Source organism: Microcebus murinus, chromosome 16 (assembly GCF_040939455.1).
Source record: "Microcebus murinus isolate Inina chromosome 16, M.murinus_Inina_mat1.0, whole genome shotgun sequence".
NCBI classification, from domain to species: Eukaryota; Metazoa; Chordata; class Mammalia; order Primates; family Cheirogaleidae; genus Microcebus; species Microcebus murinus.
This window is the reverse complement of record NC_134119.1, coordinates 47,916,546-48,058,450: the sequence shown is the minus strand read 5'-3', so window position 1 is coordinate 48,058,450 and position 141,905 is coordinate 47,916,546. Positions and strand designations below refer to the sequence as shown.

General features: G+C 51.3%; 2 protein-coding genes across 3 annotated transcripts; one reads left to right on the top strand and one right to left on the bottom strand.

Annotated features, from left to right (window-relative positions):
- Positions 1 to 33,717: 33,717 nt before the first annotated feature.
- TRMT44 (tRNA methyltransferase 44 homolog) lies at positions 33,718 to 60,244 on the bottom strand. Of its 2 annotated transcripts, none has more exons than XM_012744795.2 (11): positions 59,630 to 60,244; positions 57,770 to 57,884; positions 54,817 to 55,036; positions 53,001 to 53,069; positions 51,864 to 51,971; positions 50,271 to 50,342; positions 46,902 to 47,008; positions 45,843 to 46,026; positions 43,431 to 43,863; positions 40,630 to 40,746; positions 33,718 to 34,869 (listed from the first exon to the last, which is right to left on the bottom strand). In XM_012744795.2, the coding sequence occupies exons 1-11, from the start codon at positions 60,225 to 60,227 to the stop codon at positions 34,607 to 34,609; spliced, it is 2,286 nt and encodes a 761-aa protein (XP_012600249.2). In that variant the 5' UTR covers positions 60,228 to 60,244; the 3' UTR covers positions 33,718 to 34,606. The 2 variants fall into 2 exon arrangements, with proteins under 2 accessions (XP_012600249.2, XP_075848991.1); XM_075992876.1 differs by having other exon boundaries at positions 54,817 to 55,007; positions 59,630 to 60,001.
- A 12,794-nt stretch (positions 60,245 to 73,038) lies between these two features.
- ACOX3 (acyl-CoA oxidase 3, pristanoyl) lies at positions 73,039 to 126,125 on the top strand. The gene is made up of 18 exons (XM_020281839.2): positions 73,039 to 73,169; positions 80,951 to 81,108; positions 81,405 to 81,638; positions 82,290 to 82,364; positions 82,839 to 82,928; positions 83,859 to 84,002; positions 89,741 to 89,829; positions 96,548 to 96,644; positions 99,689 to 99,871; positions 101,894 to 102,016; positions 103,554 to 103,674; positions 105,961 to 106,083; positions 106,348 to 106,461; positions 112,372 to 112,487; positions 117,786 to 117,960; positions 119,120 to 119,187; positions 121,138 to 121,224; positions 124,100 to 126,125. The coding sequence occupies exons 2-18, from the start codon at positions 80,965 to 80,967 to the stop codon at positions 124,217 to 124,219; spliced, it is 2,103 nt and encodes a 700-aa protein (XP_020137428.2). The 5' UTR covers positions 73,039 to 73,169; positions 80,951 to 80,964; the 3' UTR covers positions 124,220 to 126,125.
- The last annotated feature ends 15,780 nt before the right edge of the window (positions 126,126 to 141,905 follow it).

Here is a 141,905-nt window from a genome sequence, read left to right as displayed (position 1 = left end):
CCTCCTTCCCTGGGCAACTCCTATTCATCCCTCAATACCCAGCAGTGTGCTCATGGATCCTGGGAAGGCCTGGGTTTGGTGCCTCCTCTGGGCTCCCATCACCTCTCTGTTCCCCCTTTGTCAACAGCAGAAAACACGTGGAAATGCAGTCGCACAAACTGGGGTCAGCCATCAAAGGTTGAAGTTCTGCCTCTCTTATGGCTGCATGGCCTCAGGCAAGCCGCTTAACTTTGCTAAGTTCAATTTCTTGCCTGTCCAGACAAAACAAGGTTTTACTATGTGTCACAAAGTTTGCAGCATATATTACAATAAAATCATCTTTATACGCTTTCTGGCCTATTGGAAGGACTTTGTGAACCATCCTTATTCTGGCTCCAAGGCTGGCTGTGGAGGTGGGCACGTCTCTTCTGTGTCTGTCCCCTACTGGAGTAGCATCCCCTGGGGTGTGGACGGGGCCTGCCCATGGTATGTTTGCATTTCTAAGGAAGGACACAGCCCCATAGGAAGACAGGACATCCATAGCCCTCACGATGGGGGGACAATGTTAAAAAGAAGAGCAGGCTGGGGCCTGGCAGGGGAATGGGGTTCCAGCCCACGTGGTTCTGTCCCTTCCTTTTCCAGTGGAAAGTCACCTGGCAACCAGCCTCCCTGGGGGAGTCACAAGGCACCAGTGACTTCTGCAAAGGCCTTCTGCAGACGGGTGCATCCCAGCTGAGAGCGCACTCCCGCCCACTGTGGCAGCCCCAACCCCGCCAGAGGGAGGCGCTCCCAGCAGGCAGCCTCTCCTGCGTGCTGCCCCAGCCTGCCCCCGCCACCTGCCTGTCACCCGGCCAGGGACACTGAGCAGGCCTCTGGCTTCCTCTCCCACCTGACGGTCAACAGGGGAAAGCGGAAGTGTTTAAAACTCAATGGTTCTCTCAGCAAAGCTTCACCGGGCATCGCTGTGTCCAGCCCTGTGACAGGCACAAGGCAGGAGAGGGTGGAGACCGCCCCCCGGCCTCCACTCTGGGCACTGATCCAGGGCCATGGCCACGGTCCCATCACCAAGAGAGGAGCTGAGAGGGCCACCCAGTCAGGGGTTGGCCAGCCCCAGGCTCTTTGCGAACCAAGCAGGCCCCCACCCAGCTCCCTCCGGCCAAGCCCAGCTCTTCACGTCAAAGGCAGGCAACCCATTTCAAAGAGCCAGGGCGTTTGGTGCCAGACAGTCCATCCGTTCACTCATTCATCTACTCATCCGCATCCGCAAAATGGATGTGGTAAAAGCGCTCACCCCATAGGAAGGTCATGTGGATGACCTCTGTGGGTGAAGTCTTAATCGCACGCTCTTACCCTGCCTAAGATTGCAGCCAAGAGACAAAGGAATCAGGCAGACAGGAATGAAAGTGAAATGTCAGCTTTATCCCTTAATTTTAAAAAGCTGGATTCAGAATGTAGCTTAACTGCAGCATTGATGACTTCCCGGTGCCACCAGATTTGGGCCACTGCGCAGCCACAGGCAGCACTGGCCACACGGCCTCCTGTGAAACTGCCACAAACCTGGCCACGGGGGGAGCCCACCGCACTGCGCCCCTGGGGGACAGAGGGCGGAGGGAGAAGACAGCGTCTCCCCACAGGCAGCTCTTCTAACGGAAAGGGGGCAGGGCAGGAGGGGCATCCGGAGCCCGGAAGGGTTGACCAAAAATCTCCCCTTAAGGAAACTGGGTGGGGAAGAAGATAAACTCAACCAGCCCCCACCCCAGGCCATGCAGTATCTCTATGTCTATATATGTACATATGTATGTGTACATTAATATATACACACACAGCCCCTACCCCACTCCATTGGTGTCTATATGTCTATATATATGTATATGTACAAATATAGTCGCATATATACAGCCCCCACCACCCCATTCCATCCAGTGTCCATGTGTCTATGTGTATATATGTATGTGTATAGAAACATATATACAGCCCCACGCCCCATTCTATCCAGTGTCTATATGTCTGTCTATATGTATATATGTATGTGCATGGAAACATATATACAGTCCCCACCACCCCATTCCATCCAGTGTCTATATGTCTATATGTATGTTTACAGTCACATATATTCAGCCCCCACCCCATTCCACCAAGTGTCTATATGTATATATATACTATATATATGTATATACGTATGCATATGTATATATAAAGTGCTTAGCACAGTGCCAGGCAAGGGGAAAGTGTGCAGCGACTGTCAGCTATCACGATTGTTAGTACAATTATTGTCAAGGCCTTGCTATGTGCAGGCACACACTAGCAGCCATGGGCAGAGTGTGCATGCCCCCCCTCTGAGTTCCATCCCAGGGCCCTCACCAGCTGCGTGGCACTTCCCTGCACCTTGGTTTCCTCATCTGTCAAACAGCTACTGCCTCTCAGCATTGTTGAAAGGTGGCCGCAAGGTAAATTGTGTCTCCTGTGCCTTCCTTATTCAAGTTCTGCTAATCCTTCAACTATGTTCTTTTTCAACTTACTTTGGATACTTTAGGTCCTTTGCACGTCCATATGAATTTTGGAATTGGTTTGTCAATTTTTTTTTTTTTTTTTGAGACAGAGTCTCATTTTGTTGCCCAGGCTAGAGTGAGTGCCGTAGCGTCAGCCTAACTCACAGCAACCTCAAACTCCTAGGCTCAAGCAATCCTCCTGCCTCAGGCTCCTGAGTAGCTGGGACTACAGGCATGTGCCAACCATGCCCGGCTAATTTTTCTATATATATTAGTTGGCCAATTAATTTCTTTCTATTTATAGTAGAGACGGGGTCTCGCTCTTGCTCAGGTTGGTCTCGAACTCCTGACCTGGAGCAATCCGCCAGCCTCGGCCTCCCAGAGTGCTAGGATTACAGGCGTGAGCCACCGCGCCCGGCCGGTTTGTCAATTTTTACAAAAAGGTCTGCTGAGCTCTTGCCTGGGATGACATTGAGTCTATAGAGTAATCTAGGAGAAGGGACATCGTAACCTCTTTTTAGGACTTCAGGTTTTTTTAAATTTCTGTCAACAACGTTTTGCAATGTTCAATGTACCCGTCTTGCATCTCTCTTTTGTCAGATTTATTCCTATGTCATATTTTGGGTTTTATTGTAAATGGTCATTTTAAATTGTAATTTCTAATTGTTCATTGCAAGTAGCTAAACTTTTGATTTTTATTTATTGATCTAGTATCCTTATTAAACTCACTTATTAGTTTATGTAGATTCTATCAGATTTTCTATGCAGATAACAATATTGTTTGCAAATAAAGACAGTTTTCCTTCTTCATTTACAATATGCATACCATTTATTTCTTTTTATTGCCTTATCGCACTGTCCAGAACCCCCAGTATAATGTTGTAGAGAAGCGGACATCCTTGTCTCATCTCCATTCTTAGAGGCATTCGGTCTCTCTGCACTGAGTGTGATATTTAATATTGATGGGTGCTTTGTGGATGTCTTTCATCAAATATAGGAAATTCTCTTGTATGCCTTGTAAGTTGAGAGTTTTTATTAAGAATAGATGTTGGATTTTCTCAAAGATTTCTTTGAATGTACACAAATAATCATGTGGTTTTTCATTTTTAGTTTGTTAATGTGGTAATTATACTGATTGCTTTTTTTTTTTTTTTTTTTTTTTGAGACAGAGTCTCACTTTGTTGTCCAGGCTAGAGTGCCGTGGCGTCAGCCTAGCTCACAGCAACCTCAAACTCCTGGGCTCGAGTGATCCTTCTGCCTCAGCCTCCCAAGTAGCTGGGACTATAGGCATGTGCCACTATGCCCGGCTAATTTTATATATATATATATATATATATATATATATATATATATATATATATCAGTTGGCCAATTAATTTCTTTCTGTTTATAGTAGAGACGGGGTCTCGCTCTTGCTCAGGCTGGTTTTGAACTCCTGACCTTGAGCATATACTGATTGCTTTTTAAATGTTAAATCAACTGTGCATTCCTGGGCTAAATATGCCTTGGTCATACTATGTTATCCAATTTCTATATTATTGGATTAAATTTTGTTTAAAATTTTTGCACTTCTGTTCTTAACAGATATTATTAATATCTTGTTGTTTTCTTATAATGTCTTTGTCAAGTTTGGATATCAGGATGATGCCAGCTTTACAGAATGAGTTGAGAAATATTTCTTCCTCTTCTATGTTCCAGGAAGTTTGGTTATAATTGGGGTTATTTCTTCCTTAGATTTTTGGTATAATTTGACGGTGAGAGCACATGGGCCTCAATTTTCTTTGTGAAGAGGTTTTTAACTACAAATTCAACTTATTTAATAGACACAGGGCTATTCACTTCATCTTTTTCTTCTTAAGCAAGTTTTGGTATTTTTTCTCTTTCAAGAAATTTGTCTATTACAGCTAAGTTATTGAAGTTATTGGCATGAAGTTATTCATACTATTTCTTTTTCACTTTAATATCTATAGAATCTATAGTGATGTCGTCTCTCTCATTCCTGATATGGTAATATTGGCAGGTTCTGCTCAAACAAAATATCCTACAAAATAGTAATAACTTTTCAGCCAGCCACACTGAATTGGCTTTTCCAACAGTAACTTCACGTTCTTCCTAGAATCCCCTAGACATTTTCCCTGCCTTCCCTTCCACTGTGCCACTGGGTCCTGCGTGCAGCTGAGCCCTGGGATGGCAGTGCAGCATGGGGTTGGGTACGGCTGCAGACTATGGAAAACAGAATAAGGTGACAAGCAGGTCGGTGGTTTACTCTCCCAGGCACATGATGTCAGAAGGTGGGCTGTCTGGGGCCGGTGTGATGATTTGGTATGTGGATGCCTCTCCAAAGTTGCAATCTGGCTGCTGGTGCTCCAGCAAGCACATCTCCCTCCCTGGCAAGAGAAGGGAAGGGCATGGAGTAGTGCTGGCTTTCCATTCCCTTACAGAACTTTCCTAGATCTACTCAGGTGACTTCCACTTCCACTTCGCTGGCCCCACACTGCAGCTCTCAGGGCCTGCTCTCCCCTCCAGCCCACTCCATCCCTCTTTGCCCAGCACAACTCTACACAAGAAGGAGCCGGGCACCTTCCCAAAGCAAGGCTCAGGAGATCATCTTCATTCCTCATCATTCTACAGATGGGGAAACCGAGGCCCTGAGGAGAGGGGCTCACCCAATGTCACTCACAAAGTGGGGACCAAGCAGGGCAACCGTGCCAGCCACTGTTCCCGGCCAGAGCTCCCACCATACCGTTCCTTCTGGATCTTGGAAGATCATATTCAGGGAGCTCAACTGCTGGATCCAAGACCACCCAGTGAGTGGCTGACCGAGCCGTTTCAGGGCAAGTGTGCCAGGAGCCCAAGGAATCCTCCAGAAATGTGGCTGCTGTCCTACTTACCACGAGTGGTCTTACATTCACCCCACAGAGTTGCAAGCCCTCCTCATAACCGCCAGGAAGACAAAAAGCCCTCCTTTTTGTCTTCAGCACCTGACACCACTCACCTTTCCCATCTCCTGGGGTGAGGGAATCTTACACACACATGCACATGCACACATGCGCACAGACATGCACACGCACACACGCGCACATATGTATACGTGCACATACATATGCATATGCATATACACTCTAAACACCAAGGCTGTAGGATTTTGCACAGAACCATGCTGCACCTGGGAAAGGGCGAATCTAATTTGGCGAGGGCTCACTGGGTCCCTCTGGGTTTGGCTGACAGCCCCTGGCATGACAGCCAGGCTGCCCATCTCCTCTGCTGGGTAATACTGGTGCAGAAAAGGGGACTGAGGGGCAAATGACACCCCATGCGTGACACAATCCCACCCTGCCCTCAGATTATCAAAGCTGGAAAGAACAGAAGATAGTAGCCCCATCTCCCTGCACCCCCCACCCACTTGGCGAGGTGCAGCCCGAGACGCCCAGCAGTGCCGTGTCCAGGCGGGAAGAGTCAGGGACAGTCACCGGGAGGGCTGTGAGCAAAGAGGCGCCTGTACTGAAGGCCACTCTGTGCCTGGGATGTGGGGACCCGCACCCGGCCCTCCCCAGCCGCCCTGCGTGGTGAGGGTTCGCTTCTCACTTTGCTCTTAAGGAGAGCTTAAGTTAAGTTGCCTGAAGTCACTGCTGCCAGGGCATGTCAGACCCGGTGCCCCGCTGTCCAGCCCAGAGCTCACATTCACTCGACCCGGCCCCTCGCTCTGCGCCCTCCTGAGCAGGGAGAGGCCCAGCAGCGCCCCGCCCTCCCTTCTGCCTCACCCCAGCCAAAGCCTGGGCGGGCAGAATCAGCGCTTTTACAAGTGCCTGCGTAGAGAAAAGGACTTTCAAGGCAAAAAGATTCCTGAACTCCACTCAGTTCTTGGAAGTCACTTTTTCCTTCTTGGCCATTGGAGCAAAAACGTTTCCCGGCACCCGCCCTCCCTGGAGTGCCAGAAGTTTGTTCCTCGAGCAGACCCAAGAGAAACGAGTCGCCTCCCAGCCAGGGGCCTGCTGCTGACGTGGCCTGGCGCCTGGGCCACCACGGGGAGAACCAAGGGACATTCCAAAGCCCGTGCAGAGAGGAAGCCATTTGTGCCCAATTGTCCAGGCCTTTCTGCGGAGGGACTGGCCCCCAGCAGGTGCGCCCTTGGGGGCTCCGTGGGGAGGGGCTGGAGGTGGAGCAGAGAGAACCCTTGGCAGGCGGGCAGCTCCCTCAGCAGCCCACCAGACCCCACCCTGTCCCCCCTGAGCACCCTGCAGGCAAGGGCAGGACCGGCTCGCCCAGGTGCCTCAGGGGTGCGGGCAAGGCCAGGAGCCAGGCCAGGTGTGCTGCCCAGAGCCTGTGCACTCTCCTCTGACGCCCCACCCCAGCCACAGCCACACGGGGCCAAAGACAGACGCCTCGAAGAGGGCACAACCCCAGCTCATCGCCAAGGTCAGGGGGCTCAGGGCACCTGAGCTGGAAGGACCCTAGACCCACCTGGCCTGTGTGCGGTTCTCAGATGGGGACTCAGAGACCCTGAGAGGACAGGAACTTCCCAGCCTCACACAGCAGGTTGAGGACAGAGTCCAGGACCTGCCTGCCACCCCCTCCCAAACCCAGGAGACCCTGAGCTCCCCACCTAATAGCCTGCTGTTCCTCCCATCCCCCCCCCCTTCCTGCTGCCTGCACTGGGGGTGGGGAGGGAATCTCGGGAGCATCTGCTCTTGACACACCATGATCACTACTGGATACAGATGAATTTTAAAAGAAATTTCTGGATGAATCATTGCACCAGGAAAACTTGAAAACTGCCTGTCCTCTGCCTGTCCAATGGCTTCCTGCCATCTCCTTTGTTAAAAACTTGTAAATAGTTGATTTGGCTGACAGGGACCACTGGGCACAAATGCCAAAAGAGAGCCTGTGCCTCAGCCTGGGGTGACTCGGGGCAGCCCCTGCCAGGCAGGGCCCTGCGAGGGCGGGCAAGGCCCCTCCTTTCAGGTCCCCTGTCTCCCCAGACAGCAACGCACGGGGGAATGCACGCTGCCTTTGGGGTCCCCATCTACACTCCATTCCCTCCTGCAGGGTTTAATATCAGACCGAGGAGGCCGGGTGCAGTGGCTCACACCTGTAATCCCAGCACTATGGGAGGCTGAGGCGGGAGGATCACTTGAGGTCAGGAGTTCAAGACGAGCCTGAGCAAGAGTGAGACCCCGTCTCTACAAAGCGATAGGAAAACATTAGCCAGGTGTGTGGGTATGCACCTGTAGTCCCAGCTACTAGGGAGGCTGAGGCAGGAGGATCCCTTGAGCCCCGGAGTTGGAGGTTGCACAGCACTGGGATGACTCCACAGTACTCTAGCTGGGGTGACAGAGTCAGATTCTGTCTCAGAAAAGAAAAAAAAAAAAAAATCAGCCGGAAGAGACACAATGCTTTCAGGAAACCGTCTGCTTGGTGGTGCAGGTGACATGGTTACAAGTCACACTGGCATAACTGAACATCGTCGCCACGCCCCCAGGGACCCGGGAGGTCTGAAGCACACGCACACGGGAGGTCCCCGAGTGGGACGGGTGGGTGGGTGTGTGGGCGCGATGGGTGGCGGGAGGACAGACATTACCTCCCCACAGGCGCGTGCATTCCTGCATTCCCCAACGCTGATCGAGCGCTTATTATGCACCAAACCCTCTTCCCAGACATTGGGGATGGGTGGTGAGCAAGAGAGACAGTCCTGTCTCCACGGAGCTCACAGCCTGGAGCTGGGAGGGACACAGAGTCAGCCTCCACTGTCACAGCAGGAACGCAGGAGGCACCTCCCCATCCACGTACGTCAGGGGTCGAACGTTAGCATTCGCGCCAGGAACTCGGTGTACTAAAAGGCAGGGTGGTGTGCACAGAGAGCCCGGCGCTGGCCTCTGACAGACCCAGGTGAAATCAATGCTCTGATACTCCCCCGCTGTGTGACACTGGGCAGGTCGGGTCACTTCTCCCGGTCTCAGCTTCTCCACCGACCAACAGAAGTAACCGTTTCATTTGCGGTGCTGGCGTGAGCACAGAATGACAGACTGTGATTTGCTAATAAAGTCATTGCTGCCATTACTGTGCCTTGAGTGTCGGCATTATCCTCCCTCTTGAGTAGTTGCGGACGGGGGAGTTTGCTCTCGGCATCCACCCTGTCCCTTTCCTGACGAGGGTCTCCCCAGGGCACCCCACACCTGGGAACTCGAGACGTAAGAGAACCGCAAGCGGTGTTTCGTTCACGGAGCTGGTTACAACATGAGAAAGACACTGGACGCCTCAAGACCCACATGGGGCCCCGGAAGCGAGTGCCCGAAACATGGCCAGTGTTCCATGGGGCAGAAGTCCGGAGCGGAGGGACAATCCTCATCAGCGGCCACCAGCGAGGGCGGCAAGAGAGGCTGACACAGTGCAGAGCTGGGGGGAGCCGTGGCCCTGGGGGTGGAAGGAGCCCATGGACGAGGGGCCAGGCCTGAGCGCGGTGCACCCTGGGTGGCAGCTTCTCGCACTAGCTATGCTGGGTCCTCCCAGGAGGGGACCAACTGGAGGCTGGAGAAGCTCAGGATGGGACTGTCCCTCCGTCCAAGGCCCAAGGACCCTCGGTCTCTCCGGGCCGCGCTGGGGGCTGAGGCGCCCGTCAGCACCAAGGCCAGAGGCACTGAGACCTGAGTGGCAGGGGCTGCTGTCGTCCTCATGGGGCCCAGATGTCCCTGCTCCCTGACTCCGAGCCGGTTCCACTGGCCCTGCTGCTGCTCACTGCCAGCCGCAGCCTTAGAGGCCACTCAGCCCTGGAGCCAAGCATTTCACAGACAGACACGAACACGCATGTGGTGACACACACGCTCCTGCAGAGAAACATATGAACTTGCATATCTGTGTGTACGTGCATATGTACTGACTCATACAGGAACTGGTAACTATATACATATGTAATATACGAGATCCTTTATAGAAACATATAAATGTACATGCATATTTACACACATTTACTTATAAAGAAATGTATAATACATACATATATGATAATATATAATTCTTCATACAAATATATGAATTATAAGTATATATAAATTTTATATGTTATTAAAATTTTTAATGCATGTATTTATAAATTTATATGTGTATGTAGTGTGTGTAAACATACTACATATATGTAGAACCACTAGGAGATATATACCTTCCCCAACTGAACCCTGACAAGGGGCCACTGTGTGAATAAGTTTTTTTCAATTCTTTAGCCATAAAATAGAAAATAGCGGCAGACAGATGCTGCTCTAATTCCAGCAATGGCAGCATGGATCCACGTACAAATGAAGTGAAAACTAGCTCCGGTCATCACATTATTTCTAACGAAATCTAAATTTATATTAACATTTAGTCACTATTATCAAAATCTGTGTTCAATATTGCTTTGATCAATTGATAATTAAATTTAAAGTCTGAAGAAAATTTAAAGTCTTAGAACTTAAATAACAATCACAGAATTTTTCTTTTTAATTTATTTCATTTATATCATGTTTGTATCAGGGTTATTTATAAAACAATACAGCATAAAAATGGCTCTTTCCAATGAAACAATTGGAAACTAGATACAATAATGATTTAATGTCTGTCATCTTCGAATGGATAAAATTTCCTGCACTGTAAAAAATGACATTTACAAATTAAACTGTTATATCATTTTTGTCAACATTTAAACTTACGATGAAGAAGTTTAGACATCAACTTTAAGGTGTGTGGGAAGGCATACTGTTTTCGAATTCACTGGGGAGTATAGTACGCACGAGAGCTTGGACACCCCTGCCCCGGACACCCAGGTGCAGCTGAGCCTTCGGGGCAGACACCAGCCCCAGCTGCACCTGTGCTTCTGCCCTCCGCCCTCCCAGGCACCCCTACCTCCTGTGCTCCACCAGGCACCTGCGCAGACCCGCACCACGCTGTCTTGTTCTGGAAGGGGTCTCCAACCTGGCCAGCACACATGGAGCTGGAGAGGGGAGCCAGCCTATCTGAAGGCTCCCAAAAGCCCAAATCTGGTGCTGGGAAGGCCATGCTGAGCCCCGGGACAGTCACGCTCCAGGGCCAAGGCCCTCAGTAGAGCTTCGTGCTTGGAGGGTCAGGGGCCGTCTGAGGCTCTGAATGCCCCATCTTTCGAAGTCGTAGGAGCCCAGCCCCTTCTCACTTTTGTCCCTTTGCCAGCGAGACGATGTTCTTAGAATAGCAGCTGATCGCCACGTGGTTAGTTAAGAATGTGGCTCCTGGCCGGGTGTGGTGGCTCACTCCTGTAATCCTAGCATTCTGGGAGGCCGAGGCGGGCAGATTGCTCAAGGTCAGGAGTTCAAAACCAGCCTGAGCAAGAGCAAGACCCCATCTCTACCATAAATAGAAAGAAATTAATTGACCAACTAAAAATATATAGAAAAAATTAGCCGGGCATGGTGGCGCATGCCTGTAGTCCCAGCTACTCAGGAGGCTGAGGCAGGAGGATCGCTTGAGCCCAGGAGGAGTTTGAGGTTGCTGTGAGCTAGGCTGATGCCACGGCACTCACTCTAGCCTGGACAACAAAGCGAGACTCTGTCTCAAAAAAAAAAAAAGAATGTGGCTCCAAGTGGACCCACCTGGCTCCCACCAGAGCTGCCGGCGTGGCTGGCCCCTCACCAGTCTGGCCTCAGCTTCTTCCTCCACGAAACAGGTGTAGCAACCGCACCTGCCTGGTGAGTCTTCTGGGAAGAGCAAGCAAGACCTGCAAGTGCTGGCGCAGGCCGACCTGGGACCCTCTGGGCCTTCTGCTCCATCAGCAGTTTCTCCTGGTCAGTGGTTGACGGTTTAGTTATTTCCCTGCAGGGACAACCAAGCCCAGTGCCCAGGGATGCAGGACCTGCCTTGCCCAGAGTCTTTGCTGGTGGAGGTATGTGCCTATACACACATGTGTTTGCAAACACACGTGTCGGCATGTTTGTTCACGTGTGTGCCCTCTGGCTCCAGCTACAGAGTGCTCGCTGCATTCCAAGAGGAGCCTCAGTGCCAGACCTTTCTTTAAGGGCCCTGGCAGGGTGAACATTCCCACAGTCTTTCATGCAGATGTTTCTGAGGCTAATTTCCTTCCTGTTCCCTGGTGTCTGGCTCCTATCCACAAAGTTCATGATCAAGTTAATCAACTTGGCTGGGCGTGGTGGCTCACACCTGCAATCCTAGCACTCTGGGAAGCCGAGGCGGGCAGATCGTTCGAGATCAAGAGTTCGAAACCAGCCTGAGCAAGAGCGAGACCCCGTCTCTACCAAAATTAGAAAGAAATTAATCAGCCAACTAAAAATATATATACAAAAAATTAGCTGGGCATGGTGGCCCATGCCTGTAGTCCCAGCTACTTGGGAGGCTGAGGCAGCAGGATTGCTTGAGCCCAGGAGATTGAGGTTGCTGTGAGCTAGGCTGATGCCACAGCACTCACTCTAGCCTGGGCAACAAAGTGAGACTCTGTCTCAAAAAAAAAAAAAAAGTTAATCAACTCGATCCCTGGTGAAAGATGAAAGATGAGTGGGTCAAGCTTAGGATGACCTGGAGCAGAGAGAATTTCTGCTGAGCAGATACATCAGGGTTGCCCCCTGGTACCCCTGAACACTCCTAGCCCAGGAGACACCACCTGAGAGCCAGGTGCCCACACAGGTACAAGAACACAAACTCGCTGGCCCATGCTTGTGGCAGGCGGACATCCTGCAGGACTTCCTGCATGCAGACACATGCATTCTGCAAAGGCAGCAGGCTGCAGTCCAGTCCTTCTGCCCTGGCCACATCCTTCTCACTTCTGTCCAAGACAAGCATCTCCATGAGCTTGAGTATGACTTCCTGCTACAGTCACCACTGGCTACAGTTCTACACATCCATCACTCCTGGCCTTCCCAGTTCTGCCAACATGAATCACTGCCGCCCCAGGGCTGCCTTGGCATCCCTCCTTGCAGCAGAGTTAGCTGCACCCAGGGGAAGTTGTCTAACAGACTTAGCACATGCCGGCACATACTAAGTCCTCAGTAAATGTTAACTACTATCATATCATGATTGCTTCTTCCACACTAGACCATATGAGCTTCTTGAGGGCAATGAATTATTCCAAATTCATCTTTATATTCCTATTTATGCAATGCAGCATTTGGGACATGAAGAGGCATTCTGGAAATAATAGGTGGATAGAAGGGTGGATGGATGGATGATTGGAAGGGTAAGTGGGTAGAAGGATAGATGGATGGATGGATGGATGGATGGATGGATGGATGGATGGATGGATGGATGGAAGGATGGGTGGATGGACAGGTGGATGGGTGGAAGGGTGCATGGTGGATGGGTGGGTAGGTGGAATGGTGCATGGTGGATGGGTGGGTAGGTGGAAGGGTAAATGGATGGATGGATGGGTGGGTGGGTGGGTGGACAGGTGGATGGATGGAAGGGTGGGTGGATACATGGATGGTTAGAATGGTGGGTGGGTGGAAGAGTAGATGGATGGACAGATAAATGGACGGATGAATGATTAGGTGGAAGGGTAGATGGATGGATGGATGGATGGATGGACAGATGTATGGGAGGGTGGGTGGATGGGTGAATGGGTGGACAAGTGAATGGGTGGGTGGATGAATGAATAATCAAACCATCTGTGGGGGCTGAGCACACTGTGGGAAAGATAGAGAAGAAGCAACAGCAGGATAATGAATACAAAGGTACACCTCATGTTTATGAGAAAATAAATCAATCTCTGAGAGTTAAATGCTACATTTACTCATTAATGAAAAATAATTGTAGGTAAAACATGTAAACAGATTTCTCGCTAGAACAGCCGGATGGGACCATGGACTCTTGGTTTGCAGCCCACGGAGACAGGCCCCAGGGTCCAGACAGGGGCCTGCGTGGGACGCCTCTGGGAGGGCTGAGCCCCATGGTGATGTAAGCTCGTCTCACCCTAACCCTAACCTGCTCTCAGAACAGGTTCTAACACCTCTGTCCCACCAGGCCCAGCCTCCATGGACCCCTCCCCTCCCTGGTCCCCAGGGTCCCATCACCCACCAGTACTTCAGATCCTGGCCTCTTACCGCACTGCTAGTGACAGCCCACGGGCACTGCGATCAGCCAGGCCGTGGGGACTCTCCTCTGTCTCCACAGACAGTGCCAGAGACCCAGGGGCTCAAGCATGAGCTTTGCAGGGGGCCTGTGGGGGCTTCCTCTGAGACAGGCCCTACTCGACCTTCTCCCCACCATTGCTCCACCATGACCACCCCGGGCCTGCCACTAACCCTGCGTTTGCTGCTGGCTGGGATGAGGGTCCAGTGCAGGCTCTGCGGCTGGCTTCCCCCGTGGCCTTGAGTGTGCCCTTCTCTTGCCAGGGCTCAGTCCCTCCATCCGTAAAACAGGACAACAGTGTGGCGTTAAAGTGTTGCTGTGACAACTAAATGAAGGAATGTGTGAAAGGTAGTAAAAATGAAAACTTTCCTTTCAAAGGCTCAGCACTCGAGGCATCACCTGGCTTGTGTCTCCCTCCCCTTTTCACCAAAAGGAGACTGGCTCCGGGTGGGGAAGAGCCTTTCTCAGCCCACTGCCTGGGAAGATCAGGCCGCTGTCCCTCTGTGACCCCTGAACCCAGTTCTTTCGGCCACCCAGCCAGCCTTGGCCCACCACTGCCGCCTCCCACCAGGACCTGCCAGTTTCTGGAACTGCAACCAGACCTGGCCAGAGAGGAAGGGGCCCCAGGCAGAGCCAGATGCCCCCCAGGGAGGCTCAGACAGGAGGGACACGGTGACTGTCCTTCTTCCTACATGGAACATCGCTGCCCAGACTAACAAGAGTGTTATCTGGGCCTCCCAGCTCACCAGGGTCATCGAGGTCACCTGGGGCTACTTTTCCTATCTGAGTAATTCCCTGCATTAAAGGCAGAGGAGAACCTTCTGTGTAGCTGTATGCTTGAGAGAAGTGATCACAGCAAGGGTCATACGTCCTGACCTCCCTGGAAGAGATGTTTGCTGCCTACTTGAGGGACCCCAAAAGGTAAGCAGTGATACGCCCTGGGGCCCCATTGTCCTCTCCTGCAATCCGCCCAAGATCCCAGTGGGGAAGGGCTAGACCATCCATTTTATAGATGAGGAGACTGAGGCTTGGGCATTTACGTTGCCCAAACTCACACTGCTAATAAGTGGCCGAGCTGAGATCCAAACAACTCACTAAGCTCCCCGCTCCAGGTCACAACAGGTGTAACCCAGGTGAGAGTCAGGGGACAGGCTGTGGGGCAGTGACAGGGAGGCGTCCTTGTCTGTAAGGGGAACTATGCTTCAGCCTCTCCCCCAGAGGGTCCTGATGAGACCATACGAGACGTTAGACCCTGCCACGCACCCGGCGCAGGGCCCTGCGGACAGGAAGCCCTCAGTGACCAACTGCCACGGCCACCAGGGCCTGTTCTGTCCCTGTCCAGAGCGGGTGCCCGGGCAGGGCGGAGACAGGGAGGAACGCGGGAGGGGCGTCAGCAGTTGCCGGCACAGCAGAGGGCGTGGCGCCAGCAGGACGGATCCCTGGTGGGTAGGCAGTGGTGTGGGCCTGCCCCGCCTGTGAGCACCTGCCAGGTGCATGGCGGGACACAACGCACAGGACACAACCAGCAAACCCCAGAGCCTAGCGGGGGAGACACTCCTAGTGCTCAGCGACCAGTCTCTGAGCACCAAGCACTCTGTGCGGTGGTGGCCAGGTGCCCAGACGGGCAGGATGCGATTTGAGAAGGATGTTGGAATGGGATTGCCAGGAAAAGGAGGCCCCAGGGACCCCCAGGTTTCTGGTCTGGGACGGGGAGGTGGAGATGGCAATGATGTCACCTGTCGGACCATCACATGCCTCACCTCTGCCTGCAGGGCCCCGCAGCTCCCTGAGCCCTTCACTCTCCACACAACCCCGTGCCTTTCCCGCTCCTGCTGCCCTGCCCCGGGCCTCCCACACCCTGCCACTGGCCGGGACCCCTCTGATGGGCCCTCTGTCTGGAGCTCCCCTAAAGGGGCTGCTCCTGGCACCCCAGCCAGGCCTCGGAAGGTGTCTTCTCAGCACATTCGCCCCGAGCTGTCCCGTCACGCTGGCCCACGTGACGCGCACTGTCTGGGGTCTGTCTGCTCTTGGGAGCCCCAGCTCGTCCCCCAGTAACTGTGGGCTGAGCAGGGGAGGCCTGGGCGGCTTCACCCGCATGACGGCCTTCCCTCCATTGCGTCCCCAGCCTGAACCAGGCCACCTCCCCTGCGAGGTAGCCAGCTGCAGCCTGGCCAATCCTCTCAGAAACACGCTGAGCCTTGGACTTCCTTCTGCAGGAAGATGAGGCCCACCCGGCCCAGAGAGGCCCCAAGTGCCGCAGCTCTACGGAGACGCCCAGGGCTGCGGCCACAGATGTCTGCGTCCTGCAGCGGCCCCAGGTGAGGCTCAGTGTGAGGGTAAGGGCGACTGGCACTGCTGATGTCCCTCCAGCCCAACCGCCCTCACCTGTCTCAGCCCCGCCTCCTGTGGCCCACACACATCGGCACCGGTGCTTCCTCTGGGGACCCCCAAATACGCTGGACTCTCTCCCGTGGCTGCCTTGACAAATGCCACAAACTTGGTGGCTTCAAACAACAGACATTTATTCTCTCACGGTTCTAGAGGCCAGAAGCCCAAAGCGGTGACAGGACGGCTGTGGTCCCTCTGAGGGCTCCAGGGGAGGGGCCTTGCTGGTCCCTTCCAGCTTCTGGGTCCTCAGCGTCCCCGACAGTCCTTGGCTTGTGGCCACATCGCTTCAATTTCCGTCTCTGTTGTCACATGTCCAAGTTTCCCCTCTTCCTACAAGGACACCAGTCATATTGGATTTAGGGCCACCCTACCCCAGTATGACCTCATCTTAACTTGAACACAAGTTCAGCAATGACCCTCTTTCTACAGAAGGTCACATTCACAGATAGCAGGTTAGGACATGAACATATCTTTCTGGGGACATGACTCTGCCCACTACACTGTCTCTGCCCTGGGACAGCCCTCAGAGTTAAGGCTGTGACCTCTCCCAATGGCACCTCTGCCCCAGATGTGGTACACCTGCCCCAACCCTGCCAGGGTGAGGCCTGGGAACGGAGCACAAGCTTGCTAGGCCCCAGAGTCCCCCTCTGTAAAGTGGGGATAGTAGTGACCTTCCAGGGCTGCCGTGAAGACTAAGTGCGTCTGAGCACCCGCCCCAGCAGCGTCCCCAGGGGGTTGCTCCCGCCCCTCCTCCCCTCCCGCCCCACTGCCTTGGCCTCACACAGCGGGGCTGATATCCTCCCTGAGCAGAAGCCGCAGCAACTCCGGTTACCTAGCAATCCCTGACCAAGCCCCAGCATCCCGTGGAGCCCAGAAAATGCTTCTGAGGTGGACCTGAGCCATCGCCACGGTCGTGGAACTGTACCGCATCCTCCGCAGGGAATGCGGGCCTCGGCCGCGTGCGGGGGCCTCAGGCGCGGCGCAGCCAGAGCCCGCTGCCCGCATCGTCCCCCTACAGACGAGGAGTGAGTGGCTCCCTCAGGCTGCCCGCGAGGGTGCGTCCAAGACAAGCACTCCCTGGGCCGTGGGGAGGCCCCTGTGCCATGAGCCCCACTCCCGGCCCCGCCCGCGCTGGGGGCAGGCAGGGGAGGCGCCCGAGTGACTCCCAGAGAATCGGGCAGCAGACAAGGCAAGGGTCAAGCAGGCTCTCAGGTGTGGACACACGAGAGGTGCTCAGAGTCACAGCACCACTCCCACGGTCACTGTGTTAGTTCCTGCGCCTGTTATGACAAATGGCTTTGGACAGAGGCCTAGAGCAACACGAATTCATGCTCCAAGTTCTGGAGGCCGCAGTCTGACAGGGCTCTTCTGGGGCTACAGCCAGGGTGTCCTCTGCGGGGCTCCAGGGAGCTCCGTCCTGCCCCGGGCTCCTCCACCCACACCTGTGTCCCTCCGACCTCGGCCCGGTCGCCCCAGCCCTCCCGCCTGCCTCCTACAGGAAGCCCCCGGATTACACAGGTCACCAGGTCATCCAGGAGGGTTTGGGCCAAAATCCTGAAGGACACAATCTTGAAACTCAAATGTTGAAGTCTCAAAAGGTCAAAACCCTGAAAATATAATTCTGAAGGAAATAATTTTTTAAAAATTATTTAAAAGACATTTATTTACATTTTTAAAGGGGGACTTATTTGAGAAACACGTAAAAACACGACAGAACACAGGCCACCTACACAATGAAACAGGCAATGAAAACACGCACCGTGTGGCCGGCACCAACGCTCAGCGCACTGACGACAGGCGCACCGGTGTCGCAGTCACCAGCAACGGCGCTTGCACAGAAACAGCTCGTGCCGCAGCGTCACCTGGACACGACAAACCACCTGGTCTTTTGACACACCCATCAGACACGGTTGGGGTCGCCTCTTCACACAGTCCCCCAAAAAGCTAAGATCTTGAGAAACTGTATCTTTCACTTCACAAATGTATACATCTCTTCATTCATTGAGGAAGTTTCAACATTCTTATATACACACAATGCTCACACGCAAAGACAACGTTGTGACAGTGCACACCCGCATCTGCAGAACAACGCGTAAGGCAAATTAGAACTGTCTTTACACAGTCTACACCTCCAGTATTGGGAACGGCGCAAGATGAAATACATGGCATAGCAAATTGTACGAAATACTGCTGACAATATAAAATGGTGGGACAAAAATAAAAAACAAAATGAAACAAACCAAAAAACTAAAAAGAAAACCCAACACATGGAAAGGTGTATTAGGGACATAGTACGGGCAGTAGCACAGAGGATGCCCAACAGAGCTGGTGGCTTTCGTGATCATCAGCTATATTTCTGAGTCTCGCACCACGACTAATAAAGTCCTTTTCCTTCAGGGCGTGGCTGTCTCCAGAGGCTATTTCACGTTCATTTCCTACCTGGTGCTGCTCCTTTTCAAATTCCTCTGTGATTTGATACACACCAACCTGAGTGTGGCTATCCAATGGTCCCATCTTCTGTGCCACACTCCTCAGTTGCCTTGGGTACGTGGGAGTCCGTCCTGCTCTTGCTCACATGCAGATCACAACTGTGGCAGACACTGCTGGTGACAGACAGCAATGCTGTTGCGTGTCTTCCTACCCTTCCATGCACACGGTTATTTTTGAACCAGTCAGTGACTGCAACACTTCTTCAGGCACATGCGGCTTTAATTCACTAAAAGCTGCTGGAAGAAATGCCGATCAGGCAGATGACGCATTTTTAAACAACGTTCTCATGATTGCCATGCTTCCTCACTGCCGCTCGCCTGGGCTTTCTGCCAAATGCATGGGGCTGAATGGAAAAAACAAACTTTATTGGTAACACCTTGAAATTCACCTTTAGTAGCCTTGATCAACCTAATTCCCAATCTGTCATATGGCTTGGGGATTCACTCAGATGTTTGGGACTCTGGACTTTATCGATTTAGACTCTAGGGATTTTGATCTTTCGAGATTTCAACATCCAGAATTGTCTTTCCAGATGATGATTGGCAGGGCCCAGCTCAAGACCCTTGATCACTCTGCCGAGGCCTTTCCCGCAAGGCCACAGGGTCACAGGTCTTAGAGGCTGGAGGTGGGTGTCTGTCGGGGGGTGGTCGGTGAGGCTGCAAGCAGGGAGGAGGGACGGGCTCCAGAGAGGAGGGACAGGCTCCAGGGAGGAGGGGACGCACTCTTGTAACAACCCCCCAAGAACTACCTGTTAGTGTCTTGGGGTTGGTCCCTCCAGGCTCTGTTCTTAGTGTGTGTGTTTATGAACCCTCTGTAACTCGCATTAATGCATCCAGGGCATCTGCCACATCGCTAAGTAGGACACACCCCCGACGTGCCTGCCCGGGGCTCCGTGGATGGAGGAAGCAAGGTGGGTAGCCGTCTCCCGTGTTATGTGCGCGGCGGGAGCATCCTGCATCTGATGCTCACCCTGTGTTTGTGAGCAGCTTGGCTCCAGCTCACCCCCCAGGGCATGTCAGGACACGGCAGGTTCTTCTCTCTGCCTCCCTGGGTTTTAGGGTCCCCAGAGGGCCCCCCAAGGTTGCCCAGCGTGGCCAGTCAGGCGCAGGGAGGAGGGCAGGGAGTGGCACAGACTCTGGGCAGACCTGCCCACCACCTGCCCCAGCCCTAAGACCAGGGCTGCTTTGGCCCCGCACAGGCGCAGCAGACCCTGAGCTGCAAAAGCCGCAAGTCCACGCCCCAACTTCCAGGAGGGCGCTGGGGCTGGGAGCCCGGACTCCCAGCTATAAATGCAGTGACAGCCTGCTCCGGGCCCTGGGCAGCTGGACCAGGGTGGGACCCACGATCCCAGAAAGGGAGCTTATTTGAACTCTTTTTGGATGCAAGTAACAGAAATCAATTCTGGCTTCAGCCAAGAAAGAAAGAGAGGGAGAAGGAGAAAGAGGAGAAGGAAACCGAGAGAAAGAGGGGAAGGTGGAGGGAAAGTGATGGAGGATCATCTCTGAACCCACAGGCAGGTGCACCTGGGGCTCCGGAACCACCTGGAACCACGGGCTGGAGAGCCTGTGGGCTGTTTCCTGCGTGCAGCGCTGCTCTCTCGGGCTTCGCTATGCTCCCTCTGGGACAGTGTCACCCAGCAGAGCGAACCACTGCCACTGATCCAGGTTTCCAAAGCCCCAGCCAGCCCCTCAGAGAGACCTGTCCTTCTTCGCTTTCCCAGTGGAGACACCACCTGGCCTGGTCTCCCAAAGTGTGAGGACAGTCACCTGCTATGCCCAAGTCGGCCAGGGCTGACAGGGAGGGAAAGGCCACCATGAGCTGCTTGAACCTGAACATGCTTCAGGGAGAGGACAGCTCCAGCCAGCTGGGGGCTCAGAGCTGGGGGCAGGGCCTTGTGGGCCATGCAGGCCGATGCCAAGCCAGACAGCTGGTGTGGCCACAGGCCCCCTGGTCCCTCCAGGCAGCCCAGCTGACTCCCTGACCTGTGGCCAGACGGGTTAGGAGGAGAAGCTCCACCCCACGCCTGTCTAATGAAAATTCCACCCGGCTGCCTCCGGGAAGTTCTGCCGACGTGGCTCTGCAGCCCCTCCTGCTGTGGCGGGCCCTGGACCAGCCCGGACAGTGGGCCGGCCGGCCCAGCTCAGCAGGCAGCACTTCTCCTCTGGAGTATAGAGGAGCTTGCATTCTGCTTAATATTCCTGCCAAGAAATGGCTCCAAACACTGCAAACGTGGCCTCTGCCAGGGCCTCCCAGTGGGGCAGGCCAGGCGGCTGGGCCCGGAGCCTCCTTCCGCCCAGGCCGGGGAGGTGAGAATTCCACAGGGGAAGTGCACACGCGGCACTGGGCCCACTTCCCAGGGGGCAGGGCATTGCCTCCCAGTCACTCAGGGACCAGGGTACAAAGCGGAGCCCAGAACGAAAGGTTAAATTAGGTTAAATCGGCACTGAGCACAGATCGGTGCCCTGGCTGGGACTCAGCTGGCTCTAAAAGACGGTCGTCACATCCCATCCAGTGTGGGCCGTCGCCTGAGGTTTTTGCTTTGTTTTTGGTAGAGTCAACTGACTAAACAGACTATTTAAGAAATAGGTAATTCCAGGCAATGTCGTTTTCTTAGTAACTGAGAATTTAGGAGAAATTCCTTCTGCTTTGACTTCTGCTATTGAAAATATTCTGTGCTCTGAGCACGGCCAGCAGTGTCTTCAGGGCACAGCCCAGCAGGAGCCCGAGATGTCCCGGGTAGCCCTCCTCGGGAGGGAGCCCACGGAGCCAGACAGCCCCGCGCTCCAGCTTTGATGCCGTGGTTTACTGTGTGGCCATGGACAAGTGTCCCAGCCTCTGTGTCTCTGATTTCTCATCAGACTAAGAGGGTGACAGTGAGGGCACCCTTTTCTACTGGGGCTGTGCAGGGGTGGAACTAGCTGCAAGGGTGCAGCAGAGACAAGCATGCTTACTGCTCCCTCCCCACGCAGAGGCCCGGACTGCAGAATGCTGGGAGGTCAGGCCTAGCCCTAACCCCGAGGCAGAGGCTCTTCCTGCACAACTGGCCTCCAGCACGGCTGCTGCAGTCCCACACAGAGCTCTGCACCCAGGGCCCTCTGACCCCGAGTGCAGAGAAGCCACGGCCTGTTCACAGAGAGGCTCCTGTTCACAGAGAGATGACACTCGCAGGGGACAAGTGGCTCACCCAGAGCAACTCCAGGTCGGGAGCCCAGCTCAGACTTGCCCTGGCACCTACATCCAAACCCTCCTTTGAAAAGTGAGGGCCGGGGCCTAAAGAGTCTGTCAGGGGCCCTGTGTGTCGTGCCACCTCTTCCTGAAAGGTCACTCAGCCAGGGGTGGGGGACCATCCCTGGGGACAGTGGCTGTAGCAGCTGAGAGGAAAATGGGGAGAGGAGTGACCCCTCCTTGGCTGGGTATCACAGGGCGGGCTGAGCAGAAGGGGGATCATGACCGTGCTCAGCAGAGTCCAGACCAAGGGGCAGGGGAGGCAGAGGCGGGCTGGGTGCCAGGGAGCAGGGAGAGCGAGTCGGAGGGAGGCGGGAGTGGGCACAACATCATGACAGGGGTGGGAGAGAGGCTCGGGCAGACCCTAGGAGGAGCTCTGCCAGGCCTCAGGGCCCCTCTCCATGGGGGGTGGGGGGCAGAGGAAATGAGCCAGCACAGGCGGGGACAGGCCTGGCACAAGTCACCCCCAAGAACCAGCAGGCAGGTCTGGGCACGACAAGCAGCCGGTGTCCTCTCTTCACCTCCCGCCCTCTCCCCATCTGAAATGAGGCAGGTCACCAGTGTGCAGCCTCTGACTGTCCTTGGTGACCCCCGAGTGGCGACTCAGTGTGGCTCCTTCCCACAGGACACGTCCACGCAGCCACAGCCACCCCTGTTTAAGAATGAACAGGTCGGCACAGGACAAGCCTCATGATGGATTAAGCCAAACATGGCTCTCCTGTGTTTGGACGGTGACAGGCACGCAAAGCAGAAAGGTGGAGAGACGTGGGAGGCTCCAAACTGATGTGTGGCCACAGAGCGCCAACCCTCCCAGTGCACAGTGGACAAACTGAGGCCCAAGAAGGACCCCCTGTGAGGGTGCAGGAGCACGTGAGAGTGGTGGGGCTGGGACCAAGCCTTGTGTCCTGGCTTCCACTGGACTCCAACTCCCCGCTGCCGCACCGCCAACTGCCTGCGTCTTTCTTCCACCTCCGTGCTCCCAGCAGCAGAGAACACTGGGTGGACACGGCGGGTGGCTGGTGGCTGGGTTTGCCGGGGCCTCGGGAGTGCTGAGTGCTCTTCAGGAAAGAGCCGAGAATCACAGACTGCACCTCGAAAAGCAGGCTTCTCTAAGGCCAGCCTGCTCAGGGCCTGGACAGAACCTGCCCATGAACAGGCGACCCTGTGGCCAGGGTCTCGGGCCCAGCCAGTGTTCCATGGCATCTGCATCCCCTTTACACCCTACTCCAGCCTCTTGCTGCCCCTCAAATTCTCTGGGATCCTGGCTGTCTCATAGCTGGGGCTGGGGGGTTCCCAGGATGCAGCCCCTCCAGGGCTAAAACCTAGCACATCCCAGGCAAACCTGTACCACTAGTCACTCTCCCCACCAGGGATGTGCTTCCCCACCCAAAAACACTCTTTTATTCGCCGGCATGTTCAGGGCTCCCTGGGCTGCACAGCACAAAATTTGGGAGCAAACCACATGGATCTGGGGCCAGCATCTTTCCATTAGGCTGGAAGACCCGGCACTGGGATAGCAGACAAGACACAGGCAAGGACGTCCCCACCACTGCTGGCCATGGAGGAATCCCAGGCCCCACCCCTCTGTCCACAGAGGGCAGCCCATTGGTTCGAGGCCAGGAGCCAGAGCAGACAGGCATGGCTGGCAACCTCCCTCACAAGCAGTCACCCCAGCCACAGTCCAAGTGGCCAGTGACCAGGGCTACCACACTGGACAGTGTACTCTAGAGCGTTTCTGTCATCATAGAAGCTGCTACCGGGCTGAGCAGGTCTGGAAAGTTCAGGGAAGAACAAGTAGCTGCCCACGCTGGAGCTCTGCTGAGATGGGGGCGAGGAGCTGGGCCTGGCGTGGAGTGTGGGCTACACACGAGGGTCTGAGGAGGTTTCTGGGCTTTTGGCTGTGACCGTTGTTGCCACTGGGATGGGAGAACAGATGTGGTCATTGTTTCCTTCAGGCCTCACAGGATGGGACTCCAGCTTCCAGCAATTGCGGAGCACTTGTATAGGACAAAACTGTCTGTTAATAACTGTTGTAAACCTGGACAAAGAGAACAATCATTTGAAGGCACCGAGTGATCAAAACAAGTGAAAATTGGAGGGACGTCCACCCCTGAAATAGGGGGGTGCATAAGATATAATCTATGTTTACACGGCTTTCCCTGAGGACACTGCCAGGCCACACGGTGCTCAGGGACATGGGCGAAGCACAAAGTCGTCATCTTATCTCCCTAAGGACTCAGCGGACAGAGTTCAGAGCTGCCGAACCACCTGGGATTGAGGGGAATCTGGAGAGAAGGGACCCAGAGGAGGATCCCCAAATCTGCACACAAATTCTCTGTTATTTTTGGCTGACTCCTGAATTGCAGGAGCAGGCTGGGAGTGTGAGGAGCCAGGGAGAAGACAGTCAGAAGCAGGTTAGCAGAGAAGACAGAAGCTGCTCACAGAAGAGATGGTCTGGAGTTATCTGCTGAGTTAGAGGGGCTTAGTCAAACCTTGGGCTTTCCCTGGAACCTCAGAAGGCCCACCTCAGAAGGAAGAACCATGTCTCAGGACTGACGGGAACACGGAATAGGGAATTGGAAAAAGGGGAAAACAGAAATAGATCTGTCTTAACAAAGCCTGAAACCAAGCCTCCACAGAATGAAAGAGAGCCACTGATAATTTTTAAAGTACTAAAACAAAATTCAATACTCTCCAGAGAAAGATAACAGAATTTAGAATCTTGCCAACATATCATCCTCATATCCACCATACAATAACAAATCAAACAAATAGACAAAAACATAGTCATATGAAGAAATAGGAAGATGTGATTCAGGGCTAAGAGAAAAAGCAGTTGATAGAAACAGACACATAGATGACCCAAATGTTGGAATTGGCAGAAAACGACTTTAAACCTGAGGGATAATGGCTGAAGACATGAAAATTTTCAGAGAAAAGTACTTGTTTAAAACAAATAATAACAAAATGGAAATCTTAGAAGTGAACACATGATCAGAAATTTTTAAAAAATGTATCATGGATTAGGATTAACAGCAGATTCAATGCAATAGAAGAAAAAAATCAATGAATTAAAGAGGTCAAAATAGAAATCACCCACACTGAGCACATAGAGAAAAAGATTAAAATCAGATAGTGCCTCAATGACCTGTGGGAGAGTGTCAAGTGATCTAACATATGTCCAATTGAAATTCCAGGAGGAGAAGAAAGAAAGGAGCAAAAAAAAAATTAATGGAAATATTGACTAGGTGGTTTTTTTCCAAATTTGATCGAAAACAGCAAACCTGGAATTCACAAAGTTCCATGAACCCCAAGCAGGATAAATAAAATCATACCTTGTGTACATTATACCTGTGAACTAAAATCTTAAGCACCCCCCCCCAGCTTATTGAATGGACACCCTCTTGGCCAAGGGGACCCCAGAAATACCCTACCACTAATTTTCTGGCCATGAGAAGGGAGGTCTGACAGCCCTGGTCATGCCCCCTCCCTCCTTGGGGATGTCCTTTTTGACTTATTACCAGGCTGAAAACTACACAAGACAAAGCTTAAACACCTGCAGTTCCTCAATTTACTTAACAGATCTTGTAAGTCTATGTCTGGTGCCTTATCTCTGATTATCTTCCTTTTCTTAATTTAAAACATTCCAAGCCTTTAAACAAATCTTCATTTCTTTAACCAATTACAAATCAAAGAGTCTTTAAACCCAACTATAACCTATAAGCCTCCACTTCAGGATGTTTGGCCTTTTGAGGCCAAACCAAAGCACTTCCATGTATTAATTTATGACTTTACATTTAATTCCTGTCTCCCTAAGATGTATAAAACCAAACTATAACCCAACCATGGTGAGTCCACTTTCTCAAGGTGTCTTGGGTGTGGCTCTTGGCATGATCCCCATACTTGGCTCAGAATAAACCTCTTTAAATTATTTTACAGAGTTAGGGTCATTTTCCATTGACATACCCAACTGCTGAACACCAAAGATAAGAAAAAATGTTAAAATCATCTGGACAAAAAGCATTCACTGCACACAGTGTACAGCAATACAAATCATGATTAACTTTTTGCCAAAAACTATGGAGGCCAAAAGACAATGAATGCCAACTTACAAGTGCTGAAAGAAAAAGAGGTGTCAAGCTATAACTTTATATATAACTAAAATATCTTACAAAAATGAAGACGAAATAAAGTAACTTATCAGGGAAACCAAAGGTGTGAGGTTATTTTGCCAGCAGAGCCACGCCACAGGAAATGCCCAAGGATGCTTTTCAGGCTGAAAGGGCAGGATGCAGGCGGAAATTCAGGTGGATGGGAAGGAATGGAGAGAACCAGAAAGAGTAAATATGTGGGTAAATATAAAGCCTTTTTAACATTGACTATTGACTATTTAAAGCAAAAATAATAACCATGTGCTTTCAGGTTTATAATGTGAGAAATAAAATGTGTGACAGGCCGGGCGCGGTAGCTCACGCCTGTAATCCTAGCTCTCTGGGAGGCCGAGGCGGGTGGATTGCTCAAGGTCAGGAGTTCAAAACCAGCCTGAGCAAGAGCGAGACCCTGTCTCTACTATAAATAGAAAGAAACTAATTGGCCAACTGATATATATATAAAAAATTAGCCGGGCATGGTGGCGCATGCCTGTAGTCCCAGCTACTCGGGAGGCTGAGACAGAAGGATCGCTCGAGCCCAGGAGTTTGAGGTTGCTGTGAGCTAGGCTGACGCCACGGCACTCACTCTAGCCTGGGCAACAAAGCGAGACTCTGTCTCAAAAAAAATAAAATAAAATAAAATAAAATGTGTGACAAGAGTGCCGAGGACAGGAGGATTGAAAGTGGAATCACACCATGCAAGGTGGCACATTCCCCGTGACACTGACCTAAGGTAGACGTGGATACATTAGGATGCATATGCACACCCCAGGCAAGTTGGCGTGGTGGCACCTGTAATCCCAGCTACTCGGAGGCTGAGAGGGGAGGATCCCTTAAGCCCAGAAATTCGAGGCTGTAGGTGATGTTGTCAGCTCCACAGAAGGTGTGATTCCTTCTCCCTGTCCCAGTATTTCCTGGCCATGCAGTGGCACCCCACCCCCACCTTCTATCCTGGCCCGATGGCACAGAGCAGAAAGCCCCAGGGGGCAAATCCACACTGCCCCTCGCCTGGGTAACATCTGAACAAGAAAGAGGGGAGCCTAGACCCCTACCACAAAGGCCTCTTACAGCCTTTTTTCATTAAAAATCTTAAATTCCTAATTACCCAAGGAGTGGAAGTTTACTGGCTACCTACCCCAAGGCTCTGTCCTGCATGTGCTGGATAATTAACATGTAGTTTTAATCAGTCACCCAGCTCTATTCCCTGAGCAATGCCCTTCCCCTCTGTGGGACCTGCGCTCCTCACTTGGAGAAGTTGCCTCGAATTAACTGCCTGAAGGTCCTTCCTACTGCTCAGCACCTGACAGCCTCCAGCCCACGGCTGTGCTCCTCCTGCCTGGGCCCAGGCCTGAGCCTTGAAAACCCACTTGCATCTTTCATCTCAGTGGCAGTGGGTGGCAGCTGATCCTGTCACTGCCTGGCATATGAGGAGATCATGTTGTCTGCCACTGCAGTCCAGGGTGCAATGAGAACAAGGAGGCCAGAGGTTACTGTGTGCAAAACAGAGAGAGACAGAGAGGGAGGGAAGGAGGGAGGTGAGAGGGAGAAGGAAGTGATAAGATATGGGTGTTGTCCACTTTTAATTCCGGAAGGACTTACAGGGCAGTGACTTCCACATCTGCATCACTCGAGAACCAGCTTTGTGGTTTTGGCTCCTCTCCATGCACCAAGTCAACTGCCATATAGTTAATATTTTTTACTCAATTGGATTCATCTTGAAAGTGTGCTTCACTTCACCACCACCAATGGGAAACCAGCACCTAGTGCCATAACTGGAGGGTGTAAAACAAAGGCACAGGCCCCACATTAACCCCCAAGTGTCCCCTCTGGCCATGGCCTCGCAGCTAAGAGCCCTGCTGGGAGGTGGCAGTCCAGTGTGCAAATCCTGGCTCTGGCAGTTGCTGTGTGATTCTGAGCAAGTTCCTTAACCTCTCTGAGGCTCAGTTTGCTCCTCTGAGGCACCAAGTCACTGATACCCACAGGCGTGAGGTCTAACTATGACAAGGGCACAAACTGTCCAGTGCATGGGACTGTGAGGGGCTGACGGGGCACAGCAAGCACTCTCCTTGCCCTGACCTAGGTTCTCTCAATCCAGGGGCTTCCAAAAGTTCTCCCTCCCCCAGGACTGAGGGCTCCCTCAGAGGTGGGACGAGTTAGGTCGATCCAGTCATGGCAGCCATTTCCTTGGACATTTTTAACGTATAGTCATGTGACACATGACGTTTCGGCCAATGATGGACCACATAGATGACAGTGGTCCCATAAGATCACAATGGAGCTGCAACATTCCTATTGCTTAGTGAAGTCGCAGCCGTCCTAACATGGAAGTGCATCACGTGACTCCCCCATTTATGGTGCTGCTGGTGCAAACGGACCTACCTCGCTGCCAGTTGTGTAAAAGCACAGCACGTGCAACTGTGCATGCTTGACAGTGATCATAAACGACTGTCACTGGTTTGTTTACCATCTTGTACTTTTTGTCATTACTTCAGAGTGTCCTCATTATAAAACACGAGCTCACTGTGAGCAGCAGGCCAAGCCCCGCCGGCAGCACACCCATCTGCCAGCTTCATCTCACATCCACTGTGTCTCCTGATTGCACCATCTCTCTTGTGCTTGTTGTTTTGCTCTTCACGGCCCCAGGCACACAAAATCCACAGCTAACAGTGCCAGTAAGAGGCACTGTCCGGTGATTGACCTGAACAAGAAATCAAAGTCGGCTCCGGACCACGATGCGGATCAGCAGCAGCTGCTGCTCCCAGGCAGGCATGGCCCAGCCCCCCACAGCCACGATCCCGAGCAGGAACGAAGCGTCGGAGCTGGTAAAGGCTCTGAGTCAATGAAGGCAACGGCACTAACAAAAATTCAAGAACGGCCTTTATCAGACACGGAGAAACTTCTACCACCAGGACTAAAGACCAGGCACAGCAGCGCATCCCTCCAGGCACCGTGCCAACCACGGCCAAAGCAGAGAGGCTGTGGAAAGAAAAGACTGAACCCAGCTAGGGTGCTGCACTTACTGTCAGTCCCGGTGGCTTAATGACTCCAGAATCGTTATTCATCACACAACGTGAAAGCTAGCGTGAGTCTGCGACGGCTGACGTGAGGCAGCTGGAGAAGTTTTGGAAACTCTAGATTAGCTGGCTGTGGAGGAAATTACTGCCAGGGCAAATCTTCAATGCTGACGAAACCTCCCTGTCCTGGAAACGATGCCTGGGAGGACTTCCACCCACGAGGAGGCCAAGTCAACGCCAGGTTTCAAGGCTCTGGAGGACAGGCCGGCTGTCCTGCTCGGGCGTGCTGCGGCTGCAGGGGGAAGCCCTCGCGGTCTGGCAGTGAGCACCCAGGGCCGGCGGGCTGCGGGAGCAGCAGGCAGCCACGCTGACCCAGCCCCTTCCCAGATGCCCTCCTGACTGCTACGTGCATCGCGCCCCTCAGCATTCTGCTTGCTGAGGACCATGCTCTCGCACACCCTCCTGTTGGGTACCTTTATCCCAGTATCGCATCGGCGTGTCTCCTTCCAAACATCACCTTCGACCCAACCAACGGACCGAGGAATCACAGCAGGTTTTAAGGCCTGCGACCTGAGGACCTTGCCCGGGCTGCTGCTGCAACCGTGGAAGACACCGAGAAGACGCGGCTGTAATTCTGGGAAGATCACAGCATCTACAACTGCATCAATCTTGCTTGGGCTTGGGGTGGTGTCGCCAGAGAGCGTACAAGGTTCGTCCATGAAGAGGATTTGCCAAATACGAGGAGGCTGCAAAAGTCAACAAGGCTGGGGTTGAGGTGGCAAACAACCTAACCCTAACCTGGGTGTGGAGGATGACAGGCGCTCCTGGAGGTGGCCCTGAGGAACTGACTCGGGAGGAGATGCTGGGACTTTTCGAGAATGCTCTTCCTGAAGAACAGGAAGAGAAAAGGAGACTGCAGGAGCAGAGACAGAAAACTCCCGAGAAAACTCCCAGTGAAGGGTCAGCAGCAGCTTTTAAAGACCTCAACAAGCTCCTTAAACAGTCTGCAAACAAGGACTCCGACACCAAAAGGTTTCACTAAGAGAGAGGCACGTTCACGGTGCCTCATACGCTTACAACTATGTCTCTGATGATAAAAAGAAACAAACCAAGCAAACAGTCTTAGATGTATCTCTGAAGAGTGACACCTCCCCGAGGCTCAGGCAGATCCTGCAGGGGTATCCAGCAGATGTACAGTGGTCACAGGAGGTGACAGCCCCTGGGGACCTTCAGTGGAACAAGATGTGGAGGGGGGAGACAGAGGTGCTGACAATCCTGACCCTGTGCAGGCCTAGTTGAATGTGCGTGTTCTCGGTTCTTAACAAAAAAGGTTTAAAAAACATTTTAAATAGAAAAAAGCGTATAAAATGAGGATATAAAGAAAAAAACATTTTTGTATACCTATACAATGTGTTCCAAGCTAAGAGTCAAAAGGTTAAAAAAATTAAGTTTATAAAGTGAATATTACAGTAAGTTCAGGGTAAGTTATTATCGAAGAAAAATATGTTTTGATAAATTTAGAGTGGTCTAAGCATGCAGTGTCTGTGATGTCCACACATCGTGACATCCGGGCTGCACACACTCCTTGCTCACTGACCCGCCCAGAGCAGCTTCCACTCCTGCAGGCTCTGTGTTATGCCCTGCACAGCTGCACCCTTTCCACCTTCCACACCGTGTCTTCGCTGCACCTTTTCCATGTTTAGAAACGTTTAATCAGCAAGGAAAAATCAAACAACCCTATCAAAAAGTGGGCAAAGGACATGAACAGAAATTTTTCAAAAGAAAACAAAATAATGGCCAACAAACATATGAAAAAATGTTCAACATCTCTAATCATCAGAGAAATGTAAATCAAAACTGCAATGAGATATAACTTATCTCCAGTGAGAATGGCCTTTATCAAAAAGACCTCAAATAATAAATGTTGGTGTGGATGTGGAGAGATAGGAACACTCCTACACTGCTGGTGGGACTGCAAACTAGTTCAACCTCTGTGGAAAGCAATATGGAGATACCTTAAAGCAATACAAGTAGATCTACCATTTGATCCAGCAATTCCACTACTGGGCACCTACCCAAAAGATCAAATGGCACTCTACAAAAAAGACAACTGCACTCGAATATTTATAGCAGCACAATTCACAATTGCAAAGTTGTGGAAACAACCCAAGTGCGCATCAATACATAAGTGGATTAATAAAATGTGGTATATGTATACCACGGAGTACTATTCAGCTTTAAGAAACAATAGTGATATAGCACCTCTTGTAGTTTCCTGGATAGAGCTGGAACCCATTCTACTAAGTGAAGTATCTCAAGAATGGAAAATTAAGCACCACATGTACACACCAGCAAATTGGTATTAACTGATCAACACCTAAGTGGACGTATAGGAATAACATTTATCGGATGTCGGGCAGGTGGGAGAGGGGAGGAAGGGATTGGTATATACAAACATAATGAGTGAGATTGAGTGAGATGTGCAATGTTTGGGGAATAGTCATGCTTGAAGCTCTGACTCGAGGGGGGAGGGAGGGCATGGGCAATATACGTAACCTTAACATTTGTACCCCCATAATATGCTGAAATTAAAAAAAAAGAAGAAACATTTAGGTCCATAGACACGTACCACCGCATTACAGCAAGTAGCACGGTGCAGGCATGCAGCCGAGGAGCAACACGCTATGGGTCTGTGTAAGTGCCCTGACGTTCACACAGGACAAAATCACCTACCGACACATTTCTCAGAACATATCCCTGTCATTAAGTGACACGTGACTATACTTTCTTGTACTTTCACCTTTCCCCACAGTGAAGAAGTCCACAACACAGTTTTCTGAGCAAAAACAACTGTAGGGAAGTGCCACCCAGAAATGAGGTGGAAGGAAAGTTAACGGAGAGGTCTGGCCCCCGCCCTGTGTGCTCCCCAACACGGTTCTTCCTGCTGAGGACCTGGGCCTTGCTCTGTAGCAGTTGTGGCCCTGAATGGTGACCCCCAGTGGGTGGTCACCCCAGGATGAGAGGAGAGGAGCCCCTTAGCCCCTCCCCCAGGAAGCCTGTCTTGCCAAACCGCTGGGCTTTGCCATGCTGTGATCATGTCCAAGTGCCCAGAGCCAGCCCCAGAGCACTGTGGTCACCTGGTTAACACCCCAAGACCAGTCTGCTCCCCCGAGGTGCACCTCCCCTGCAGCAGACAAGCTAGCGGGCTCTGGGAAGGGGGAGGTACTGCCTGGGCGGTATCCGCCACACCCACAGGGTCCCGAGCACCTGGGAGGACGCAAGACTTCAGATGGGGCCTGCTGGGGCAGAGGCTGCCTTCCAGCCAGGGAGCCACGCCACACCCAGCACTAGTGACACACGTCATAAGAACACTGTGCTCCAGGATGGGTTCCCCTCACACTTACCCGCCAGGTATTCCCTAGATCCTACCTGTCCAAGTGAGATGCTGAAGCTTAGAGCAGGTATCAGTGAGTCCTTGGGGCAGGCCATGGTCCGGCTACAGTGGTCAGTCCTTGCCAGACCTCATGTGACCATCGACACCCAGACATGCCATCATGATGCCCAGTGTCACAGTGTGACCTGTGGGCTGGGGCCCAGTGGTGCTGGGCCCAGTAGGACTGAGAGGCCTAACAGTACCTGGAACTGGTGGTTGGGCCCAGGTGGCATGGCCCACCAAAGGCCGTTTCTGCCAGAGGGTTGTGATGGGTGGAGTGAAGGGGTCCACGGGGCATGGTAACCCTCACTAAGCACAGCTCTCGGCCTGGCAGGACCCCACCTAGGAGAGCGGAAGTCACCCAACACCACCTCCTAGGACATCCCCAGCCCCATCCGCAGGATGCTGCTCTGAGATATCCTTTGGGCTTGTTACTGTAAATTGTCCACCCCATGGGGGAGCCCATTTTCCCCAGAGCCACCTGCTCCCTCCAGGACTGCAGCTCCGGAGTCGGGCCTGGTGTCCAGGAACACGGAGAGCAGAACCAGGACACTGTGGCTGCTGCCCTGAGCTTCACTCACACTGGAAATTAAAGCCGATGCTTTGGGCTCGGGGGAGGCCTGGAGAGGGGAAGGAGGGGCCCAGCCTTCTGGAGCCATCTGGGCCTGTCGGAGGCTGCACTGCCCTGGCAGGACTGCACACCCTGGCACAGGGCAGGCCCTTGGCAGCCTCCCAAGCTTAAGCTCAGTGCTGAGCTCAGCCCAGGGGCATGCCCCTTTCAGGACAAAGGTCAGGCTGCTCCTCCTGGGGGCTCCCTGCAACTCCCCCTCCCCAGGCTTCTGTCACCCCTTCCTGGCTGGCTCAGCCCTTCCCTCTGCAGGAGAGGGCAAGCCCTGCAAGTGCTGCAGGACTGGAGAGCCGAGAGGCCCCCTGATGTGCTGAGCAGCAAACCCAGCTAGCCTCGGCTCCTTGGCACACCATGAACACACTTCCTCTCCTTGGGCAGGGGTCCACAGGCAGGTGAGTGGTGGGGAGCCCCAGTGGGGACATCCTTGGGAACTGGATTCTTTCCACTCTCCTGCTCTGCCACTGTCAGCATGTGGGATAATGGTGGCTCCCTCAGGGCTTCTGTGCAGATGTCCCATGCAGAAGGACGTCCCCCTACATGGGCAACACTCTCCAGAAGCCCTGGCAGAGTCCCTCGTGCCTCACTGGCCTAAGTAATTGCCAGAGGGGAGCAGCATCCCTGTAGCCACTCACACCAACCAGGCCTCTTCCTGGGGCTACAGAGCACCAGCGTCACAGGGAGAACGGGGGAGGGTGGGGACAACACTGCCACCACAAGGGGCTTGAGAGGAAGGCACAACCCCTTCCCCACCTGGCCAACTCCTCCTCTCAGGTCCCCAGGACTGACTGGGGACTCCAGAGTGCAGGGACAAGCACCCCAGGAGCTGCACAAAGCTGACCGCATCTTATAAAGAAGGAATTCGTTTATTCTCACTTCCTGTGGACAAAACCCAGGACCCCCACACCACGGAATACACACGACTGTTAACAACAAGGCACATGAGCCAAATGGAAAGGTCGCCGGGACACACTCTGGAAAATCAGGGAGTAAAACAGTGCCTATCACATGCAGGCCTTTGTGTAAAACTATAGAAACACGTCAGAATCTTTTTTTCTGGAGTGAATAAAAAGAGTCGTCCTAAGAGTTCTGGGGAGAGGCCCCCAAAACAGGGCAGGGAGAATTAGTTAGGGCCTCCCTTCCTGTACGCCCATGGTTTCCAAGCCTTGTAGATCTCATCATTTATGATTCGTTTTCATACCACTTAGAGGGGCTAGGTGAGGACATTACGGGTGTTTTGCTTTGTCTTGTTCTCTATAATTATAAAAATAACCTCTCTATAATTCTAAAAATAACCTTGTAGCAACACTCACCTGTTTTTAGAATACAAATCTGGTGCTCACCCCCCAAGCAGCTGCTTTCTGGTGTGGCAGGGGGCTCCGCCACATGCGGCCGCACTTGTCCCTGCCCTGTCCTCCCAGAGACAGAGCGGAGCGGGCAGGCGGTCAGGGCCCCGGGGAGGGCCTCGACAGGCTTCCCCAGCTGCTCTCCCCAGAAGACCCGTGAGAATCTGCACTGTCCCCTAATGCACAGACGCTGTGCATGCTTGCGAGTGACCACACTGAAAACAAATCCAGCACCTAGTGGGGGTTATGAGTGACTTTGGCTTCTCTGGTTCCCTGTTTATGAAATAGTCCCATCACCCAGAGAACATGGAGGGAGCCAGAGGCAATGGCAGCGCAGACAGCACGGCATTGATGAGCTGGTGACGTTCCCTCCCGGCTGGGCCTCCCCAGTCAGGCCTCAACTCTCGGGGAGCAAGCAGCTCCCGGAATCCGCTTTTTCTTCTTAGGGGCCTGGGATGGCCGCAGCTCCCCAGGCCCATGAGCAAACGGACAGGAGTCCGAGGGCAGAGCACAGCCGTCAGGGTGGTGAGTGAAAAACCAGCAGAGGCGGGTTTTGAAAGATTCAGAAAACAGTCTCCGTTTTGCTTCTGGTTGCTTTTTCTTCTGTAGTTTCTCTTCCCTCCAATCGCGAATGTGAACTCTCCCATTCAGAACTATAATTTGGAATAGAGAAAAGACAGGCCAAGAAGTTAACCTGAAGTTCCCTGATTCACCAAGATCTGTCAAGCTCCCACTCCAGGGGAGGCACTGGTCCAGGGTCAGGAATTCAGCAGAGAACAGGGACCGAGGTACGTGACAAGTCATCAGGCAGGAACGCGGAGGCCTCACTGGCACCTGCAGGAGGTGAGGAGCGGCCCCACACACCCAGGAAGAGAGTTTCAGGTGGAAGCAGCAGCAAACCCAAATGACCAGGGTTGACTGCATCAGGGCCAGCCAGAGCAGAGGGATAGAGGGAGGGCTGAGGACAAGGCTGGGTCACACAGTAACTGGTGGGGCACCACCCTCTGGGTGAGCAGGCAAAGGCTGAGGGTTATCATTTTAGAAGGATCACTTTAGTGGCTGAAGGGGGGACCAGGAGGAAAGAACCACAACTGCAGTTCCTGGTTTGGGTAGACAGGAGAACATCTGTGCCGAGGCATGTCTGAGCAGCACCAGCCAGAAATGGGTGTGGCAGGAGGCACAGGAGGGTGCTGGGTGCAGAGCAGCCTGTACTACCTGGTGTCTCCACAGTCAGAGCCCCCAACCCGATGCAAATGGGGAGTCAGAGACCAGGAGCCCCAGGAAGAGGGGTGGGGAGTCCTCCTGTGTGTGGTGATGCAGATGCCCAGTCTGGAAGTGCCTCTGGGACCCCACAGCCAGGGCTGGTCTCCGAGTGGGGAAACTGAGGGGACACAGAGCAGGGTTGGGGGCAGGGAGGGCAGCTGTGGGCCACTCGAAGCCCAGGCGGGGCCAGGCTTCCCAGCCCTCCTCCAAGCTGCCCCCACCTGGCCGCCGAATGTCTGAGATTTGCCCTGCGCCTCCACTCAGCCATCACTTTCTGAGACACCAATGACTCTACGGGACATGCAGCCAAAGCAACCAAACCCTTCCTGGCTTTCACTGGAAGCTATAAAACCACTCGAGACAGAAAGGCTCGGGGAGAAATAAAGGAACGTTATTGAGTCCGTCTGGCTTACTGACTTCCAATGAGAACTTGAAAGTGTGTGAATGAAAGCTTAGATTTTGCTTTCAAATCACCCTGTTTGAGGGCAATAATGAGCCTGTTTGCCCTCAGCAGACTGCGTTTTAAAAACGTCTTCCCCTGGAAACCAGAGATGTGAACTCAGAGAGGGGGCCCTTGCTGTACTGTGGGGCACAGTGGGGGGATTCGCCTCCAGGGGCAGGGTGAGCTCCGAAGCTCCTACTGTCTGCCAGGCAGGGTCAGCCAGGTGCGACCTCCTCACCTCCCACACAGGCTCAAGTTTCTTAACCTGAACTCTCAGGTTCTGACAACTTCCAGGACATTTGTTGGATATCCCCATGGCAGCGCCTCCAGGACTCACCTGGCCCATGGGGGGCCCAGAACCCCTCAAGTGTGCCTGGGAGTCTCAGGGCAGAGCCTCCTCCAGACTACCAGCGGGGTGCGACCCAAATTTCCAGGTGCCCTGACACTCTCAGGAGGTCATGGGGTACCCTGAGGATGGGGGACCCTGAGGACAGGTGACCCCAAGGGAGATGGGACCTTAAGGACAAGGGACCCTGAGGAGGGGGGACCCTGGGGGAAGGAGACCTTCAGGATGGGGGACCCTGAAGAGGGGTACCCTGAGGACAGTGGACCCTAGGGGAAGGAGACTTTGAGGATGGGGGACCCTGAAGAGGGGTACCCTGAGGATGGACTCTGAGGGAGAGCCACCCACAGAGCTGGGGGTCCCCTCCACACAGGCGGTTTGGGGAATTAAGACCACATTTGGCCACACCACTGGGGAGCACCTGCAGGGCCAGAAATGGATCCAGCGGGCTTTCTCAGGCCTGGGGATGGGCGCTCATGACGCTGAGGCAGCGCTGGGGACTGCAGAGCTGGCTGGGCACATGCTCGCAGGTCTACACCCCAGGACACAAAGCAGCTCCCTGCCAACCCCTCCTGACACCGAGCCCCTGCTCCTGGGCAGGCCAGTGCCAGGCGCCAGAGGAGGTGGTGCTCCAGGGCACCCGCTCCAGCAGCTCGGCAGCCAGGCCACCAGCAGACTCCTGTGGAAACGTGCTCCTGATTCTAAAATGCAGTCACAGGAAGAAAACACACTCTGCACAGGCTTTCTTCTCCCACGTTTCTGAACTTCCTCCCTGCTGTGTGCTCCCGGGGCTTTCACTCAGCACAGGAACCCACTGTCACTGTCACTGTCCCGGCTCCCCCACAGTTCCGACAGCAGACACTCCCCTCACCGGACCGTTCCGAGGAAATGGCAGAAGGTCACAGAGAGTGCTCAGACGGTCACCGGCTCAGTGCCATGTTAGCACAGCCTCACCACTGCTGGCGACCCCGGGCAAGTTCCCAGACCTCTCTGGGCTGTGTCCCCAGGTTCAAGGTGGAAAGGGCTGACTCACACTGAGTGCAAGGGGAAATGAGACCTACACACCCCGAAACAGGCGCTGCACACCTGCCCTGAGGCCTCACACTGTGCGTCCTCACAGAGGCCACGTGGCAGCCCCCAGACAGTGCCTGGTACACAAATTGCTCAGCACTAGCTGACCTGAAGTCATCTGAACACATTTCTATTTCCTCACTCTCAAGCATTTCTTTAGCCACATTATTTGAAAAACAAAACAAAACAAAACAAAACCTCATACGGAGATAACACCCAGCTCTAGTGCATATTTTTTGCGTGACTGGAGGAAAATGTTTATTTGAAACTCAATCTCCAAGCCTACTCAGAAGTGTTTCCAAAAATAATTTTGCCCCTTGATGTGAACTGCACAGAAAAGCACTAACATACATGCATATTTATAATGGAAAAAAAGAGATACTATTTCACAAAATCAAACAAAAAAATGTGTTTGGAAAAACAGAAGAGAGGTCCCTCTCGGTTGTGGGAAGTACCGTAACTGCCTCAGGCTCTGTGAAAGGAAGAGCAGATTCTAGGCTCGACTGCCAAGCACAGAGCCCAGCCAGCGCTGGATGCTCAGCAGCCCCCACAGAGCTGCCTCTGGCCCCCTCCTCCAGCCCCCAGAAATGCAGGCTCCAGCCATGATAAGCTAAGCCAATTTAGGTAAAAGCCAAGTTTAGCTCCCCAAGGACAACCAGGCCACCCAAAGCAGTGTGTGTGTGAGATCTGCAGCCTTTGCTCTCGCGTACACACAGGGTGGCGCGTGCACACCCACGCTCTCACACACGCGGGCACAGGGAAGGACAGCTGGCAGCACTCACTCCCTTAGCAGGTCTATGGGCTGAGGTGCAAGGGGGCGGGCAAAGGTACCTCTGTCACTGTGAGGCCCGTCGTGGCCTCCTTCCTTCTCCACCTTAACCCTAACCACCTGCCTCCCTGAGCCACTGACCACTAGGCTGCAGCACAAAGGTGGGAGTAGGGCCACCTGCCCCAAGTCCTGGGGCCCAGATAACCACTAATGTCCCTAGTATCCCTAGCCAAGTCCACTGGGCCAGGTAAGTGTACACCCATGGATGGCTTCGCTCATCGTGGAAAGGCCCCCGGCCCACCAGGGCCAGCTGTCCCCTTCCCCACACAGACCTCCAGCAAGGCACCGCCCCTGCTCTGCTGGACGCACCCCTCACAGGCTTGGTACACCTGGGGACAGACACCTCAGTGGGCATCCCTCAGCACAGAACATTCCACACACCCACACGGAACCCTGCCCTCAGATGGCATGTCAGGGGCCCGGGATCAGCAAGGGAATGGGGTCAGTACACCCCTGCTCCTAGGCCATCGCTGCTTACCCAGTGACATAAGCAGAGCACCACAGCTCCAGGCTGGAGCAGGCACTGCGGAGTGAGCGCGGCCCTACTCACAAGGTGCTCACAGTCTGGTTGGGTGCGAGGTAGTGAGGGCCAGAGATTGAGACGCAAGCAGGTGCCAAATCTAGGCCCAGGAGAGGCAGGCTGTGAAGGGGGGTATGGGAGCAGTTTAAGAAGTGGGTTTCATGAAGGGGACACTGGGCTACACCTTCCAAGACCTGGCGCTCATCAGGGCCCACGGCCTAAGTGGGACAGGAGCAAGCAAGAAGCTTCTGGAGAAGAGAGCACAGGAGGAGCATGAGCCACTGGCCACAGGGCAGGAATGCGGGGTGGGGGTGTCAGTCTGACAGAAGCAGTGGAGCCAGGAGGGGAGGCGGCACCACCATCCTGGCCTGGGGGAAGGCATGGGCTCCAGCTGGCAGCACCTGCCCCCAGCTGCCCCACCTGCCTCCCCAAAGAACAGCTGGAGTGAGGTACACAGCACCAGCCCAGAGGCCTCCACGCGACACTTCAGGGCAGAAACAGGCACCACCTACTTACGAAGCACCAACCATGGAGCCAGCCACCACGTGGGGACTGAACACAACCCTGCCCTCAACCTTCACGGCAGCGGACAGGGACTCAGGGCCCGCACACAGCAGGCCCCACAGACGGGGGACGTGGAAGCTGGACTGGCTCCTTCCCACCATGACTCAGTGTCATCCCTCCCGCTAGTCAGAGGCCCCATAATCCCCACCTCCCAATGCTCCCTAACTGGGGCCCTTTGCACATGCTGTTCACCTTGTCTAAAATGCTTTTCCCTGTCCTCATCAAGACTGACTACCATTTCCTTCTAGTCCTAGCTCAAGCGTCATTGTATAACTAAAGCCTTCCTGGGCACCCTCTGGCAGCCAGTTCTCCGTGCATAGAAAACTGTGCTTATGGCATGGTGGTGATGCAAGAAGACATGACCACTATTTTTTTTTTTGAGACAGGGTCTTGCTCTGTCACCCAAGTTGGAGTACAGTAGTACTATCATAGCTCATAGCAGCCTTGAACTCCTGGGCTCAAGCAATCCTCCTGCCTCAGCCTCCCAAAGCACTGGGATTACAGGTGTGTGCCACCATGCCCAGTTCTATGCCCACTATTTTTAAAGATACACATGGAAGCACTCAGGTGAAATAGCATGCCAGCTAGGATTCGCTTCAAAATGTTTCAATGAAGGGGGGAAAAAACGAAGCAAGTACAGCAAATCCTCAGCCTTCTGGTGATCCTATTCAGGAGTTCCCTGTACTGTTTGCGCCACCTTTCTGTACCCTTGACAACTAAACAGAACTTTTTAAACCTCAGGTACCTGGGGAAACTCCTGTTGTGTTTCCCTCTCCCTCACTGGCCTGTGAACTTTAGTAGGGCTGGGCCTGAGTCTGCCTGTAGGTAACAGGGGATCCTGGGGTCACAGGCACCCCTGCAGGAGGGAAGCAGAGCGCAGCTTCCCACAGGAAGCACCCCCAGCACTCAGGGTGGGGAGTTGGTGGGAATCCCGGCCTGCAAGAGCAGGCCAGGGCAGGAGCTCTCCCCATCTCCCCCGGCTGGCGCTGTAGCTCCAGATGCTGCAGCACACAAGTAGCCAAGGACAAAAGGCAGAGCAAGCCATGGAACCCCACCCAGGAAAGTCCACGGGCAGTTCCAACCCACTGTGTCCTGCGTGAGGACAAGGGGGCAAGGCTGGGCCTGGGGGATGCCGGGCTAGGTGAGAGGTGGAGAGAATCCAGAGAGGGAAGAGGTGAGTGACGTCCTGCCCATGTGGATCTGGGGGCCACGGGGAACTCTGCACCACCTGTCAGTTGTTCAGCATGCTTGACCACTGGAAAGCAAAATGCTTACTTAACCGAAAAAGAGGAGGAAGGAAGGAAAGAGCATGGTGCAGGGTTTCTGAGAGGACATCGTCACTGGCTTAGGAGCGGAGTGTCCCCACACATGAGCCCTGTACCTTCGAAAACCTGGTGGCTGTTTCTCAGCAGCGTCTGCAGGCCTCCACACTCCCGCTTCAGCCTCCGCAGGGTCTCCTTGTCCAGCTCACTGGCTACTTCTGCCAAGGAGAGGCTCTCTGTTGAAAAAATGGGTTTTCCCCAAAACAACAACAAAATGTTACAAACCAATTAAACAGGCAGAAACTGTTGAGTCCAGAGTCTGGAAGTCAATTCTGGTTCTACAGGCTCAAATCCCTCATGCACTCCAGCAGGATGGTCCGTGCGAATTTAACTGACTTCACCTACCTGTCACCACAGCCACCTGTGAGGACAGTGGCACTGCCTCACCCAGAGCAGGACCGCTGCTCCCAGGCCTGTCACCCAGTGATGCTGCCAGCTTGGGGTGCTCACTGCCCAGGTCCTTTCTTCCTGGTGACCCACATGGGGGACAGCTGCTTACAGACAAGGTCCCTCAGACTAAGGAGGGGAGGGCAGGGCCGGTCAGCCTAGAGTCTGAGCTCTCACACTGGCACCAGCAGCTACTGGCCCCAGGTAGGACAGGCAGAAGCAAGTAGAAGGTTAGGAGTTTAAGAAACAAAAAAACAGCACAGACATTACAGTGGTGGTCTCTTTAGAATTTCTACTCCCAGAGCCTGCATGCATTTCAAAATGCTCCACTCTTATCAGAAAACCTGGTGACAATGAAGTCAGCTTATTACCAAAATATCATGTAAATATGAAATGAAAATTGGTTTTCCCATGTATGCCAAGAACTTCCTGCCAGCTGGGCACTGCACGCCACGCCTTACCTGCATGCTCCCTACCCTGCTGTAGGTGAGCTGGAGATACCTGCGCCCTCCCTGCACTCCGGGAAGCTCAGCATGTTCTGCCCGTCAGCTGCCTGAAGCTACTCGAGGGCAGGGATCTTCCCGCGTCTCTCTCCACAGTGTCCTATGGAGGGTGGATGCCCTCACTGAGATTGGTTAGGTCCTGAGGACAGACCCACACTCGACCCTTAGGGCTCAGAAGTGCAGGGGGCCCTGCCTCGGGGCCGGCTGGGTGGGGGTGACCCAACTACCTGCAGGCCACCTGTAGCGGAGGCTGTGGGCTGGGAGACCAGAGCACACCTCCACACCTGCTAGGCAGCTTCTCACACCTGGGGGTGTCTGGGGATCCTCCAGCATGCCCCAGACCTATGGACCCAATCTGGAGGTGTCCCTGGCACCCCAGGTGTTCCCAACAGGCAGGCAGGACTGAGTCTGCCTCTGTCACTCAGAGCCACCTCTGCTCTCGAAGCGTGGCTCTCTAAGTGCAGGAGAAACAAAGGTTCCATTCATTGCTCACTGAAAGGCTTTCCATCTAGGCACAGGCCAGCATCTCCTGCGCTCACACCATTTCCTGGCAGTTTAAAGGTCAGATCGCACTCAGGAATTTTCACTGCTCACGGTTCCCTGCACTTGGGAACTCTCAGATCCACTCTAACATCCCCCAGGTGCCCTGTGGTGGGTTCCACACTCCACCAGCCCCACCAGGAGGTCCCACCCTCAGTGTGCCTTACCATGAGCTCTGGTCATCACAGTGGGGGGCACCTAGTCAGCGGGGCCAACCCAGAGACCCCTGACCCAGGCCACTCTGGCCAATGGCTGCCACCAGGTCTCTGGAGAGCCCTTCTCAGTAGACACCATCAGCTCTGCATTATTTCTGAAGGGGTAATGTGCACCATGCTCCTGCCATGTCACATGTACATGAGAGATGAGGGAGTGAAATGATGAAGAAGGAAACACAGATGAAGAAGACAGGGCTCGGAGAGAAAGAGTCCCTGCCTTCTCCCTGATCTGCCCCTAGGGCCAGCTGGCAGGTGCTACAGACTTGCAGGACAAGGGCAGGCAGGGGTGGGGCTCCAGCTCCCCTCCCACAACCCAGAGAGGCAGCCCCACTCTGCCCTCTGGCGGCCAAGCCACGTCCTAGTCACCAAGTGCCTACTCAGCAGCCCCTGAATGCCACTAATTTCAGCGTGTTACTCAACCCAGGAGAACAATCAGATGTAATTTTCTCCCTTTCATCATGACTGATTCTTGTATTTTGGGGATTTCAAAGAGAATTAAATTATCAAATCATAACATCTCTAAATATGACCATATATTCAAAGGGATAGTGCCTTTTTCTGGCATTTGGTAACCTATTTTCTGTTTGGATAACTTGTACAGAGTGAAAATGAGTAGCTCTACCCTCTGAATCTGTGTGTTTCTGCAAAGGTTAATTAAGGGTCCAGGCCGGGCGTTGTGGCTCACGCCTGTAATCCTAGCACTTTGGGAGGCCGAGGCGGGCGGATTGCAAAACCAGCCTGAGCGAGACCCTGTCTCTACCAAAAATAGAAATAAATTAATTGACCAACTAAAATATATATACACAAAAAATTAGCCGGGCATGGTGGTGCATGCCTGTAGTCCCAGCTACTCGGGAGGCTGAGGCAGTAGGATCGCTGAGCCCCAGAGATTGAGGTTGCTGTGAGCCAGGCTGACGCCACGGCACTCACTCTAGCCTGGGCAACAAAGTGAGACTCTGTCTCAAAAAAAAAAAAAATTAAGGGTCTAAACTTTGCCACTCCTGGCCCTCAGCCTTCCTCCCCTGAGGTATCCGAAGTCCTTTATGTTAATAAGAACTATTAGGAAAATTTTAAATATGCTTGAAAATAGCCTACTCAACATCCTTGTCTTTTCTGAAGTACATTGAATCACTGGCCTACACACCGCTACAGAGAAGGGAATCACTGCCTGAAACCCAGAGCATGTGCTGGCCCTGGGAGTGGTAGTTGGCTTACCTCCTCCATTCCAGGTCTTTGAACTCCCATTCTGAGAACTTCTTGGGCTTAATTGCTTTCTGCCTAACAACAAATTTGCCACTTGCAAAACCACTTGGTCAATAAAATCTCTTGGGAGGGTGGCGCAATTCTTCACGCGCTCAGCTTTGTCTCTGGGGTGAAATTCGGGCAGCCAGGGTCCTTCCACCTGGGCCCCTGCTGCATGCTGAGCAGGACTGGTCTCAGGGACACACTCAGCTTTGATGTCTGGGGATCTGTGACCGTCACAGTGACCAACGCAGCCAGCAGCAATCCGGGGTGGAGAAGTGGAAGGCTTCCGGCCAGGCAGGCGCACAGGGCAGCCCCGCCTGCTGGTGATGTACTGAGTCCTCTGCGCATCAATCAAAGCTTCTTCAGTGGGCGGGTATATTCTCGATTTCCCAACGAGACAGACCTGCACTTGAAAATAGCCAAGGTAGGTACTTCAGCAGGCTCATATAACACTTCAGCCTTCTCCATGCAATTCTCTTGTTCATAAAAATTTTAGACACCTATCATAAATAATCCTTATTTTTAAAACTAACGCCAATATAAATGACTTAAAAATAGAAAACTAACAGAGCCCATGAAAACTCTCATCTTTCATACCCTCATGGAGGCCTAAGGAAAGTTCACGGAGTCTGGCAGTCACACCACTCCAAAGGCTTCACTGCAGTCACCCTCATTCCATCACACACTCATCCCAGGAGCAGACGCGGACATTAATGCTGAAGAGTTCTCGAGGGGGCTATATGAGGCTTTGTATCAACCTTGCCAGAGTAAGTGCATTCAGAGTAGAGCGCTTGGTACCGTGTAGATGTTCAACTTGCACTAATTTCCTTCCTTCTTGGTAAATCCAAACAAAGGCCGTCGTTCAAACACTCCCCTGTGGAGTGCAAAGCCTAACCAACAACGCTGTCATGGGGCACCTCATTGCTGGACTTCCTCTCTGGGCATTAACTACAAAGCCAGTTACACATGAAGAAGCCAGCCTAATCACATCAGAACCACACCTCCTTACTCCCAGCTCTGCCACCTGCTGTGTGGCCTTAACTCCCTCGCACCTGTCAGACACCTGGTTCCCACTGGACAGCTGCTGTGTGTAGTCTGCGTTACAAGCTAGGAAACACATTCACACCCACTCTTGCATGTGATCCCCAAACCATCCGGTTATAAGAAAACTGAGGTTCAGCAAAACTAAGTGTCAGTTCCTGGTCTCCAACTACTACTGATAAACAAATGCAAAAATCATTGGCATCCTCTGACCTACCTAGATGATCCAAACTTCAGCAGTTTCCAAAAATCAATTCAAACCTCAGAAGACTAAGACTTGCTAAAATAGAGGAATTTAAGAGGATAACATGAAAGCTGTGCAGACAAGTCCTTAAAGGAACCTTCCACAGTAGCAGCAGCACAGCACCAGTGGCAACAAGGCTCGTGCCACCAGCTGATGCTGCTCCTCCGGCTCACGGCCATGGCTGCTGCCAGCCAGTAAGCACCCTCGGCACGCCCGCACCATCACAGGCTCTGAAGACATTACCCGTCTCGTTCTCAACACAGTCCCCAGGTAGCCTTCTCCCCATTTCACAGGAGAGGAAGAGGCCTGGAGAGGTCCACAGCTTGCCTGACAGTGCACGACTGCAGAACGGCAGGCGGAGAGCCAAGCTCTAGTCTGTCCCGATTCGCCCACTGAGGCAAGCAATCCAGCTCTGTGACTTAGGTATGACAGGCTCATTTTTTAAAAAGCACACACCTGACAGCCACGGAATCTCATAAAATAAAGGTACCAGAGATCCACGTAAACTGCTGTAAATACTCTCCAAGACACTTCCAAAGCATCACACCCCAGAGTGGCCAGTTTACCACATCCACCTGAAGGTCAGGAGACACCCACGCTGTCTCACAGACAGCGCAGGGGCCAATTTCTGGCCAAATGACATTTCAGGTAAATGTGAGTTAGCGAGGCTCTTAACAAGAAAATCTGAAATCATTTTGAACTTCTGAAACGAACTGCAATTCTGGCCAATCATTCGGAACTCCAAGGGATAGGAACTTGCCATAGAGTTCATCGCCAGGAACTCTGGGCTGGAAATCACTGCCAAATCAAGTGGAGGCCTGTTGGGAAAGAAGGGCCCTGGGGCACTCGTGTCCTGCAGAGAAGACGATGACCTGGGCTCCCACAGAGGCACCACCACCAGGAGTGGGGAGCAGGAAGCCTTTGAAGGAAGGACAAGCCAGACAGAACGAGCCTCTAAGCCTCGACCGAGACACCAAAAATCAGCACAAGCGCCTTCCAGGATGTTTATGCATTTTGAACATCATGCTGTTGGTTTACAGTTCTGTGATGTGGCCCTAAGCTTTCTATCTGAACACTAACACACCACAAGGACGTACTCTTTTGGTTGAAGGAATTCTAAGGCAGTCTTCTTCTACATGAAACCCACAGGTAAATCCCACTTCTTTGATGAAATCGAGGTATTCTCGGTACTGAGTCTTCTTGCTCTGCCTCCGGCAGTATTTTCCAACGAAGTCGAAGAAGCAGCAAGGGAGGACAAAGAATCGGCAACCGTAGGAAGATCTTCGAAAACAATAAACCACCACAGAAACCAAAACTCGTGAACAGATCCATTAAAGAAAATTCAGCAGAAAGCCAGTAGTAATAGAGTATCAGGGTTAAATATAGAAGATCTGTTTCTGGCTAATATTGTTTTTTACATTAAAAAGATTAATTATAGCTTTCCCCAACTTCATCTCTAGAAATAATGCAGCACTGTATATCTTTTCAAAAAATACGAATGTAATTGCTTTTATAAAAAATAATTTTCTATCACAGTTATTCTTGTCATCTGTAATTTAAAACCTTCTGAAGTACTTTGAGATTTCAGCTATGAATAAGAAATTTCAGAAGTAGGTGTAACAAAGATTAAGTTACAGATTCCTTGAGAACTGAAACAATTCCAAAGAGCCTGGCAAAGGAGACCTGGCAATGCAACACTAAGGAGCGGCCTGCCTTGTGAGGGCATCTCCAGCACCGAGAAAAGGTCGTCTCTGTGAACACCCAGTGGGCCCACTTTGAAGAGACAACTGGTGCTGCAAAGCATCTATCTATTGACAGATTTTTCCTTTGAAGACAAACTCAGTTATCAGAAAAAAAACTTCCAAAAGGACACATGTTTTGACACTGGCTGTAAATACTGTAGAAGGAATCACAGCTTCAATCAGTACTGGCCAATAGAAATACAATGTGAACCACATATGCAATCTTATATTTTCTAGTAGCTATATTTTAAAAAGTAAAACTGGTGGAATTTATTTTAAATTAACCCAATATATTATCAATTCAAAACTGTGAACTAGCTCCACTTCGAGTACTTAACAGCCACACATGCTCCCATCTTGGACAGCACATATTCTTGGACAGCCATTCACATGCAATTTCTCTGCTTAACTCACCTGGCTGCAATGACAGGTATCCATGGTGTGAGTTCATCGGAATGGTTACCGATTAACCAATCAACATCAGGGAAAAGGGTCTTATCATTCGGTGTGATTGCACCTTCCTACAAGAACACACCACAAAAATAAGATATTTAGCAAATCAATGCAGAGTTCTGGGTCAGCAGCACACAGCAGGAGAGCAAAGGCTTACACCCTGCAGAGCTGCAGTTCCCCTGCCTCATGGCCTCAGCCCCTCTAGGCCTGCCAAAGTCACCAGGAGTGAGAAAGTGAATGCACCTGCAGTGTCTGCCCTAGGAAGGCGAGGAACACTGGCAACTTTTAGGGAAATCACTGGAGAAACTAACAGTACTTTTCTGGGTGCTAATCTCCTTTTGATCATTAGACATAATTTTTACATAAGTATAAAAAGGAACTATAAAACAGATGGGACATGTGAACTATTTTTACCTTTGGCAGAATATGAGAGCAAGAGATGGCATAAAGGGTGGGTGTGTGAAAGCACCCAGATCTGAAACTGATTTAAGTGTACAATGCAACGCCCTGGTACAGCCTCGCAGGCCTGGCAAGCTACAGACAGAACTGTATCTACGAAGATATAACCCTTCATAAACTACCAGAAAGTAATTAAAAACCCACTGAATATGCACTTTAACCATTCTGACAATTTATGTACTTAAGCTAGGAACAGCTTGCTTTCATGATTCAAGAATTTTAAATAAAGGCCTTACAAAGCAATCCCGTTGGTTTCCCCAGGATGATCCCACAGAAAAGTTCAAGGCAGGTTGCTAGGGAACCTCAAATAAAGAGCTAGAACTTTCTATTCATTCTCCATTTATCCCAGATTGGCTTTTGGTCTAGACCCATCCCTGGTTAATGCCTTGGACACATGAAAAAAAGGAAAAATAAATTTAAAAATACCCTGTCCTTTCTAATAAGTTGCAAGCTACCATTAATTATTGAAAGCAACAGTCCCAATAGTGAATCTCAGTAAAAACTGGAAAGAGAAAAGAGACTATACAATCATTCAAAATCTTCTTAAAATTGTAGAATGAATCCCCAAGGGAAGTAAATAGAATTTTATTCCGAGATATCAGAGCATACAGGAGAAAAGACTATGACAACATTCACTTTATAAGGCCATTCCTTATAACAACCAACATAGCTACAAGAGTCTTCTGCAGAGATGATATATAAAAAAAGAACTGAAATTCTATCATCTTTCTGGTTCTTCAATAAGCATATGTGCTATTTACATAGGATGTTAAAATATAAAAATAGTATAATTCATGAGCATATGTGTAATTTACAAGCAGGAAAATCAAACTTTTGGTAATAATTATTCCTTATTCCACCTCATTCTAGATGTAAGTTTGCCCATTTGTCTCTTTAAATGTCTTGAATTAATTAAAAAGTAATTTACACTTAGTAATTCCACATCGCATTTACAGTTATCTTGCCAATGGCACAAAACAAAGTCCGACTTGTTCTATAAAAAGTTTCAATTGGCATTTTGAACACAGCAAATTGCCATATTCCTATTTCATATATAAGAATTAAGACACAAAATTAAGATCATCTGTGATCACTACAACGCTGTTGTTATAAACAAGTGTTTTTATTTAACACTCTCTTGCTTATAATCAAATCAGGTTTCTTAAAGAAAAGACGCTGTATCCCATGCTTGGCCTTTGAATTTCTAGACTGTACGTGTTCATGGAAATCACTCCACTGCAGCTGGGAAGAAATCATTTACTGAGAAATATACAAACACTGCACACTTGCCAACAAAATACTCTCATTTTGGCCATTTCCTCTGGAGCAGAAAGTGTAAGAGAAAGAGTCAGCTTCTATCCCTTGTATTTAACACTAGAATAAGCATGACTCTTCTAGCACTAAGAGTGAAGGTTCAGAGCTATTGAGAAAAAAGAACCACATAAGATCACTTTTTACTTCTATACACAATTTGCTAGAAAGGGGAACTGCTCACACAGAGATGAGTAGTATCACATGGTGTTTTAAGCAGATATAAAACTTCAGCTTACTGCACAGCTACAGAAGGTGGCTATGAAATTACTACAGTAGTACTGTCTGTGCTAATTTTATGCAATTATGATTTAATACTGCATGTTTACATTTGTTTACATTTCTCTCGAATGCAAATAGTGCCATGGTATGGTCTGTGAATTAAATTTTGATAAATTTTAACTTTTTATAGATTTGTGTATATTTTATGGCAATAAATTATAAAATAAATTAGTATCTACACATATTTTATGCATTCATAACATACCTCTTTCTTAATTTTTTCAGTATTTCTAGGCTACATGGTTTGCAAGTTTTTTCAAATTGTTGCAAACATCCAACATATTTATTGAAAAAAATCTGCATATAAGTGCACCCTACTGTGCAGTTCAAATCCATGTTGCCTGAGGGTCAACTGAACTTGTTTATATTGTTGCTATATACAATTCAATGGAATGTAATTCAACCATTTTTAAAAAACACTTACAAATAATTGTTTAAGACTTCAGAACATGCCTAAAATGGATGTTAAAGGGACAAAAGCTAGGGTCAAAATTCTACATACAATATGGCCACAAATGTATTTTTAAAGGTGTACATGTTTATGTGATTATCTCTAGGGTATTAAGAAAAATAATAATGTCCCATTCAAGTCCTAGAAAAAGAATAAAAAGGACTGGACCAAAAATATGAGAGAAATTACGTGAAACCATATGGTCCACCCTACACATCACCTCCCGTGTGTGAGACAATCAGCAGGTGACACTCTCCACTCCAAGTTGAACACCTGGCTGCCCTCGACATACCCCTAAAGACAAAGCTCTGTGAGGGTGCTCCAAGAAGCCTTCTCAGAGCCCCCAGGTGGGGTCAAGTGTCCTCCTCCAAGTCCCCTCAGTCTCCCAAACCTCCTATACTAGCCCCGACACAGCCATTGCCCTTTGTGGCTAGGAAGTCCTCACAGCATCCCCACCCTGTTGGGGTCCTTGCAGGCTTTGGCAGTGTGTGACAAGCAACGAAGATGCAAAGAACACATGGCACATGCTGTGCCCTTAAGGCAGCACAGGAGCCGCCCATGCGAGATGCAAACTGCTGCGGCAGACACGGGGGAGGAGATGGCACTTCTGGCTAGGGGTCAGCATCCTTTCTCCAGTTTAACCAGAAGGCTGTGAAGTCTAAAGTCTTGTCTTTCTTTTTTACCTTTCTTATTTCAGAGAACTTATATTATCATGAAGGTTTATGGTTAGAATGTCTGATTGACCTATAGAAAGAGGTACATTAATAAAAATAATTGCCACTAGGGGCTAAGCCATGCTAGATCAAGTACATGAACAAACGCGGTACCTCTAACCAAGTTTGTGATCCATACATGTCCCAGATTTTTCTTCTTCGGACATCAATCCCTCTGCCTGGATGCTGAAATAATTAATTTTAGAAATCAAAGGTTAAGTTTCGTACATAATAATACATTAGCATGAACAAATTAAAGCCCTGCAGGCATTACCACCAGTATACAGTGCAAGAGACCCTCAGCATTTGGGCATGGCACACGCACAATTTCTCAGCTATTTGAAACAGACACACCTTTGCCAGGTATATAAGAACCTGTACTCTGCTAACGGTCATTATGTGTCTGCAAGAAGGGAAACAGAGTCAAGTGACTACAGTGGCCTTTAGTCCAGGAACATTTCCAGGGCCAGTACCCCAGAGTACACACCTGAGAATGTGCATACTCAGCTCTCAGAGTCAGATTCCTGAGCACCTCTGCTCCTCCTGCACCTTGGCCATGCTCCTTACCTCTCACAGGGCAACTTTATTTATTCTAACTTTAAGCCAGGGAAAGAGGAGGCGTACACAAAACACCTCCCAGCTGTCTCCACATACAGGCTTCCAGGTCGCCACCTGCTGTGATGTGCTAACCATATGTTTACAGGTGTTACGATTACAAACTCATTCTTTCACAAAACACTTTGAGAAGTGCATTTTCACAATAACCATTTCACATTCCCCCTGTTGTGGTCAAATATGTGTATCCCATAAGCAGAAAGCTACAGTAGGAAGAAAATCAGCTTGGGGGCACCAAGATCGGATTTCAAATTCCAGCTGGGTCACCCTCCAGCGTGAAGCTGCTCAGCTCACTTCTGTATCAAGGGGCAATGGTACCTAATGCACTGGACACTCCAGGAAGGGTGTAAGGTAATGGTGGGAAGCTTAAGGCACAGGAAACCAAGCTCACTCTTACTGAGCATGCTCCACATGCAGGTGTTATTCTCAGCACTTGACTGTCTCTACTGCACCAGCTGAGCAGCCAGAAAATGGGCACAAAACCTAGAACTGGGCTGCTTCACAGTGCATCTGTGTATACACAACTAGCCCTCTGAGCTGGAATTGAAGCTTCTCAAGGGCAGAATCCACCATACCTTTTATTCACCCTCCAGGTCCTTGAAATGATGGGTTTTTAAAAGCAAAATTCAATAGCAGAAATGTACATGCTACTGACAGCCTGTCATCTTAAAGGCCCACACTGGGATGTCCTCGGGATCTGTTTTTTCCCTCATTTTACGTACTATCTGTTTAACAAATTAACAGAAGCTTATCAGTCACTACTCTGATAGCCTGGCTGACTCTGGATCCAGACTGTACCAGCAGAAAAGATGTTGGTGACTAAGGTGCTCACACAGTAAAAATATTCTTTGGGGGTAGGGGGGTTGGGAGTGGGTAAACTAACAACTAATGGATGCAGTGAACATTGTAAGGGGGGGAAGGGCACATCTCAAATCATGGTTGGGATGTGGCAAAGTCATAACAAGTAACCAAAATGTTTGTACCCTCATAATTTCCTGAAATAAAAAGGAAAGATGTTGGCGAATCCTATGTTGACTTGAAGAAATGCTGGAAAAGCTACCAGAAAAGGTCATGGAGCCATGCCTCACTTACCCCTTCACTGCTCAGGATGTGGACCAGAAGGCCGTTGCCACAGCCCAAGTCAACAAAGGACTGCTTGGCAGTTACTCCCCTCTCAGCTCTTTCTTCTTCCCATAGAATCTCAGAAAAGAGAAAAAATAAAACAAAGCTAGTTGGTAATTCACTATTTTCAAGAATAATACAGACAGAAATTCCACCCAGGCTTATAAATCGAGTAGAACAGAAAGGCCTCAAGGCAGGTGATGCACAGGTGACCAGAACAGACATGGTGTGCACCCTGAGGTGGCTGGAGCCAGCCGAGTGCTCTGGCCTGATGCTGCACAGGCATCCCAGCTTTCTCTGTCCACCAGGAGCCCATGTTCAAGTGGTCATCTCTGGGCAAGAGCCTTACAGATTATTATTAGTTTCTTCATGCTTTCTCTACATCCTTTTAAGTTTTGTATACTTTGATAATCAAGAAAAGATGCTATTACTGACTGGGCTTGGTGGCTCATTCCTGTAATCCTAGCACTCTGGGAGGCCAAGGCAGGTGGATTGTTTGAGCTCAGGAGTTCAAGACCAGCCTGAGTAAGAGCAAGACCTTGTCTCTACCAAAAATAGAAAAACAGCCAGGCATGGTAGCACATGCCTGAAGACCCAGCTACTTGGGAAGTTGAGGCAGGAGGATCACCTGAGCCTAGGAGTTTGAGGTTGTTGTGAGCTAGGGTGATGTCACAGCACTCTAACCTGGCAACAGAGTGAGACTCTGTCTCAAAAAAAAAAAAAAAAAGATGCTATTTCTAAACAGTCTAAGAGAATTTAAGTTCAAAGGAAATTGAAAATTACCTAGTCTATTTAGGTAACTCTTTATAGATAAGAAAGTCAGACTAAGGAAAGGGGGCCAGAAGCCCCCAGGCCAGGGCTGGAGACATGCCCCTCTCCATGCCAGCTAGCACCTCCTGGTCACCACCAATCACGGACCTACCGGCACCTGTTGACACTCATGCAAAAGTACCTCACAAGGTGAAACCATTCCATATGCAAGCAACCTTACAAACAGCTGTAAACACTGTGAGCTATGGCTTTGGTAATGTCCTTCACTGCTGGCAGCATCTCCCCATAGGCAACCTGCGCCCACTCCACATAAGCTCAGATTATATACATTCTTACCAACAGGTATGCAGCAATAGCCACATCTTCATACACAAACTTCTCAGGATCAGTTACTTCAGGCCACACCTAAAACATTTTCAAGGGCACATGTAAATTGTTCTATTTCCCTGCCACTTCCTAATATTTAAAGTCTCCCCATAAAGCTTATGTCAAACTGGACTCACTGTGCAATAAAATAAAAGTACCAGCTCATTCAAATGCACAAATTCATGATTGTTCTCTTACAATAAGAAATTTACATAAAGACACATAAAACTATGGCACTACTTCTATGTAACAAGACATGCCAAGGACAATGCACTCTAAAGCAAGGTTTTACAATAAAGAAAATGTAAGATGTCTAGAAGAGGCAAGTGGACACCAGAGGAAAACACTAACTATCTTGTGCTGTTTATGCAGATAAGGGTATCAGACAGGAAACAAGACTGGGGAAGAGCAGGAAAGACCAGGGCTAAAGAGCAAGAGACCAGCATTCCCGGCCTCTGACCCAGAAGTGCTGGCTGCTGCCTTCCTCCCTATTTTGTCCCTGTTTCCCCACCTGTAAAAGAGAGAGAAAGCATACGCTTTCACTAACAAGCAGGACAATCACCAGGGTGCTCTGAACACTGTACAGCACTAGCTGTGCACAGGTGAGGTCTCATTATTAAAATTAGTACCATACATAACTGGCATTTGGCAGAAGAGAAAAATCCATGGCCAATGGTAAATGTTGGAATTTCTATTTCCAGTCATAATGCATGAGATAATGCAGACAAACCATCTAAGGACAATCTTAACTGGAAAAATAGATTATAAAGAGTACTTTCTTGAAGGCAATGAATAGCATGACAGTGAAGCACTACCAGCCCAGGACATAGGACAGAATGGGAGCCCAGCCTCCATCAGCCAACCCTGGGGACCCACAGGTGCCTCAGCAACAATGAATAGTCAGGGTTTAGGTCTGCGACTTTTGGGGTGCTTTGTAACATAGCAAGGTGACTTTTAAAAAAATACATGGAAATAATAAGTTGTGTTCCTTCTAGGAGGAGGGAGGGAGATGTGAACTAGGAAGAGGACAAAGGAGCTTCAATTATATTAGCAATGCTTTAATTCTCAAGCTCTGTGAATACACAGATGTTTGTTGTTATATTCTCCTTACACTTATATGTAAAATAAAGAACATGTTATCACAAAATTTATCTCTTTTTTGGAAGTATCCTCTTTGTACCTTAATTTTTCATATATTTTCTTAAAATATCTTTAAGTCTATACTAAAGGATTATGGTAATTTAGCCATTTATTCAAGACTCATATTTCCCTTTTGTTCTCTTTAAAAAAATGTACAAAAAGAAACCAATCCTTTTCTATAATCTGCCTATGTTTTTGTTGTCTGCACCCCTAAGTACATCAAAGTACAGCCTACAAGTAACTTTAAGTGGGTCTATTTGGACTTGATGTCTGTATCTGTATAAAACTAGAAGGTTCACAGGAAAAATAATTTTACCTGGCAGAATTTGATCAGATTACCTCATTTAATGAAAAGAAATCACTGATGTTCACATGTACTCACCATCAAATTGGTACTAATTAATCAACACTTACATGCACATATGGAAGTAACATTTATCGGGTGTAGGGCAGGTGGTGGGAGAAGGGATGGGCATATTCACACCTAATGGGTACAGTGCACACTGTCTGGGGGATGGACATGCTTGTAGCTCTAACTTGGGAGGTGCAAAGGCAATATATGTAAACTAAACTTTTGTACTCCCGTAATATTATGAAATTAAAAAAAAAAGAAATCACAGATGTTTCCAGATGTTACCAGAATTACCTTAACCATTTCTTTATACTTCTCTTTAAGCTCCTGGTAAACCTTGCTGTATTTCACAATGGAAATGAGGGAAAGGGTGCTTTTAAACTCACTCCTCTTGTTCTCCACAGACCACCTGGCCAACTTGGCCAGCAGTTCTTCTCCAAGCCAGGTGGGTTTGGGATACAAAATTCCATCTGAATGCCATCTTTCTGGACAGAAAATTAAAACAGATATGAACCTTTAAAAATAAGAAAAATATGAATAAGCAGGGCTAGTTTTAATTCTTATTTTTAATTTATACAATTATTTACCAAAAGAAAGGAGCAAAAGCTAAGACATTTATAATTACAAAGCAGTTTACCAAAAACACAAAACAATCTGGAACTAGAGAATTTTCATCTAATAGAGAAAAACACTTAAAAAGCACAAAGAATCCCTCTTCTTTTGCAAACTTTGCATATACAAAGTTTCTTCTTTTGCAAACTTTGTATATACACAGCCTATGATGCCCATCAGATGGGTGAACAGATAAAACTCCTCCTTCCTTCTACTTCATGCACAAACTAGCCAGCTTCTAAAAAATCTAAGGATTTCCTAACATTTCTACTTTTTATGTATTTTCACATATGCAACTGAAATATGAGTAGACTGGTTCACAAAATATCTACTTGCCCGAAAGCTAAGAGCTCAGTCACAAAGATAGAGGACACACATGGTCTCTGCATTTTCCTGGTCTATCTTTTCTCCCACGTCTTCTGCCACCATGAGGTAGCAAGGGCAGGGCTTTTGTCTGTTTCGCTCACTGCTATATCCCAGCTCCTCACCGGGCACGGTACACAGTGTTCAATAAACGAGTGGACGCTCACAACACATGGAGGGCTGGCAGGGACAAACGTGGACCCAGAGGACAATACGTTGTTGAAGGGCTACATTTGGAAATCACAATGGAGGGGAAATAGCAGTTTGTCAGGCAGATAAGAGAAAGCTCCAAAAAAGGTGACATTCAACGAGTATTCCTAAGAAAAGACCTAGGCTCCTGGAGGAGTGGCAGAGCTGGAAAGGCCCGACTGGCACGATGGGGCAGGGGTGGCACTGCACTGGTGTGAGGACACTGGCAAGCTATCAGGCCATCTGGCAAGAGCCATGGTTCTCAGGTTTTCTGCACCACGATGCATCACAGGGGCACAACTCACTCCTATAAGATTCTCCAGAGAGACACGACCCAGAGTGGGCCAGAACGTTTCCCCTGGCCTGGCTGCTGCTTCTAGTCTATGAGGCCTATGCAGCTTACTGCAGAGGCTCTTCTGTGCAGCCTGACACCAGCCTCGGCAACCTCCACACGTTCTGCAGATACAATCTGGCCGAGGCGGGTCCCCCACTCCGCCCTGGGCTTCAATGCTCTCCCCAGGGGCCCATGCAGCCTCCACCTCCTGCATCAACTCAGACCTCCCTTTGAATATCCCCTCCTCAGAGGCCTTCCCCACCCACCACATACATGGGGCACAACACTGCCAGCACTAATGAGGGAACACAGGGACAGGTACTGTTTACCTGTTTTAGTTTTCTTCATAGCACTACCTGGTTTGGAGCACGTATTGTCTGTCTCCCTGGTGAGACCTGCACATGCCGGGGACACAACAAACACTGCTAAGAAGAAATGTGCAGAGAAGGAGCATGTATGCTCCACAACAGAGCCCATCGATGTCCATTTTATTTGTGCTCAACTTAGAATGCTATACATCTGGCCCCCAACTCGCACCTAGAGACTGCGAGCGACAGCTGCCCACCACGGCCATGATAGGAACTGCCCACCAGGGAAGACAGGAAGCAGCAGCTGTGTCCTCAGTAGCTTGTCAAAGAACAGTGAACATGACTCCAATGCAGCAAACACACCCCAAGCAACTACTACGGCCAGGAGCTGTGCTAGGTGCTCTCTCTATACTAAAGGAGATGGGTTGTCTTCAGGGCTGACGAATAGCTCCAGCATTAGCATGTGCCCAGGTGACTGCCACAGGTAACCCTAGCTGCTCCCAGCATCGCTCTCACGCCCCACTTTCCAACAAGAGCATGCTGACAGGAGGGGACCTCGGAGTAGGTTCCCTTGACAATTTGGGGAAACCTGTGGACAGTTCCCAAGGGACCTGAGTGTTCCCACCAAGCTCTAAGCCTGCAAGGCCCAGCCCAGCCACCTCCTCAGAGGCTCAAGAATCATCAAATCCATTTCACAGGTGAGAAGACTGAGGGCCACAGAGATCAAGGGACATGCTCAAGACCATACTGCTAATGGGCAAACCCAGGTCTGTCTGACTCCAACACCCAGGTTCTTCCTACTGTGCACTGCTGCTTTCTAAGAAGCCATGTGCAAACCCATTCTGGTCACATGGACTCATTCCTCAAGACCATTCTAGGAAGCATAAGCTGGATGGGCACTCAGGGAGACATCAGCAGAGGAGTGAAAAATGAATTTACCCTTCTTCTGACTTTTTTGCTTAAAAAACAACAAATGGTATTAACAAAATTTCATAGTTTCTGTACAGGTAAAAAATACCATATGAAATTAAGAGTGCTTATTAAACTGTTACTGTTGTAATAAGCATTACTGAACACCCACTATAAAAGGAACCATCACCTACACCCTATTAACGAGTTATAAAAAGTAAAATGATAAAGGGATTTGAACTTATTTGACTTCAGTGTTAAAACCTGGGGCTGCTGACCATCAAGGCTACACGGAAGATAGACACCAGAGACTTCGGCCAGTCTGTGACCACCCAGACACAGGGCTGGGCAGCAACAGGAAGAACAGCATCCCATGGACACACCAACTAGCAAGTGCAATCCTGCAAACCATAACTGCCTAAGACAGCAGGACTGTAAGCTCTTCAGAGATCCACAATCTTTCAGCTGCCCAAAGAAATAATGGATTGAAACCATAAAACAGGGAAACAGGATTTGGCCATCCCGTTCTTACCATTCTTCCCTGCTGTGACCGAGCCGAATTTGATATATGTTGCCCATCTTAATCTTTAAATTCCCCTCCTCGTCTTCTTCTAGAGGTAAAAACGTGACGGTTCCATTGAGGACGTCTGGAAAAAACAAGAGAAGGATGACAAATTCTAACTGCTTAGCTGGGTATCTTATCAGAAGCAGTATTAAAAACAATAATGAATAAATTATTATGATGCTTTCAATCTCTCAGAGGCTCTCCCCAGCACTCTGCTTACAAGGGCACTGCAGGGGAAGGGAGGGGCTTTTGTCTTTTACTCACTGCTACAGCCCAGTGCCCAGAATGTTCAAGGCACCCAGCAGCCATTCTTAAGAGCTCTCCGTTGGGGGGCGCACAAGCCAGGACCCAAGGGAAGAGCCAGCCAACTGGAGCCCGTCAGGGCTCGAGAGCTATAACTGGATGGAGAGAGGGGGGAATCTCTGCTCCAGCTGGATGTCTGCTAAGTATTCTGCGAGCCTTCCTGAGAGGAGCTGAATATGGAAAGCAACCCTGAAAACAACACTCCCTACTGAGAGGCAGCACTGCCTCTCTGATAGGAAGAAAGGAAAAGTTCAGTCCTGCCCCCCTTCAGTGAAGTCTAGCGCTGCTTTGCTAACCCTCTTAGTCTAATGGAGAGGAAATGTAAAAATGTTAAGATTATGACACAGCTGATGAAAGCTGGAAGAACTCCTACATTAAACTGGACTGGCAGAGTCACAGAGGACCCCTAGCAGAGGGGACACCAGAAAGAGTCCTACTGGGAGGTGTCAGAGGGGGTATGTAACTACCAGCAATTGCTGTTTATGGTGGGCAGAAAGGCCTCCCAAAGGTGTCCATGCCCCAATACCCAGGACTCATAAGTATATTATGTTACATGGCAAAAGGAGCACTTTGCAGACATGTTAAAGACACACCCTAAAAGAGGGACAGTGCTCTGGATTCCCCTGGTGGGCCCCATCTATGGGGCCTGAATGCCAGAAAACTTTCTCCAGATGGAGGCAGAAGTGAGATACAACAGAAAAGGAAGTCAGAGAGGTTCCAAGCATGAGAAGGATTAGCCCTGTTGCTGGCTCTGAGATGTAGGAAGCTGTACAAAGGAACCAGAGAGGCCTCTAGGAGCGGACAGCCAGCACAGAAACAAGGAACCCAGTCCTGCCTAGAAACCTGGCTTCTGCCAATAACCTGAATAAGCCTAGAGAGATTCTTTCCCAAAGCCTCCAGATAAGAGCCCAGCCAGACAGCTCTTTCTTTTTGGCCATGTGAGAGAAACCCAGAACAGAGAAATGAGCAGAGCCAACCAGGATTTCTGACCTTCAGAACTAAGAAAATTAATTTCTCGTTTGGGCCAAGAAATTGCAGTAATGTGCAGTAATGTATTACAGCAGCAATAGGAAACTTAGCTGAATAAAATTCAAGACGAGGGGCTGAGGCTGAAGTGTCAAGGTCATGGGCAGTAAAAATAAACACCAGAGATTTGATGAACACTGAGGACTAGTATAGGTTCTCATCCATTCAATCACTATGCTCTGCTACCCGTTTGTCTCGGTTGGTCCCTTTTCCACTTATCTCTTTACCTGCTCAACTATTTATCATTCAACATCCAGCTCACCGTTCACCTTCTCCCTGAAGCTGTCCAGACACCAACCCAATCAACTATCCCATCCACTGTACTAAGGACACACATTTTTTATGCGCCTACTCAAGAAACAATAAAAAACCTACCAACTCCCTAGGACACCAGAGAAGAACTGGCACAGTAAGTGCCTTGAGTACCTTTTCACACCTGAGGTTCAACGAATGCTTTTTAATCTAATCGTATCCTTCCACTTTCCAAAATGCTCTTACCTTGCACGACTATTTCTCTCCTCGGAGCTGCAAGCGGGCAATGAGGGCTCGTTTTCGGGATGACAGTTCTGAGAACCACGTCGAGCTCACGCTGCGTCTCAGGCTGAGATCCCACCCCGGGGCCGGTGAGGAAGGCCAGCAACTCCGGACTGCCGCCGGCGAGACTGCGGGAGAAATCGTCCCAGAGCAAATCCAGGTCCGCGGCGGGGAAGTCGCCCTCCTCGTCTCCGGCGTTGCCGAGCTCCCCCGGATGCTCAGCTAGCAGAGGCGCTGAGGCTACTTCTTTCTGTGCATTCTCTGGCTGGCACCGGCCCCCGGCCTCAGGATGTCCGCGACCCACCGTGCCCACCGCGGGTCCTGCTAGAGGCCTGGGGCCGGGTCCCGGTCCGTCCTCTTGCTCGGGACTGGGGGCCTCGGGCCTGGGGCCGCGGGCCTCTGCCCAGGGCAGGGCAGCGCTCCGGCGGGCCTCCAGACGGGCACCGCACAGCCGTTTGTTGGCCACCTGCGGCCTCTCTAGCCACACAGCCACGGCCGCCCAGAAGCCTTCCGGGAGCAGCCCTCCTAGGTCGCTCACCACAGCCCGACCCGCCTCAGCCATGACCAGCCGGCCCTTGAGTGCTGGGGTTGCGGCGCGTGGCGATGACGCAGATCGGCGACGCGTTGACGTCATGGGGCGGGGCCGGAAGTGAAAGCGGCGCTTTCATTGGCCTTCTGGTTTGGGGTTTTCTTGTTTTGTTATCTGGGAAATATAAATCCTAGGTGTGCTGGTGCCTGGTAGTAACATGGTCAGAGATGAATTTTGGAAGAATTCTGAAGGTGCTATATTTATAAATCATAAAGCCAGAGGATCTGGAACCCATTCTCTCCGGTATTGATCACTGATAAATGTCCAGGAGCCTAAGTTTGTGAACGTTCAAGATAAGTCCCGTATGAAAGCTCCCTTTTGGCTGGGTGCTGTGGCTCACGCCTGTAATCCTAGCACTCTGGGAGGCCAGCAGATCGTTTGAGCTCAGGAGTTTGAAACCAACCTGAACAAGAGCGAGACCCGTCAAATTGGCCAACTATTATATATAGAAAAATTAGCCGGGCATGGTTGGGACATGCCTGTAGTCCCAGCTACTCAGGAGGCTGAGGCAGGAGGATTGCTTGAGCCCAGGAGTTTGAGGTTGCTGTGAGCTAGGCTGACACCACGGCACTCACTCTAGCCTGGGCAACAAAGTGAGACTGTGTCTCAAAAAAAAAAAAAAAAAAAAAAAAAAAAGCTCCCTTTTCTCCACTTGCGTTCCGGTTGGCTTTCTTTTATGGAAGAGTTGCAGCCAGTGCGTTTCTACGTCTGAGCACAGCCACGGGTGTTTCCTAAGAATGATAGACCCTCATGCTATGACAGATGAACGTGTCCCCAAGAGGAACAGAGAAGGTTGGATACTGCCAATTTAGTGCAACGTAAGCAGCACCTGGCCTGCATGATCTGTAGTGAAATTCCAAAAACCTCAAAGATTGTTCATTCTTTTTATACATTACTACACTTGGGATTTTGCCATTCCCTGAAGAACCTCTGTCAGAATCAAAAAGAAGTGAAGACTCACTCAAATCATGTGATGTATCAGAGAAAAGAGCACAGATCAAATGTGGAATAAAGTAAAAGATAAATGAGTGATGTAAACTCACACAACTGCTCACTCTACCCCAGTCTTTGATCCTCTAGTTGATTTTTATGTTGTCTGTGTTAGTTTCCTAGGCTTTGGAACAAATTACCACAAACTGAGTGTCTTAATCTCAGCCTCCAGGGTCACACCCCATATGACCTCATTTTAATTTGCTTACATCTGCAAAGGCCCTATTTCCAAATAAGGTCACAGATACCAGGGGTTAGAACTTCAATAAATCTTTTGCGCGGACCCAGTTAAATCCACAAAGGTGTTTAGCCAGGTTGGGGCAGCCTAAAGACCAATAACTACAAATCTGCCTGCAGTATTCAATACAATAACATGCTGAACAGGTTTGTAGCCTAGAAGCAACAGGCTATGTCACATAGCCTAGGTATGTAATAAGCTATACCATCTTGGTTTATGTTCATACAACGATGAAATGGCCTAACAACTCATTTCATGGAACATATCATTAAATGACACAGGACTGTATATGAAAACAAATTATCAAACTCCACTTTAGTATGGTAAATGTTAAAAAAACTTGTTATCAGCTATTTGGCTGACTGGAGAATATGTTATTTTCCTAATTCATGGTGATGTAACATTAGCACTAATTGAAGAACTAGTAATTACTAGTATTTAAACTTATTATTTATAAGATGAGACATGAAAGAGCTTGTATATATTTACAATTTTTATTTAAAGGATATTCAGTTTTAGTTATTTTCACTCCTCAGATTGTGGGTAAAGAAGGCATTAACAAATTTATGTTTGTCTCCTTTCCCTCTTCAATTTTAAAGATGTTTAAAATACTATAACTAAAAATGTCTGGATAGTATATATGTTTTGAAAACATTTTTTTCTAGTTTAGTATATGGACTTTGTACTGTAAATTTTTTTGTTTTTCTTATTTCTTGGATAATCTCAGGATTTTCATGGAGGAGAATATTCTTAATTCATTTATGAGGCAAATTTTCATACAAAACACAATCTCCTTTCTGTATACACACACATACTCCTTTAAAAAAAAAACTAATTTCTTGATAATTTTTTCCATTAAATTCTGCTTACAGAACACTTAGTCCTTTAAGCACAGAGCATAATTATGATGTTCAAAACAGAAAATAAGACTTTACAAAGGCAATGATTATTAATGATATGAATTTAAGGTTTGTTTTTTTTTTGTTTTTTTTTTGAGACAGAGTCTTGCTTTGTTGCCTAGGCTAGAGTGAGTGCCGTGGCATCAGCCTAGCTCACAGCAACCTCAAACTCCTGGGCTCAAGCGATCCTTCTGTCTCAGCCTCCCAAGTAGCTGGGACTACAGGCATGTGCCACAATGCCAGGCTAATTTTTTCTATATATATTAGTTGGCCAATTAGTTTCTTTCTATTTATAGTAGAGACGGGGTCTCGCTCTTGCTCAGGCTGGTTTCGAACTCCCGACCTCGAGCAATCCGCCCGCCTCGGCCTCCCAGAGAGCTAGGATTACAGGCGTGAGCCACCGCGCCCGGCCCTAAGGTTTGTTTTTAATTTCAAGATTTGATGATTTGCATGCTTATCTACACAAGCAAAATCTTTTGTAGTTCAAATTAGACTTCTCAAAGAGCAAAAAAAAACCAAAGAAAGAAAAGAAAAGAAAAGAAATAAATGCAAATCTTACCAAACTGCTGATGTGTACAGGAACCTGGACTAAGCCCTGAGAATGCAGAGCTAAATAAGACCCTGCCCTTGAGGAGCCTTCAGGTGACAATAGAGGCAGAAAGATAAGACGATAGCTATGGAATATGAAAAGTGAAACAGTTTAGGCATGTACAGAGTTTAGAGGTTGCAGAGAAATAGAAACTAGTTACTCTCTAAGGCACCTTCTATCTCTAAACAAAGGTGTCGTAAAAGGGGGAGCCAGTGACAACTGAGTTAAAGAGAACCAACTTTTAAAAAAATCTTTTGAGGAAGTCCCAAGGCAAGGTATCCACTTTGATTTCTCTGCATACAGCAACAATGCTGATTCATTTAAATGTGGGCTCAAGTTCTCAAAAGTCTCTTGTTTTGAAAAGCAGATAATATGGAAAGCAAAAAAGAAAAAAGTCTCTTGTTTTCCAGGCTCTGGAAGGCCCTTTTGTGACCCTGGGGCTTTATTCTGTTCCAGCACTGGCTAATTTAGTCTCTGCTTCTCTGCTGCCTATCACAGGGGCATAGCAGAGAGAGGTCACAGAAAGCTGCGGTCCTAGGACTTTGGAGTGAGGGGTCATAAATTCAGAAGCCAATGTTTGGCACGGGAGGTGGAAGATTCCAGTTTGACATGGGCTGGTATCCTTGCACAAGAGCATGTCAGTTGCTTTCTGGAAACTATCCTGTTGACCTAAGGGTACAATTAACCTGCCTGCTGCCTCCAACTTCCAATGCCATTTGCACTCTGGTTCCTGCCTCCCTTTCCAACCTCATTCTCCAACTGTCTCCCCCCACCTGCTAAGCCCCTGCCACCACTGTCTTCTTGTTCTTCAAACTCAATAAGCTTATTCCCACCTTAGGGCCTTTCTGCTGAGTGTTCCCTTGCCTGATATGTGTATTCTCAGATCTTCTGCCCACTCAAGAACAGCTGAACTGTCCCCTCCTCAGGCAGGGCTTCCCTGACCACCCAACCAAATGGCTCCCATTTTGCATGTTATTATTAATACCATGTTTTGTTTTCTTGTAACTACCCAGGCTTTGTTTGCATCCTCTCCCTAGCAAATATGCTTTGTTAGGTTGGGACCCCTGTCTGGATTATCACCATAGCCCTCGAATACTTTTTGGCATATAGGAGATGCCCAGTGAATAATTGCTGAATGGAAAGATCACTAAGATTAGAGTGTAACAGGAGATCTGTGCAGGTGGCAGAAATGTCCAGGACTGTCTCTCTGGGGAAAAGCAGGGCCCAGTCAGAGGATGCTGGGTGTAGCAAGCACAGAGAAAGCTGGCAAGACCTACCCTTAGGTCAATGTTCCAACCCACTGCCTGGAGCTAGGAGTAGTCTCTAGATAGTGCTATGCTATCATGTCATTTTTTGTGACAACAGAAATGTTCTGTTTGCATTGTCTAATCAAGTAGCTGCATGTGGCTACTGAGGACTTGAGGTGTAGTTAGTGCCATTAGGGAACTGATTTAAATTAAATTTATAGGTAATTTTAAGTAATGCATATTTAAACAGCCACATGAGGCTACTGTGTTAGATGGATGCAGCTCTAAAGAGACTCAGCTGGGACCCAGAAAGCCCCTCATTCTGGGTCCTTGGCATCTAAGTGCTGGAAGCAGGGTGTAGCATGGGAACTCACAGGCTGAGGCTTCACCTAGAAGGCCCCTGCTGCTCCAAGCATCCTGAGTGGCAGCTCCAGCTGATTGAAACATGGGCCTCTGCCCACCTCAGTAGCAGCCCCCATCACCTTCCAGGCCCTCAGCCAGACACAGTCACCTGATCCTAAGACTCCTTCAGCATATAAACCCTTTGCTGGGAAGCCAAGTTGGGCAGATCGCTCAAGGTCAGCAGTTTGAAACCAGCCTGAGCAAGAGGGAGACCCTGTCTCTACTAAAAATAGAAAGAAATTAATTGGCCAACTGAAAATATATAGAAAAAAATTAGCTGGGCATGGTGGTGCATGCCTGTAGTCCCAGATAGTCGGGAGGCTAAGGCAGAAGGACTGCTTGAGCCCAGGAGTCCGAGGTTGCTGTGAGCTAGGCTGACGCCACGGCACTCACTCTAGCCCAGGCAACAGGGTGAGACTCTGTCTCAAAAAAAAAGCATATAAACCCTTTGGATTGAATGTGTTGGGTTTATAATGGAAAAAAATAAAGATTTTTCATTGCCTCAAACTAATAACATTTGCCATGAAGACAAAGCTTCACTTGTTTTGGATGTGCATCTTACAAAATCACATTTATGACAACCAAAAATAAGCGACTGAGACAAAGATCTCAATCAATGAAGGTTTATTAAGCCAAGATTTTGAGGACATGCCTGGGAAAAACCGAATGGCAGACAAGCTATAGTCGTTTTTCCAAAGGGGCAGTTGGAACCTGCAGCATTTAAAGGCAACAGAAAGAAGAAAAAAGTGTGGTTGTGGGGAGGTGGGGTTGATGAGGCAAAGTGGTTACATTTTTGTGAGGCCCAGGAAATCTACATTTTATACCAAATAAGGGGAATGTTAAAAGGGAAAAAAAGAGTGAAGGAAGCATCCATTATGTATGTCCCTGGGTAGGTGGAAGAATGTCTGATTCTGTCTTGTCTCCAGTTGCTACTTGTAAGATAAATTTGTAATTCATTCTTAGTGTGGAATCAAACAGGCTTTAGTTTTAGGTGCTAAACATAGGTACAATTTGCACATCCTTGCTTATGGGAGGTCAGCAAGGAATTTCCTTAATGAATGATCTGTGAGGTCAGCTCTTCACGGGCACCAGAGGCCTTTACCTTCTCTTTTGAATAAGGAGTTGGGAGCTCTGAGACGTTGATTTTCTTTTTACACAATCAATGGAGGTTTATTACACTGAAGTTTAAGGATGCACTCAGGAAAAAGACAAGCCACAGATGCATCTGTGACTTTTTCTGAAGAGGGATTTGGGAACTCCCTATTTAAGAAGAGGAGGCATACAGAAAGAAAAAGGAGAAGCGGGGTGGACAGTGAGGCAAATGGCTACATTCTTGTGAGGCCCAAGAAATCAACATTTTATTTAAGATGAGTGCTTGAAAAGAAAAAGGGAATGAAAGAAGAATCAATTATGTAGACTTCCCTTGGTGTGTGGAAAAAAGATTGATCTCATCTCTGTTTTGCACCTGGGAAGATAAACCTGCAGTCAACATTATTAATGTGGAATTGAACAGACTTTAGTTTTAGAATCTAGGTCTGCTTAGTCTGCAGATCCAAAGTTACAATTTGCATGTCCGTGTACATACCAGGCCAGCAAGGAACTTCCTCAGGAATGGTCTGTGGGGCAGTCTGTCGATGCCTGAGGCCTCTGAGCTTTCCTCGGAGACCTGGCTGATGCACAATGTTAGCAGCAGCTGCTCCTGTGGAAGAGGGTGTCGCAGGACTCAGCCTCAAAGCTTCACCTTCCGTTTTGCATCAGGAGGTGGGGGGTGGTCCTGAGATTTTTATTTTCCTTTACATTTATATTCTATAACTCTTTTCTAATGCCATTCTCACTGCCTACTACTTAATGTGATTTAACTGGGGGGAAGGAAGTGACTGAGCTGTGATAGGGCCATTCCCAGTCCAGTGTGCCAGTGGCTCCTTCCCACACAGGCTTCTGTGAATTCTAAATCAGCAAGGGAGGTGGTAGTGGGAGACAGAGGAAGGAGGTGACAAAGGGAGACAGATGCCCAGAGGGTGGGAGGCAACTTTAGTTTTAACAATGTGCTCTTCAAATAATTGCAGTTGCCAATAATGGCCAGTTGAGCAGATGACTAAAAATGAGCAGGGAGCAGGCAATGGGTGTGCCAGAAGGAAATGGGATGGATGTCAAAATGAGCAAAAGAGGGGGTAGGTGGGGCCTGATGGCAGAATTCCTGGGGATCATTGTCTCTGAGCTACCCTAAGAGCCCCCTCTTCCGCTACAGCTCACACTGTTGGGCCGTAGAAATGTACAGCCCATTTGGGAGAGAGACGACCGCCCAAAAAGACTCAGAGTCCAGAGGCTTGATGCAAGAGAGCAAGAGGATTTATTTTCCAGCGCAGCGCAGGGGCTAGCAGCATCACCGAGATGGGGAAGCTGCCGCCCCGAAGCTCTCAAGCTTAGGGCTTTTATGGGGCGAGACCACACGCAGGTGGCCGGGAAGTTTAGGGTGGGGAAATTCTAGTAGCTCCATCTTGCACAACCAGTTGCACGACCACTACCCAATTCCGAGAACTTGCAACCGACACTTACGGGAAAAAAGAAAAAAAGAAAGAAAAAGGGAGGGGTAGGGGTCTTAATTACCTAAGAGCAAGCATAGTTAGAGAAGCGAAAAGCTGGTTAGGCTAGTTTGGGCCTTTAGGCTAGTTTGGGCCTTTCAACACCAGCAGTTTGCCAGGAGGTAGCTAACAATGTTCCAGTGTCGCGCCCGCCTCGCCAGCAAGGAAGACGCGGCAACCGGAGTTCTTCTGACAGCGCTTTAATGGGGATTGCTTAACTGGTTACATGCGGAGGACGCCGAGGCGTTCTCGGTGGCTGCTTATAAAGGCAATAAGTACACTGGGCATTGTCTGATTGGATAAGGCACTTGGAAGGGAGGAGACAAACTCTGTACATGCGCTGAGCACTTGTTTGTCAGACTAACAGCAGGGTTTGACCAGGAAGCGGGCGCCATCTTGGAATGGCGTTGCCACCGCGCCCCACATCTCCCCCTATTTTATTAATTAAATGAGAACTGAGCAACTGTTTAGCAAGGATGCAGAGCCTCACTTATCCAACAACAACCACCTTACCTCGTGCAATGAGCAAAACTCTGAGGTGTGCAAAGGCTGGCTGTGGGACTGAGGACATGCCTTCTCTGGTGCAATGGGAGAGATCCCTCAGAGTGCAAAGGCCATGTCTGCCAAATGCCTGGGGGTAGGAGCGGGTGCAACCCAAACCTAGGCTAACCCTTAAGCATGGTCAACCACACCTGTGTAGACTGTCCCAGTTCAAGCGCAGCAAATGCCTGTGCCAATACCACATGGTCCCTCCGTCTCTGGGCCTGCAGCCTACAGATGCACCACAGTCCGCCAACAGCCGCAATGATCAGCAAAACGGCCACGGCTGCAAGACCGGACCATTCCTTCAGATAATGGGTGGCTTGTTGAATCCATGCTGTCAGTCCTGTGGCAAGGCTCAGATCCACACGAGTGGAGTTCACGTGCACGATGGCCAGTCTCAGGTCTCTGAGTGAGGAATCAAACTGTGCAGACCAGTTGCCTGTTAGATGCCTAGACAGTTGTCTAGAAAGATTAGCGGCAAAGGTAAAGTTCTCATAGAGCACAGAAGTGACACAGAGGCCGGTCATTCTCCACTCACAACCCAGCTGCGCAAGCTGCCAAAGAGTGTCCACCTGGTCCTGTACTAAATCCACTCGCTGATTCAGAAGCATAATCCCACCCTTCACATGGGCATTCAGAGTGGCTTGAGTGTCGAGAGCTGCGGCTACTCCAGCAGATAGATTGTTGAGAGCCTGAGCAGTATGAATCGCAGCTGTGATCCCGAAATCTCTGCGAGATCTAAACAGAGTCATAGAGCTAGGAGCTTCAACAGGAACAGGAATGTATCAGTAGTCAAGCAGGCATCTCCTCTGTCTTCTGTCCTGTCCTTTCCTTTGTCATTTTTATTTTTGGTACCTTTACATTTCTTTCTCTCCCTTTTCTTCTTTCTCGGCCTTCTCTTTTTTCTCTCCCCTTTTCTTCTTCTTTCTCTCCCCTTTTCTTCTTCTTTCTCTCCCCTTTTCTTCTTCTTTCTCTCCCCTTTTCTTCTTCTTTCTCTCCCCTTTTCTTCTTCTTTCTCTCCCCTTTTCTTCTTCTTTCTCTCCCCTTTCTTCTTCTTTCTCTCCCCTTTCTTCTTCTTTCTCTCCCCTTTCTCCTTCTTTCTCTCCCTTTTCTCCTTTCTTTCTCTCCCTTTTCTCCTTTCTCTCCCTTTTCTCCTTTCTTCTTTCTCTCTCTTTTCTTCTTCTTTCTCTCCCTTTTCTTCTTCTTTCTCTCCCTTTTCTTCTTCTTTCTCTCCCTTTTCTCTTTTCTTCTGGCGCTCTGGCTCTCGCTCTCGCTCTGAAGTACTGTCTTGATGGTCAAAGAGCACCTTTTGCCCTGCCTGTAACGAAAGCAGGGAACTCACGGGCTCTCAATAACAGTCTACCTTGGTCAGCAAAGGTCCGAATTCGGTTCCGTCCCACGCGTCAGTTCTGAACTCTCCTCTATCGAGGTCGTCTCCGCTGGTGCCTCAAAGTTGTTTTGGCTCCCGGGTTTCGGCACCACTTGTTTCGGTTCCCGGGTTTCGGCACCACTTGTCGCGCCCGCCTCGCCAGCAAGGAAGACGCGGCAACCGGAGTTCTTCTGACAGCGCTTTAATGGGGATTGCTTAACTGGTTACATGCAGAGGACGCCAAGGCGTTCTCGGTGGCTGCTTATAAAGGCAGTAAGTACACTGGGCATTGTCTGATTGGATAAGGCACTTGGAAGGGAGGAGACAAACTCTGTACATGCGCTGAGCACTTGTTTGTCAGACTAACAGCAGGGTTTGACCAGGAAGCGGGCGCCATCTTGGAATGGCGTTGCCACCACGCCCCACATTCCAGCAGGTGTGAACAGCTCCTGGCCGAAGAAAAACCCCAGCGGCACACGGAGAGTCACCTTTATTTCGCCGGCGGGCTCAAAGAGGCATATCCGCCACCAAACTCTGAGTGCCCCTTTTTCGTTTTCTTTTACTTTTATACTTTTTGGGGGGTTACAGTTAGCCAATGGCAAGTTTTCACAAAAGTCACCTCATTTACATAGTAGTCAGCCAATCAGAAGTATGTTCCAAAAGTTATTTCATTTACATAGTAGTCAGCCAATCAGAAGTATGATCCAAAAATCACCTCATTAGCTGTGAGTATTAGTAGCTGCTCAATATAGGATAAGTGAAACAGGCAGGTTTTGGTGGAACACCCTCACAACAAAACCAAATTCCTTTTCTTGCTCCCTCTAAGCCAGTTTCAGTGGCATTTCAATCTATCCAGGTCCCAGCAACACAACACTGAGTAGAATATTAGCTGAAGAAAGAACAAAGTTCATAGTGTGGAAAAGAGAGCTTTACTTCTCATAAAATGCTGCACCTGAGGGTGGCCATGCTGGCAGGCTGGAAAGCAGGGACCCCAGTCATAAGCCAGGAACATGTGCTTTGAGGCAGGAACAATGGGAACAGGAATTTATGCTGAGCAACGTGGCCAAATATACATAGTTAACAAGCTATAGGAGGAGTCATGAATGTTTATGAAAAGAGAAACATGAAACTGTGCAACAGAGCTTTCTTTATGGGGGTCCATGTTTAGAAACAGTCCCCTCGATGTGAAAACACTGAGACAAGGACATGAAAATCCTCTCTGCCATGCTCCAAAGATTGTTTAAAACCACTGCATGGCTGGTGGTCTTTTATCGGGAAAGAATGCTGGTCTGGCCCTAAGGAAAAAAAGCATCATGGCCTTTAGTAGGGGATGAGTGTCTGACCTCTCATCCTGTCATGGCTGGGAACTCAGTTTTAAGGCTTCTCTGGGGTCCCCTTGGACAAGAGGGGTGCATTCAGTCAGTGGGGGGCTGAGAGTTTTATTTTAGTTTACAGGAGCACGACCCTGTCCTCTCTTCCAACCTCACCACCATCCTGTATGTCCTGGTGTCCACCTGTTTGCACATAGAGATGTGCAATGACATTCTCAGGTCCGCCAGTGTCCTAAGGCCTAGGAGGGAACCATGGTTGGAGCAGGATGGACAAGCAAATGAGCAGGGGTAGTCCTGGGGTAAACCATGGTCAGAGCTGGGAACAATAGTCTTAAACCTAGTCACCAATTCAGGAAACTAAATGGAGAGAGTGAAGTGATGAGGCTGACACTTGCCATGAGCCAGCCCTGACAAGGAGGTAGACAAATATGAGAAAAGGATGGTGGAAAAAGAGAGGGAGAAGGGAGGGGAGTCTGAGGACATCCCCAAGGCTGGAAACATGTGCTTTGTGTTTCCTTCACGTCATGTTGTGATGACACCCTAACTTAAATAGAACTGACGGAAAGTCACTCAGCTCTCTCCCCACCCTCCAACTCCACTTAGCCTGATCTCAGGCTGGCTCACCTCTCACCTGGACTGGCCCACCACTTGCTTCAAATTCTTCTCCTTTAACATGCCCTCCAGTGTCTGCCTAGAAACAGCTTCTCTCTCCCTTACTCCTTCAATGAACCCGAACGATTTCCCAGTAGAGAGATGTTTTTCTTTTTCGTTCTTTTTTTAAGGCAGAATCTCACTCTATTGCCCCAGCTAGAGTGCCGTGGCGACAGCCTAGCTCACAGCAACCTCAAACTCCTGGGCTCAAGCGATCCTACTGCCTTAGCCTCCCAAGTAGCTGGGACTATAGGCATGTGCCACCATGCCTGGTTAATTTTTTCTCTATATATTTTTAGTTGTCCAGCTAATTTCTTTCTACTTTTAGTAGAGACGGGGGTCTCACTCTTGCTCAGGCTGGTCTCGAACTCCTGAGCTCAAACAATCTACCCACCTCGGCCTCCCAGAGAGCTAGGATGACAGGCATGAACCACTGTGCCCGGCCGAAAGATGTTTTTCTGATGTCAATAAAACATGTGAACCTAACTTACTAGTAGTTGTAATTTTGGCAGAAACTGTGACCCAAAGAAGGTGTGAATTCTGCACTGAATGGGTATTACTCTCAACAGTGGTGTGTATTATTAGACCCTGATTCATTCAGGGTCTAATTTGGTCTGCAAGCAATCCTGGATGCTCCTGTGGACTCAGGACCACTTGCAACGATGCCCCAGACACCAGGCTGGAAACGCTGACATGGACTGGGCACCTGGTTGTCAATTCAGTCCCTGCTTTCTGCTTTCCCAACTAATAACCCACAATTGTAAGTCTGGGTTTATTTTGTTGTTTGTTTGTTTGTTTGTTTGTTTTGAGACAGAGTCTCACTCTATTGCCCGGGCAAGAGTGGCTGTGGCATCAGCCTAGCTCACAGCAACCTCAAACTCCTGGGCTCAAGCAATCCTCCTGCCTCAGCCTCCTGAGTAGCTGGGACCTCAGGCATGCACCACCATGCCCGGATAATTTTTTCTATGTATTTTTAGCTGTCCAATTAACTTCTTTCTATTTTTAGTAGAAACGGGGTCTCCCTCTTACTCAGGCTGGTCTCAAACTCCTCACCTTGAGCAATCCTCCCGCCTCAGCCTCCCAGAGTGCTAGGATTACAGGCTTGAGTCACCGTGCTCAGCCTGTAAGTCTGTTTTGAATAAGAGTGATAACTGTGAAGAAAAAACCTTTCATGGAATTAAGGAGAAGCTGTTTCAGAGTGGAACAGGAGTAGAGAGATTTCCACGCGTAGCTGAGCATCCGCATCCAGACGTCCTACAGACATCCTAAACGTGACACATCTCTGAAACTGAACTTATCTTTCTCTTCCCAGTAACCGTGCTGCCCATCTTCTTTTAATTCCCTTCGAATGGAAACCCTGGGACTTCTCCTTCTTCCTTGTTCTTTACATGGCAAATTGCTAAGTCCGGTTGATTCCATCTCTGCAGGTTTCAGATGGGGTGTGTTATTAATAGTTTGGATCCTCAGACAGCCCTTCAGACAAGGGTCAGAGTGCAGGTAGTCACAGAGGAGCCGACCCCAGCACGCAGGAGCGAGGGGCAGAAACAAGGACAGTAAAGGGCGCGCTCCCAAGTTGGCTAAATGAGCGACCGGGGCTCGGACGCCAGCGCCATCTGGGCGTGTGCACCAGCTTGGAGGTGCCCAGGCCCCAGCCAGGGGTGCTATTTCCGCCGCTCCGGAGCGCACTGGAGAGAGCTCCCAGGGCTTCTAAGGCGGGAAGGTCCCCGGGCACACTCGGAGACCAGTGTAACCCGCATTTCAGGACTACAGGCGCCCGGAGAGCGACAGCGACTTGCCGGAGTCACCCAGCCAGGCCTGCGGCGGGAGGCAGAGGGCGGCCGGGAGCGCTCAGGTTCAGCTTCCCCGCCCGCCAGCCAAGCCTCCCGCGGCTGCGGCCGCGTTTCCCAGGCGGCAGGGCGGCGCGGCGCGATGACGTCAGGGCGGCCGAGTCCGGCCACGCCCACCGGGCGGACGCAGGCGGAGTGGTGCCACAGGGAGCCAGCCGGTTATCGCTCTGCGGGAAGCTGTCGCGGCCGGATAGATTTCCACTGCGTTCTGCCGTGCGCGCTGGACGGTGCGGGACTCGGGGGCTGGCGAGCCCGAGGGTGGGGCCTGAGGGAGCTCCGGGGCGCGGGGGACCGCAGGGGCAAAGGCCTGGGGTAGGGGGCAAATGCGGAGGGCGGGAGACCTCAGGTGCAAAGGCCCGGAGTAGGGGGCAAATGTGTGTGTGGGGAACCGCAGGTGCAAAGGCCTGGGGGGGGCAGCGGGGGGCACCCCAGGTACAAAGGCCGGGGCCGCTGGTGGGGGGGGGAGCGGGATTGCCCAGAAAGGACGCTGTGGGAGCCAGCAGCCAACTAGAGAGGAGTTTGCAGGATTTGTAGGTTGTCCACTGAGGTTACGAAAGGGAGCATGATCAGCTTGGCGTTATAGAATAGTCTCTTGCACTGCATAAAGAGAAAGACTGGAGGCAGCTGTTGGCAGAACAAGGATAAAGAAGGCTCCACGTCCATGCCATTAACTGTTTAAATGCCTTATGTGGGTGACAGCAGCGTAGATAGCAGACCAGTGCAGCAGTCAAGTGTCGCCACGTTATCTCCCCTGAGGCACAGGTCACTCAACTAGTAAGCTGTAGTGGAATTTGAACCCAGGCAGTCTGGCTTCACGATCGATCTTTGTCTTTGTCACCATCAGGTTGGTGACCTCCGTGGCATGGGGCCATCGGGGACTTACAATTTGGAGCCAGCTACGCCAGATAATAGTTGTATGACCTTGGTCAATTTACTTCCCACTAGGAGAAGCTCCAGTTTCCTCACCTGGAAATTGAGAATACTGATAGTACCTGGGCTTGCTGGGCACACTTGAGATGGTGTAGCTGCTCACCACATTGACCTGCATGCAGTATTGATTGCTCAACTGGAGATTATTATGATAGGTTTAATAGGGGTGGAAAGAAAGGAAAGGATTCTGTAGGCATTAAAGTGGTGGTAGAGGTCTTGGTAATTGATTTGGTTATAGGGCACAAGGGGAGGGGAATTCTAGGATGACACTTGGAGTTTATAGCTTGAGTAGCCCTTGGGCCACTGGCAGTGTGGAGTGGGGCTCTGGGGGAGAGGCTGGGTCAGGGGAGAGGGTGAGTTCAGTGCTGAGCATTCAGAGTGTGGGAACCTCCAGGATATGAGAGGGGAGGGGTATCCAGTCAACTGCCAAATGAGCACTGAGCTGGAGGTGTGGATTGGGGAGCTCTCCACGCATTGAGCACAATTTAAGTGCATGAAATGATGCAGGGAGAGTGGCTGAGGGTGAGCATCGCTAGGAGACTGAAGAAGAGGAGTGTAGTGTTCTAGACCACAGGGAGGGGCCATATGCAGGGAAGTCCAGAAAGAAAGATACAGAGTTTCCCTTGGATTTTATAGCTTTTTTTTTTTTTTTTTTTTTTTTTTTTTTTTTTTTTTTTTTGAGTCAGAGTCTCACTATATCTCCCAGGCTGGTCATAAACTCCTGGCTTGGACTCAAGTGATCTCCCACCTCAGCCTCCTGAGTTACAGCTATCATTTTTGAGCACTTGGTCTCTATGGAGAGATGTGCCTTACACTTTTTAAGCTGCTTTATTGAGATTTAATTCACATACCATACAATCACCCATCTAAAGTGTACAGTTCAATGAATTTTTTGTATACTCACAGAGTTGTGCAACCATTACCACTATGTAATTCCTGAATGTTTTCGTCAGCCCAAAAAGACACCCTGGACCCATTAGGAGTTGCTCCATATTTCCTTCTGCCCCCCAGCTCCTGAGGGCTACCGATCTATTTTATGTCTCTATATATTTGCCTATTCTGGACATTTCATGTAGTTGGAATCACGCAACATGTGATATTTTGTGTCTGACTTCTTTCAGCATGTTTTCAAGGTTCATCCATGTTGTAGGGTGTGTTAGTACCTCATTCCTTTTTATGGCTGAATAATATTCCATTGCCTGGTTCTGTTACATTTTATTTACCCATTCATTCATCTGTTGATGGACATTTGGGTTATTTCCACTTTTTGGCTATTATGAATAATGCTGCTATAGACATTCATGTACAAGTTTTTGTGTGGACATGTTTTCAGTTCTCTTCAGTACATACCTGGGAGTGGAACTGCTGGGGAACCATTTGCCAAACTGTTCCCCAAATTGGCTGCATTATTTTACATTCCCACCAGAAATGCAGGAGGGTCTGATTTCTCCACATCTTCATTAATACTTGTATTGATTTATTTTTTGACTTTGGCTGTTCTAATGGCTGTGAAATGGTGTCTCATTGTGTTGTTGATTTGCATTTCCCTGGTGGCTAATGATGTTAAACATCTTTTTGCATGTTTATTGGCCATTTTATATTTTTGGAGAAATATCTGTTTGAACCCTTTGCCCATTTTTTAATTGGGTTGTCTTTTTATTATTTAGTTTTAAGATTCTCTTTTTTTTTTGAGACAGAGTCTCGCTTTCTTGCCCAGGCTAGAGTGAGTGCCAGGGCATCAGCCTAGCTCACAGCAACCTCAATCTCCTGGGCTCAAGCGATCCTCCTGCCTCAGCCTCCCAAGTAGCTGGGACTACAGGCATGCACCACCAGGCCTGGCTAATTTTCTGTATATATATTTTTAGTCGGTCAATTAATTTCTTTCTATTTTTGGTAGAGACAGGGTCTCAATCAGGCTGGTTTTGAACTCCTGACCTGGAGCAATCTGCCTGCCTCGGTCTCCCAGTGTGCTAGGATTACAGGCGCGAGCCACCACGCCTGGATGAGTTTTAAGATTCTTGATGGTGTCCTTTGCACCAAGGGTTTTAATTTTGATGCAGTTTAATATATCTTCTTTTTCTTTTGTTTGTGCTTTTGATATCGTATCTTATGTCTAAGAAGGCTTTGCCTAACCTAAGATTACAAAGATTTACTCTTGTAAGAGCTTTATAGTTTTAGCTCTTACAATTAGGTCCATGATCCATTTTGAGTTAATTTTTGTGTATGTGTGTGGAAGTAGTTCAACCTCATTCATTTGCATGTGGATGTCCAGTTGTCCCAACACCATTTTTTGAGAATACTGTTCTTTCTCCATTGAATCATCTTGCACCCTTATCAAAAAGTAACTGACCATACGTGTAAGGGCTTATTGCTGGACTCTAATTTCTAGTCCATCGACCTGAATGTGTCTGTCTTAATGCCAGTACCAGGATTTCTTGATTATGATAACATTGTAGTGAGTTTTGAAATTAGGACATATGACTCTTCCAACTTTGTTCCTTTTCAAGATTGTTCTGTCTTTTCTGGGCCCCTTACATTTCCATGTAAAGTTGAGGATCAACTTTGCAATTTCTGCAAAAAGCCAGCTGGATTTTTGATTGGGATTACATTGAATCTATGGGTTAATTGGAGAGTATTGATTGCTATTTTAATAATGTTAACCCTTTGCACTCGGATGTCGAGTGTGACTCGACATGGTTAGCAAAAATTATAGAGATTAAAATTACTCTTAGAATGTATCAATAATTTGAAATATAAAAAAATCCAAATAAATAAGTTTGTATGAAAAGAAACTCCAGTTTTTTATTCTACTGCCACGCTTTGTAAAATCTGGGGTATTTAAAAAATTAAATCTCAAGTAAAATAAAGGAATCGAGAAAAAAGCAAGCGAGTGCAAAGGGTTAAGTTTTCTGATCCATGAATATGGATGTCTTTTCACATATATAAATCTTTCATTTTTTTCAAACTTTTTTCTTTTAGTTTTTAGAGTATAAGTTTTATACTTCCTTTGTTGAATTTATTTCTAAATATTTTACTTTTTGATACTGTTATCAATGGAATGTTTTTCTCATTTCACTTTTGAATTGTTCACTGCTAGTATATAGAAATACAGTTGAGTTTTGTATATGGATCTTTACCTTGCAAACTCACTGAATTAATTTATTAGTTCTAATAGTTTTTTGGTGGATTTCTTAGGATTTTCTTAGGACATACAAGATCATGTCATCTGCAAATAAAAATAGGTTTCTAGTCTGGATGCCTTTTATTTCATTTTCTTTTCTGGTTGCATTAGCTAGAACTAGACTGTAGTACGGTGTTGAGCTGAAGAGGTAACATGGACAGCCTTGTCTTGCTCCTGATTTAGGAAAAGATATTCAGCCTCTCACATTTAAGTGTGACGATAGCTGGGGCTATTTATAGATGCCCTTTATCAGGGTGGCGACCTTCCCCTCTATTCTTGGTTTGTCAAGAGTTTGTATCACAACAGAGTGTTGGACTTTGTCAAATGTTTTTTCTGCATCTATTGACTTGATCATGTATAAGGATTTTTGTGCCTTTTTTCTGTTGGTATGGGGTATCAATTGATTTTCAAATGCTTAACCAATGTGCATTCCTGGGGTAAATCCCACTTGGCCATGACATATGATCTTTTTTACATGTTACTGCATTCAGTTTGCAAAATGTGTTGAGGATTTTTGCATCTCTATCACGAGGGATGTTAGTCTGTAGTTTTCTTTTTCTTTTTTTGTCACAACATAAAGGCAAATCATTTTTATACCACATTGTCATGTGTGATGACAAATGGATTCTTTTTGACAATTGCAAGCGTTGGGCACATTGCCACTCACTCTACAGGCTTGTTCACTGCTGGCACAGACAAGTTTAGTCTGTAGTTTTCTTGTGATGTCTTTGGCTGGTTTTGGTGTCAAGATAATACTGGCCTCAAACAATGAGTTGGAAAATGTTTTCTATTTTCTGGAAGAGTTTGAATAAGTGCTAATCTTCTTTAAATGTTTGACAAAATTCACAATTGAAACCCTCTGGTTTTTCTTTGTGGGCAGTTAAAGATTAAATATTGATAGCTAATTGAATCTCTTTAGTCAATATGGGTCTGTTGAGATTTTTTATTTCTCATAAGTCAGTTTTGATAGACTTTCTAGGAATTTGCCCATTTCATCTAATTGTTGGCATACTGTGGTTCCTAATATTCCCTTATAATCCTTTTTATTTCTATAAAGTCAGTGGAAATGTCCTACCTTTAATTCTCAATTAGAAATTTGTGTTTTTCCCTTTTTTATTTGGTTAATCTAGCTAAAAATTCGCCAATTTTGCCAATCTTTGCAAAGAACCAACTTTTATTGATTTTTTTATATTTCTCTCTATTCTTTTTTATTTTTACTCTACTCTTTTATTGTTTTCTTCTTCTGCTTGCATTAGGCTTAGTTTGTGCTCCTTTTTCCTGTTTCTGAAGGTGGTGCCTGAACAGCGTGACTTTAGGGTCTGACCTTGCTAGGGCAGCGCCCTCCTCCCCATTTTTCAGCAGAGGGGATTCTGGAAAGACATTTAGCCTCTCTGAGTTTCAGTTTTCTTTTTCCTTTTCTTTTCTTTTCTTTTTTTTTTTTTTTCAGACAGAGTCTCACTTTGTTGCCCGGGCTAGAGTGCCATGGCATCAGCCTAGCTCACAGCAACCTCAAACTCCCGGGCTCAAGCAGTCCTCCTGCCTCAGCCTCCCGAGTAGCTGGGACCTCAGGCATGCACCACCATGCCTGGCTAATTTTTTCTATGTATTTTTAGCTGTCCAATTAACTTCTTTCTATTTTTGGTAGAGTTGGGGTCTCACTCTTGCTTAGGCTGGTCTTGAACTCCTGAGCTCAAATGATCCACCCACCTCAGCCTCCCAGAGTGCTAGGATTACAGGCGTGAGCCGCCTCGCCTGGCCTGAGCTTCAATTTTCTTTCAGTGGGGATGGTAGGACTTGTTTCACAATTACTAGAGGGTTAAATAAGATGTGCTCTGTAGGGGCAGCGTCTCTGGGCCCCAGGCAGGTACACAGACTTGCAGCTCCCATCTCCCCCCACGTGGAAAACATTGCCAGCAGTGTTGACCAGTCACACTCAGTTCAACATCTTAGGCTGTTTCAACATTCTAGTAAAATAATTTAAAAGTTCCCCTGGGCCTTAAAGAGTTAAGCTAGGGGGTTTGCACCCATGTTCCCCAGGTCTGCATTAACAAGCCACTCCTATCCAATGCCTTGATTAGCCAAGGCACTTAGAAAAGGACCCAGTCTATTCAGAAAATTCCAGAACACTCCTTTGGTCAAGAGTGCTGGGTTTCAGGATGCCTGCTCTGTTAGTGGGAAGCCAGATGCCTGCATGTTGAGAAGAGAACAAGATAAAAACTTGTAGTCATCAGCTTCGGGCCAGACATCCTGTATCCAGGTGGGCCGGGGTGGGTGGGGACGTTAGGTACTGTCGTGTGCAGCTGGAGTGGACTGGCCAGCACTGGCTGGATTCCAGAGGGAGCACTTCCTGGGCCCCAGGTTTGCCAAGCCTGGGGGGTGGTGTCTGCACATCCTGGGTGCCCCCAGCAGATGACGCATTCTCAGGCATGGCTCTGGCAACAGAAAACAAAACCTCCAACAAAACTCTGGGCTCTGCCCTCAGCAGCCCTGGTCATGCCCCCACCTGTTCACCTTGAGGTATTGCAGTGCTGGCCACAGGCTGCTGCTGTCGCTCTTCTTTCTTTTTGTTGTCCTTTGTTTAGGGGTAAAGTCAGGAGAGTTCCTCTTGACTTCTCTTTTGGGAACACAGGTGTTTCTCTTTTGCTGTCTCTTTGTGTAGAGGAATGATTAAGGTGTGGCTCATAAGATTATTTTATTATATCGCCCAATATTTCTATATTAAAGACAGAAATGATTTCAGGAGTTTTGCAGGGCTTTGCCCTGAAGGAATATGTGAACTCATTAGTTTGCATATCAAAGGCTGCCTCGCCTTGGGAGGGTGTATCTAAGCAGTGGAGGCTTCTGATGTCTCAAACCTGTGGTGCCCCTCTATTCTTGAAGGACAAGGCAGGTATATACATGGCGTCTTAGGATGAGAGGCGGAACAATGGTGCCCAGCACAGAGACAAACACTTGTGGCTAAGAGCAGTTAACGTAAGAGCTGAGTTTCCTGCTTACTCCTGATTGTCTCAATCCACAATAACTAGATAAAAGAAATATGGAGCCACTATATCTCTGTGTTACCCCTCTGTTAAATGATAGCTATCTCTTAGAATGTGGAAGTTAGTCCTTGAAAGATTTTGTAACTGTTCACATAGATAGAATAGTTTAGGAATTTTTAGAAGTCCTTTGAAAAAACTTTTAACCCAGACTGAACTACCTATTATTATGTAAATCTGTTACCCCTGGCAACTGATTACTGATATTTCTGATTATAAAACCTATGTGACACTCTGGGAGGCCCAGGAGTTAGAAACCAGCCTAAGCAAGAGTGAGACCCTATCTTTACTAAAAATAGAAAGAAATTAAGTGGCCAATTAATATATATACTTAGCCGTGCATGGTGGCGCATGCCTGTAGTCCCAGCTACTTGGGAGGCTGAGCCAGAAGGATCGCTTGAGCCCAGGAGTTTGAGGTTGCTGTGAGCTAAGCTGACGCCACAGCACTCCAGCCTGGGCAACAGAGTGAGACTCTGTGTCAAAAAAAAAAAAAAAACAACTTATGTGAAACTCTCTTCATGGCCCCACAACTGATGGGGATGTCGTGGGGATCCCTGAGTGCCCTCGCTTTTCTTAATTTCTTTATATAAATCTATAAAACTATACCTTCGTCTCTGTGTATTCTTTTATTTCCATTATTCTCTCTATTTCCTATTGTTTTCTTATCCTCTGTGACAACCTCTACCTAAGGGACCTGATTTCTCATGGGGAGAAGTAGCTGATCTCCCCACAGACTGCTTGCACCTTTGGAATTACAGTTAGTTTTTCTCTTACTTATAATGTGGTGGGTTTCACTGTTCTTGGGTGGTATGGATCCGTAGAATGGAACATGTTGGTTCAGGCTATATATTTTGTGCAGGTTGGTGACAAGCAATGGTGCCCTCTTTGGAAGGAAGCCCTGATGCTCTGTTCCCAGATTTCCCCAAAGGACCCCTCCACGCCTACCGAGCAAGAGCCTCCTTCAGCTGGAAGGAGCTGTCACTATTCCTGGAAGGCGAGGACACGCTCCGCTTTAAGGTGAGCTGTGTGTGCTTGTCTTGTTGGTCCCCAGTGGAATCTAGTTAGTGACCAGTTCCTTGGCAAAATTGGGCTTATGGCTCTGAAAGCCACTCCTCTGGGGCGAGGCTGGCCTTCTCCTCTGCTCACCAGGATGGGCCTCAGGGCATCAATGAGGAATAGGGGAAGTGTCTCTGAGTGTCTTTGGATCAGACTGTGTCCCTTGGAGCCCCTGGCCTTGAGAAAAACTGTGTAAGGATGTATTGAGATTCCATCTTTCTCTCCAAACAAGCCATCCCTGTGTCCTGTGTTTGCAGAAAACCGTCTTCTCAGCTTTGGAGAGCGATCCTCTCTTTGCCCGTTCCCATGGCACCCATCTGTCCTTGGAGAAGTACCGAGAGCTGAACTTCCTTCGCTGCAGGCGGATCTTCGAGTACGAATTCCTCAGCGTGGAAGACATGTTTAGGAGCCCTCTGAAAATGCTGGCGTTCACTCACTGCCTGGGCATGTATGACTGGTCCCTGGCTGCCAAATACTTCCTCCACACCATGGTGAGCGTGCACAGAGAGTGAGGGAAAGCGCGCGTTCACACTTTGCTGAGCGTGAGGGAGCTTTGTCCTGGGGCCATGTGGGATCAAAGAAACTCCATTTTTTTGGCTGTATGTGCAAATTTGCACACATAAGTCCTTGCATAAAATACGGTGCTATGAAGCTTAAAGTCCCCTAAGAAGAAGAGATTTGGAACTTTTTTTTGCTTTATACATATGTAAAAAAAGACAAATGGACCTGTGCTTTTCTTCCTTCCCGGCATGTTGGTAGAGATGAACCTGGAGAGGTGGCACTGCCCTATCTGTGCCTGGACTGGACTGTGTGGTGGGCCGGTGACCCCCTGCTCCATACACCCGCACTCCCTCCCTTACCACTCTGTCCCCCAGTTTCATGTTCCCTTGAAATTCTCAGGCCTTCTCAATAATATGAACTCAGGGCCCCCGGGCAGCCGAGTGTTGTGGAAACCCTAGGCCTGGTATCGGTGCTATTGGCTGACCTCTGGGAGCTTCGTTCTCCTCCTTTGGGAAAAGGCATGGTGCAAAGAACTGATATGGGGCTGGGGCGGAGGTGGTGTGTTAAGTGAACTTCCAGAGTGGCAGGACTTTTCTTAGCTGCCATCTGTTCACATTGATATGATGATGTTATGTTTTCAGGCTTTTGGATCAGCAATTTACAACTCTGGTTCTGAAAGGCATTTTGAATATATTCAGAAGGTCTTCAGTATGGAGGTAAGTTCAGGTTCATGTGAGCTGTGAATCTAGTTCTCCCACCTGGTCCCTGTGAAGATGTGTGAAAAGGGAAGACGGCGAGAGAGGGTGCCTGGGGGTGTGGTGTTTTCCTTGTTTACAGTGTTCTGAGGCTGCTCATTGCTAACACGATTCTTTGCCAAACTTGGTACCCTGAGTCCTGGCACTGTCTGAGCAGACACTGCAGCTTCCTCCTCCTCCTCCTGACAGAGCAGCTCTTGCTGCCGTGCTGCTCAGAGAGGCTGCGCCCCATGGTTTGGTTGCCGTCCTCTCTGCCGGGGCATGTGTGGGGCAGTGTGACAGAGTCACCAGTCATGTCACTAGTGGGATGAATGGGGATTCGGGGCTTCGATCCACAGTTTAGTCCTTAAAGGAAAGAAGATGGTGGCGAGTCCCTCCAGGAATGTGCTCAGGGAGCTCTTCTTGCTTTACATTGTTTCGTGCTTCAACATGTAGATTTTTGGATGTTTTGCCCTGACCGAAGTAAGCCACGGGAGCAATACCAAGGCCATTAGGACGACTGCTCACTACGACTCTGCCACAGAGGTAGGGGTTCCCTTTGTCTCGTCTCTGGGTTTAGGGTATGTGAAACATCGTGAGTGCAAATAAAATTGCTATGAACAAAAACATAATTAAACCAAGAAGCCTGTCCTCGTATGCGTGCTTATAAAACACACTGGCATTTGTCACGCTGGAAAGTGGGAGCTCAGGAGATACGGGATTGAGAGGCAGAATGTGTGCCTACCGTGACCTTTGCAAGAGAATTCATCATGATTCCCGTTTGTGTGCGATTTGAGTGCGGGGAGGAGGTTTGCCAGGTGGCCTGTGGTATGGGATTAGCAAGCAGGTCCGACTGTCATGCCCTGCACAGCGAGCAGTGTGGGGACATTGCCCAGCCCTCCTCCCTCTGCAGCTGCCCATCTGCCTGGCCGGGCTCTGCTCCTGCCCCCCTGGTCTGGTTCCTGCATTCCTTCTGACTCTCTGAGTCGCCTTGCGCTGGGGGCATTTGGGGCATAGCCCTTAATCGTGGAGTAAGAAGATGGAGACAGAGCGAAAGAATAATAATGTCCTGAGTTAGAATTCAGTAGGGTACATGGCACGATGTTAAGCAGGGCAGAGGATTCTGCTTAGAGAGTGTGGTTGGGACAGCCTCTGAGCAGATGTTGTGTGATGACGACCATGACCTGGGGTGTCTGCCAGCCTACAAAATACTTTGCACCTATTTTGTTGTCTGAAACGTTTGTTATCATTTTCCATAGGAAGATTCTTCTTTAAGTCATAAGACCCAGAAATGTGCTCTGTTTAAAAAATATGGCCTACCTGTGCCATACAGGAAATGAAATATATAAATAGCATCAATTTTGACTCTTGCCTCAAAGATCTTGAACGTAGAAAATTGAATCTATGGAAAAGGAAAATAATTCTATGTGTGTTTCAGTTGCTAATTATAACTTTAGCATTTTTTCCCTTTTGCAGGAATTCATCATACATTCCCCTGATTTCGAAGCTGCCAAATTTTGGGTTGGCAACATGGGCAAGACTGCCACTCATGCGGTGGTGTTTGCGCAGCTGTACTTGCCGGGAGGCCAGTGCCACGGGCTGCATTCCTTTGTCGTGCAGGTAGGATGCCACCGCTGAGAAAGCCTGGCCAGCGCTGCTGTCTGTGGGGCTGCAGGCCTCAGGTTGTCTGGGGGAGGACCTCCCTGTCCTCCTAGAGGCTGTGTTGCCATGGCCTCTGACACTTGTCATGAATCTAGATTTCCTGGCACCACCCTCCCGAGATTCCTGTTCAGTAGGTCTCGGGGGGATCCAGGAGCTCTGAGGTAAAGTCCTACTTGGGGACCCCAGTGGGCCCATACAGGTGGGGCATTGTCACCAAGGGGGTTCCCAGGACTAATGGCCACATCCTTGGACCTGGAGCTTCCAGAAGCTTGTCCAGAACCTTCCTCTCTGGGCCGACTTGTTACTGAATTAAGTACTCCCCCACCACTACCACCCCATGCTGGCACTTTTGTCCTGTGAGACTTTTCTGATAGGGGGCTCTTATGACAGAAATTCACCATGGCTTGTTTTTAATGGAGGTGAAATTCACATGACTGGCAGAAACCGTTTTGTAGCGAACAATCTGGTGGCATTAGTGCACTCACAATGTTGCGCAGCTGCCACCTCCGATTCTGAAATGTTTTCGTCTCTCTAGAAAAGCCACCCTGTACCTAATAAGCAATCACTTCCCGTTTCCTCTCCCTCATCCCCTGGCAACCGCTAATCTCCTTTTTGTTCTGTAGATTTGCCAATTGTGGACGTTTTACATAAAAGCCGCCATAAAATATGTGACCTTTTGTGTCCAACTTCTTTTACTTAGCATGCTGTCTTCAGGGCTCTCCCATGCTGTAGCTGAATCGGTGCTTCACTCCCGTTTGTGGCTGAATAATGGCCCGTGGTGTGGACAGACCACAGTGTGGTTATCCATCGGCCCATTGATGGGCATTCGGGCTGTTTTCACCTTTGGTCTGTTATGACTAAGGCCGCTGTGAACATTTGTCAACAAGTGTCTGTCTGGATGCCTGTTTTCAGTTCCTTTGGGTATGTTCCCCAGTGGAATGGCTGGATCACGTGGTAATTCTACGTTCAACTCTTTGAGGGACTGCATACTGTTTCCCACAGTGGCTAATTTTACATTACCAATTGTGATGTACAAGGTGTCCAGTTTCTCCACATCCTCACAACACTTGTTATTTTTTCCTCTTTTTTTAATAGCCACCCTAGTGGGTGTGAAGTACTATCGTGTGGTTTTGATTTGCATTTTATTAATGCCCAGCGAAGTTGAGCATATTTTCACATGCCAGTTGGTCACTTGTACATCTCTTTGGGAAAACCATCTATTCAAATCGTTTTCCCTGTGGCAACAAATAGAGCTCATCCAGTGAGTACAGCGAGGTTGTGCAGCCCGTGCTTGCTGGAGCAAGGGGTTGGCGGCTGTCACTGGGGTTTGGCAGAGACTCAGAGACAGGCTGAGGGCGGGAAACTGTCTGGTGGAGAAAGCACTGTCCTGAGTGGCAGCTGCTGGCCTGGGAGTCTGGAGGCAGCTCCCCAGTAGCGGGGCATCCCGAGGGATTGGTCACAGCATGTGTTCGGCGCCCTCTGGCTGGTCCTACGTTGGAAGCTCTCGCTCATTGCTCAGGCCTGGGCTGCTTGGGGCCGACTGACGCAAAGGTTGTGTTCTGCTCCCTGGGCTGCTTGCTGCAGACTGGGTCAGAGTTCTGCTTTTACGCACAATCCGGCCATGAGAGTGGCGAACTTATCAGGAGCTCACAGCATGAGTGGAGAAAGATTTCTTACACAGAGATTAGGATAGAAAGAAGGAAAAGCTTATTTTACTTTTTCCAGATGGAAAAAGGGCCAATATGGAAGTGAAAGAGGGAGAGCGTGCTAGGCGCAGAGACCGGTTTCTCGGGCTTTTTACTTAGGGGGAAGGTGATTTATGGCTGTCTCCCACTTGGCTGGGTACTGCTGCATCCACTGCTTCTGTTTTCCTGGCAGTGAGCTGGAAACAGAAGCGGCTGTGGGATGTCAAAGATCTTGTCCACGATCTGCCATTGAGGTTTGGTTTCAGGCAGGAGCTGGGGCTTGGGGACCCTTCAAGGCTGTAAAGTGATAGGTCTAGGCACTGTAACAGAGAAGAATTTACACTTCCTCTCTGTCTGCTCAGCTCTCTCCAGATGTTAGGAAAACAGCCCCATGGAGTGAGTGCCTGTTGGCGAGAGCTCCTTCGGTTGACCTGAGCCCTTGCTGAGAAACGAGATGGTTTTTCTGTTGTTTCGCTAGCAAGGCTGACCTTTCACTGGCCATTGTCCATTTGTGTATTTGTTTTTTAATTGGGCTGTTTGTCGAGGGTTGTGAGGTCCCTTTATGAATTCTGGGTACGCACCCTCCTCAGACGTGTGTGCCGCCCGTGCCTTCGCCCCTTGTTGGTCGCCTCTCGCTCTCTTGACAATGCACAAAGGTTTTCAGTTCTGAGGTCTAGTTTTGCCTGCTCTTTTGTCACTCATGTCCTTGTTTTTCAGTTTACCTGTATGTTTGGACTACTGTGGACCACATATATTTTTTCATTACTGTAAGAACAGAGAAAAAACAAAATGTTTTCCTTCTTCGCTGACGCAGCCACACGGCACTTCTGCACCAGGCGTTCCCTGTGTGGGCACAAGCTGTGTGTCCTGCAGTTCAGTTCAATTCCAGCACTGTCTGCCTGGAGTCCCCCCCCCCGCCCCAGGCAGGGGCTCAGTCCCCCGGGAGCCCCCACTGCAGACGCCACTCGCAGACCAGGTGTGGCCTGTGCTTGGACCTCCTCGGGCTGGAGCAGTTTGCTAGAGCCGCCGACACTCACTGGCACTCACCCTTTTTTATAAAGCTGTCACAAGGATGCAGATGGACGCGGATGAGGAACGTGTAGGCGAGGTCTGTGGCAGGCGCGAGCCCCACGGCTCTCCAGCGCGCCACCCTCCAGGCACCTCGTGTGTCCGGCTGTCCAGAGCTCCCTGAACCCCGTCCTCGGGGTTTCCTGGAGCCCTCACTGTGCAGGCGTGGTCGATGACGCCGCTGGCCATTGGTGACCACCCCACGCTTAGCCCCTCTTTCCTCCATGGAGGTGGGGTGGGGCTGACAGTCCCAGCCCCTCAGTCCTGTCTGGGTGTGTGGTGACCAGCCCCCTCCTGACGCAGTCCAGGCCCCAGCCATCTCGCTAGCACACAGAAGCCACGCTGTCACTCCAGGATTCGAGGATTTGGGGAGCTGTGTGCCGGGAGTAGGGCAGAGACCATATTTATTCAGTATCATTGTCACCTAAGGCACATTGTTCCTGTGAGCACAGATTTGTACCTGAAGTGCATTTCTTATGGAAATTGCCTGGACTGGAATTCAGCTTCTTTCATTGTGTCTGATTTTTAGACCGTGGAGCCTCAGCGTTTCAGACTTCTTTATATCATGCTAAAAACACTCAGTAGGATGGTGTCATCCTCCACCCGGCAAAGTGCCGGGTGCTGGTCCGGGTCAGGCACAGCGCTCGGGTCCGACCTCGTGGAGCTCACAGCCTCCCGGGTGAGGAGAGACGGCAGTGGGCAACCTCAGGATGGTTAGTTAGAGTGGGACTCGCGCACCAGACCCTTAGCTGACCCGGCCGAGGGATGTAATGCTCTGCGGGTCTGTTGTGTCATGTTGGCAATCTCTAAATATCACAGGAATATTATGTGTAACTTGGTCAATTAACTATTTCTGAGATAAGTATGATATTACTTCTGCTCTTGACTTTAGAAATCTTTCCTTGATTCAAGAGGTATAATAATATTTGTAATCATATCATTTATTTCTAGATGAACTGAAAACTTGCATATCTTTCTGTTTACTTAAAAATTATTAATACCAGCTTTTTTCATAGATGTGTCTGTCCTCTTCACCTCTACTTTTTTTCCAACTTTTTAAATTAGTATTTATTTAAAAAGTTTATGTCTTTTTCTTTACTGAGCCTTTTTTTTTTTTTTTTGGACAGACTCTTACTCTGTTGCCCGGGCTAGAGTGTTGTGGCGTCAGCCTAGCTCACAGCAACCTCAAACTCCTGGGCTCAAGCAATCCTTCTGCCTCCCGAGTAGCTGGAACTACAGGTATGTGCCACTATGACTGGCTAATTTTATCTATATATTTTTAGTTTTCCAATTAATTTCTTTCTATTTTTAGTAGAGACGGCGTCTTGCTCTTGCTCAGGCTGGTTTGAACTCCTGACCTTGAGCGATCCTCCCACCTCAGCCTCCCAGAGAGCTAGGATTATAAGCATGAGCCACCGAGCCTGGCCTTATTCAAAGACTTCAGGAAAAAGTAAAGATGTTTTACATTTGGGTTTTAGAACTTTAAAAATTTTTAAATATCTTTATTTTGGCCAGAGCCTGTAATCCTAGCACTCTGGGAGGCCGAGGCGGGCGAATTGTTTGAGCTCAGGAGTTCAAGACCAATCTGAGGAAGAGCGAGACCCCGTCTCTACTAAAAAAATAGAAAGAAATTAGCTGGACAACTAAAAATATATAGAAAAAATTAGCTGGGCATGGTGGCGCATGCCTGTAGTCCCAGCTACTCAGGAGGCTGAGGCAGGAGGATTGCTTGAGCCCAGGAGTTTGAGGTTGCTGTGAGCTAGGCTGATGCCACGGCGCTGTAGCCCAGGCAACAGAGTGAGACTTTGTCTCAAAAAAAAAAAAAATTTTTTTTAAATATCTTTATTTTAAAGTTCGATTAAGTTTGATAGTTATTTCACAGAAATAAGCAAAAGCTAACAATTTATACAGATAGCTAAGTTCCAGGTAGTACAAATTCCATATTTCTTTAAAGCAGGTTTCTCTACTTGGGCGGACGTGGGCGAGTAATGCTCGGTGGGGGTACCCCGGGCGCTCTAGGGTGTGCGGCAGCGTCCCCAGCCTCTACCACTCAGCGCCACTAGCACCCTTCAGTTAGGGCGACGGAATTCTCCCCAGACATTGCCCAGTGTCCCTGGGGGAGCAGGGGAAGGTGGAAGCCCCCTGGCTGGGAATCTTTGCTTCCTGTGACCAAGAATGCAGCTCCATGTCCTTGTCCCCAAGCTCCTGTGTCGGGCAAGCATCAGCTAGCTGCGTCTGGTTTTTAGGTCAGTATACTTACTGGTCAGTATACTTACTTATCCTCAACTTATCTTAAGGAGTGGAGATTTGCCAAAATAATCTTGGCTGTTTCACCCATAGCACATATGTGTGTAGCCATTTCATCCTTTTATTAAAATCCAACGGAAAATCCTGTGTCTAAAACATGGAGTACGAAATTCCGGATGTCTTCCGTCTGAGCGGCGTGCACCAGCTGCTCCTGCGAGTCTCGCGGCTGCTGGATGAGAGCGCCACAGACTGGGGGCTTCAAACAGCATCAATGCATTCTGCTGGTTCTGGAGGCCGGAAGTCTGAACCAAGGCCTCTGTAGGGCCGTGCTCCCTCTGGCGGCTCCAGGGGAGGACCCTTCCTGTCCCTTCAGCTCCTAGTGTTCCTCGGTTTGTGGCCACAGCACTCCACTCCCTGCCTCTGTCCTCACGCGGCCCCTCTTCTTCCGGCTCTCACAGGACACATGCCATGCGGGTTAAGGCCTCAGTACCCTTAGCTTCATCACATCTGCACAGGCCCTATTTCCAAATAAGGTCCATCCTCCAATCCTGGGACTGGGACTGAGGCATGTCATCGCTGGAGAACACGGTTTAACCCACAGCCACCCACAGTGTGCCCTTGGGGCGTTTGAACACATTTATTTGGCTTTTTGTGTGATCGTAACAGTCACCGTTTGCCCTCTGTGGCTTTGCACAGATTCGGGACCCAAAGACCCTCCTTCCCATGCCAGGGGTGATGGTCGGCGACATGGGGAAGAAACTCGGGCAGAACGGACTGGATAACGGGTGAGTGACACCATGCAGCACTGAGGTTCCTGCAAGTACGTGCGCTGCCGCCACTCCTGGGTCCCACTGGCCTGTCAGTGCTGTCACCTGCCCGCAGACTCAGAGGGTGGGGACAGAACCTGACCTTGCGCAGGCAGCGCTGTGTCCTGCTGGAGCTGCACCCAGCAACTTTGCCTGTCCAGCGGTGGCTCCTGCTCGGATGTCAGGCCCAGGCCCCGCTTGTGCTGGTGGGGTCCCCGTGTAAGGACCGCATCAGTGTCTCAAGCTGGGATGGCCTCTGCACATGTCTACACTGAGCTTGAGGGACCGCGCCTGCGGCGGCTGCCTCTGCTTGGCCCTCCCCCAGCACTTGGAGGAGAGCGTTTGCAGCTCATCTGCTCATCAGTCCACAGCTGCCCCCTTAGCAGCACGCTCTGTGGCGGAAGACCGAGTGTGTTGGGCCGCAGGTATTCATGCGAGTTTGCTCTGGAGGTGAGGCCGGGCCTCTGGGCCTCGGGATGGTCTTGAAGGGGCTGGGAGGAAGTCCGTTCTGCTCGACGGCCTCCCTCGTGGGGCTGGGCCGGGGGCCCTAGGAGGATTTAGACCTTCTCATCATCAACAGCACAAGCTTTGGGATCAGATGTGAATTTAGCAATTTGTGTGATCTTGACCAACCTTCTGTAGAGTGGGCACAACAACAGTGGTCCCTGTGCCAGGCCCTTCCGGGGTGTTCTTCCTGGCCCTCGGGTGTGCACATGGAACTCGACACACGTTCCCAGGATACCTGGCCCTGCACGGGTTAGCCCCTCTGTGCTCATGAGATAATTTCTGACTAAGGAGAAAGCAAAGCCGGGGTATCCCTGAGTCTGGTGTCCTGCGTTATGTCCCCAGAATGTTGTAGACTTGCTGCTGGAAAACCGAGGACGCCTGCCTCAGTGGGTGGCACCGGCCATCACACCTGGGTTCTTGGGCATAAAGGAGGAGATTGGTCATCTCTAGAGAGAGGAGCTGGACCAGGCGGCTTCCAAGGACCCCACCGTGGAGAAATCTCTTCCTCTAGTCTCCTAAGAAGTTGGGGTGCTGGGGGTGTTACCGAAAGCTCGGCACTTATCCATGAGGCTGAATCAGAAGAATGAGGACAAATAGTTTGAGGAGGAAGAAAAGGGACATTTTATTACTTTGCTAGCAAAAGAGGAGGGTGATGGAGACTCCTGTCTGAAATGCCATCATCCTCGTAATAAGCAAAATACAGAGCTTTTAAAGGGTGGGTCCTCAGCTTCAGGCAGTATCATCTCTGCAGAAGACAATCCCCTGACCTCCAGCCAGGACCTCCCTTTACCAGGTGGGGGCTGTGCAATCTCCTGTAGCACAAATGACACAGACTTACCTGCCCCTTCCAGCCACTGGCCTGAGGCAAGGATGCAGGTTTTAGTTCTCAAAAAGGAGTGGAGGATTCCTTAAGAAGACAGAAAAAAATGTTTTTTCAAGCCATTTCCTCCTTTATAGGGGAGTGTCTCAAAACTCTGCTTGGGCCTTTAAAACAGGTAGGGCTCCAGACTGCACCAGAGAGGGCTACAAACCTTTGGTTTTTACTCAGTGTCAAGTTGAGAAGAAAGTAAAAGGATATTTAAGAGCAAAACAAGACACAAATGCACAAAACCCGCCTAACAAATGCCTACCTTGCAGAATTCTGAACTTCTCCCTCTCTGGCTTATACTAGGAATCTGCTAGTTTACCTTAGAGATAGCAGGAAGGAGGAAGACCACTCCGACCTAGGCCCAACCTAGAGCTGGAAACTCCTTTATGTTTTTATGTTGTTTTGTTTTTGAGACAGAGTCTTGCTCTGTTTCCCAGGCTAGAGTGCAGTGGTATCTTCATGGCTCACAGCAACCTCAAACTCCTGGGCTCAAGCAATCCTCCTGCCTCAGCCTCCTGAGTGGGTGGGACTACAGGCATGTGTCATCACACCAGGCTAATTTTTCCATTTTTAGCAGAGACGGGGTCTTTTCTTACTCAGGCTGGTCTCTACTTTCTGATCTCAAGTGATCCTCCCACCCCAGCTTCCCAGAGTGCTAGGATTACAGGTGTGAGCCACTGCACCCAGCCTGGAAACTCCTTTAAATCACTCCTTTCTCAGGGCACGTGGAAGGCCTTTGCGTGGGTGGCGCCCTTGGAGGTTGCTGTTCTGGCCCTTTCTCCTCAGGGCAAGGGAAGGCCCCAGCAATCCACTGGAGGGAGTGAGTTTGAGAAAGATGACTCTGGCCTCAGGGTGAGAAGCCTCTAGCTCATCTAGGAAAGGGGCATGGAACGGACTGTCTTGCTCTGGGTTTTGCCAATTAAAAACCTTTCATTAGATCCGTATGTTCCAATTTGGAGCTCAGAAAACACATGCATTATCATTTGAAGGGCTCTGTATGTGCACACGAGGCCTGGCCAGTGCGTTCTCCTTGGGCGCGTGGTAGTAAACTATCACATGCAGTGAGTGACATCAGGTTTCATCAAGGATCTCTGCACACTGTTCACTCCATTTAACAAATTTGAATCTTTAACATTATTTGGAATATCACAGAAACAGAAAAACTCTGCACTTGGTTGCCCTCGAATAGACTCATATTTCTAGAGATTGGATACATGTCTCTTACTGGGGCAGTATTCCAAGGAGCATTAAATCAAGCCACTTAACAATAACACATCACATCGATATAGTAAAGGCTCTTCTAAAACCCAGGAGTGCCAGTCACCCCTGGTGTTGCATGGGCACAATGACAACAGCCTAAGGAAGCACTTTCTGCTCCACCAGACCAGAGTCCTGGCCCGGCAAAGCCTTCCCTCCGTGTCTTTTGCAAGCTCAGTGGCAGGAAACAACGGATATTGCAAGCAACCTTACATGACCTCTGAGCCTTTGCAGGCCCAGTGACTTGCTGGGGTGTGAGCCAGTAGGTGGGATGCAGGGTGCGTCCTCCCGCCTCCTGCACAGAAATCGCTCTTCCTGTGCCCGGCAGGGGGCGCGCGGTGCTGCAGTGCTGCAGTGGTTTGAGAGCCGGCTCAACTCCCCAGGGGGTTTCTCTGCACAATTCAGCCTGCATATTCTGTGCTAGTTTAAAGATCAGCGTCAAAATTCAGTGATTTTTTTTTTATTAATACTGATGTCAAGATCATCTGTTGAAAAGTGGTAACAATTTGTAGGTTAGATTTTGTCACTTTACAAGAATGTCCAAGTATCTTGGATGACTGCCTAGAAATTGGAAACAAACATAGATTGTGTAGATTAATTTTAGCCAAATAACTCTGAAAGCAAAATTAGAAAGATCTTTTCAAGTGATATTTTCAGCCATGCCCTTAAGGTGAGCCACAGGTACTTTTCCATGTGTTTCCTCTGAGGTGCAGCAGGCATCTGGGCCTGGAAGTGGCTGGAAGCCCTTTAGGCTGGACGGCCTGTCCATGGAGCTGGGCAGGGGCCCTGGGAGGTCCCAGGGGAGGAAGGAAACGGCTGGAACACGGACCGGGAAGCCAGCAAGGAGAGCACGTGTGGGGCCCTGGAGCTCCAGGGTGGTGGGTCTTCTGTACCGCACACGGTCCTCCCATGCTGCACACGTCCCCTGTACTGCATCCATGCCCTGGGTTGCGCACACACGGCCCATGACACATACACCTGCCCAGTGCTGCACACACACGTGTTCCATGACACACACGTCTTTTGGCACACACATGTGTGGTCCCCCACGCACGTCCCCCTGCCTGCTGGGGACACTGGATTCTGGTTGCAGGCTGGCTCACCAGTTGGCCACATCTGACTGATTCTGCAACTGCTTTTGTGGAGCAGAAGTGATCAAGAGAGAATGTGTGGAATTTAGCTTTCTGTTACACTCAAGGGAATACTTTTGCGAGGATAAATAGATTTAGATTCGTTCCATCTCTGTGTGGTGAGATCGGGTGAAGAGTTTCCACTCCTTAAAAAGGGCACTTTCTGTTACAGAATCACACTTGGAAAAGCATTCCTCAGCTTTCGAGTAACAGGCGGGGACACATGGGGCTGTTGGCACCGAGACCAGGTTTTCCTACAAAGTGGGCACGCTGAGCCTGCATCTGTGTGGCTGTGGCGTGGGTGAGGCTGCCACCCACACAGACACCTGAGGTGGCAGCGTGTGCCGGTCAGGCCCGCTTGGGGGCTCGGGCTGGGGGGCCCTGGGGAGCAGGTCTCCAGTGGCCTGCACTTTGTGCTGGGGCAGCCCAGGGCCTGCTGGCCTGGAATCCCTTCTTGCCAGATCTCCTGGACATCCCCTGAGGAGTTTGGGAGGGCTCCCCAGCCCCGTCCTGCACCAAGGCCCAGGGTCCTTGCTCTTCCCTGGGTGTGCTGACAGGTGCCATCCCCAGGACTCGCATCTTTGGATGGCACCAGCACTTTAGATCACGTCATAAAAAGATGAATAAGGCCGGGCATGGTGACTCATACCTGTAATCCTAGCACTCTGGGAGGTCGAGGCTGGAAGATCGCTTGAGGTCAGGAGTTCAAGACCAGCCTGAGCAAGAGTCTCTACCAAAAATAGAAAAAGTTATTAGCCAGTCAACTAAAAATAGAAACAAAAAATTATCTGAATGTAGTGGCTCGAGACTATAGTCCCAGCTACTCAGGAGGCTGAGGCAGGAAGATCACTTGAGCCCAGGAGTTTGAGGTTGCTGTGAGCTATGATGATACCAGTCACTCACGCTAGCCCAGGCAACAAAGTAAGACTCTGTCTCAAAAAAAAAAAAAAACACATAAAAAGGCAAATAAGCCCAGGAACCTGCTGACAAGGAGTGGGCTCATCGAGGAACAATGACAGTTGAGGGTCGCCACAGAACGGGGCCCCCTCTGGGTGCCCTGGGGCTCACTGTGTACCTATCGCAGGGTAGGGTGGAGATCGTGTTGGCTCCCAGAGAGGCGTCCAGTCAGGCTGCACTCTAAGGCCACCTGGGTGTTGACAGTGACATGCAGGGTGTGCCTGGAGGTCAGGAGAGAGCCTGGCTGGGTTCAGGTGTCATAGGCAGACAGGACCAGGCTGTGGCTGCAGGAGGCAGCACCGTCAGGAGCGGCTGAGCTCAGGCTGGGGGGCCTCATGCATAGTTCTGTGGGTTTGGATTTCTAAGGTCATGGGGATCGAATAGCTTTACAGGGAGTGAGGCTATTCCGGTGGCTGCTTGGAGAAGTTTCTGCTCCCAGGTGGAGGGCAGGCTGACGCGGTGGCATCCAGGAAGAGCCAGAGAATCAGACAGGAGGAGATGGGGGCTGAGTGGGGGCTGGGGAGGGATGGGAAGGGAGTTGCCAGCACAGCAGAGCTGACAGCCTGGTGTGGTTGGGGGTGACCCTGATGGGGACCCATGTGCTGGGGTTAGGGAGGAGCAGCAGGGGGGACGATGAGCCTCCCTCTCCTGCAGTGGGTCCCTGCATGAACGGTGGTTCTTTGCACATAGTGTTTTCTGTGGTTTAGTAAAAGAATATTCCCGGAGGTATGGCAAGTGATCTCAGTAATCAGTAAGTTGCTATGGGAACTATTGATATTTTTACATTTGTTTGGGTTTTTTTTTTTTTTCACAGTTTATGTAATATCCATAAGTTTGCATAGATTGTTCCCCAGACTATTGTGAAATAGGTTTTCTTGACCTGACAACCATAAAAAAATAGATTATTAATACGTCATGGTCCTTGATGTGTATAATAATCCTATTCTTGGCAGTTCAAAAGAAATGAATTTGCTTGAGTTTGAGCACTCCTGCCAAACTTCTTAAGTCCTTTCGTTTGACTTGAGAGCCTTAAACCTTTAGCTGGGCATGGTGGTGGTGCCTGCAGTCCCAGCTACTTGGGAGGCTGAGGCAGGAGGCTGCACTCCAGCCCCAACAACATAGTGAGACCCTTTCTCAAAAACAAAGAGAGCGTTAAACCCACATCGTATTGCAGGTTCCGGTTTGAGACTGAAGTGTGAGAATCAGAGATTCCAATCTTTAAAATAGCATTTCCCATTGAATTTCTGTTGAGCATCCACGCTCAGCCCTGGGGTCCCTGGGAAGGAGGACTTGGCATGGATGCCCGCCAACATGTGGCAACCTGCATCGTGTAGAACCCACTACATGCTTTAAAATTTTTTTTTTAAATTTCAGAATGTTACAGGGCACAAACATTTAGGTTACATATATTGCCTTTGCCCATCAATACATGAGTGGGTTAATAAATGTGGTATTTGTATACCATGAGTACTGCTTTATTTTTCTTTTTTCAATTTTTTGAGACAGAGTCTCACTCTGTTGCTGAGCTAGAGTGTCATGGCATCAGCCTAGCTCACAGCAAGCTTAAACTCCTGAGCTCAAGTGATTCTCCTGCCTCAGCCTCCCAGGTTGCTGGGACTACAGGCATGCGCCACCATGCCTGGCTAATTTCTTTTATGTATATACTTTTAGTTGCCCAGCTAATTTCTTTCTATTTTTTTTAGTAAAGACAGGGTCTCGCTCTTGCTCAGGCTGATCTTGAACTCCTGAGCTCAAACGATCCACCCACCTCGGCCTTTCAGAGTGCTAGGATTACAGGCATGAGCCACTATGCCCGGCCCTATTTTTTATTTTTTAACCTACTTTTTTAGATAGAAATTTTGTTGGGCTTCCCTGTCCCCTGGCATGCTCCCTGGTTTTCTTAGTCCTTGGGGGTTATGCCACCTTCGAAGCCGGCCTTGGGGACCCACGTCACAGCAGCCCTGCCTCCTCCCCACAGGTTCGCCATGTTCCACCAGGTGCGCATTCCTCGCCAGAACCTCCTGAACCGCGCTGGAGACGTCACCCCTGATGGCACCTACCTTAGCCCCTTCCAGGTGCGGTGTTTGTGATGGGTGGTCTGTGCAGCGCTTGCTTCCAAGAGCCTTCCCCACAACCTGGCGCCACGCCCCCTCCTCACCCAGGGGACACCCTCCGTGGCGAGCCTAGTGGGGCACTTCTCTTGGTTTGGGTCCTGGTGCCCCAACTAGGAAGGGGACCCTTGGGTTGGCACAGCCCCCATGCTGGTGTTGGGGTGAGCCTGGGCCTCACAGCAGCGCTGGCTGACCTGCCTGGGGGCATCCCCCCACCTCCAGGGGCCCCTTCCAGTGCTGCCTGAGAGCTCCTGGGGTAAAGGTCTCCTGGTGAACGGCCACCAAGGGGATGGCAGAGTTTTCTGGTGTCCAGAACCATCCCCCACTCCATGCATCGAGAGTAGAAGAGAGACTGTGGCATGGTCCTGGGCAGAGGTGGCCCAAGTCCTAGCTGGCCACCCCTGGGAATCAGGAGTGTCCCAAGCACGGACCCTGCAAGGAGCACCTGGGCCACATGCACCATCTGACTGCCGCCGAGAGCGAGGATGTAAAATGGTAGTGACGAAGACTTAGGAGATGTGGAGCAAGGGCAGCAACAGGGAACAAGAAGTCATTTAAAACATGGAAATACTAGTATAACATTAATTAAAAATTCATGTAGAAATAAAATAACTGGGAGAAAGAGCACAGTAGTGGGATGCACACGCAGGAGAATGAATCAGAGGTGGGAAGTCGTCCTCGAGACGGCAGCAGGCAGGATTAAAGAAAATGAAGGCCGGGCGCGGTGGCTCACACCTGTAATCCTAGCACTCTGGGAGGCGAGGCGGGCAGATTGCTCGAGGTCAGGAGTTCGAAACCATCCTGAGCAAGAGCGAGACCCCGTCTCTACTATAAATAGAAAGAAATTAATTGGCCAACTAATATATATAGAAAAAATTAGCTGGGCATGGTGGCACATGCCTGTAGTCCCAGCTACTCGGGAGGCTGAGGCAGGAGGATCGCTTGAGCCCAGGAGTTTGAGGTTGCTGTGAGCCAGGCTGACGCCACAGCATTCACTCTAGCCTGGGCAACAAAGCGAGACTCTGTCTCAAAAAACAAAAAAGAAAATGAAGAAGAGACAAAGTTACTTTGAGACGAAGAGACAAAGGAGATAAATATCTCTAAATTAAAGAAAGGAAGACCTTTGATTGGAGGGACCTGTGGAGTTCCAAAGAGGATAAATAAGGAAAAGCCCTACACCAGGTACATGGTAGAGAAATTTAAGAATATTAAGAGAAAATTCTGAAATCTTCCAGATCTGACTTTAATGGAATAAAAATCACTTTAACTTCAGTTTTCTCAGACACAGCACCGAATGCAAGAAGACTGTGAAATAATATTTGACACCATTGAGGGAAAACAACTTAAAAATGTATTTTTAAACACAGCTGTCATTCCCATGCGAGAGTGTGAGAAATACTCTCAGGCACACACAGCTTTGGCAGGTTGCCACTCCAGTGCCGCAGGATTTGGAAGAAAGGCCCAGATGATAAAAGAAGGAACCCAGGAGAAGCAGGAAGCGATGGGTGTGGAGGTGATGAGGAATCTGGCGAGGGTGGTGGGTTAGAGGTGCCCACAGCCCACTGCTGGGCCTGGAAACAGCTGCTGTTGAAGACCCTGCCGTGTGTGACGAGACACCGAAGGGGACGTTCGAACTAGACACATGGAGGAACCGCCCCTGACACAGGAGCACAGGGAGCAGAGGTTTCCGTTAAAGCAGCAGTCCCCAACCTTTGTGGCACCAGGGACTGTTTCATGGAAGGTAGTTTTTCCACAACCAGTGGGGAGGGAAGGATGGTTTCAGATGATGCAAGTGCATTACATTTATGGTGCAGTCAAACCTCCCTGCTAATGATAGTCTGTGTTTGCAGCCGCTGCCCAGCGCTGGCGTCACCGCCTCGGCTCCCCCTCAGATCACCAGGCATCAGATTCTCATGAGGAACGCACAGCCTAGATCCCTCGAGCGTGCAGTTTGCAGCAGGGTCGAGCTCCTGTGAGAATCTGATGCTGCTGCTGATCTGACCGGCGCGGAGCTCAGGCAGCAATGAGAGCGATGGGGAGCGGCTGTAAATACAGATGCAGCTTCGCTCAGTCGCTGCCACTCACCTCCTGCTGTGGGGCCCGGTTCCTCACAGGCCACAGACTGGTACTGGTCTGTGGCGTGGTGGGGTTGGGGACCACAGCGTTAAACCCCTTAGAATGGCTGTCTCTGATGGGCAGAGAGGAATCCAAGGGGGAGTGGGGTAAAAGGAATGCATTTTACGTATTTTGTTTTGTTTTAGAGACAGGGTTTCACTCTGTCCCCTAGACTGGAGTGCAGTAGCTCATTGCAGCCTTGAACTCCAGGGCTCAAGTGATCCTCCTGCCTCAGCCTCCTGAGTAGCTGAGATGATAGACACACACCACCAGGTTTTGCTGTTTTTCATTTTTTGTAGTGATGGGATCTCACTGTGTTGCCCAGGCTGGTCTCTAACTCCTGGCCTCAAACAGTCCTCCCTCCTTGGTCTCTCAAAGTGCTGGGATTACAGGCGCCAGCTACCACACCCAGCCAGGGGAACACATTTTATTGACAAACTCTCAATCCAGAAATGGAGTCGCAGTCCAAAGAGTACCCCCACCCCCGACCCACCCTCTGGCAGCACAGAGGAACTGTCTCATTGTCACCATTGTCACTCATGTCTCATTGTCACCAAGGTAAAAGCAGGGCCTTGGGACCTCCAGGTGGATGATTTGCAGTGCTCCAGGGCAGTGCTCCTGCACCACCCTGTGTGTACTTGCTCTCTGCCCGGGGCGGCCCTTCCTCTGGGTGCCCCCATCCCATCCACAGCTCACTAATGACACCTGTCCTTGCCTTACAGGTCCACCCTGCTGGACCTGTACCGTCCTGTGCCTGGGGTGCCCTGGGGGCAGGGCCTAGGCGGGCGGGCGCAAGTTAACATTGAGGGAACACTCGAGTGCGCCCTCACCTCTGCTCTCTGTGAGGTGGCCACGAGGTCTAGCTCACGCTCAGCATCTGCTTTCCCTCGCAGGACGCCAGACAGCGCTTTGGAGCGTCCCTGGGCAGCTTGTCCGTGGGTCGAGTCTCCATCATGTGCATGGCTGTCGCTAACTTGCAACTGGCCGTGTCCATAGCTCTTCGTTTCTCAGCCACTCGGCGGCAGTTTGGCCCAACGCAGGAGGAAGAAATACCAGTACTAGAGTATCAATTGCAGGTACAAGTTTCCAAGTATCATTTCATTTTCTTTCTATTATGCATGCAAATACACTGCTTTTTAGATAGTTGCAATTTGGTTCCTGGGAGTTGGTCAAAGCTCTTAATGGAACTAACAAGACAGTTACCAGGAGTGCGGATCTCAGGCAGCAGGGCTTCTAGTAAATGGTCTTTAATCAAAAAGGAGTGTACACGAAGTAGCCAAATGAGGAAAATGCACAGAAGTGAGGCTAGGAGGCAGGTGTGTGCACCTACTGCACGTACAGGTTGGGCAGGTGGTGGCATTGCATGTCGTAGGCATGTTCTTTGACATGGTCAAACCATCCCTAAGAAATTATTCCAGGGAAATAACTTTTAAGAAGCAGCAGCCGAGTGTGCCGCCCTGTGTGCCGCCCTGTGTGCTGTGTGGCGGTTAGAGCAGCAGACGGGGTCACTGTGGACAGGCACAGCCACGATCACACGCAAAGGGGAAGTAAACGGTCGCAGCCGACATCCCTGCAGTGCCCTCCCTACGCGCTCTGTTTGGTCTCCACAGCAGGTGGGTTGGAATTACCATTCACAGTTTACAGGTGGGGACTGAGGACCAAACCGGAGATGCCAAGGTTAGTTGGTGAATCTGGCCCAGGTCTTGAGCCAAGGCTTGCATAAACAAAGGTATATTTAGGTAAAAGGTAGCAAAAGTCATAACAGCAGTTACAATCGCAGTTGTTTCTTTCAATATCGCTTTCATGACGGCTATAAACCTGCTTTAGCAAGCGTCCTGGATCGTGCCTGTGCAGCTCTCGCCCCACCCGGTGCCCGTCCACTGGCCTGTGTGGCCACGTGCATCTGGGCGCTGAGGGTGCTCAGTGCTTAGCGAGCTCTGGGAGCCGCAGTGCCCGTCTCGAGACCCAGGTCCATCGACCAGCTGCGTGCCCTCGGGCACGGTCCCCACCCTGTCTGCTCTACTGCCCTCATTTGTGAATTTCCCAGGGTGGGTGTAAGGATTAAAGAAGCTGATACGTGGGGCAGCTGGCACAGAGCCTGGGTGGTATAAGGTTTTTCAGCGACAGCGAAAAGAAAAGACAGACAGAAAGAGAGAAAGAGTGGGGGGGCCAAACCACGTGGCTTTATTATACACTCCTGGACGAGGTTCTGGGGCCCAAGAGAGGAGGGCCCCAGAAGTCGCAGTTTGAAGGGGCTGAGGCCTTTTATACCCTTTGGGCGGGGCTAGGGACTTGTGGGAAGAGCTGGGGATTCTCTATTGTGACCTTGGGTGGTCGTTGAGAAATAGGAGGGGCTGGAGGTATTTGTGGAATCCAGGAGAGGAAACCCTTCTTATCCAGGTGGACTTCTGGGTGCGGTTTCTCTCAGAGGGGCCTGACAGTTTTGTCCCTGGCAGGTCTGGTCTCTTGAGCCTTTTCTTTTTGATCTAGGGAAGGGAGGGGCCCTGCCACCAGCCTTACAGGTGGTACCTGGGCCGTGCCAGACCACGGTGGAGACGGTTTCCCTGGTGCCTTCCGGGCACATGCCCTCCCTCCCTGCCAGCCATCCGGCAGTGTACGTGCCCTGGCCTATGCCAGGAGCATGAAGGGAAAAGGACAGGCCCTGCCCCTCAAGGAGCTGTGGCTCTGCCCGCCCTCGGTCTTCCTGCCTGGCCGGGATGGTGGCTGCGTCCTGCACCAGCCCGCAGAGCGCCTGCTGCCAGCCAGCCTGTGTGCGGCATGGTGGCCCCCAGCACAGTGGCCTTCTGGTTTACAGGGAGATGGACACTTAGTTCTGAAGTGACTTTGACGGGGCAGCTCTGAGGGGTGGGTGTGCAGGGAGTTGCGTTTGAGGTTGTACATCCAGAGTGATGGGTGAGCTGGCCGAATTGGAAGCCCGTCAGGGTGAAGGTTTCCTTGAGTTCCAGGAAGACCGGGGAGGCCTCAGCACTGACGGAGTGGGGCCCTGACACCCTCCCCGTCCTCTGCTGTCACAGTCCCCCGGGGCAGCAGCCCTCAGTGGGGCTGTGGTGTGTTCACGTGGGCGTCTGTCGTTCCAGCAATGGCGCTTGCTTCCTTACCTGGCGGCTGCCTACGCCTTACACTACTTCTCCAAGTCACTCTTCCTGGACCTGGCGGAGCTGCAGCGGGGCCTTCTGGGAGGAGACCGCAGTGCCAGGCAGGTGAGGTGGCATTCCCTTTCCTTAGCAGCACTGGCGTCCGAATTTCACAGAGGCTGCGCAGCGCAGATTCAGCCTTTATTTGAAAACAATACCAGTCCATGGACATGCCGAGGGCGCGTCCCTGCAGTCATCCCCCGGTTTGAAACTCTGGGCATCCACTGAGATTCGAAGTTTGGGCACACGGCCACGTCCCTGTCCCTGCTTTAAGGATGTGCTGACACGACTCTGGATTCGGTCTGTGAGTTCAGCTGTTGTTCTCCTTTTGAGAACTTGATGGTTTTGCAAAGTCGGCACTACCAGCCCCTCAGTAGATTTCATGGTTCCAAGCCTTCCATAAACAACCGCACAAAGGTCTAAATCAGCCGACTGGATTCAAGTTGACAGCCAAGGATTTGTGCCAGCAACGAGCATGCAGATCCGTTGAGATCAGCCACTGCGTGAGGAGGAGTCCGTTGCTAATTTCTTGGTGGATGGTTTGCGAGCAGGTTTTCCACAGTCCCCCTGCTGCCTCCTGAGTGAGAGTAAGATGTAAATCAAAGAAATGCGTTTGGAAATGGGTTAGAAATGCTGCAGACAGGGGCTGTGTTCCACGTCGGCAAGAGCCGGCGTCAAATGAGCATGTTGTAGAACGTTCAGCATGAACACGGAGGAGTCCAGAGGCAAGGATGGGAGGGGCGGCCACCGGGGTTCATTGCAGAGCAGCCCAGCAGCCCAGCGGGGCCTAAGTGGGAGCTTTCGTGAGAAATGAAGAGGTGGCCTGTTTTTCCCTAGCATGAGTCACTGCAGCTTCTGCCAGCTGACGTTTGCATTGTTCTCCTGCTGATAATGCTGTAGAGGGTGGTCACGCTTTATTCTTTCTGCAACTCGTGGTTTAACCCCAGCACAGCAGGGCCTAAGAGTAGCCCCTTATTTGAAGCTGATAACACTAGTAAAATTGATCATTTTGTTTAGCAGGGGTGTGTGTCTCTTTCTCATAGTTGTCTTAGTTATTAGATGTCAAGTAGAAGCGAAAGAATCTTTATAAACATGTGTTGGGCAGGAGGGAGGAGGACACGAGCACCCTCGCAAGGCCGATGTCAGGTGCCCTTAACCTTCTGGGAACTGACGGACCCCAGCCCTCCCCTCTCCCCGCAGGGAGGTGCCGTCTCCAGCGTCGGCTCTTACTCCCTGGCCCTTCTTCATAGTTTTGCCACAAACAATTGCAGCCTCCAGCTGCGTGCTGTTCTCTTACACTTGTGAACTTTGCATAAGCTGGTGGTGATGCCGGTTCTGCACTTTGTTTCGGGACACACGTGGCGTCCCTGAGGTTAATCTGCTGGACAGAGCTGAGTCCGTTTTCATTGCGCGTGCAGGAACCTTGCCATAGCCACCCTTGGATTTTCAGTTAAAATTGGATTTCCTTTTCTGAAATTGTGGGTGTATCTTGGATTGGACTGGAGGGGACACAGCCCTTTGATACTAGTGCTGAAGCTGACCCATGACTTTTGTTGTCGGAAGTGTCTTCTCACCTGTTCTTGTTGGATTCCTTTACCCAAAGGCAGAATTTGGACATGAGATCCACGCTCTGGCATCGGCTGGCAAGCCCCTGGCCTCGTGGACGGCCCAGCAAGGAATTCAGGAATGCCGGGAGGCGTGCGGAGGACACGGCTATCTAGCTAGTAGGTATTGGAAATGCGGGGTTGGGGGCGGTTTCCTGTCCTACACCTACTATTTGCTCTAGACCAGGGGTCGGCAAACTACGTCCTGCCCAAGGACCAAATCCAACCTGCCACCTGTTTTTGTAAATAAAGTTTTATTGGAACACAGCCATGCCTAGTCCTTCACATATTCTCTACAGCTGTTTTTACACTGCAGCAGCAGAGTTGAATTGTCACAACATAGACCATGTGGCCTGCAAAGCCTGAAATATTTCCCACCTGGCCCATTACAGTACAAGTTTGCCAGCCCTGCCCTAGACAGGGCCTGCTGCTTTCTGATGCCTGGTATTTCTACCAGGGGATAATGGGGATAACGAGGAAGTATGGAGATGCTGTGTGAATGAGCCCACTAAAGCCAGAGCGGAGAGCAGGTTATCTGCATATTTGACTTTAACTCTTTGGTTCATGACTTGGTATAACTAGTACCAAGTTTTATTCCGATAGACAATTCTTACATTTAGGGAAAAAAGAGTTAGTTTTATTGGCATTAACTGTTGTTTAGGCAGCTGGTGTGTGGCTAAGATAGTGGGTGACCAGCCAGCCTGGGACCAGGTCCTGGCGTGGCCTCCCTGGTGTCGTAACTAGGAGAACTGCTTGACCTCACTGCACCTCGGTTTCCTTGTGTATAAGATGGGGTTAGTAACAGTGTCCTCATAGCATGGATTCCCTCCAGGATTAAGTGAATTAATGCATAGAAGGTGTTAGCACAGGATCTAGCATGTAGTATGTGCCCAGTGACTTTTATCTGCTATTGTTATTAGTAAAATCACTGTCATTATCTGCAAACCTACACAACTTCCTTTGTGCTGATCTTAATTGGTTAAAAACTGGTTGTTCAGAGAAGCCACATACTAACTCAAAAGAGCAACAGAATTGGCGAAAACCCTGCTGACCTACAAAAGCATTTTAGGTTCTTGCCAAGTTTTGCAGCTCAGTGTTTGTTTGCCCCGTTGCTGTCCTGGCGTGTGTGTGCTTCAGCGTGGGGTGGGCAGCAGTGTGGCCCCTGTGATCCCTCCACACTCTGTGTCTTGTCACCTACGACATGTGGGTAGCCACGGCTGTGCATGAGTTACTCATCTACATGTTTTGTCCTCTGTGCAATGCTCTTAGTAGGTTTTATTTGTTGTTATAACTCATAGAAATGCTATAAATAGTTCAGCTTTGTTCTGTTTTTAAATAGAATAAGAAAATTGAATCTTGCAGTATTGCAGAAAACAAAAACAGCTGAATCAAGGTTCATTTCATGTACAAAGGCTGGCTTGAGACCAATAAGACCAAAGTCAACAGGGATAAATGAGAATGCCTTTATCTAGGTTTAAAATACCAATTGCAGGCCGGGCGCAGTGGCTCACGCCTGTAATCCTAGCACTCTGGGAGGCTGAGGCAGGCGAATTGCTCAAGGTCAGGAGTTCAGAACCATCCTGAGTGAGACCCCATCTCTACTAAAAATAGAAATAAATTAATGGGCTAATTAAAAATATATATAGAAAAAACTAGCTGGACATGGTGGCACATGCCTATAGTTGCAGCTACTCAGGAGGGTGAGGCAGAAGTATCGCTTGAGCCCAGGAGTTTGAGGTTGCTGTGAGCTAGGCTGATGCCACAGCACCCTAGACCGGGCAACAGAGTAAGACTCTGTCTCAAAAAAAAAAAAAAAAATACCAATTGCAAGTTTTTCCTGTAAGGTCTCTCTTGCTGTTCATGTTCAGTGGCTGAACCATGGCATGGGCAGGGGAGACGGGATTTGACAGCAAGTCAGGGGAAAGCGATCAGGTTCTGGCTGAGCACATCCTACCGGCAGCATGTCTCACACCCTCCCCGGCCCCATCAGTGCCCGTAGGTGAGTGGGAAAGGGCTAGTCTCCTCCTGTCCCTGTGGGGCTCCTTCCATCCAGCCTCACATGAGAGAACATTTTCCAGCAGAGCCGATGCCTTAAAATACATGAGGGAATTGGGCTATTTAACTGGCAGGAGAAACAAAATAAAAATGAGAGTTGTCTTTAAATATTTGGAATTTTTTGTGTAAAAAGAAGGGTTCATTCAGTTGTGGAAGGAAGATGGGCAGCCCCCGAGACTGTTCCCGTCTCTCAGTGACCCCCATGCTGGGGACGGCTGGGCTGGGACAAGAGGTGGGGTTGCTGGAGCCTCCTCTCTGGTCACACTGGGCCTGGCTTCTGAGATTCAGACAGTGGTGGCTGTTTCTGCAATGTGCACCTGCAATGATGGCCATGTCATGGGCTCCTTGCAGTGAACCGGCTGGGGGTCCTCAGAGATGACAATGACCCAAACTGCACGTATGAGGGCGACAACAACGTCCTGCTGCAGCAGACGAGCAACTACCTTCTGGGGCTCCTGGCACGCTGGGACCAAGGTGAGGCTCCGCTGCACACCGGGCACCCAGAGCTCACCTGGGGGGATTCCTTTGGCCCCCACAGATTAGCTTTCTGTTACTATGTACCCTGCATTTGCAGGAAGCAAAAAAAGTCATGCCTGAGCAACTTCCAACGTGATGGGCTGTGGTGGTGGGGGGGGTTGAGACACAGACCCTGGCTGGGGTGCTGGGTATGTCCTCCAGACAGTTTCTGTGGTTTGGGGTCCCCTGTCTTTCACCAAAGTCACGGGATGTGCGTCCTAGGTGGAGCTCGCCTCCAGAGCCCTCTGAAGACGGTGGACTTTCTAGAAGCCTATCCTGACATCCTTGGCCAGAGGTTCACGGGATCCAGCTTTGCCGACTGCCTGGACTCTGCAGGTAAACATGGGCTGTCCTTGGTCGAGCGGGCAGAGGGTTTCCCTGGAAACCACCAGGAAATGAGCTGTGCCTTGGGGAGGGGCCTTGGCAGTTACAGCGGGAGCCGGGGACAGTGGCAGCACTGGGGTCTGCAGTCCATGTATTCCACAGTGCAGCTTCTCCCTGGCTCGTTCCTAACTCAGTGTCTGTGTGTGCCCAACGCCGAGTTAGGCGCTAACTCCAAAGGTGAAATGAAGGTACCCGCGCTCTGCCCCGCACCTCCCTCCTTCCTTCTCTTCCCTTCCCCTCGGGGGCCTGGTCTCTGTCCCACAGCCTCCCAGTGACTGCACTGAGTGCCTGGGCCTTCCTGCCTGCCACACCTGCCTTCACCCACCCCTGCCCCCAACTTCAGACGCCCCTTCCCACCCTCTGTGCACCCCTTCCCAGCCTCAGTTTACCCCACACGCCCCCTTCTCTGGAACCTGTGGCACAGGCTCGGTCGCGTCCACGCCTTGCCCCTTGGTTGTTCCCAGCGCAGAGCCAGCGTGGAGAACCTTCCACGTCGTGTGCTGCGGGAGCTGCTGCAGGCTCCACCGCACCCACTCAGGGTCTGTCCCTGCAGAGGTGGGATGAGACGCTGGGGCCGTGGAGGTAACGAGGAAGCAAAGCATATTCCATTGCAAACCGTACTCGATCTTGACGCTTGGTTTCTTCTACGGAGCGTAGTTGTGTTCATGCCATTCCCGAGTTAATCCTACATATGTTGGTTAATGGCTCGATCTGCATTTCCGGGAGTGGGGTGCGCAGGTACCCGAGATGCAGCTCCTGCTCTTGTGACTCTGTGGTCGAGATGGGACAGGGCCACATGCCAAGGTCACCAGTGTCGGAGAGCAGAAGCCTGCAGGGAGGCTTCCTGGGCTGGCAGCTACCCCATGGGCCTGGGCTGGCCGGGGCAGCCTCTCCAGGGTTGTGTCCTCGGAGCTGAGAGCTCTGCGGGAGGAGGCGGTGGCCGTGGCACGCCTGAGGGTGGGACGTCTCGGGAGGAGGCAGAGGTTGGGCCTTGCTCTGTTCTGGTGCCGTGATGTTACCAGGTGCCAACAGGCAGAGCAGCTCCGCTCACTTGGGTTTCTGTTTGTTTTGATGATTCATGTTTTGAAAATGTTACTCTGGGAGAAAGTCACTCTGACTGCTCTGTAGAAACTGATGGATGTGGTCGAGGTGGCCACAGCAGGACCACAGCATCGGAGATGGAGAGGGCCCGGTGGATGGCTGGGTGCCAGGGCTGCTGTGAGCCCCCTTCCACGGAGACACCATGGGCCGGGCTTGGAGTGTCCTGTGGGACACCCACAAAAGACTCCCTCGGCTTCGGCTGCCCCAGCCAGGCAGGTCTGGGGACTAAACTCGGGGCAGGATTCGGCCCGAGCCCTGGGACTACAGAGCTCAAGATCTTCCGCTACAGCCCATGGAGCCTTCCTAATGGGCAGTGAAGACGGGGTCAGAGCAGCCCCAGGTCCCCGACACCCTGGTGTCACCGGCCTCTGCAAGAAGTGCCTTCCTCCCACCATGGTCTCCCTCTGTCCTGCCAAATCCCACATCAAAAAGAACAGCTTCAAGCCACAGTGGAAGTCTGATAGCATCATCACCTCATTTGTTGATATTTAGAGTCATTCTTCACTTCGGCACCACAACGCCTGTTTCCTGGGATCTGGAGCCTGACTCTGTGGAATATGAAGGCTGACCTTGGACCCCATGCCCAGTCCCCTCGGGCCGGGTGGAAGCCAGCCATCAAGCGGGATGGACACGTGTGGGCGCAGCATCAGGCTCCAGCCAGGCCGCCTGGGTTTGATCCAGGCCCTTCTCCTGCCAGCCACGGGCCTGGGCAAGTCCCTCACCCTTCTGCCTCAGTTCCCTCGTCCGTGGCCTGGGGATGGAAATAGTACCTCCTTCCTAAGGTTTTGCACAAATGAGTGAGTTAATATGGACACAACACTTAGCACGGCACTTGGCACCAGAGAAGTGCTCAGTAACACGGACGATTACACACAGCCATGTGCGGCTTAGGGTTTAGACAGGAAGCCCCATCGGGGCACCATGTATTCCCCTGAGCACCGTTTAGCAGAACGCTGGAGGTGGAGGAGGCACTTGGCCTTGCGTTCAGGAGACCAGAACGTGAGCGACCCCTGGAGGTTCTGGGAAGCCCCTGTGTCCTCAGAGTGAAGGAGCCACCAACCAGGTGCATGTGGAGGGCGCATGCCAGCCCTCGGGAACAATGCTGATGTGACAGCAGCAGCTGCCATCCCTGAGCGTGTGCCTCGTCTGTCCTCACTCCTACAGGACTGCTTTCTCGTTCGCCATTTATGGGAAAGGACACTAGAGCAGAGAATTAGGGCAGTGGCTGAAGCAAGAGTCAAGCCGGGCCAGGCTGGCTTCCCACTGTCTTTGCTCTGTCCACATCGTCAGCAACCAGGAAACATGTCTGCAGGTGACCACACAGGGTCATGGCTTCCCTGACTATAACTAACCTTGTGGATCTTAATCTAGGTTTTTAAAGGGCTAATCGGGGCTAGGATCAGTGGCTCATGCCTGTAATCCCAGCACTTTGGGAGGCCAAAGCAGGAAGATGTTAATTAAGGCCAGAAGTTCAAAACCAGCCTGGGCAATATAGCAAGACCCTATCCCTACAAAAAAAAATGCAAAAACAAGCCAGGCGTGGAGGTGCGTGTAGTCCCAGCTACTCAGAAGGCTGAGGCAGGAGGACCCCTTGAGCCCAGGAGCTCAAGGCTGCAGTGAGCTGTGATCGTACCACTAGTCCAGCCTGGGCAACAAAGCAAGACCCTGTCTCAAAAAATAAATAAATAAAGGGCTAATTGGAAACAGGGACATGCTTGAAGATCTATTTCTGATGTTTGCAAGTTGCTTTCTGAGCTTCCCAAATGTTGCCACAGAAAGAACTGGAAACTGACTTAATCATTGCAATAAGTTCTACCCAACCAAAAGTTTCTTCCTAAAACCATTACTCTTTATAAAGTCGGAACGTAGACAAATGATCCACCGGCACCTTTGTGTGTCTTCATGCCCTGCTCATCTTCATTCCCTTCCACTGAAACTGTGAAGGCAAAAGCAATTTTGTGTACCAGCATCAGGAGAAATGCCAAACTGATGTAATTTGTTTTTCCTATGACTGCCCTAATTTTTGCAAGATCCAACAAAAGGAAAACATTTTCTGGAGGAAAAAATGCAAGTGAAATTCACTGGGTGAAAGTGGTTTGGCAGAGACCTGAGTCTTCACACACAGAGGCGCTCAGGGCTTGGCCGGCCCCTTCGTGTCAGGGCGTTGGGTCACTAAACCCCAAATCTTGGGCTGACAGCACAGCCTGTGTCATTTTGATCTTTGGTAAACGTTTTGTAAGTGACTTAAGGCTCTCACGCTCTGCAGGACTGGAGAGACGCAGGCCTTTTCCAGGAATGCGACACCTGTTTGGAAGATGGAGAGATTTTGCCTCGGAGTCCCTCTGGTGGGGTTCAGCAAAGGGCCGCTGTGACAGGGACCCTAGGAGGGTCTGAGCACGAAGGCTGAAGCTGTGTGTGTGGGTTCTTGGGCCGTCAGCAGCCTCGTCCCAGGCAAGAGAATTTACTGCCAGATAGTGCCCCTTTCCCATGATTTGTTTCATTGTTGGTCTTTCGCTTTCAAATAAACTCTACACACGGGACACCCCACACTCACCTGCCGCTGTTGCGTGTGCTCCCACATGCTCGCTGGGGAATCTTCTCCCCTCCATGTGAACACGTCACAACAATGTGATATATTTTTTCAGGAAAAAATTAAGAACTAAAAGTGGAGTTTCTAAAAAAAAATGCTGTGCAAACCCAACTCATTATCAAGCTTATTTCTCATTTGAAGCACAAAGCAAAATCTAAACTGGTCATTGACTTTAAGCATTGTGGGTTAAGTTTGGTTTGGAAATAGCTTGGAGAGTTCAGGTAGCAGCAGTGCAGCGTCCCCTGCAGAGGGACACTCCTAGGTGGTGTTTGGGAGGGACGCTGAGCCGTGCGGATGTGTTGTGGGACATGGGCCGCTGGTGTGGTCAGTTTCTGGCCCGGCCCATTCCTTGGGTCTTGTTGCTGTTGTCGCTTGTTGTCCATGAAGAAAACGTGACTACAGCGTCCACCTCTCCCTGCTGTCCCTGACCGTCCCTCCTGTGGGGAAGAGCCTGGGAAGCAGCGGAGACTCAGAGGCACCAACAGTGGGGGTCACCAGGGCCTCTGCCGCCAGCAGCGTCCTGAGGGCAGCATTTAAGACGCAGGAATGGACACGGGCAGCCTGTGTGCTCTGCAGTGGCCAGAACAAAGTGCCACAAACTAGGGGTTGAAAACAGACATTGATTCTTTGATAGTTCAGGAGTAGAAATCCAAAACCAAGGTGTTGGTGGGGCTGTGCCCCTAGACCTCTATGGAGGGTCCTTCCTGCCTGTTCCAGCTACTGGCAGCTCCAGCGTCCTTGGCTGTGGCCGCGTCACTCCTGCCTCTGCCTCCGTGGTCACCACCACCTCCTCTGATGTCTCCTTTTCTGTCCCTCATGAAGACACTTGTCGTTGGGTTTAGGGCCCAGCCTGGCCCAGGAGGACCTCACCTTGGTACCCTTAATATAACCACATTTGCGGACCATTCGCAAGTTCTGGAGGCCACAAGGTGGACGGCTCTCCTGGGACTACCATTCAGTGCCTGCACCGGCTCCTGAGCACCCGTGCGGACGATGCCTGCAGCTTTCCCCCGCGTGGGGTCAGAGAAACCGGTTTCCATCCCCCATCACTCCTGCGCACTGTCTGTGAAGCAGTTTGGTTTGGTGTTCAGTGGCTTCTCGGTTGTGCTGTGAGGAGTCACTGGTGTAGCAGCGGGAGAAAGTGCTGCGACAGGAACCCGCAGCGGCCGGGTGTTTTCTCCCCAGGGAACTGGGCTGTGCGACGTGGAAGGAAGTCTCGAGACCCCCTTAGCCCCTCCTTGGGGCCCAGACCCAGTGTGGCCAGATCCCCGTCCCCTCCCTGGGGGCTCTGAGCTGAGAGCAGCTGCAAGCAGAGAGCTCCCTGCTCCCTGCAGCCCTGGGTTGCTCGGGTCCAGGGGCTCAGTGCCCTAGTAGAGGGTGGTGAAAGCGTGGCCTTGGCCAAGTGGCTGGTATAAACCCCACCCACTCACCCACCCGTGCTGCCTCTTCAGTGGAGGTGACAGCACTGCCTGGCAGGATCTTCGGGGACAGCTCTGTGAGGTCAGTGCTAGTTAGGCTGTGAGGAGGGTGGCCCACAAACATGGCACCACCACTTGGGGGAGGGGAGAGAAGGGGAGCTCCAGGGTCCCTTTGGTCTGACACCCTGCCACGCCAGTGTCCTCTCCCTTCTGCCTTTTACAGCTTTGTCGGGGGATTATGCATGGGGTGTATTCTCAGGAGACCAGGTGTCAGTGTTCAGCTCCACAGCTGGCCATTGAGGGGGCAGAGTGGACAGAGGCCCCCTCTCCCCTTGTCCCCTGGCCACCATCTGCCGGGCAGTTGTCCTGAAGCCCATGCGAATCCCTGGTGACATCAAGGGAACAGGGCAGTCTTTTATACAGACAGGTGTGACACACAAGCCGGAACGTGTAGCTCTTGCACAGGAGGTGCTGGCCTCGAGCTGGCTGTGCATCCCTGTGGCCTCTGGGGTTGCTGGGACAGTGTGGGACTCAGGAGAGCCTTGTGGCTGAGCCAGGAAACACCCTCAGCCATGCCTACCACTGCCTGGCCACGGCCCAGCTGGGGGGCATTGGACAGTTACCCTACCTGTGCCTCAGTTTCCCTATCTGCAAAATTGGACCTTGCAGTGCCATCTGCCCCTGGAGTACCTGTGTGACAACCATGAGATGCCCTATTGTTACTTTTTTCCTTCTGTTTCTTGTTTTTCGAAGTCCCCTTGGCAGCGTACAAGTGGTTGGTTTGTTACCTGCTCCGAGAGAGTTATCAAAAATTAAATCAAGAGAAAAGATCAGGAAGCAATGACTTTGAAGCAAGGAACAACTGCCAGGTATGTGTTTGTTTTAAAAATTGCTTTTTGTGTTATTTACTTCTAATTCCTCTGCTGTCGTGTCCCTGGCAGTCAGACATCCTGGCAGCTGCCGGCCCTCGGGATCCTGTAGCCGTGGGCACAGCCTTGACTTCCTTGCACCTGCTCTGCTCCCCTGTGGGATGGGAATGGGTCGTGGAAGGAGTGGTGGATGATACACTTAGCGTCTGATGACATCCGGCCCATAACCGGAGCTGTTGCTGGAGTTGGCGCGTTCGGTGGGGAGAGCCCGGGATACCGCTGTGCGGCCTCAGAAGGCTCCTGACTCACAGGGGTCGCTGTGTTCTGCACTCGGCTGTTCTCAAGTCATTATCGCCTGCACCGAGCGGCCAGTGGAGATGGTCCAGGGGTGACTTTTGGTTGGCTTTGGGAAGTGCTTTGATTCTCACACTTGGACAGGGCTGTCGCTCACGTTCCAGGCCCCCACAGTGCAGAGACACCCTGTTATGAAACTCCTCCTTACGGCCAGAGTCTGATTGTCCTGTGAATCCATTCCTGTCTCGTGTGTCTGCATTGGAGGCTGTCGCGCAGGGTGACCGTGGGCGAGGAAGGCATAGGAGCTTGCAAGACGCTGCTGTTCCTCCTCCTCAGCATGGTCAGCGAGGCTGTGTCATGCTCAGTGCTGAAGTCACCCGGTCACCCAGTCCAAGTCTGCCTGTCCCCTGCGAAGGCCCCAGACCCCACCCCTACTGCTTCAAGGGGCAGCATCTCCCTCTGGCCAGTATCTCTAGGAAGCTGCTGGACACACCTGGGTGAGGAGATAAGAATAAAGAAGGGGGACCAGGTGCAGTGGCTCATACCTGTAATCTTGACATTCTTGGAGGCCAAGGGGGGGAGGATCACTGGAGGCCAGGAGTTCTAGACCAGCCTGAGCAAGAGACCCCATCGCTATTAAAAATAGAAAAAATTAGCTGAATGTGGTAGGACATGCCTATAGTCCCAGCTACTCGGGAGGCTGAGACGGGAGGATCGCTTGAGCCCATGAATTTTAGGCTGCAGTGAAGAGAGAGGGGCTCCTGACTTCACAGCCTCCTGCTGCGCTCGAGGAAACCCACATTGACTTAATGGCTTAAAAGAAATGAATTCAGTAGATGGCCACGGTCAGTAGAACTTTTGGTTGAGGGCCACAGTGACCGGAAATAGGAGGCTTGAAATGACCCTTCTGGGATGGCCTCTTTCTGCACCCGCCTTGGCCTGTGCACAGCAGGTTTGCTCATTGAGAGATCGGTGGTGCCCGTTGGCTTCTGCTGCAGATGAAGTCGCCATTCTAAGGTGGACATAGAGACACTGCCCCGAGCTGTGAGTCAAGAGCCCTGAAGAGACAGCGAGCACAGAGGGGCCTGTTCCTCACGACATCTGGTTCCCTTAAACTTCCTGGAAGATCACTGTGGGTCCTTGGCACCCTTCCAGGCCCCAGTCCGTGCTGGACCCTGGCGCGTGACCTCACAACACCCGCGTGTGGGGCTCGGTGGTTGAGAAACGATTCACCTTCGGGCCTTCACTGAGGAACTCGGCGACAGCACGTCAGCCAGTCCCGAGGCACAGGCTGGCCCTGGTCCTGCGTCCAGCTGAGACGGTGTCCCTGGGGAGAGCTGGGGAGCCGCCAGTCACCCACAGGCACAAGCCCTGAGGCGCAGGGAAGGGAAGGTAGTGACCACTAGGGGGCTCCGTGTTCCAGACCAGAGGGGGACATTTCCGACAGCCAAGAGCTCTCGCCGGGCTGGACGCCAGGGGGCCTGAGGAAGACACGGTCCCTCCCCTGTGGTGTAGCATGGGAAGAAAACTGCAGAGGATGTTTACATAACCTCCCCGTGGGACAAGCCTTCTTAAGGGAGACAGGAAACCTTGAAGCCATAAAAGAAAAGAAAACTGTCAGATTTGACTGCACAAAAGTTCAACATTTCTGAATAGGAAAAGACACTCTAAACAAAACCAGAAGATGAACAGCAGACCCGGGAAGTGCGTGTAGCATGTGACCAGCAGAGAGCACCGGGAAGGAGCTCCCCCATGCTGGGGCAGCCTGGGAGCTGCGGGTGGGGGCCACACGTCGAGGCCATCGGGCTAGGACAATGGCACTCAGTGGACGGGTGAACATCTGTCCTTTGGGGCAGTTATTGGCCATTTCTATTAAAAAATATGCTCACTCTTTGACCTGGCGGGGGGTGTTTATTAACTTTATCAGTCTACTGTGCCTGCCAATGAAAGCTGCCATTTACTGTCTGCCCGACGCACACAGTAGGCTCTTAAAGCATGCATCTCTCTCACTTTCCAACTGGATGACAACGTCACGTGTTCAGCAGCCAGGAGACGTAAAAGGGCACGTGGCAGCGTGTCCCCACCCCCACATCGCCTCACCTTCCCCCCCCGGGACCGTGAGGGTTAGGTTCCTGGGGACCCTCCAGAGATGTGCCCATCAGAAGGCAGACAGGGATGTCTTTTCTCCCTCCAGCCATATACTGGGCCCTTTACACATGTCACTTCATGTCTTAGTTAAGGCTGTTGAGGCTGAGAGAAATGCCCGGGTCTGCTGCCCCGAGCTCCCCACGCTGCACAGCCAGCATCTGGGCTTGGACAGCCTGGGCTTCGTTTTTGCCTGAAGTATCCATCACTTGTTAAGATACAGAGATCCCGAGGCGTTCCCACATACCAGGTGGCGCACCCCACTTCCCCTCCTGGGCTGGTGTTCGCTGGGGAGGCTCATGATGGGGAGCCTCGCCTCAGGACTTATGGGGGGAGGGGGAGGCCGGGCACTGGGGGCCCCTGTCCGTGGTGTGCCAAGGTCACTGCTGCGAAGTGACAGCCAACCCTCAGCTCCGCCAGGTCCAGGAAGTGCCTTGTCATGGTTCTAACTGGGGACAGTGATGCAGTATGGCTCTGTAGGGACAGTGGAGACAGTTCTGGAAGATTCCCTGGAGCAGAGCCCCAGCCTACTGCCCTGTTGGTGGTACAGCTTTTGGGTGCAGTGGGGCTCGGGAGCCATGAGCACGCCTGGCCTGAGTGCACCAGCCATAACCAGGACCTGGGGATGCTTTGGCCATGGGGAGAGACTGTACCTGAGGCATCCATCCCCCAAGTCAGCACCGTGGGGACACTTGCTGGCCCCAGCCCACCTTGGTTAATGTTGTAGCCAGATCTGCTGGTTGCAGTGACAGACTCCATTCAGGTGACTGATGGCTGTAGCTGGACATTTCGCAGAACACAAAGCCGTGCCACACATGCCAAATCCCAGGGACTGACAGAGCCACCACCACGAGTGCTGCCCCAGTGCTGTGCAGGCGGTTAACACCAGAGGGATCTCGCTTGCTCCTCAGCAACTTTGGGGGCTCCCCCTCTGCAGATGAAGACCCTAAGGCTTGGGGACCTGAAGCCGTCTGCCCTGCCAGGTCTGTGTTCCTGAACCCAGTGGGACTCAGAGTGCGGCTTTTGACTGCAGTGAGGTTCCAGGTGGGCTGCCTTCCCAGGCCTGCCACTAGCCTGTCCAACCCACACCACAGCTGAAATTGAAGAGTGTCACTGTCACAGAAAAACAAGATGAAACAGCATCACTTTACTACTGGGAAGTCCACGTGGGTGAAAAGCGGGAGAGGCTAGCAGGTGCACAGAGTCAGCCCCAGTTCTGAGAATGGCCTCCCTGCCTGTGCCCGGGCCCCGCCGGGGTCGGCCTTATCCTGGGTTCAGAGGACATGTGCAGTAGGGGGAGAGGTGTTCACAGTGTGGGAGCACATTCTGAGGGTGCTGGTGGGTGACAGCATCCCTGTGCTCTAACGACGCAGGAGCCAGCCTGCCTGGATCCAGGCTGTTTCCCACCCGTTTCGTTGAATTGGTTGAGGGAGGGCGGGGCGACCTGGGCAGCGGGCAGCGTAGTGCCAGCAGCAGCACTCCCAACGGCATGCATTCTCAGCCTCCTGCCAGAGGCTCTTCAAGGGGCCTGAGGGCCCTGCCTCTACTCAGCAGAGCTCCAGGAAATCTAGACGCCGCTCCTAAGGAAGGGCACGTGCTCAGCATGCGTCTGCAGGAGCAGGGGCGAGCCAAGCTGCACCCAGGGCCACAGCTGGCCCTCCCGCTACTTGGACAGCAAGAAGCAGAGGAGCCTTCCTGGACCAGTGGATGGCCTGCCCTGTAGCGTGTGTGGCCCAGCAGGGGTCTTGGCCAGGACCAGTAAGGCTGGCAGCTGGCAGAGGGCAAAAAGCATCTTCTTCCCGTCTGTTCTCCTGAGGTCTCAGTGGGTCTCGCAGCCAGAGACTCTGTGTTGGCTCCGGAAGTGCAGGCCAGGCCTTGGAAATTAGGCCTCCTCCCTAGTCACCTGCTGGGGTGTAGCACCTCCTTCCTGATGTGCTGCCATGTTGTTGCAACATGTTGCAACACTTTGTTGCAAAAGGTTTGGGGGCAGCGGCACGTGCCAGGCAGTTGACCAGGGTCTCTCACGGCAGTTTGTCATCTCCACCCCATTCTTCACTTTGCTGGATTAGTCTTTATATTTCAAAAGTGGTGCATGTTCATTCTAATAAGATAAGCAATGCATATGTTGTTTTCCTAATTTAAAAAAATCTGATAAGATGATAAATTAGAGATGAGGAAAGAAAATGTAATAAGTGAAGCTGATAATTGCCAGCGATTGTTTTGAGTGATGGTTAAAAAAGAAAAAGTTGGGAGTGAGAGGTTTTCAGTGAGTCCCTGCTCCGCCCACCCGGACAGCACCGGGACTCGTGATGGACACAGGTGTAGCTGGGGCCTGTCCCACCTTGGCCTCTCTGTGGCCATTCCCGTGTGAGTGGGAGAGAGACTGCTGCTTTCAAAGCTTTGGAGGAGAGGCCTGTGGCCACACCCTGGACGGTGAGAAGTCACCATCGGCCGAGTTCCTGGAGGAGCTCACAGGGCTCCTGGGACACTGGCACACTCCAGCAGCAGCGGTGTCCCCAGCTTGCCCCAGGCCCCGCGCACTCTATGCTGGTGCCACCCCAAGTTCTAGACTGAACGAAGCTGAGCACAGCCATGGAGCAGCCTGAGGCCTCAGCACATCAGGAATCAGCTCCCATCCTGGGGTTTCCTTGCACGGCCTTTTCCCTTGTGTTTTAGAAAAACATTTCTCCTGCCATGTGTGTCCATATGCTGCTTCACTTCATGTTACTGTCCTCCTCGGACACGCACCAGAACACAGACCCGAGCGTGTGTCCCTATATTTCTTGCACCGTAAAGTCTGAATTGTGGCTGGGCGGGGCTGCCTTCCCGTGGCCACTGTGGCTCTGTCTTGTTTTCTAGGTGTACTACTGCCGCTCCTTGGCGCTGGCGTTCATGGAGCTCACAGTGGTGCAGAGGTTCCACGAGTACACGCACCAGCCGGGCGTGCCGCCCTCGCTGCGGCCCGTGCTGGGCCGGCTCAGCGCCCTGTATGCCCTGTGGTCCCTGAGCCGGCACACGGCCGTGCTCTACCAAGGTGAGGCCCTGCCGCCCTGGGGACTGGGCAGCCTGCCGTATCTAGGAAGCTCCGCTTTCCCAGCGTGGCGTTGCTTCCACGTGGACTTACTCACAGCCGAGGGAGGCTGGGGGCAGGACAGAGCCCAAATCCCACAGTAAGTCCAGCGTGAAGGGCAAAGAAGTGCAGGACAGCGCTCCTGACGTGCAGTTTTCCCTTCACTCAGGGTCCTGTTCAGTTCGGAGAGTACTTCCAAGTGCCCCCGTGGGGTTGTGTGCTGGGCTCTGCACCCCGGGCTCTTGGGCACAGATAGACACAAGCCCAGGAGTGCCCAAACAGAACTCTGGAAGGCTTCCTGGAGGAGGGGTGCCTGGGCTGATTCCTGCAGTTCTGGAGGGAATGGGCTAAACTAGCATTTCTCAACCTTTTTTTATGATTGCTTCCTAAGGAGCCTTTTTAGACGTTTTTTCCTATTCTCCTGCCCATGAATTTTTACTACTACAAACATGCCGTGTACCCATTAATGTGCTGTGTGCACCTGGGCTTGCGAAGGGCAGGATCCCGTTTCCCTGCCAAGAACCAGCTCTTGCCCCGAGGAGCAAAGGCCTGAGAGTGCACAGGTCAACTGAGGAAGGCATGAGGGCGTCCAGGCAGAGGGTTGAGGGCAGAGCAGGAGCTTCCTTGCTGTCTGAGATAAACTCTTAGGCGGCAGACGGTTGTCTTCAGAAATCATCATGAACGTAGGTTCCACAATAATTGCATTCTCAAGTGTATCAGTGTGCTCTCCCTGGACCTGCTAAGACCCCACAGCAAAGCTGCACCTGCCCATTCCCCTGGGTGCTTCAGATGGCCCCGTGTGCCATGCACGGCCCCTCCCAGCCTCAGCCCACCCTGCCACCTTGGGCAGTGGTTCTGGGCACCCCAGGCCCCACGCCTCCTGTGTGCGCAGGCTCCTCTCTGCCTGGGAGCCCCTTCGGCACTTGCTCCTTCGAAGGAACTGGCCCAGCCTCCCGGCCCTGCCAGGCCTGTCCTGCTAGGGTGAGCTCCAGGCAGCGCCCCCCACCACAAAGCCCCACAAACAAACAGGCCTCCTGTGGGACGAATTTGGAAAATATCCTCAGGGTTTGTTGCTTTGGATTGAGCATGCCAGACCCAAGTGTGACCGGGCTTGTGCTTACAGGTGGATACTTCTCCGGCCCGCAGGCAGGTAAAGTGGTGGAGAGCGCCATCCTGACCCTGTGTTCCCAGGTAAGCCGGTCACCCTCCCCAATTCTGCGTTCACTCATGTTACATGCAGTGGCCCACGTGTTAGCACGCACCGCCTTTGCCTCCCACACATGCCATGCATTCGACATTGGTGAAACGGGGACACTGCGAGAAACACGCCCACGTCAGACATTTTATTATATTAATAGCAAAAGAGAAACTCGTAGGGGCATCTCTGGGTCTGCACACACCAGCCCCCTCATATGCCTCTTGCAGCTACACTGGGTGTTTGGGCTACTCGAGCTCCAACTTAAATTTGTCCCCTGGCGTTGCCTTGTTTGTTCTTTTACTGGGTTGTGCAGGAAGTCAGTGGCCCAGCCTCACGCCCAGGGGCTGCCTACGGGGACTTCACTGGCTGCTCTGTCCACGGTCACTGCAGCCACGTGGGACTGCTGGTGGTTGGAACATGCCTGGTATCATCAAGGATTTCAAGTGTTCTTTAATTTTAATGAATTTAATGTAAAGAGCCACCTGTGCTCATGGCTGCCACGTCGAGCGGTGCAGCTGCTGTTGGTTGTCACCCACTTCAATGGCAGGACCTGGATCAGTGCTGCCTGCACGTTGGCACCTCAGGCGACTGGACACGCTCCCTTGTCTCCCCTTTCTCTGCTCTCAAAGTGGACCCGGGACCAGGGAACGTCCTTGTGACTGGCTCTGAGCCTCTCCCAGGATTCATTTCGTACACCCCATCGCTGTGTCTGATTGCGGACTTTCACTTGTCTGAAAGAAAGACAGTGACAGGGAGGGTTTTTCCTGGGTCTTCCATGGTGCGGAGTTGCTGCTTATGAAAAAAAGCCACAGCTGTTCCCCTGCCCTCCGGCAGTCTGTGGCTGTGGCCAAGGCAGGCTGGCATTGCAGGCGGCTTTGTGTGTGCCTGTCCACACCTCGCCTCCACCCGGCATCGGCAAAGCCGGGTCCTTGTTCTCTCAGTGAGGCCTGTGTCAGCCAAGGGGTAGTGCCAGCTGCCGGTCTTCTAGGCCAGGGCCAGCAAACACTGCCGGGTCCTGCCGTCCACCTGAGCGTCATATTGAGGCATCTTGGTGCTTTATGGCAGAGGTGAATGGTGGTCACCGAAAACATCTGCTACCTGGTGCTTTACAGAAGGCGCCTGCCGACCCCTGGTCTGGGAGTCTCGGGCCCTGCTCTGCCGAGGGCCTCCCCTCCGGAGCGGCGGCCTGGCCTTGGCCGTGCAGAGGGCGCGCGCCATGCCTGGGCCAGAAAGGCGCACTCCCTGGTGTTGTGGCCAGAAAGGCGCACTCCCTGGTGTTGTGACGGTTTTGTTACCCGTGCTGGCCGATCGTCTTTCTTCTGTGTCATTAAGGTGGTTCCCCGTTCCAGTGTTCTATGCAGTGTGGACGTGGCATTTAATAAGTTATTTTAATAAAAATTTTTTGCATTTCAAGGAAATAATTGGGAGTCTCTTCCCCTAAGTTTCATTTGTCATGTTGTAGAATAATTTCTACAATGGAACGGGAGAGTAATAAAACTGCAGCCGAAGGAAGAGACTTCGTAGTAGGATGACTTTTCCAGGTGTCATAAATGCTTTCTTTGTTACATATTTTCTGCATGTACTTTCCTGTGTTGGAACATCAGTTGCCCAGATAAGCCAGGGATGAGAGACAACCCCTGAAGACAGCTGCTAATTAGTGAGCTGCAGAGTTGTCACTTTTATAAGCATTTCCTACCTTGTTGGGAAAAAACAAGCATTGGAAGTCTTGAGTGAATAGCAACATGGTCAAAATATGCAAATACACACCGAGGGGACCTGTAATCCGGCCAGTAAAAGGATGATGTTAGTAACGGAGCTGTGTGTGCCTGCTCAGGTTACCCGTGGCTGGGGGGCATGGCAACCGTCGGGCCGTGGCTGTTACTCAGTGGTCACTATGGAAATTCCTGGCAGTTGCCAAGTGTGTGGACTTTGTTTTCCAACAGCTGAAAGACGATGCAGTTGCCCTGGTAGACGTGATTGCTCCTCCTGACTTTGTTCTGGACTCACCCATTGGCAGAGCCGACGGAGAGGTAAGGGGAGCCCCCTCGACTGGGCTGGGGCCACGGGCAGGGCTGCCGGAGAGCTGACAGGGGCCAGAAGTTGGGGTGATCACACCCTGGTTCTTGGCCATGCTGCCTCCGTGGCTTCGGGGACTGGCAGCCCTGCTGCCTCTTCCTGTTGAGATGCGACGCGGTGGGAGCATCGCCTGCCCTTGCAGGCCAAGGTCGAAGGTCATCACAGGCCCGTGCAGGGATAGCGCTGCAACCTCCGCCCCTTCCCCTTCTGTGTGGCCGCCCCAGTCCCGGGTACCCCCTACCCACTGCCATGCGGGCACCTCGAGTTCAAGTCTTCTCTCCCCCACCTCGAATCCCCTGCCGTCTCTGCCCTCGGCCCCTGTGCTTCCCTGGCAGCTTCCACGGGGCTCCCCGAGGTCTCCTCCTGCGCTCAGCCCCCCGTGTTCATAATGACTTCTCAGGAAGCAGGTGGAGTCAGGCCGCTGCCCAGATGAGCTGCGAGGCCTCTGTGTTCTCCAGGCCCGTTTACACCATGCCCCCCACCCCAGCCTTGACTCCAGCTTCACAGCCCTCCCTTGTCCCTCCGGCCACAGGGCTGGTGCCTGCTGCTCCCGTTCACTGGGCTTGAGCCCAACACCACCTCCTCCGAGAGGCCTCCTCCGGCCTCCAGCTCGGGTGTTACCCCAGACATGTGTCCCAGCCCTGCTCTGTAACCCCATGGCACTCATCCCTGAGCCTGCGAGTCTCCCTCCCCGAGTGGCAATGCCTGCGCGGTGCTGCTCCCAGGTTCCCTCGGTGCCTCCCAGCACCTCTGCACCCGCGTGGCTGTGGCCCCTCTTCTGCTGCGGGGATGTGGTGTTGCAGGGTTCAGGTTACCTGCCTGAGGTCCCACGGTTGTGAGCCCTGGAACAGGTTTACCCCACCCCAGCTCCCCAAGACCATGTTCCTTCTGCTAAGGTGTCTATGGAACCCGGGGCTCTGTGAGGTGGAGACTGAACATGGATAGACTGGAGCCTCCATCTGCCCTCGTGGGCCGCTGAGATCTCCACTTCAAGAGGCCGTGTAGACTATCTAGGGAGGGGCAGGTGCTGGCCTCAGCATGGCACTGGCCTCACCTGGGTCGGGGCAGGTATGCCATAAGACGAGGGGCCAGCGGGCAGGATGGGAGGTGAGAATTCTTGGAGGAGGAATGGTGGCACAGCCGTGTCTAGGGACAGCCTGCTGTCCTGCAGCAGGGGTGCTGGCCACTGGACACCCTCCTAGGTCCCACATGCTGACCACATAGCAATCATGTCTACTTTCATGCTGGGAAACCAAGACGTGGAGAAGCCCAGTGGGTTGTTCACTGGGCGCACAGGTGGGTGGGCATTCGAGAAGGAGGCGCAGGTCTGCCTCGGAGGACCCTCCAGCACCCGGGTCTGTCCCGCACAGAAGGAGTCCCGAGAGGCTAGAGCACCCAAGCACTGCGCCCTGCTCTGCAGAGGCAGGGGAGTGGCCGAGAGGAAAGGGGAGCCCGTCCCCATGACAGAGAGGGGGCCCCTCTGACTCTGGGGTTCTAGTCATAGTTGAAACCGGAGCTGACTGGAAGCATCCCCTGGCAGGATGGTTTATAAAACGTGCGTCTCTCCCAGTTTTAAGGAGCTGATGTTTCAACCAGGTGCTACCAGGCAAGAAATTCACTTTAAATGAGCAAACACAGCTGTGGGAGATTATTTGAGACAATCATTAAATGAAGCCCAGAGCACCCAATTCTGAAATGTCACCTGGAATTTATGAGCCGCAGAGGAGCGGCCCGAGTGTGTCTGCGGTAGCCTAGGCTAGCACAGCGTTGGAGGAGTCGGGAGTGCATTTAGCAGGTGCAGGCAGAGCAGTTTCCTAAAAGTAAAATTGGTCGACATCAGCCAGATGTAAAATAGACCGTTCCCCGAGCCCATGGACTGGGTCATCTGCTCGGCCGCCACTCAGCCCAAGCTCTGACCCACAGGTCTAGAGTGGGCAGATTGTCAGTTGTCAGCTTCGTTCCACTCTCACGACCTCACTCTGAGATAAGAGCTCTCCCCTGGAGTCCGGAGTCCGGAGAGGAGTGTTGGTGGGCTGGTGTCTGGGCAGGACAAGAGGGTGGCGTGTGCCAGGCGCAGTGGCCCAGGACCCGGGGGCCACACAGCAAGGCCAGCTTATGCATGGTCCCACTGCTGCTCGGCCACATCCCGCTGGTGCCAGTGTGAGGGGACAGATTTCAGGACAGTGTGGATGTGCACAATCCTATGGTGGCCACAGTGTCCACCCTCTGTAGTTCATTTCCAAAGGCAAGGGCGAAGACTGACTTGCATCATAAATGTGACTTACGGGGCCGGGCGTGGTGGCTCACGCCTGTAATCCTAGCACTCTGGGAGGCTGAGATGGGAGGATCGCTCAAGGTCAGGAGTTCGAAACCAGCCTGAGCAAGAGCAAGACCCTGTCTCTACTAAAAGTAAAAGAAAATTAATTGGCCAGCTAAAAACATATATAGGAAAAATTAGCCGGGCATGTTGGCTCATGCCTGTAGTCCCAGCTACTTGCGAGGCTGAGGCAGGAGGATTGCTTAAGCCCAGGAGTTTGAGGTTGCTGTGAGCTAGGCTGACGCCACAGCACTCTAGCCCAGGCAACAAAGTGAGACTGTGTTTCAAAAAAAAAAAAAAATGTGACTTACAGTACTTTATATAATTGAGTTTTCTAATTTTAAAAAGTTTATATAAATTAAATCATCTTAAGATTTTTCTAAAGAGCAACAGTAGAGAATTTCCTGTGTTTTTAAACAAAAACTTCGGAGGGAGTCGCGTTTGCACACTGGGCCATCAGAGGAGTCCTTTGCCGTGTCTGCCCTCCGCTTACGGCGTCTGTCTCTCCGCAGCTCTACAAGAACCTCTGGGGCGCGGTCCTCCAAGAGAGCAGCGTGCTGGAGAGGGGGTCCTGGTGGGCCGAGTTCTCCCACAACAAACCCGTCTTAGGAAGCTTGAAACCAAAGCTGTAGTCGCAACAGCACACATTCAGCTAAATCTAATTAAGCTAATTGAACTAATTAATTCATGGGCGTCAAACTCAAGTTCCAGAAGACACCAGAAATTTCCGCTGCTTCCTGCACATGCGCCTCTATGCTTTGTCCACTGCCTGGCTCCTCCCTGCAGAGGTGACCAGAGGTGGTCTCCGGAGGGCTGACCTGGGATCCTTTGGCTTCGGGGAGCACTTAGGGAGCAACTTGGATGGTCACATCTTCCTGATGAACTGCAGGACTTGTGATAACTAGAATTCTGCATGCTCGATCTTCAGATGCAGCTGCCCGAGACATAGCAGACTGCTCATAATTGGGGGTTTTCTGCTCTGACAACTCTGCAGAGCTCCGCTTCGCTGAGGAGCTGGGAACGATTCTCTGTAGGCTCCACTTTCACTTTATCATGTAATCAAATTATAACCCATTTGCACAAAGACCAAATGCCATAGTTTAAGATTTTTAAGGGGGGAAAATCTATTTTAATACTTTTTTTGTGGAACTGAAAGTTTCCATCGAGGAAATGTTTCCAAAGAAAAAATGAGTAATGATTTGAATGTCTGGACAATTCAGTCTCCAACCTCCCAATTGTACACAAATTACTTTACACGTGATGCATTTCATCGTTTTGTTGCCAAAGTAGGTGAAGAGCTCAGTGCTGTGTGCCCAGCAAACCGTTTCTCTGCTGTGGCCTGTCCCCACAGCGCCAGCAACAGACTGCGAGGGTCAGCGCACCCCTCCCCTGGTCACTGCTGCCTCCCCCTCGGACGACGGGCTCGGCCGGGCGTTCCCACTCGTGGGTTCCGCGTCAGTGCTGCCCGAGCTCGAGTCAGCCCAGCTCTCGGGGCCTGTGTCAGCAGCAGGGGCGCTGGTCACCAGTGTCCTCCGACCTCTGTGGTGTGGGCACCCTGTCACCTTGTCCACTCTGTGACTGTGACCACCCTGTGTCACCATGGGCCAGCAAAGACATGACACAAGCTCTCCTGGGGTGGTGCTGAACCAACGAGGGCCAGTTCTTTATGTTTCCAAATAGCCCAGAGAACTTCGGAGTGTCCAAAGGACATGGTCGAGAATCTGTTTCTAAAGACCAAGCTTCCGGCGCTGGCAGCCTCTTGACTTCCCAAGCCTGTTTTCCTGGCTACAAAAGGTGCAGACCCTCCTTCCTTCAGGGCCATGGGCACCTGCGGGGTGGCTCGGGCCCACTTCAGTGAGCACCTTGGCGCTTCCAGTTCATCGTCTGACTGGGCAGCTGTGCGGTGGGCATGCTGCCAGCTGCTTCTCAGAGGAAACTGGTCCCAAGAGGCTGAGCCACTGCCGTGGGCAGGTGGCCAGAGGATGGCTGAGCTGGCCCAGGGGCCCGCCCTGGAGGAGGGGCTGGGCAGCGGACATTGCTGGTGTCCACTGTGGTCGTAACCGGAGCAGCCCCACCTTTCACCTCCCTCTGGTTTGGAAGCTTCCCTGGGTGGAAGGAAACTCTTCATGGTTTTCAGTGATTTGTGCATTATACTCCACTCTTCCTGCTTTCAACAAAAATGGAACAAAAGAAGGTATTCCAGACCCTTGCCAGTGGAGGTGGGTTGGCTGTGAGTGCAAACTCAAATGACACGCCAGAGGGAGGGCTCGTTCCTCAGGGAGGCCTCAGAGGCCCAGGGGCCCCCAAGGCCAGCCCCCTACCCAGGTCCCCAGCCGGAGGAGTTGGAGTGCCTGCTGCCACTCTGGCTTTCTCTGTGCGCTTCCGCCTCACATGCCCCACCCCGGCACCAGGAGAATTTGTATCTTTATAGCAAGTCCTCTTTCCATCTAAGATTATTCTTCAAATTGTTTTTAATAAAAAGCTGCCTGATTTTTGTATGTTTATTTTGGTTGCCTTATTAAAATCTTATGTAATTATTATAGTCTTCTATTTATTCTCCTTGGTTTTGCTTCTATATCGTAAACAAATAGTGATGGTTTTGCCTTTATCTTTCCTGATGACACCTGCTGGCCCTGGGAACAGTCTTCCACACCGTGAGCACTGCTGCCTGGCCCTGCATCAGGAAATGCCACCAGCTGCTCACACCAGGGTGGCCTGGAAAGACAGACTGGGCAGGGGACCTGGCGAGAGATCTCACTGGGTGGCAGAGGCAAGTGTGTGCTGGTGGCTATAACAGTGGCCAGACATCTCTGTGATCCTTTGAGGGAGATGCCTGTGGAGGGAGAGACCTCACCCCGGGGAGAGTGAGGAGATGCCTGCAGTGGGAGAGACCTTCTCACCCAGCGAGAGTGAGAGACAAGCTCCCTGCACTAGGTGGGCTGGCTTGGCGGTTAATTTCTTGGCGTTAAGGTCTTGGTACTGCCGCTAAGTCTCTTGGTGGTGGTTGGCATTTGCTCTTTTTCATTGTGGCATGTGTGGGTGACACCCCTGTGTCTGGTTTGGGAGCTCCTGTGCTGCCCATGGTCCCAGGGCAGTCTCGGGTTCACTTTTGCATTCCAGGCCAGGGCCATTTGCTGTCACTGCAACTTACAACATTTCCCCTGGGCTCTGGGCTTTGATCCTAAACCCAGGAGGTCAGTGTGAGAATCCAGAGTTGCCGGAGCTTCCAGGGGTGCCCCATGCCCGTCCTCCCAGTGGGAGGACTGACCTCGACTGGTTTGCAGCCCCAGACAGCCCAGCAGCCGCCCGGAAGGCGACCCTGTTTGCTTTGAGAATCTCAGAGGAAGCTGTTCCCAATCTGCAGTGGGCAGCGCGAGCCCACACTGTGGAAGGAAGGAGAGTGTGAGGTGACTTGTGTAGAGACTGTCCCAGGCCGGGCGCGGTGGCTCACGCCTGTAATCCTAGCACTCTGGGAGGCCGAGGTGGGTGGATTGCTCAAGGTCAGGAGTTCGAAACCAGCCTGAGCAAGAGTGAGACCCCGTCTCTACTATAAATAGAAAGAAATTAATTGGCCAACTAATATATATAGAAAAAATTAGCCGGGCATGGTGGCGCATGCCTGTAGTCCCAGCTACTCGGGAGACTGAGGCAGCAGGATTGCTTGAGCCCAGGAGTTTGAGGTTGCTGTGAGCTAGGCTGATGCCACGGCACTCACTCTAGCCTGGGCAACAAAGTAAGACTCTGTCTCAAAAAAACAAAAACAAAACAAAACAAAAAAAAGACTGTCCCACACTTGCTTGGAGACACGCTCTCTGGGCAGCTCCATCCTCAGCCCGAGCACTGAGCTTGGAGTGAACTTTGTTCACCAGCCCCACTCAGATTCCCTCAAACTCACGTTGTGCTGACCTGCTTGCTTTGCAAGAGAAAACACACAGATAGTCTTACAAGGACTGAAGGCTTGGGATGTGAAAATAGAACCCGAGAACGTCCTCCCTGGGGGTGCCTTCTAAGGTGCGTTATTTCAGTTTGCAAAAATTCTTGGCATCTCATGAAACTTTTTTTGCTACAGAGCAAGGCTTCTAAAAACAAAATATTTTTAGGAACATTTTCCTATGTAGTAATCCTTGAAGACTCTGGTCAAATGGAAGTCGTATGATGGGGACAGGCTTGAGTTCTGCCCAGGTTTGAATCCTAAGTTGGACACTTGCTGTGAGACCCTAGGCACATTTCTTAACCTTTCTTGATTTGTTTCCTCCTTTATAAAACCACTTGCCTTTCAGAGTTGTAAGCGTAGACTGAGATGCCGCATGTGCTGTAGCTTTGATATCTGTCTTCTCCAAATCGCATGTTGAGATTTGATCCCCAGTGCTGGAGCTGGGGCCCAGTGGGAGGTGCCTGGGTCATGGGGGTGGATCCCTCATGAATAGATCAGTCCCCTGTGGGGGGGCACTCTCTCTCCCCCAACCCCCGCCACTTGCCTGGTCTCTGCACACCCCACTCCCTTCTCTGTCCTCCACGAGCAGAAGCAGCTGTCCCTGATGCGACTCCAGGCTTCCTGAGCAGCCTGCAGGACGGGGAGCCCGGAAAGCCCTTTTCTGTAAGAACGACGCACCTCAGGTATTCCTTTACAGCAGCACAGAAAGGACTAAGGCAACATGTGAAAGTCGCTAACAGTCCAGGGCCCAGGAATCTGCAGCCTCCCTGCAGCCTGGGGCAGTCCTGATGCACAAGGGTCTCAGGACCAGGCCATTCACTGGGCCTGAATTCTGGGGAGACAAGGGGGTGGTCAGTGGCGCTGGGGACAGAGGGACATCCATGGCACTTACAGAGATGTGGAGATGGAGAACGCAGGGTCCCACGCTGTGCAGCTCGGAGCACCTGCTCGTGTGCCCAAGGCCGGCTCCGCTCCCGCCGCCCAGTTCTCCCTCCTCAACGCGAGTCTTTCCAGGATCCCAGGGGGCCATAGGATGAGCTTCAGGTGGCTGCCGGCGGGCCCTTCTCTGTGAGAACTGGGCCTGCACAGAGGCCTGGCTTGAGTGGGAGGCCTATCACGTGGTCCTTGTCCCTGTGGGAGCGTCCCCTCACACCAGCCATCTGGGCCTTCCCAACCCCAGGAGAGCTGCGGGGCCCTCCACGCCCTTCCTGGCCCCTCCCTCCTTCCCCGGCCGGCAGCCTCCGCGTGGATGTGGACGTGGGGTTGGCGGCAAGGTTTGCTGCCCACCTGGCACCAGGGCCACAGTAGCCGGTCACTGCCTTTGCCCAGCCGTGGTGCCTTTGCCACAGGAACTGCCAGGCCTCCTTTGCTGCGTTGGCCGAGACAGGCCGCTCCTCTGGTCGGCTCCGGCTGCTTTGTGGTCAGTCTCCCCACCGGTCTGCAAGCTCGCAGGGGTCAGGGCGCAGGGCTGAGTCATCCCAGCAAGGGCCACACAGAGAAAGTGCTCAGCGAGCACTGAGGGGCGGGCGGATGCGTGGAGAAGCGGACTGAGGAGTCAGTAAAGGCATGCTGTGGTCAGATGGTGCGGAGAGAAGGAGGCCCATCTTGGCCACTGTGGCCCCATCACCCCACCAGTGGGCCACACCCTCCCATGTGACACATGGGCTCTCCTGTGTCCACCCTGGGCTTGTGCTGTTGCTCTGCCCTGGACGCTGACCGCCCTCCTCCCGTCCAGCTCCGGCGCCGGCTTCTCCACCTGGTTAGCCCCGTCTGCGGTGCTGGCCAGGGGCTGTGTGTGACAGGACTGCCTCCCCTCTGTCCCCTTATGAGGGACAGGGTGTCTCCTTGCTGCCCCTCACAGCACCCGCCCCGAGGTGCTCAGCGGAGGTGAGTGGGGAGCGAAAGAGTGGACAGAGGGTGGATGGAGCCACATCTCTAGCCCCGCCTCAGTTTCCCTATCTGGGGCTGCAATGATGAGGAGAACAACACGGCTCTGGGTACGATGCCCGCAACCCCACCCAGGGTGTCCCACCTCAGGCCTGCCAGAGGCTGTGACGCTTGCCCAGCATAGGGGACAAGAGCCCTTTGTGGGGACAGCCAGGAGGCAGGCGTGGCTTCCTGCCCAGCCGCTGGCAGCATAGGCGTCTGGTCCGTGTGTGCTGAAGCCAGGCTGGAGAAGATGCCCAACCAGGCCACCGGGGAGTGACTTCCGCCCCTGCCGCCTCCAAGACCAGGGCAGTTTCGACAAACCCCAGCTCCACCAGGTACGGGGCTTTCCTGACATAACCTTGAAGCTCTGAGAGGACAAACTCCAAAGGCCTGGAGGGCTGTGGCAGCCCACCTCTGCCAGCACGGACCTTCCGCCTCCCGCCTCCCCTGCCCCTCCCCAGCTCCTCCCCTGCCCCTCCCCAGCTTCTCCCTTGCCCCTCCCCAGCTCCTCCCCAGCCCAGCCCCCATCTCCCCAGGCCCTCCCCCACCTCTCAAGCCCCTCCCCCACCTCCCCATCACCACCAAAGTCACTTGCTATTTTCCAAATCTAGCAAAGCTGCTGTATTTGAACCAAGATGACCAGGGAAAGTTACTTATGTACACGACTCCCCTAGATTGTACAGTGCCCAGCCTGCACAGCTGTGCTCAGCAGCTCTTGTCCTCCAGCCCAGGTGGTCTCTGTAATAGCCTGCAAAGCCAAATAAATGGCTGACCCTCAGTGGGTAGCCGGATCTACCTGCTGCCCAGGGACCTCCCTGATACCTCTGGGCCACTGACCTCCCAAAACATACCACCTGGAAGGACACCGACAGCATTCCTCGATTTCTAAACTCACAGTGGTCCCTGGGGCTCCAGGGAGATGGGTGTCTTGGTTGTCCAGCCTGCAGCCTCGGCAAGTGGTGGCCTGCTGCCTAGCCACGGTGGCTGATCCACCCCAGGTGGGCAGACTCTCCTGCCAGGTCATGGCCTTATCTCGGGAGGTCTGTGGGAGGCAGTGGGCCCAGCCTCTGAGAAAGCCCAGGCCTCCGCGTGAGCATCCTGGCCAACTCTGACAACACACTCTGGCAAATTCCGCTGCCTCCACCAGGCAGCCCATTAACCACTTCAGCTGCCATCCTGCTCTGGGTCTGGAGCTGGGCTGCGGAGGAGAGTCTTGCTGAGCACCAGCTGTCTGCAGAGACTGTGATCTGGTGAGCCCCACCCCCGTACGGCAGAGAGACAGGCTCAGCAGGTCACAGGTGGGGCCCTCAGGTGGCAGGCAGGGGCCGGTGGGCAGGCACAGACTCAGCCCGGGGAGCAGCCTGGCAGGGAAAGGCCGGGACGGGTCCCAGGCTGAGAGGGGTGGTCAGAGCAGGGGGACTTGGGCCTCACCCTCCTCCCCAGCCCCGAAGACCCAGTGTGGGCAGGCAGGTGCCGTCCACCCCAGGGAGCCCTGGGAGGCAGACCGAGGGCACGGCAGGACAAGGCAGGGAGCACCATTTCTCAGTAACCGACACTTGGTCCTCTTAAGCAACTTTTTGAAGTTAGTCAAGCAGTGATGACCATTCCCTCACACCAGCTGTGTGGAGTCCACCTCCCTGCCTCCCATCTCAGTCTAGTTCTGATGGGTGGCTCCTCCATCCTGGCTCTGGCACTCAGACTGCAGCCCCCACCTCCCCCCACCTTCCCTCCATCTCCCTGGGTTCAATTCATCTTCCCACGATGTGGCCAGAGGGCTCTTGTTAAACACAAACCTGAGCTCCTCTCTCCCAGTAGAGTCTTCGAAGGCTCCCACTGGCCTCAGGCCCACAGCCCCTCTGCTAACTATTTCACAACCTCAGGCCATGGCAGGAGCTACTCCCTCTGTCTTCCCCACACCTGTGGTGGACAGGCCTCACCATCCTGCCCCCGCAGCACCCAAGCCTCTCCCTCCGACCTGCCTCCTCTGTGCTCCTAGTGCCTGGCGCTGCGCCTGGCCCGTGGGCGGTGCTCCATGAACACCAGCGGGGCTCAGAAACTGGCAGGCTCAGGCCCCCCGTGAAGCCGACTGGGATTTATTTCAAAGCTCCTTACCTTTGCATAAGCGTTCCACCGTGGCAGGTGGACTCTGTGTGCCAGCCAAAACTCGTCACCGCACTGCAGCAGAAATCTTAGCCTAGACAAGTCAGTAGTCTCGGGAGCGAGGGGTCGCAGACCCTGGGGGACAGGCCCCCGCACTCCCACGCAGAGGCTGCCAGCTCCAGAGCTGGCTGGGTTTGTAGGGAAGGCTGAAAGGCCTGGCCCCGTCCCTCGCCCAGCTGGGGACGGCCAGTGCTGCGGCTGAACTGTGTCTCGCCCAAAATCCGTATGCTGAGTCCCAACCCCAGGACCTCAGGGTGGTCCTTGTTTGGAGACGGCCCTTGGCAGAGGTGCTTAAGGGGAACGGTCGTGAGGGTGGGCCTGGCCGGGTACATCTGGTGTCTTACAAGAAGGGAGATTAGGACACAGACATGCACGAAGGGATCACCAGGCCAGGACACAGAGGAGACAACGACTAAGAGCCAAGGAGAGAGAACTCAGGAGGGACCAGCCTTCCCACTCCTTGATCTTGGACTTGCGGCCTCACACTGGAAGAAGTAGTGTCTGTTGTCTGAGCCGCCGGTCTGGGGCGCTGCGTTCCAGCAGCCCCGGCTGACTGGCGCACTGAGCTGCCGGTCTGGGCAGTGAGGTGTGAGCAGAAGTTTTGGGGTGGGGCTTCCGGGGAAGTTTGAGACACTTGCTGCTCATCCCCCTTGGCCTCCCCCGCCTGCCTGCCTGGAAAGGCGACGCCTGTTTGGAGGCAACAGGGACACGGGATGGGGGAGGAAGAGTTCAATGCAGCCAGAGTCCTCTAACCTGCACGCCCAGACTGCTCCTCGAGCGGGATAAACCGCCACCGGGTGGGCCACCGCTCTGCGGGGTTTCTGTTCCTTCCAGCAGAACACAGCCTGCCGACAAAAGTGTGGTCTTTCTTGCGCACATTTTCCCTTCCCCCCAAGTGCCCCTGCACCTCTGGGCCTCCCTATCCCTCCCGAGGAAGGGGCGGCTTCCTCACCTCCACGTTTGACCCCGAGCACCTGCTGTGTGCACCTTGCACGCCTGCGGCCGCGGAGGCTGCCAAATCCAGAAAACGCGTTGCAAACCAAGCAGGCCCTCCCACGTCTCGCCCGCAGGTGGCAGCCGCTTCTTCCAGGCCGCCGTGCTGTGCTCACCACTTAGAGAGGACAGTCCTGACAAGTCCAGCTGTGTGTGACACCGTCCTGCCTCGCCCTCGCCGGCCCTGTGCTTTGCTTGTCCTTGCAGCCCTTGTGTCGGCAGGAGGACACCAGACTCCAGGACCTGGACCCAGTTGCTTGCGTTTAGGGGTGAGTTCCTGGCCCTTTCTGAGGCTTGGTTTCCTCATGTGCTACATCGTGGGAGAGCCAGATTTCCCAAGACCCGTTAGCCCTGCCGGCCAGGCAGGGTGGGCCGTGCCGGTGGAGCAGGCCTCCTGGGCGCAGCTGGAGCTTGAGTGGCCGATGGTCTCTGGGCCCAGTTCCCGGAGGCTTGGTGGACCCTCCCTTTCCCAGCCTTCCACGACTGCGCGTCCCCCTCAGGTGCCGAGAGTCATTCCAGTCCGACTTTGATCTCTAGCTTATTAAAATCCCATGTCTTCCCCTGTGCTCCAGGGCAACTTGTGGAGGGTGGGGTGAGGGCTGCAGGACAAGGCCAGGGCCGAGTGGTGGGCGTGGGGGCGCGTCCTGTTACTCCACCAGTGGCCTCTCTCCCTGCGGGCTGCCCTGTGTCTATGGCAAACTCTGCTGCTACCCGCAAAGCCCTCTGCGTGGTGAGCACTGGAGCAGAACATCTCTAAAGGGGTTGTGGGGGGTGGCACAGCCCCGAGTTGGGAGGTCCAACTGGCCCCATGGCCCAGCTATGCCACTGCCCCCAGCCACACCCATGGGCTCTCACCACTGGGTCCTCTCTCCCAGGCCTCAGCCCCTGGGCCGGCACTGCAGACCCTCAGGCCAGCTGCCTCTGTTCTGACCCCTTGGCCCATAGGAACTCGCCAGGATGGGGGGACAGGTGGCTGGACACCCCACCCCGACCTCCATGTTTTCTCTCCAACCTCTGCTCCCGCCCAAGCAGAAACTGGGCCTGAGAACTCTGGGCAGCACTTGTGGCAGGACAGGCCCGCAGGGGGCGGAGAAAAGCCCAGCGTTGGGCCCTGGACAGCCCCGGCGGCCCTGTCTCCAGCTCGCTTGCTCTCCTTCCCTGGAGGTGGAGGCGCACACAGACCGTTCAGCTCTCTCACCTCGCCCGGGCCCCTCTGCCACTTCCTGCCTGTTCCACCCCGGCCGGACCACCTGGGGCGGAGATTAACTCTGCCGGTGTCCACCTTCGTGTGTGGACACGCACAGCACGTGGGCTCTTTCCGAGCGCTGGTGCGGGCGGGCGTAGGTGCAGCCGCTCCCCTGCTGTGCACGCAGGCAGTGCATTCACCCTTCTCCTGGGGACGGCGCCCCGGCTGCACCCGGTTTGGGGCGGCTGTGAGCAGAGCTGTTCTGACCATCTCGCACAGATCTCTGGCTGGCGAACACACGGAGCCCTACCTGCTGGGTCTCGGGTCTGCACGTGGGTGGGGCCGCAGCTCCAGCCAAGAGAGGCTGGGACACGGCACTGCTGCTGCCCTCTCTGCGCTCATCGCCCTGCGTGCAGGGGCAGCTCCACGGACTGGCCGTCAGTCCAGTCTCCTGACCTCACCCAGCCTCCCCTCTCATCCAGCCACCCCAGGGCCCTCCCCCACCCTGCTGGCCTCCAACTGGGCCACCTCTGACCTCCCACCAAGGCCCCTGTGTCGCCCCTCATGCCTTCACCTCCACCTTGTCTGAGCCACAGGGGCCGTCGCACCCTGCCTTGGAGCTGGGGAGCAGGGGCCTTCTCTGTCTCGAGCCCCCGGGCTCTGCACGCGGGGTCTCAGCAGCCCTGTGCTCCCTGCACTGACCTCAGGACCCAGCCTGCATCTTGCACCAGGTTTTCTAGGCCAAAACCTTCCCCCAAACCCTACTGCGTCTTTTTCCTTTCCTAGACCCAGTGGGGACATCCAGGAGGGAAAGGAACACGCGTGTTGGCCTCAGGGTTCCTGGCCGCTACTCCAGGGCCTGGGCAAGGGATGCAAACTTGAGGAGCCTCAGTTTCCCCACCTGTAAGCTGGGGCAGCATCCCTGCATGTTCCTGCCATCAAAGCACCCCTCTGTCTGGTCATTTCCCAATGTGGGCTCCTTGGAATTCAAATCAGGTCGTGTGTCCATTACGTGTCCCTCAGCAACACTCAGCTCGTGTCCACTGAGCATCTGCCCCTCAGGCGCCGTTCCAGGGTGTGGGTGTGCAGGGCGGAAGGTCGAGCCCTGCTCTTGTGGAGCCTGCATTCCAGCGGGGACAGGTGGGTGTGGGAAATAAAAGACAGCCAGTGAGTAGACATACCGAACGCTGGACAGTGGTCAGTGCTCCCAGCAGAGCGTTGGGCAGGGGCCCAGCCGAGCGTGGCGAGGGCAGAGAGGGAGGTGCCAGCAGGACCCACCCGCTGGCTGTGGCTCAGGGCTGCAGAGGTGGTGGCAAGGTTCTAGCTCCTGCAGGAGGCAGAGCCTTTGGGACTTGCGGGTGGGCTGTGCGCAGCCTGTGGGGGAGAGAGCGACAACTGCGCCCAGGCTGTTTAGCCTGAGCAGCTGGAAGGGTGGAGTGACGGTCCGGGCATGCAGCCCTGGCAGAGCCAGTTCCAGAGGACCCGACTCAAGCCCCGGCTCTGCCATTAGGAGCCCTGTGACCAGGGACAAGTGCCCAAGGTCCCTGGGTCTCAGTTTTGTCTGTGCAATGGAAACCACACCTGCCATGCGTGTCCAGGAGAAGTGGCTGAGGCTGGCACTCAGGGTGCCTGCGCACAGAGGTGTGACTGTTGCTGCTGCACCCCTGAAAGCTTGTCACCCGCGGCACCCTTGAAGAGTGCCGGCCCCCTCCGCCGCCCGTCCTGCTCAGAGCCACGGACACACGGGCTCCTGCCTGTGGCTTCTCGTGCCAGCAGCCCCCAGACCACATCTACCACCCCGCCCAGCTGGAGCCGGCCCACCCCTGCACCTGGGAACACCTCAACATGGGTAGCTCCAGCCAGGCCCCAGGATGCAGCCCTCGGTGGCCAAAACCCTGGCCCCTGCTCCTTGCCAGCGCTCTTCATCTTGCTCTTTCTGAAGGCAAAGCTGATAAATTGCTTGTGGGAAGCACCTCACTTCAGGTGCGGGCAGCGTTTCAGACTTGAGGACCCAGCATCTTGTCCACAGCAGGCCTGGGTCCAGCCGTCCTGCTTTGCCCGTCTCTCCCCACCTGCCATGGGAGCCTATTCCAGGCTGGCTGGGACCCAGCTTCCGCCACATGTCACCCTGTCCCCTCTTTCCTAGTGGTCTCAGCCTATGTCTCCTCCTCCAGGAAGCCTTCCCTGAGCCCCACCCTCCCTTCCAGCTCTAGGTGCCCCCTCCTCCTTCCTCCCTCAAGCTGAACTTGGCCTTGAACTTCTTTTTCTCTAATATGTGCTTAACAGACACCTCAAGTGCATGGTCTGTACCAGGCTCCGTTGTAAGCACCTGACAGACAGTGATTTATCTCATCCTTACACCCCCCACCCTGTGACTGTTCCGTTGAAACCTGGGCACAGAGAGGGTAGGTAACCGCCCAGAGTCACACAGCCGATGGGAATGGAATGGGCTTCAGACAGATGCCTGGCTGCCTAAAAACACACATTTCCTGCTGTCCTTGCCAGCCCCCTACCTGTCTTCCACAAGGGCTGGGAGCCCCCAGGCATGACTCCCCGAGTAGGCGCTGACCCAGCCTATTCCAAAGCAGAGTCGGGGCTTGGGAATGTTGAAATGCAGGAGCCCTCTCCTGGGTCACTTGACAGGTGAGGAAACTGAGGCACGGGCAGACGGTGTGGCCCTTGCATGTCACTAGAGACAGTCCAGCCTGGGGCTAGTGCCCCCCCCAAGCCCCGGCCCTGGGTGGAGGCAGCACCTGTGCTCACTGGCTGGGCCAGTGGACCCGTTGCTGAGCCTCTCTGTTCTCACGCAGGTGATGCCCCACGCACGTGTGATTGAATCCTGCACGAGTCCCCCGTGAATCCCATAATACAGAGTGCCCAGAACGGTACCCTCTCTGGTGCCTGCAGATTCTGAGTCAATGGATCCAGAGACGTGGCCAGCGACTGGCATTTCCAACAAGCTCTGGGATGACACTGAAGCTGCCCCACTGTGGACTCCACTCTGTGAAGAGGCCAATCGGGCAATTAAATGCCCAGCTCAGGGCCAAGAACATGTGGAACCCCTTTAGCTGTCCCCTGGTCACCTAGGAGTACTGTCACTACCTGGGCACACAGGGGCAAGGCAGATTTAGGGATTCGCAAACTGAACCCTGTGTGTCTGGCTGTGGGGCTCAAAGAAGGAAAACAAAGTGTTCGCAGCTGTCGTTGGAATTGGGGAATTTGCCAGTAATTTGGAAGAAATTAGCCCCGAGTCCGAAGGACAGATGGGGCCTAGGAGCACAGTTCTGGCCTCTCCCCATATTGAGGGGTTGTTTGTTCCCACACGGGGGCGGAGGGACCAGAATGTCATCTTCTTCTCAGAATACAAATGAGTCTTGGCCTTCGCTCCCGTCTGTGGTCTTCAAGTAGGAAAACAATCAGAGTTGACTTGCCGTCTGGTGAAGGAAGTGGGACACAGTCCCTGCATAACACGGGGCTGGCCAAGTCAACCGGCCAGTGCAGGGCGGAGCCCCCGGGCTCACCAGGGCTGAGGAAAACACAGCCCTGCCCTCAAGGGTGCCCACGGGGACCTAGCAGGGGAGGCGGGGCCGAGAAGCTGCCAGTGGCCACAGTTCCACACGCCAGGCCACAGCCTCTTCTGCTCAGCTGCTGTTCTCTCTCCTGTGTAGATGGGAAGGCGGGCCTAGTCCACGGAGCTGGCAACCCGCAAACTTACCTAGTAGTTTCTAAAATCTCCACTCTCCACCAGGAAGCCCAAGGTACTTGGATCTCTTCCTTCTTCCTCTCTCTTGCCTTTCGGGCTGGGAATGTTCTCCATCCGCCCATCTGTGGAAAATTTCCTGGTGCCATGTGAGTGCTTCCTTATCATGGCTTACCACAAAACCTTTTCTTTAAGCTTGTTTTTAAATAAAAGTTGTATGTGCATTCATCTAATATCGTACTGAATGGGAAAAGTTGAAAGCATGCCCCCTGTCACCACTTCTATTCAACACAGTACTGGAAGTCCTGACCAGAGCAATTAGGCAAGAGAAAGATATAAGAGTATCCAGATCGGAAAGGAGGAAGTCAGATTATTTCTGTTTGTAGATGACATAATCTTATTTTTAGAAAAACCTAAAGACTTCATAAAAAAAACTGTTAGAACTGATAAAAAAAAATCAGTAAAGTGGCAGGATACAAAATCAACATACAAAAATTAGTAACATTTCTATATGTTAATTGTGAAAAACTGAAAAAAGAAATCAATAAAGTAATTCCATCTACAATAGCTACAAAAAATAAAATGCCTACGAATAAATATAACCAAAGTGGTGAAAAATTTCTATGATGAAAGCTATAAAACACTGATGAAAGAAATTGAGGAAGTCTCAAAAAAATGGAAAGATATCCCATGTTCATGGATTGGGAGAATTAATATTGTAAAAATGCTCATACTACCCAAAGTGATCTGTAGATTCAATGCAATCCCTATCAAAATACCAGTAACATTCTTCATAGAAATAGAAAAAACAATCCTAAAATTTATATGAAACCATAAAAGATCCTGAATAGCCAAAGCAATCTTGAGCAAAAAGAACAAAGCTGGAGGCATCACATTACCAGACTTTACTATGTATATTTACATTACATAGACTTTATATAGTATATTTACAGACTTCACATAGTAGACTTTACATAGTATATTTACAAAATATACTATGAAGCTAGTAACCAAAGCATGGTGCTGATATAAAAATAGACACACAGACCAATGAGACAGAATATACAACCCAGAAATAGATCTACTCATTTATAGCCAATTGATTTTTGGCAAAGGTACCAAGAACATACATTGGGGAAAGGAAAGATGGATATCCATAAGCAGAAAAATGAAATTAGACCCCTATCTCTCAATGAACACAAAAATCAACTCAAAATGGGTTAAAGTTTTAATGTGAGACCTAAAACTGTGAAACTACTAGAAGAAAACAGGGGAAACACTTCAGGACATTGGTCTGGGCAAAGATTTTTTTGGGTAAGACCTCAAAAGCACAGAGAAGAAAATCAAAAAATAGAGAAATGGGAGTATATCAAACTAAAAAACTTTTACAGAGCAAAAAAAACAAGCAACAGAGCAAAGAGACAACCTAGAGAATGAGGGAAAATATTTACAAACTAACAATCTGACAAAGAATTAATATCCAGAATGTATAAGAAACTCAAACAGCCCGACAGCAAAAAACCCAAATAATTTGATTTAAAAATGGGAAAATGGTCTGAATAGACATTTCTCAAAAGAATACATGTAAATGGCCAACAGATATATGAAAAAATGCTCGACATCACTAATCATCAGGGAAATGCAAATTAAAACCACAATGAGATATTGTCCCACCCAGTTAAAATGGCTATCATCAAAAAGACAAAGAAATCTTTTCTTTTTTTCTTTTTTTGAGACAGGGTCTCACTTTGTTGCCCAGGCTAGAGTGAGTGCCGTGGCATCAGCCTAGCTCACAGCAACCTCAAACTCCTGTGCTCAAGCAATCCTCCTGCCTCAGCCTCCCGAGTAGCTGGGACTACAGGCATGCCCCACCATGCCCGGCTAATTTTTTGTATATATATTAGTTGGCCAATTACTTTCTTTCTATTTATAGTAGAGACGGGGTCTCGCTCTTGCTCAGGCTGGTTTCAAACTCCTGACCTTGAGCAATGCAACCACCTCAGCCTCCCAGAGTGCTAGGATTACAGGCGTGAGCCACCTCGCCTGGCCAAAAAAGAAATCTTAATAATAAATGCTGGTGAGGATGTGGAGGAAGGGGAACTCTTACACACCATTGGTGGGAGTGTAAATTTAGTACAGCCACTGTGGAAAATAGTATGGATGTTCTTCAAAAAACTAAAAATAGAGATACCATTTGTCCCAGTAATCCTGTTACCGGGTATATATTCAAAGGAAATGAAATCAGTATGTTGAAGAGAGAGCTGCATTCCCATATTTATTGCAGCATAATTCACAATAGCCAAGCTATGGGATCCACCTAGGTGTCCATCAACGGATGGATAAAGAAATTTGCAACAGAACACTATTCAGCCTCAAAGAAGAAGGAAATCCTGTCATTTGTGGAAACAGATGAGTCTGGAGGACATTATATTAAGTGAAATAAGAAGGTGCAGGAAGACGAATGCTGTGTGATCTCACACGTGTGGATCTCAGCGGAGGAGGGAGTGGGAGTGGTTGCCAGAGGCTGGGAAGGACGGGGTGGGCGTAGGGAGAGGTTGGTTAGTGAGCACAGAATTACAGAGAGCAGAGTAAGTTCTATGTTCCAGAGCACAGTAGGGGGACTATAGTCAGCAATAATTTATTGCATGCTTTAAAATAGCTAGAAGAGAGGATTTTGAATGATCCCAGCACAAAGAAATGATAAATATTTGAGGTGGTGGATATCCAGTTACCCGGACTTGATCATTGCACCTTGTGTACGTGCACTTAAACATCACATGCACCCAATCAATATATACGGTCATTATATATTAATTAAAAAGTCAAAAAATCCTGGGAAAAGGTTGTAGATGCATATAATCTAAAGAGTTAATAATGCCCAAGGCTTGCCTGCCCCTGCCCCTCACCCCTACCCACCCTGGTGACTCTTCCCAGAGGCAACCACTTCCTTTTTTTAAAAAAGCTAATTATTTTGGTACAGGCATACCTCAGAGATATTCAGTTTCAGTTCCAGACCACCTCAATAAAGCAAATATCACCACAAAGCAAGTCACACAAATTTTTGGTTTCCCAGTGTACATAAAAGTTATGTTTATACTATACCGTAGTCTATTAAGTATGCAATAGCATTATGTCTAAAAAATGCATGTACCTTAATTTAAAAATATTCTATTGCTAAAAACTGCTGACATGAAGACATGAAATGAGCACATGCCGTTGGAAAGATGGTGCTGATAGATGAGCTCAATGCGAAGTTGCCCCAAACCTCCAATTTGTGAGAAAAACACAGTATCTGCAAAGTGCAATAAAGTGAAGCACAGTAAAACAAGGCATGCCTGTATTTACGTCTATGTTTGTAAATAATATTCTCATATTGCTACTGCTGAATTTTTCAGCTTAGTGGCTCCCTACTGGCTTCCGCTCACAGAGGTGTTAGCGTCTCTCACGCCCCGCCCCAGCCCCACATCCTCCTCTTCATCCTGCCCCAAACACAGCGAGTGCGATTTGGGTGGGATTGTTTCAGGGCAGGATCTTTAGGATGGAGAGCAGCGCTTCGGTGGTTAGGGAGACCCGAGATGGAAAGAGATTCCACTACTTACAGGTCCTGGGGGCTGGGGGCACACTGCACCCCCTCCCCGGGCTGCTACACCCAGAGGTCAGGAAGCCTGTGCGGGGGAGAGAGACAGACTCTTGTGCCAACACCTTTACTGGGTCCTGGGCATCATCCAAACAGATTTCCTGCGAGGGCTTAATTGGTGTGTTTAAAGCAAGCAGACACAAGTTCCAGGAGGTCACACTGTGACTAAGAGGTGTCACTGTGTCATGTCTGCACAGTCCATGCGGGGTGCAGGGGTCAGTGGGGTGACTCCAGGAGGTCACACCGGCTGTCCCATAGGTGACCAGGAGGGTGTCACACAGGTTGATAATGGATTGGCCACACCTGGGAACCGGAGGAGGTGCAGGGCTGGAAACTGTGTCAGGGCGACTGAGCCCTGCTTCCGTGTGAGAAAATCCCACTTATATTCACAGTGGATGTTGAAGCCACGTGAAACCAAAGGGATTCACTACATAGATACGCATGATTACGTAAACGCAACTCGCAGCAGAGCCCGAGGGCCCTGGCGCTGCTGGAGAGGGCGTAATATACTACAATTACTTTGCCTTTCTTAACTTTTCCCACGGAGATATTAATCGCTGTTATTTTATAACGTGTGCACGAACCTAATGCTAATTCAACCCCAGACTCTGCCTATCGTCTGCACCTTCGTTGGTCCGGCCTCACTCCCGTGCTTTGGTGGAGCTCATGCTGTGTTGACTCTCTAAGGAGGGATCTGGGGAAGTAAAATTACTGAGATCTCAAATGTCTGGAAGTGTCCTCATCTGATCCTCACGCCTGATTGACAGTTTGGCTGGGTA

Bases quoted from the DNA above. Each gene is read 5' to 3' on its own strand.
- TRMT44 (XM_012744795.2), bottom strand. From the start codon at position 60,227: ATGGCTGAGGCGGGTCGGGCTGTGGTGAGCGACCTAGGAGGGCTGCTC. The intron at 53,070-54,816 runs GTAATTCTGGTA...AAAATGTTTTAG, and splicing joins AGTATAAAGAAATGGTTAAG to GTGTGGCCTGAAGTAACTGA. The intron at 47,009-50,270 runs GTACCGCGTTTG...GTGTTCTTGTAG, and splicing joins GATCACAAACTTGGTTAGAG to GAAGGTGCAATCACACCGAA.
- ACOX3 (XM_020281839.2), top strand. From the start codon at position 80,965: ATGGTGCCCTCTTTGGAAGGAAGCCCTGATGCTCTGTTCCCAGATTTC. The intron at 82,365-82,838 runs GTAAGTTCAGGT...TTCAACATGTAG, and splicing joins AGAAGGTCTTCAGTATGGAG to ATTTTTGGATGTTTTGCCCT. The intron at 103,675-105,960 runs GTAGGTATTGGA...GGCTCCTTGCAG, and splicing joins AGGACACGGCTATCTAGCTA to TGAACCGGCTGGGGGTCCTC.